The sequence below is a fragment of the Callionymus lyra genome, chromosome 2 (assembly GCF_982586985.1).
Source record: "Callionymus lyra chromosome 2, fCalLyr1.hap1.1, whole genome shotgun sequence".
In the NCBI taxonomy this organism is placed as follows: domain Eukaryota; kingdom Metazoa; phylum Chordata; class Actinopteri; order Syngnathiformes; family Callionymidae; genus Callionymus; species Callionymus lyra.
The window spans coordinates 43,207,325-43,330,401 of NC_141819.1; the positions used below are offsets into that span (position 1 = coordinate 43,207,325).

General features: G+C 38.3%; 2 protein-coding genes across 2 annotated transcripts; both read right to left on the bottom strand.

Annotated features, from left to right (window-relative positions):
• Nucleotides 1-3,430: 3,430 nt before the first annotated feature.
• znhit6 (zinc finger HIT-type containing 6) lies at nt 3,431-27,733 on the bottom strand. Its single transcript, XM_087783117.1, has 10 exons — nt 27,610-27,733; nt 27,348-27,413; nt 25,178-25,284; nt 25,026-25,111; nt 22,795-22,898; nt 13,792-13,860; nt 12,649-12,729; nt 9,550-9,630; nt 6,038-6,162; nt 3,431-3,800 (listed from the first exon to the last, which is right to left on the bottom strand). The coding sequence occupies exons 1-10, from the start codon at nt 27,714-27,716 to the stop codon at nt 3,502-3,504; spliced, it is 1,125 nt and encodes a 374-aa protein (XP_087639243.1). The 5' UTR covers nt 27,717-27,733; the 3' UTR covers nt 3,431-3,501.
• A 1,501-nt stretch (nt 27,734-29,234) lies between these two features.
• Nucleotides 29,235-102,654, bottom strand: col24a1 (collagen type XXIV alpha 1). The gene is made up of 60 exons (XM_087785367.1): nt 102,142-102,654; nt 91,004-91,074; nt 87,323-88,620; nt 84,348-84,401; nt 81,675-81,728; nt 78,982-79,035; nt 78,359-78,412; nt 77,496-77,540; nt 76,250-76,303; nt 75,506-75,550; nt 75,367-75,420; nt 75,252-75,296; nt 73,606-73,659; nt 72,507-72,551; nt 69,148-69,201; nt 68,892-68,936; nt 68,615-68,668; nt 68,480-68,533; nt 67,186-67,239; nt 66,415-66,468; nt 66,297-66,350; nt 64,942-64,986; nt 64,368-64,421; nt 63,914-63,958; nt 59,103-59,156; nt 57,428-57,481; nt 56,487-56,540; nt 55,998-56,051; nt 54,909-54,962; nt 54,693-54,737; nt 53,910-53,954; nt 52,520-52,573; nt 52,031-52,084; nt 51,820-51,873; nt 51,398-51,451; nt 50,660-50,713; nt 50,406-50,513; nt 49,344-49,397; nt 49,162-49,269; nt 48,259-48,312; nt 46,487-46,540; nt 46,329-46,385; nt 45,023-45,076; nt 44,659-44,712; nt 44,491-44,544; nt 42,536-42,589; nt 41,518-41,625; nt 39,525-39,632; nt 39,332-39,439; nt 37,786-37,839; nt 37,637-37,699; nt 35,940-35,993; nt 35,829-35,864; nt 34,981-35,016; nt 34,598-34,624; nt 33,394-33,459; nt 33,118-33,286; nt 32,852-32,961; nt 30,970-31,206; nt 29,235-30,152 (listed from the first exon to the last, which is right to left on the bottom strand). Exons 1-60 carry the CDS (start codon nt 102,192-102,194, stop codon nt 30,006-30,008), a joined length of 5,097 nt encoding a protein of 1,698 aa, XP_087641493.1. The 5' UTR covers nt 102,195-102,654; the 3' UTR covers nt 29,235-30,005.
• Between the last annotated feature and the right edge of the window lie 20,423 nt (nt 102,655-123,077).

Sequence of the window (123,077 nt, forward strand, 5' to 3'; positions counted from 1 at the left end):
CATCATGGTGTAGTCATCAATACGTCCAGCAGCCTCCTCGCCACTGGTTATTATATAACGCCACGATGATCTGGCGGGCGTGTCGGAGTGTCACGGCTCATGTATTAACTAAAGGGTTCCACACCCTTCAAGGATTTCCCCTTGTTTACATGAAATGTTACTTTTTTGTTTGAGATTATTGTCTAGATTACAGACTTCAGGTGTCACGACTGCTCCACCTGGCTGGGTGGAACAGTGTTCATCAGACTGTGTCAAAACACTTCAACTTGTTATGAAAGAATGATCTGAATCACAGCTGGGATGAAAATCACCTTCTCCAAGTCTGGAACCCTGGTTCTTGGTCATATCGGATGTTATATGATGTTTTAGTATCATGAGGTATTGTTCTCGAGTGAGGGGACTCCAGAACAAGACTTTATTGATCATTTAGCAAAATTACTTTTGAGAATTAGGTGTTACTTTTGAAGCTTCATGAAGCATCGTCCTTATTTAGTTAAACCTCACGCAAGTTTTAATGCTTATTTTACGAGAAAGGCGCCAGCATCTTGAAAAGTTAAGTCCTCAAATGTGTCACATCCATCTGGTGAAGCATCATTAACACTTTCAAATAAACGCTTGACTTTTTTTGGCCTCCAGATTTTAGCCAAGTGGAGCAGTGATGTGTTCCCCTGCTAAAGAATGATGCATGTTCCAGCTTCTGTCTTCACCGCTGTCTCTGGTGACGATTTGTCCAAACGACCGCAGCTCTCTTGTTAAAAAGAGGCGACACAAAGGAAGGAAGCCCTTTTCCCGTGGGACTCACTGTCTTTGACACATTCACAGCTCTGAATGTTTGTCGGCGCTCTTGATGGACACATGTCAGAAATGAGCTTGAAACCAAGAGTGAAATATTTCATATATTCATCACATTTCTTCACTGAGTCAAAGTGAGCAGCGCAGATTTCTACCTTTGGGAAGTTTCTGGACTTTAAGAAGGCGTTTGATTATTTTCCATTAAGTTTTGAACGCCTCCAACTCAACCTTTATCAGACCAGGACCTCTAGCCCTCACTGGGTAGGGCGAGATGAGAATCAGCACCTCTAAATCAAAGACCATGGTCCTCATTCGGGAAATGGTGGAAAGTCTTGTCCAGGTCTGTGGGAAGATTCCTCCGTGGTCAAGGGAGAAGAGGGATGTTGGGCAGAGTGAGGGAAAGATGGAGTGATAGGTAGAAGGTTCATTCTCTCATATATGGTCACCAGCTTTGGGTAGTGATGAAGACCAAGACCAGGAATAAAAATGACCAAAATTGGTTTTCTCTGCACAATGTCTGGAGACTCTCTCTTAGATCATCTTTTGAGAGGGACTCAATGTAGCCACAGAAAAAGGGGCTGAAAATGACTGACTAAAAATCGAGGTACAAATACTCACAGCTGATTGGATGACGTGAGCTGAATCTGCTTATAGACAGATCAAATCTACAATGAGGGGACCTACATATTCTGATTTGCCAGAGAACACCTTGGTGCTCTATCAGTAGAACCATATTTCTTTGTTTATTGACAAGATGCAAGTCTCACACCACCTGACCGAGGCTGAGCCATGGGAAACGTCTCGGTGAAGTTTAAAAAGAATCCTCAGGCAGAAACAGTGACAGAAATAACATGTCACTGGCCTCACAGTTCTCAGATAAGCTCACCCTGACCGAGCGGAGTTCCCAAGTTGGTCTAGTAAAAGTTCTAACTCACCTCAGTGGAACCCAAAGTTAGGAGTAATTGCACTGAAACCAACTCTTCAAAGTGTAATTAGCTGGGCTCAGAAGCACTAAGTCCAATAACTCGACTCCCCACAGACTAAAACAGGAACGACAAACAAAAGCTCCACTTTGGTGTGGTGCCTGCACGGCCTTTATGGAGAATTAAGAGCGTTCTAAAATTAAAAGTGACAGAAGAGGGAGCAGATGTGACGACAGGAACAATTGAAATACAATGACAGCACAATGAGGCAGCGGTTGGAAACACACAACAAAAACAGTCACGTTGTAATTCTAAACTTACCGTCACAACATTCACATTTTAATAATATTTAATTAATATAGATGTGGTCTATGAATTATACATTTCCAGACGGAAAAATAAATCCTCCATTTCTTCCATTTGTCGTGTTTAAATAAAGTTATTCAAAGCTCTGGCATCGTTTGAACAGCAGATAGAAGTTTTAATGAGTTTTAATGGATGCAGTTTCAAGGACTTGGTTTGAAACTGTCATCACTCTTCAGCAACACTTTATTTAAATGAATGAAACCAGTGGTTCTCTGAATAGAACGAATGAAAAACACTATATAACTTTAACCTACTGAAAATGCTACCAAGATCCATTTTTGTGTCCTAAACCAACAGTTGAAAACCACAGTTTCAATCAAAAACATTCTTTTAAAATAAAATTGACTTGTTGTCGACTTGTTTATAACATCTTTTCCAAGTTTTCCAGCTCATTCTTGTTTAGACATAGAGGAAGTCAAAAAGGTTGATGGACATGAAGAAGACAGAGGAATTCGGGAGGATGATCAAGTTTTTATAAGTAGAATGACTTTCTGTTGTTTGTTGCTGCCGTGAGAAAAAAAGAGCTGAGCCAAGAGATAAAGAATTGGAAATCTGACATAAAAACCGGGTTCCCAAGAGACTGACTCACACCCTTCAGAGCTAGAACCTCATGAGGAAACTTGTGACACCAGGACAGTAGATCCAATATTGACTCGTCACCTCCTGGACGAGTGTTTTTGGAGTCCACGCTGAGTCAACCGGACTTAAAAGCGCCTCGCGACCTGGAAACTGCGTCATGACCAGACACATGAAAGAGAGTCGGCCAGCCGGGGTAACGTCCAGCGGCGCCTATAAAAACACCACTATGGACACAGACCTGCTCGTTACTGTGCTCGCTGTCGTCATGAAACAACAGTGCTGATGCATGCGTGAGCAAACTCTCCTGAGGTGTTAGGATGACAGCAAGTCAGCGTTATGAGCCAGAGAAAACTCATTTGCTCAGAAATATGTGAATAAAGGAAAATGGGGCTCAGGTTAATATGGTCGCAGTGGAAAAGGCTAAACCGTGACAATATAAAACGCTACAAGTACACCTTCTGTGACGTCAGCAGTGACTTGGAATTCTATTTCAACATTAAATGATGTTGTTAACACTATTGAAACCTTTCACAGCTCATTTTTTCAATACCATTTTCAATATTTTGGATTTTATCTTCATATAAACTCATAATTAATAGCTGTAAAATTTGTAGTCTATAAGCATACATGAATCACTTTTTTCTTAAAGAAAATAAGAATCTATATACATCTTTAGTAAAAGCCAAATTTCTTCTTTAAAATGTGTTAAAAATAGGAACATAAACAGTGGGAAAGCGCCCTCCTGGGAGCTGAAAAGAAGAACGAGTGACTTGAAACAAAAATATTTTATTTAATCATAACATAAAACAACAAAAATATGTTCTACAGTTTCAAAGGACAGTCACTCCGACCCAGAACCATCTGCAGCTGAATCTGACCCTTCTTGACCCACTGACCCGCTGACCCCTGCACCGACATCATCTACACCTCTCTTCCTCTCCTGGTCCTCTTCTTCATCGCTGCTGTCCGTCACCTCCCCCTCCTCCAGGTCTTCCTCCCCTCTCTCTTTCTTGGCTCGTTTCCTCTGCGGAGAAACGGATTCGGGGATGGTTTTCGATGTTGCTGTGCTTCCGGTGATGTTCGAGGTTGTTGGCGACGGTTCGTCCGTTCGATCCTTGCTCTTCACAGCGTCGCGTTCAGCTGAAATGAAACCAGAGGTTCTCTGCAAACTGTGTTAAAATCAGGAAATTGAACAGCCAACAACAGTGCTCATAAGCAAGATAATATTGAAGGGCTTCATGTACAAGTTCGTGGATCTTCTACTAAATACGGCCGGACACTCAAATCCAGAAAATGGTGTACGTACAAAAATATTCGGATGTATGAATCTGCACATGCACACAAATAACACTTTTCCTTCGTACATCCCAATCAACGTAGAATTAATCGCAGCCTTGTTTGTCCCTTTCCACGCCCTCATTTACATATTTAAATAAAGTCCCTGATGTTTCTCTCTGCGATCAGAAAAAACTAATTAAAACATGAATTTAAACTTGATTAACAGTTTATATTTGTTTATTTAAAACATTTCTGTATACTTAATTTACAAAGATGATCAGGGTTTTTTATGAAACATCTTAAAATGGAGTTTAACAAGAATTAAACTGTAAATCAATTCTTATTATATTTATGAAATAAAAGCATTTTGTTTACAAATAGCAACTAAACAAATCATGTGACGGTGTGTTTATGTAAGTGCGTTTTTCAAGGAGATCGCTCCGAACACGTGATCACATGAGGTAAACCAGCTTCAGTTTGTGAATAATTTCATATCCACTTGTGTAACTACAAAAACTTGTGTGTTCATTTTTGATCAATCGATCGTTATGTTATGTGAAAATTTCAACAATACTAGTGAGGCTGCCGTGCATCTGAGCAGTAAATAAGGACGTACACCACCTACAAAAGTGTCGGGATGTCCGACCTTTTTACCACTCTTCCTTATTGATACATATGGACTGTGAAGTGGAAAAGTAGGTCTGCCCGTTTTGTTGTGCGTACGACCCCTGAGTACATGAGGCCCCAGGTACCGGTAATGGTCGTCAACAACTTTCTACTTGCATCCATGTTCTAACATGTTGGGCAGACTCATCTGAATATCAAGTGTGAACACAATAACCCTAAAGCACATGTGTCAAACTCATGGCCCGGGGGAAACCATGCCTGCTAGTTGGTTTGTTCAAAATGTTTGTAGATATATTTATATTATGACCTTTAAAATGCCTGTGATCAAGATAAGAAACAGAGATTATGTATGAAACTTCCAACAACAGTAAAACTGAGTTTGAAGAAAATACATTTGATGGGAATTTGACATTAAAATCCCAATTAAAGACAGTTTGGTAAATATAAAATGAGTTTGGCCTGCGAACAAGAGTGCTGAAAGATTTAAGTTCTTTGTCTGTTTGAGTTCCAGTAAATCACTGACGTCAATGATTCTAATCATCTTCCTAACCTCAAATTATGAGGGACTGTTGCTTTCAGGGAATGCAGGTTCAAACCCACCATTGTTTTGTATCAAGTGTTCGCAGTGGCTCGCTATCACTTTCTCTGGAATTTCTCTGGGACTCGGCTCGTGGCAAAATAGCTGGAAAACAAGTCTTATCAGGAGGAACGCTCTTCAAAATACCCTTATTTGTCATGTTGCCGTCTGCTGGGGAAGATAGTGTTGCAGAAGCCACTGTGACACACATACGTCTGGAACTCGCTGATAAGACGCATTGGAAGGAAACAAGGAGACTTTTGATGACAACTTTCATGGGCAGTGAGCAAAGGACTCTAATGAGGTCACTGTCCAGCAGCATCTGATGATTCCCCTGGTCCACGTCTGTGATAATGTGCAGAAGGTTTCCGTTGTGATGGTCTCCATGGTGAAAAATAGAAGGGGCACAGGGCTTCCTTTTTTTGGAGGGGGGGGGGGTGAATAACAGGACGTGACACACTTGTGCAGGTCCTGAAGCGAGCAAGAGGTCATAACTCGGTTCTGTTTACTCGCTGTACGCGGGGATATTAAAGCTTGGCAGCGCTCAACTAGAAATTATGGCTTCAAAATATTTTGGTGGTTCTAGTGGCTCCATCGTAACCATGGCGACCCCCAAACTGCCTGATTTAGGATTATGCGGCATGATGTGATCAGCAGGCTGCTGCTCGTGAGAACGGCAACTTCAAAAAGGTCGATTCCATCACCGTGGAACCTGCACATCTCTGGGTCTTTTGTGAGGAGACTGAAGCCGAGATGAGTTTTATGTTGGTGGTCATGAGCTCACAGATGAAAATCACTGATATGGGTTTTACTTTGAACGACCAAGTCAAAATGAAAAGGACCGTTGAATCCCATGACGAGATGACACTGGAGATGATTAGGAGGAGAATCTTACCTGGACCCTTCAGTGGATAATCCTCCCAGTGCTCCCGAAGCACCACGTGCAGCACCGGGTACTCGATCAGCATCTTATAGCTCAGGTTGTCTCTCAAACTCTGCTGCATGTCCAACTGGTTGAATCTGAGAAAGAAAGCAGAAGCTCAAGTTTACAACATGACATCACCCTGGTGGACAAAAAGGACACTTCTGGATCCCAGAAGGTATTTGGGGTGCTTGGATACACAAAAACAGAGACATCCGTCACAGCAGATGGCCACTTGATCCCAGTCTGGGAAGGATTGATACAGGTTTAAGTCTCGGCCCTATACTTTGGGGATCCCGCTCGGAGACAGACTGGAGAGTTAGAGAGTGACTTTACGAGGATTTAACATCATCTAGCTGCAGCTCTACACCCCCTCCCACCCTTTTGTTCTTTGTTAGCGATGACATCAGTCACATCGTGTCTCTCAGCGGTCCTGTCATGAATTAGGGATGCTCATAAATCACCAGACATCAACGGTAACTGGGTTTCTGGGAGGGGCGGTTCTGCTTCACACTTAAATGGTTTCAGAACACAGGTTTCTGCTCAAATCCCAAAATTTGATTGTTAACTATTATACCATATTCCGTTGCTTGGACACGACGGAGGTGTCATGATGTTGGCGGACTGTGTGTAAAGAACCTCACATCTTACTGACACTTGTTGTTTCAAGGCTCACAAAATTTGACGCTCGCTAGCAAAGCCTTGGCTATTGATAGATTTGGAATGAAAATAATCTACAATAATGTTTAGAATTAAAGAGCAACTAATGTGTTGATTTAAGCGTCTCTTAAATTAATGTCCAGTTAGTTCAGCTTATTTAAAAGTACCTCTCTTGTACTGTAGAAAATGTGCTTAAGCACCGATTCATCATAACAGGCCCCATTCTCAAAATCTCTTGTTCGCCAAGACTTCAGACGCAGGAGAACTTTATAAAGTAATAAGTTCAAAACATTGTCATGAAGGATTTACTGCATCTTGGAGAGGAAGACTTCAACATGTGAGTGAGTCAGGAGAGTTGGGTTTTCACATTAGTTGCTATTTAATAGAACAAAACAATTGATTTTGAACTTTTTTTTGAAAGGAATCACTCTTGGTGGAAACCTTTTGTGGTGCCACATTGTGGAATTTGTATCCCCTTCTTGACTTCTGAGAGCAAAAGTGACAAAATGTAGCCATTTTATAGGTGTTTTGTAAAGATCAAATAAAAACTCCATGCACTTTAACTCAGTGACTGCTGTTTGAAAAAAATAAACAAGATAATGTATTTCTCAATTTATCTTTATCATCTTCAATAAAGTTTATCCATCCATCCATCCATCTTATTGATCATTTTTAAATTTTAGGAAACCATTTAACTCACTTTAGTGTTGCAAGAAAATATGTGCACGCTCCAAAAGGAAGGAAAAGAGACTTCAGAGTCCTGTTATATGATTTGTTTTTGGCATCTCCCTTGACAGCATGAAAGTTCTGGTCACAATGTACACTAAAACACATACGGTGGTGCCCATGTTGGCCCCCAACCCACTTTGCTCAGGTTTGATTCAGTCTGACTTAATGACAGCGTGTAGTTAAACTGTAGGAGGGAACCTGATCAAAGACATGGTTGCTGTGAGGCTGCACTGACCACTGTCCAATATCAACACATCCATAATCTCGACATGCTTTGCCTCCTTGCACTGTGAACCTGGATTGACTCGGCTGGCTCCAGAAGCTCATCTGGACCAACAGTTATGGTCACCTGCATGACCACTAACCTCTGCTACATTCTCTTCCTCCCGTCCACATGTTTTCCACGGTTGCTAGGCAGAAGACAAACACAACAAGCTCGGGAACAGCACAATCTGGAACTTGACCTTGAAACGGTTAACCCCCAAATAAAGAGCGAATACTTTCGGAAACATTCATACAAGCAGTGATGATTTCAAAGTATTATGGGCTGCTGTTATTGACTCTGGAGATCAGCAGCATCACCAGGCTTGAGTGCTGCTCATAAAATCAGAAGAGCATGAACACGGAGAGAGAAAACTTGTGATTCATGGTTTTTAAAAACAGCGAAGTGTAGTGAACGCCAGGCGTGCTCGGAGTGATTGAGCTGACCGAGAGGGAAAGAAGAGGTAAGGAGGGAAATGAGCAAAGGTATTTCAGGAGATGGATAAAAAATAAGACAAACAAATATCCGTGCGTGAATGCTTCTTTTGATGTCTCTCTTCCAGTAAAAGGAAGTCGACTGCCCACACAGAAATGTTTGGTAACTCACAAAGGTGCCGTGTTTGAACCAGCTTGATCCAATAAGCAACACCTTCAATGACAACACTACTCAAAATAATCTTAGAAAGAAGGTTTTGTCTTCATATTTACAATCCAGACATGACTCCATCCAACTTAGCTTAAGATGCTTGTTTTTTCCCTCCACCCACTCTCCAAATAATGACGCCACGCAGATACAACAAGCAGCATCCACCGCAACAGAAATGCATCAAGTGTGGGGTTTCTGTACAATAACTGCTTTAGGATCAGTGTGATTAAAAACATTGAAACTCTTGCATTCATGAGTAACTAGGAGATGGTCAAAAGCATTAAGCAATAAGAGGAAATATTTTCAAGATGGTTGCTCAGAAAAAGACAAGCATGACAGAAGGCTTAAAACTGAATAATTTAAAATGGATGAGAGAGTCAAAGACCTTCCGTCAACACTCAAACTATCAGAGCTGTTTAAAAAGTCTTGAAGCTGGAGAGTGATTTGCTCATGTCAGCAGCTCTTGAACTGCATGTTCACTGATGGATCTAATCTAATCAATTCATCAATAGCTGGTGTAACATTTTCCAGAAACCTGACGTTTAACGACGCTCCTCTCCGAGTTCATGTTCTCACCCGTGTCTGCATGACGTTTACAAGCCCTGATGCATGTGTTCGATGAGAATCAACAGTTTACAAGTACGCACGGCACGTTGTTGGTGAAAGCATCAAACATCTGGAAAGAGATCCTGAACTCCTCACCGTCACAAACGAGGAGGAATCTATACGAAGCCTGGAAACTACTCATATGTCCAAGAATGTGGAGGGAACTGCTGGCCAGAGCTTATATAACACTGCAGCAGGTCACAACTTCGGTTCTTATAGCTGGCCCTGACATGATGCCCAATATTCCTCGGGGATTTCTCTACTTAGACATTGAGTGTCCACAACTTCATCACGAGAGGAGGCACTCATTTTTATAAAATCGATGAAAGAATGACCTTCACATTTAATTTCTCTGAGATCTCATTCAGCACTGCGTCCTGCCTCAACAGGTATTCAAGTGTTTTTCTGCACAAAGGTTTTACTTAAAGAGACCTAACAGCAACATAGGTCAAACTACAAAATGACTGCTTTAAACTTTAGCTCCACATTTATGCGAGTGTTTAGAAACGCCTTTCAGAAATAACTTGTCTGTTGTTTCAGTTCATTTGGGCCAATTGTGCTGTCGTCATCACAAACATCTTACCTCACACAGTTGGCTTTTCTTCCTTCTCCCTTCAAGAACACTCGAATGTCTTCAGAGGGAGAGTGGACGTAGAGCTTTAACCTGTAAAATAAAATGACACAACATAGATCAAAGGTCAACCAGATGTGAGAATGAATACACACTTTTCGCTAAATAACTGTTCATACACAGTGCGTACAACACTTTTCTGCGTAACTGGGCACATTGTGACCATGAGAAGGTTTTGCATGCCAACTCAATCTCTTAATAAAGTTAACATTAATTAGGACACAAATTTTGCATTTTAAATAGAAGCAATGCATAAAAGTCTCAAAAGCACAACACATATCAGTATCTGCTTAGAATCAAGCCCTTCCACTGTTCTTTCACTCTCGGTTGACTTTCACATCCAGAAAAACAATAGAGCTCAAAAAGCAATAGACAGATGTTGACCTTTTCCCTGCTGACCTTCACAAGCTGCATCATCTTTCCCACTGTCATCTGACATGTTATATTTGATTATATGGGGAAAATGACCTTATTCATCTTTTAAATGTCAAATCATTCCAGAAATGTACAGCCAGCCCTTCAATCTCAAAAGGTACGGTGCTAGAGAAAAAGCGGTAGGTTGCAGAGAAGTATGAACGTGGATAAAGTCAAGGTGGTTATGGAATTTTATGAGTTTTAGCTGGAACTTCTCAGGAGATCTAATGATGATGCGATGTGAAATTGAAAGAGGTTGAGGACACATCATGTTCTCAAAAAGCATCTTCTGTAAGGAATTATTCAAGAACTTCAAAAATGTTGGGCGAAGGATAAATATAATTCTCTCTAATTCACAACAGTCCAGTTGGTTTTGAGTGTTGCGTAATCCGGCTAAAAGAACATCCAAACGATGGGTGGCCATAAACCTCCTTGGAGAAGGAAACAAAAACAATTTGATTTCTGCGTTGGCGAAAACAAGCCCATTAAAAATACGACATTCATTACTCCTCATCCATGTCAGTGCTCCTGTACGTGCAGGCATATCTGTAGTTACCCTGGAACTGGGGCATGATCCCGACACTAAATTATAGGGGCATTTGTCTGGCATGCATGGGAACGAAAACCAATTACATGTAATAAAAATACCTGCTGTGCTACCATCCCATTACCTCTTGGATATGGGCCCGTTTGTGTGATTTTGGGGTGGGTCCATTTAATAATTTATCTTGAAAACAGAAGTCCACATGACACAGTGGAACAACAGGAAAACACCAGACAAGAAGCTGGGTTTTAAGATAGTTGTTGATGTGAAAACTATTTAAGATAAGCGTGCTGCAGTCTTGTTTCATTAAACTTCATATGAAAGGTATATTTACGGTGTTTCTAAAGATGTATTCTTTCTACACGGTTCTACAAGGTTTATAAGAAACACAAAGGCAGGTGCTTAAATTCTATTTCTGTTTTGACTTCTGAAACTCAGCAGGATCAGTTCACACTATAGGAGCCAGATAATTGTTTTTATTTTATTTATTTATTCCCACATAAACTGTTCACATGCTTCTGCTAACTGAATGCAGTTTCACAGTTTCTAATTCAAATCTTTAAACACAAAAGGGGGAAGCTACTTAACTGCAATTCAAAAGATTTTCCAAACAATATATCAAACTGGTGTTGATCTTTCTGCCAATTATCACATTGTTAGTTTTCTATTTCTATTCGTGCAACGGATCTCTTGGCGGTACGACACAGAATTACATTTCTACACTTGAATGAAACACTAATCTTGGGTTTCTGGTTTTGATCCTCTGAGCAGCAGGAAGTTTAGTTGATGGCTTCAAATTAAGCCAAAAATACTGGTAAAAAAGAGTCACCACAGGACTTTGGCAGCTGCAGATATACCACGAGTTCCTGGTCAGTGCTGGAGACTCTGTTTCTATCCACAGGTTCTCACTGATGGCGGGTTTCTCCTTAGCACAACACACCGAGCTCAGTTTTCATAACTTTACAATCACATGTCTGCGCTTCTTCACTGCCTGGCCTGAGATCTCCTGATAAAGTTGTTCCCCTCACCATGCATGGCTTAGAAATCAGAGTTATATTTAACTGTTATTTTCATCATTCTTAGCTGCGTAGTTTAATCAGTTCCAATCCTTTATTGTAAAAAGAAATACAATTTAAAATCAGAGCCCAATATTTCTTAAAAGAGCTTTCAAAACTCCCAACAAACAAAGATGAAGAAGTCATCACTTTATGAGAAGATTTTGCAGAAAAGATCAATTTCTATAAATATAGATCTGTTGGTGCAGAATGGCTGCCTTGGTGCTTGGTATGCATGTGTGTTATCTTATTTTTTATTTTTATTCAAGTATCCTGTACTGACAGAACTCAAAAATTCCCATGTTGTGTTCACAACACCGGCAGTAAAAGTTTCTGATTGTGATATGCACAAGTCCTGTCGTGTCAGCTGGACAGCGGCTAACTAATGTTTGGATACAACAAATGTGATGTCTCCAGGAAAGAGGAAATATCTAAGGATTAACATGGCTACCTAGCATATGTGTGGTTCAGGGACTAAAATCTGTTGATTTTAATTGTCACATCTTACATTCAATGTGCCGTGACCACTGCCAAATACAAACAGTGCGTTTCTATAAGGTAGTCGTACTCATATGGATGTCAATTGAAACACATAATCGAATAAACAGGAAGGTTTTTCCTCAGCGTTTTCATTAATTACATAATGCGAGTGAAAGAAAAGTTTGTCTTAATAAAGTCCAAATATGAAACGTGTTTGCCAGACAATTACATAATGGAGCAGGATTACATAATAAACCATGCAAAAACAGATGGCTCAACGTCGACTCACCAAAAAACATTAAATGATTGTAATACAATAGCCCCGATGACAGACTCACAGTTAGAGAAGAGTATGTGCAGGAGTATACCTTCTCACTGTGCAACATTCAGAGCAGCAAACTCACAAAACCATTAAATATAGGAGCAGCTTTTATCCAAAATTGCTGCAGGTCACACTCTTCTCCTCGACTCGACCAAGCCGGCGACACATTAAAGCCTCTTGTGACGCACACAAGCACTGAAAACCAAAACGCCACAAGAATGGACATGCAGGCTTACTTTTGCCGCATCACAGGGTCGGATTCTGTTGGATGGATATACCGGGTCAGGATCTGCTCCAGGGTGTGTGTGTCTGCAACTCTGTTGAGGGAGAACAAAAGCAGTGTGGGAGAATGTGACAGACAAAAATACATTTGTATTATCTGTCAGAATGCTTGGGCCATTTTATTCATCACTTTTCATCAAAATTAATTTGTATTTTTTTTAATTTTATAAGGTTGAGTAAGACATGGAACATTATACAGAAGAATAAAAACAGTTTTAATAAAAACAAATTAAAGTTTGAGTGATATTCAGAAGGGCAAAGAACAATCTTGTTTATTGTTGACGAAGAAAATACATTGACAGACAGTTGTTAAGAGATAAAAGCTTAACAATATATTTAATCTGGACAGAAAATCAGCTACAGTCATTTACATGTTGAAATAACTGTGCACACCAACACTTGTATAATGACCATTGAGTCTGTGAATGGAATCAACATGACTTATTTCACACAGAAGTACTAGTGGATATAACTTCTTGTTTTCTCTCAGTCAACATTGTCTTCACTCATGGATTTGTAGTCATCTTCCACTACCAATGCATGCATGTTGAAGAGATGCTAAAAAGTACTTTACAATGATTCATGGTTCTGCTTTAGTAAGTAAATAAGTAAGTAATTATTATTTGTAAAGCTATATAGTTTATAATAAATATAGGGATTGTCATGTTGAAGAGATGCTAAAAAGTACTTTACAATGATTCATGGTTCTGCTTTAGTAAGTAAATAAGTAAGTAATTATTATTTGTAAAGCTATATAGTTTATAATAAATATAGGGATTGTCAGATTTGTACAAAAGGTCATTTTTGATAATAAAATGTCTCCGTTGCTAACATACCATTAACCACTTCTTTATAAATGATTTCCATTTCCGTAACAGTAAGTATGAGGGAATTTGCAGAATTAATTCATGATCCTTTGACATCATATTTACTATAATAAGAAGTTACTGTAAAATCATTGTTATTGATGATCTACTTCTTAGTATAATAGGCGCCATCAGCAACGAGATCCAGCTTGTTTACGTGACAGTGGCTTAGACGGTCGCATGTGTTCTGATGGGGAATCATGTAGAGAATTATAATATTGTGCAACTCACCTCCTCTGAGAGATCTCAGTCCTGCTCTGGGGAAAAATGAGCTTGAGGTGCCAGTAGAACTGCTTCTCTCTAAATGGGACACAGACAAACTCATGTCAACGTTGTGTTGAGTGTACAAGTGCGTGTTATTGTTTTAAGGACAAGACACGATGAGGTCACAACAACAACATCTCCAAGTCAACAAAGAAATCAGTTATTTCACTCTGGATCCGACCAAGAAGATGTGCCTGAGATCTCGACCATCTGTGAGTAAATTATTAAAGCCAGTTGCCTTGGAGACAGTGACAAGCACACTAAATAGGAGGACACCAGCTGGCAGATATCACAGAATGATCACATTTCCTGGGTTAATGCATTGGTTCAACACATATTAAACATTGGTCAAAATTTTTTTCAGGAGCTATTGGGTGTTTCCTAAGAATCTGCCAGCAGCTGCAGTCGTACATTTGGACGTCAGTATCATGTTGTCATAGAATGGTAGTAATTGATGCCTTCCCATTCCAATCAGATCACAGATCATTTGCAACATTCAAGCTGTCCCTTGACTTTTTACCACAAACGGGCATGGTGACTGGAAGCATAAATCCTCTTCTTCAGATGCTAACTCAAGAACATTCAAAGAACAACTAAGATCGGGGTTCAAAGTCAACCATGCAAAGACTATTTCCAATTCAATTTGTGGATTGAAAATCAATCATCAGAGAATCTTTTACTAGTGCAGGGAAAGTTTAAAGTATGAACTAGTGATGGGTTGATGATGCCTACTGAAATATGCTGCTGAAGGGCCGGTGGGTCATTGGGCAAGGCCAAAACAAATGTCAGTTTGCTTTCTTCAGTTCAGTTTCGTAAATGTTCTGGGTTACGTCTTTACATATTATAATTGTTAGCTTTGTTGTTTATCTATTTTTAAATTGGATTTTTATTGAAATGGGCTTATTGTGTTATTATGGTATACTCTAGTGGTTTACTCAGGGTACAGTTATTCTAGGCAAAGTTTTTTTTTAAATTAATGGCCTGTTTAAAACCGGCATTAACAGAAAACTTGTGTCGGATGGCTTCCCATGCCACGTGTGATACAGCATTTAACATCTCATGCTGTATCAAGGGGGCTCATCGATCCGTTCTGGAAAAAGATCCTCTGGCAAGGAAGCATTTTGACATTAATCTCGAGGGCATCTATTATTGATAGACTGGATTTGGCCCCCGGGCTTTGTGTTTGACACTCAAGGCCTAAATACTCACCCTTTGGGAGCCCCAAATGATCCTACCATTTAATTACTGCTCGAACAAATCCTTATTCTCCTTAATTATCTTAATTGCACAGCAACAATATCCACATGACTCCTGAGATTGTAAAACGGTCTAGAGGTTCAGGGCCATCATCAGAACCTTTGTTTTAAATACAGTTTTGGTTAGAGCAAATTAAAGCCGAGTCCTAACCTAGGTTGCGCAATATCATCATATGATACATGAACTTTTGTTTATAAAAGTACAAATTAAAATAAGAATAATGATAAAGAACTCAGACACAACAATAGGAAGAAAATCAAAGAGCTAATTACAAAAGAATAGACAATTCTAAAATTAGATTTCCTTGTTAGGTGTTAAACCCAACAACATTGCCTTTAGAATCAGTGGGACACACTTCTCCTTCAGTTTTTCCAGCAGCAGAAACCAGATACAAGAGTCGGAGTCACAAATAGAAAGAAGTGGATCTGAGGGTCTGAGTCTCTGGATCTCGTGAAGGATGAAGATGAAAAACTAAGAAATGGGCAGAAGATAATTGCAAGGCACGGAGAGGAGCTTGTTATTAGGGTCCAGTGCTGGCTGAGAGAGATGAAACGTGGAGGTTTTCTTTTAATATCTGCGAGTATAAATAGTCACAGTTCGAGGCGTTTGCACATTTTCTCAATCATTAAATACTTTTTCAAGACATTTTCCCTTTGGTACTCAACTTATTTTTAAGAATATTTAAAACTAGAAGAGTTGGTGTCTTTTTTGCATTACTCTATAAAAGCAAAGATTCAAGTCAAATCAATTAAAGGTTAATCAGGAATTGAACTCACGCCATGTGTTCAGTCTTATTAGGGCAGTAGCACTCCTGAGCTTTAAAACTCTGCGTCTCAAATAACAAAAATAAGCTGAACACTTTGTGTCACTACAGTCATGTATATTTTCAACTTTTGTTAAGTTTCATACATTTCAGATTTTTTTTGTTGCCATTTCTTACTAGAGCTGCAAATGTGGGAAGCAGCCGTTAGAGCTTGTTTGAGGATCCCGACAGAAAAACCATTATTCAATAAATTCTGCACAATGCATTATCTGTCAATTCTAATGTGATTATTGAGGGTTTCTTGTATTATAATTGTGTTCAAAACCGTGATCATAACCAAAAAACATCCAGACCTCTGTGCTCTAAGGTCCTTCCATGCATGTGTACCTTTTGTAAATCAGATTCAGACTAGTTTATTGGACTTGTTTACATAATTTGTGTTGTTCTAATATACATTTATACTGATTTGGCTTCTTATATTTACATTTAATCTCAAAACCTTATTAATTTTAAAGCAGGGAAGACTCCAATTTAACCCAATTCCTTTTTGTTCTCAAAATGCTATTCATTTGAATAAATACCAACTTTGTACTTCTATATGTTATTATTGTGGTGATACTTATATATATAAGTTGTAGTAACACAAGGGAGAGGGGGATGAAAGACCAGTGGAGGTATCAGGGAATGATAACTTCGCTGCAGAGGAAGGATCTGTGAACACTCAAATTAAAAGTAGAGTGAAAGAATAAAGAGTTACAGTAATGTTATGGGTTACAAAGCTATATATAATGTAAATGTAAGCATCACTTGGTTGAAAGGGTTGTAGTATGGAGGTTTGTGTATTTGCAGAAATAGTTTTCAAATTTCAGAACACATTTTTGACATTCTGCAATATTGCAGAAAAAAGTATTTCTACCACTGATAAGGAAACCTTTTAAATATTTTTTTAAGATCCAGATGAAGGTTTCCTTTGTGAAGGTTGGCATTCATAGAGGTGCTGGTTATACAGAGGGTTCCAATGCAAGACAATTGGTTTCAGTACAGTTTTGTGAAGATGTTTCACCTCTCATAAAAGTTCCAAAGAGCAGTATAAGGAAAAGATGAATGTAACTCGTTATAGACCTGCTCCTCAGGTACTGTATATATCCCACCCAGTCCAGTTGGCTCCCTTTGAAACCCTTAGGTTAATAACATTTTATTTAACAGCAATTGGCGGATTTGGAGTTCTTTTGCAATCTCATTGATCTCCTTGTGTGAAACAAGGATTCTTATTCTTTTTCGTCTGCTCCCTTCTGGGGTCGCCACAGCGAATCAACCTCCTCCATCTAGCCCTGTTCTCTGTATCCCACTCTCTCACTCCAACCAACTTCATGTCCTCTTTCACTACATCCATAAACCTTCTTTTTGGTCTTCCTCTAGACCTCCTGCCTGGCCGTTCCAACCCCAGCATCTTTCTATACCAATTTACTCACTATCAGTACATGACCAAACCATCTCATGACCTTCTCTCCATAACATCTAACATTTGATGTTCCTCTGATTGACTCATTACTGATCCTATCCATCTTCGTCACTCACAACGAGAACCTCAACATCTTCAAGGATTACCGTTCTCATAATCAAAGTTTTTAATTGCAGTACTAATCGAACAATCAAAAGCAATACACATTTAAAAATACCTACAAATTAAAAACTCTAAAAGGCAACGATAACATAAGACGGACACACGAGTCCCAGAAGATCAGGAAAAGGCCTGCACAAATAAGAATGTCTTAAGGTGCTTCTTGAAGGAGTCAGTAGTCTCCATCAAACACAGAGGGAGAGGAAGATCCACAGACTTCAGAGCCCAAGCTGGGGTGTAAGGCTGGATCAGAACACTGATGTAAGGTGCCACAGCTAAAATGAATGTATAATAATAATAAGGAAATGGAGATAACTCTAGAAATCGTATGGAAGTATACTGTCTTTATCACTGACAGCACACTTAAGAGCTAATGGAGGGTGGGTGGGAGGCAATGTGTAAAAACCTGCCCAAACCCCCCCATGACAGGTAGTAAAGAGAGTCTTGAGGGACAGTATTAGGCTAGAAGGGGATTCCCTGCTACACTGTGGGAGGAACCAGACTCCTCTTAACCCGTTCAAAGAATGTGTGTTTCTCCATTTTAGACTGAACGTCTCACTTCGTCAGTGCATCCACATGTACACGCGTGCTGGCCTGCAATGTGTTTGTACGTGCAAGAGAATGAAGGTGGAGCACCAGGTGTGATGCCATTATTCTGTCATGACAGCGAATGGAAACTATGTATCCATTGATGGAAAAAGGGGCTGGCCCCGAAAATGCTGCTAAGTGTTTCAGACAAGGTCAAGGTGCACAGCGGGGATAAGGGTCGTCAATCATTTTAAGAGGGTAAAAAGTTAGATGTCAAAACAAAACAAAATGTAGCCAGTCATGTACAGCCAGAAGGAGAGAAAGGAGGGGATATTTGATCATATCAGAGCTTAATGTTTCTATGTCCAAAGCTGCAATCAGAGTTGCAGTGTTATCCACAATATTTAATATATGTGTATGTAAGAGGAAACAAATGTGAAAAAAATTGTGTTGAAAGAGGCATTTGTACTGACTTGTTTCAGTCAGTCTGAAGTGAAATGCATCTTTAATTCTTAACAATTTTAAAAAATGTTAGGCGATGATAAACATCAATGTCTAACATAATGTGAATCTCTTAAAATGACTTGCCCTGGATGACACCATTATCAAGAGTAAATGGCATGTTTTTTATAGAATGACTCATCCGTTTACTGCGTCATGACACCATGAGTCACAAAGACAACGTAATAAGATTAAATCTGTGTTTCAATGATTCCTTATAGATAAAAATGAGGAAAAGAATCATTAGCCAGGTGTCTTTTACAGTGGTGGAGTTACAAATTATTCCACTCATGCGTCTGCTTGTTCAGGAATGAGTGTATTGATGTGGTCCGTGTACAAGCCATTAACAGGTTTCACATAAAAGCTGGTATTTATGACCCAAAATGTACAGGCAGTGACGTATTTGAGACTGCAGTCAGCTGAAAATAAACATTGAAGTTTGCACCAATGGGGAAAAGGGCAAACGGGAGATAAATAATAAGACTTCTGGGAGAATGCAGATTCCAGCCACTGTTGGAGGATTTATAGCTGCTTGTATGATCCCTCCACTTCATAACGACTGTGAATAAATTCCCAAATTCTTAGAAACCGTCTGACAGTGTGCAGGGATTCAAAACAGATGCAGAAAAGATGAATCCATTAACAAGGACAAACATTCTGCCATCAACACTCCTGAGTGGGAACGCTGACTGGTGGTCTGGCATCAGATGAGTAAATCCATCTGGATGAACTTGGGATCCAACCGAACATACAAAAACATCTGTCCAGGGTATCTGCCCATCACAGGGACATGCCAGGAATTGGGTGGCGAGTGGGTGCCGGTGGAGTGAGATGACAGAATTTGAAGGCCTGCTCTACTGAAATACAACAAATAAGGGCTGTTTGGAAAAGCTGGGCTGCGCGACCTCAGCAGATGGAATGGCAGAGAGCGATGGACGTGAGGGATAGGAGATTACAGGCAGCTGCTCCCCTTTGGTTTCCCTTTTAAGCCGAGCTTTGGTTGATGCTCCGAAAGCTGGACAAGTGTGACAATGACAAGTCAGGGGATTGATTTCCTTCAAACGTGGACTTAACACACAACACGTGTGCAGTATTAGCATCTGTGCGCACGTCATCACAAGAAAAAAAACTTAGTTAATTAAACACGATTGAAGCAACATGTCACATCAATGTAAAGACGGCACATTCAGTAATGAATTACAGACGTGAAATTGAGTAAGTTTGAATTGAATAATAAAAAGCAACCAAGAGTTGTGGTGCAGGGACTGGATAAAAAACACTCGTGGATGGCAAATTCACACACAAATGGTCGAAGTTTAAAACAAAAAGTATTGTCTATCAAAGTGTTTTCACTCTTTGAACAGGGTGACGATTATAAGGAATACTTTAAAACTGGAAACTTTTTTCAGCAGTTTTGTCTTTTTAGCAAGTTAAATTCATTGTTCTTAAATACAGGGCCTTCTCCCATTCATCATGACTAGAACTCCTCACTATCCGAGCCACCTTGAATGGCTTCGATCAACGGCAGGAGTGTTTCTATTTTAAGCCTTAGCTTTCTACCTCATTTCAACAACCCTGCTGCCATCTTTTTCCTTCAGTGACCACAGATGAGAGTAGAAATTGAGCTCCGACTTCTTCCCTTCCTCCACCAGGATCTCAATTCCAACCTTGACATTCCTATACTGACACAATAATGACATTTTTATGTGCATGAAGAACCGAAGAAGAAGAGAAGCAGCTGACTTGATTAATGTGTTATCTGGACCACACAATGTTTTCTTAACCCTTTTCTGATAACAATTCTATGAAGATTAGATTAGATTCAATGCCTGAGAAATGTTAAATAATTGTTTCAAGTAAATATTTGTCACCTTTTCCAAGATATAGTCTCAATACCAATATCACCGTCAGTTTCATTGCCTGTTAATATGTTAAATGTGTTTAAGATGGCGTGGTATGACTTGAAACAGTTCTGAACTAAAACTAATGTTTCAAAATTCTTAATTTTGAGTCACAGTCACACTAAATAAAATGTGAAACAGCACTGTTAAATAGATATACTACAAGTAAAATAAAAATCCCAGACTGATTTTCCATCTCAATAAATACACCATTCAATTTCCAAACCCTTTTCATCTCACTACCTCTCGGTGAACTCATCGCTGCAGATGCGTATGTCATGACACTTTTACACGTCATTCATGAATGAAACACTTTCAAAAAGTGATTTGATTTTTGCAAACAGACGGTTCAGTAGTAATTGTTTTTAAACTCTTGACGCTTTCAAGTGAATGTGGTCTTTGGGACATTGTCACTGCAGAAGTGCTCGTCAGTTACTGTAATGTAGAAGGTCAGTCAATAAAGGGTTAATAAAATAAAAGTGTGAAAAGAAGCAATAAATCTCCGACCATGCAACACTTTCCATCTCCTCTCGGTCAAAAGGGTGCAGTAAGTCGTCATAATAACACACCAGACATTAATGTCAGGGTGAGTCACGTCATCCAACCACGTTCTCAGATACTGGAACTCCTCGAGGGTAAACACTCATCCCTTCTCCTAATGACAACAAAGCTTGGATCTTGATCACTGCTGCTTCACAAGATGATGCAACAGGTTTTAATTTTCTGAATAAATCAGCCTCATCAGCAAAAAGGTCACCAAAACCACAGAAGCATTGTGACAGCAATCAGTGTGGAAAGGTTTACAGCAGCTATACAGCCTTTTAGCGTCATCTCTTTGGGTTGCATGTTATTCTGTGATAAAATCACATCCTGAGGGCATCAAGAAGGAAAATGCCCGGCAGTGCCAGGCTTCCCTTCTTGCCAGTTACAATATACAATACATTACATTCTTGGCAACAGGAGTTTGTCTTGTTTTTCAAATTAGTCATCAGGACGTGGAAAGAAAGTCATTACTCAGTGGACAGAGACTCGCAAGCGGCTCACGCACATGCTCAAAAACCACAGTCCTCATGTCAACTCTGTGCCAGAACCATCCCACCTCCGCGTGTCACAGCTGCAGCCGCACACATGATTTTTATTTAATGTACTGCTACATTGCAAAGCACATTCTCCGCCCTAAGCGATGCGTTCTATATCGCCCCGTCTTCGGCGGTCCACTCGGTGGTCTGTGAAGAGGATGTGATGCGGATGGCTGCGAGTCCACGCAGACATCAGATGAGAAATCAGACTAAACAAAGACACACTGTTCAGCTGCTTCTGCATTCCTCCGATTCCTGAGCAGTTGTGGGAATGTAGATCTTTGACGAAAAGTAAAAAAAACATCCAGCAAAAATCTATAATAAGGCAAAGTGATTCTTATTTATTAAAGTTATTAAAACAGTTTCAGCTACCACAAGTAATATTTACGGTGCAAGTCCATTGAATACTCAAAAAATGTCACTCATTCACACTTCATACAGAAGAGTGTTATCACCTGTTACCATGTTACACAAATGGTCTTTCAATGATCATTGAATATCAAACCTCCGATGTGAAATTGTACACAAAAATGTGCAACCAGTGACTAGTTAATCTCTCAGATAAAATACAAGAAATTAATTATTTGAAAAAAAACCTTCACTGTTTAAACTGTGTGTTTGGCGGACAATCATCAATAACTGCTGTGATTCATAATATAAAAGTAAAAAATCTCACAGTAATGATTCAACAACTCACCAAGTTATACAGCCAACAATAAAAACGTTTAATAGATGCAAAAATGCATTTAACGACAAGTGAGGCAAACTGAGCATTAAAGGTTTTGTTCATTTCACAAAGCTTGACAAGCCATAATTGAGGCAACAAGAGTGATAAAGAAAACGTGTGTTGATGTCACATAAAGAGCCGTGATTGTTTACAGACGCCTGTACTTTTGCTTCACACCTCAGGTGACCTCGCCCTCACTTTCTTTCCCTTTCAGCAGAACCCATGTGTTCCCATCTTAGGAGCCGCCAGGGCTCTGCAAGAGTGCCATCCTGTGGCAATGAGGGACATCACCAATATGACGCTCAGCCGCTGACTCAGCGGGACAAAAATATGAAATTTTGTCTTTCCCAGTGTTTCTTTGTGTTTATAAAATTTGATAATTTTGGTTTCCCACTTCGACAAACAATAGGAGTCAAGCACACAATGATTACAATAAAAAGTTAAACGAAAAGGTTCAAGTTTTGTGGGGCACAACTATCAATAAAGATTTTTTTTATTGCCCTCTCTTAAATTTGGCCCCTGAAAGTTCAATCAAAACATTTCAAGTCTCAAGATTTTCTTTCTTTGTTTAAGACAAAACCACAGGGACTTACTTTTTGTGAAAGAAGGTGGAGTTCTCTCTGCTCCTGGAGAAAGTCTTGGGGAGACTCCTCAGAGTGATGTTCATGGTCCGAGCTTTGGCTGCCAGATGTTTTCCCTGAATGCAAACACAAATGGATCACACAATCAGATTGATGTTACGTTTAGTTCAGTTGAAAATTCAGTTCTTCATTTGGTATGCGTTTCCTGTCCACCACCATCAAGCGTTTCAAGACAAGTACCATTGCGAGAGAAGACAACTCTGTACCGACCAGAGGTGGTGACCTAGAAAATAAGCTTGACGCTTATAAGACATTGAAGATGATTATGAATTCTAGATCTTCTGTTTTGAACCTCAAACCTGAGCACCTTCTTAAAATTCACTTTAACATGATTTTTTAAACGTGTGAATTGTACCCATCTAAAGTGATGAGGATGAGGAAAGGCCATCGTGCAGGAGTGGGTTTTGATTCAAACAGTTGCACCTGGACTATGAGTTTGAACAAGAGAAGAAACAAAGCTTTTACTATTGCAGCAGATTTATTAGCATCAATAACGAAATGAAATTTGGGTTTTGGCTCATAAGAGGATCCAAACTTCTCCTTGTGGTGCCCTCGTCCGACCCCAACCAGCACCAGTACTCCAGCACATGGATTTATGATGGCAGTCTTAAATTATAATAACAGATTACAACACTTGCAGAAGACCTCGATGAGTCTCGGAGCCCATTGGGAGCCAAACTATCTCTCCCTGCTAATAAACTAGCTTCATTATTTTTGATTAACAAGCCACCTTAAAAGCCCATAAAAGAGAACGTGTCAGCACAGACTATTAAATATGAGTGTCGGGATGACCCAACTGGTGGAACCGCAGAAAAATGGCAGAGCGTGGTCGGGTTACCAAGCGGCTGCGCCGTTAATTCCCACATTTCCTGCCTCTGCTTCATCGCTGTTTGAGACGCATGAAAATATCATTGTATAGTAACAGCCACAAGGTACGTTCAGAGGATGAAGCAGAAACATTTGGATCCCACTCTGACGAGAGTTTGACCACAAATGTGATGTTTTGAATTTCATCATACGAGTCTGTGCAGGGAGGACGACAACATCAGTTAAGGTGATGAAAACTTGGCTTGATTTCCAAAACCTTCAGTCAAATAAACACCTGAGACCATAGATGTTTCTGTTGTTGCCACAAATGTCTAATGAAAAATGATGCCTGCTTAAATTCATTTCCAAAGAAATTCACGTGGAGCACTCACAGTCAACTTAGTTTGCGTTTCAATAGGAAAAACCCAATTTCCTGTGGATGTCTATTGCTGAAAGTGGAACATAAACCTTTTTTTTAAAGATTGTGTGATGAAATGTCATCACTTATAAGTTTAACTTTTATTTTTGGAGACACAGGGAAGTCACTATGGTTTTGAGGAAAGGCAAAGGCAAAAGTGCAGCGTTCAAAGACACATTGACCATAGGGAACCAATCAAGGAACATTTTGGGAACAAGTGCCTTAAAGGGAAACTAATGTGAAAACCCAACTCTCCTGACTCACGTTTCAAATGTTGAAGTCTTCCTCTCCAAGATGCAGTTGCTATGTTTTAAAGTTATAACTTTATAAAGTTATTCTCTGCCTGAAGTCTTGCAAAACAAGAGGTTACGAGAACGGAGGCGGTCTGAGAAGTTGCGGGTTCCATCCCAGTTCCGGACGAGATTGTGGCGTTGTGTCCCTGAGCAAGACACTTTACCCTAATTGCTCCTGAAGGTTCTCAGGAGCACATAGATGGGACTGAGCTGGCGCGCTGTGTCACAGCCTACTCCCATCAGTGTGTGATTGTGTGTGTGAATGGGTGTATTTTTAACTTAGTGTAAAGCGCTTTGAGTGCTGAATAAGCATAGAAAGCACTATACAAGTAAGAGCCATTTACCATTGACAAACCTCAATGTTTGACCAATCACAGTAGAGTTGGCGGGGTTATGGGAAATGATTATCCGTGATTACCCAGAGTGGCTTAAACAAATTTTTAAATGTAAATATAAAGATTTGTTTGCAGACACATACTGATGAGTACAATAGAGGTCCAAGATCTATTTAAGATAAACTTTGATGAAAACATTAGTTGCCCTTTAAACTATGTAGATCTCAGCTGTGCTTATAGCTTGAGGATAAACGTTTATACACAAGTGGTGCTTAGAGTGTCCACCAGAAGTCTCTATATCAAAACTCCATTTCAACCAGTTTGTCTTACCCTGGGATTATTGGGTCGGGATCGGAGGAGTTGGTCTCTATTGGCTGTGTCAGCAAACCTCCCGGTGTCCTCCAGGAACCTGTAGTCTACACAGACAAATAGTGTGAAGACAATATTCATGATATTAGACCTCAATGTTTGAACTGACTTACCACTCAGAAGAGTCATTTCATCAAACTGCGTCAGCTTAACAAAGGCCGTCTTGTCTCTTACACCGCTGCATTTGGAATCATCCTTATGCTTCTTTACGCAGACAAGGCTTTGAAGAAAAATATCATCGTTAAAAACAAATCCATCTTGACCCTACGGTTACAAAAACTATTATATTTATGTAATTTCCATAAACTGTATTTTTCAACCTATTAAAGTGTATACATATACATATTTGAAATAACATAGTAATTATAATTTTACCCCTCCCCCCTCCCACTCAAGAAACACGTTTACAGTGCTTTCTCCACCACTGCTAGCTTTTCAAGCAATAGGAATTTAGCTGGAGCTATAAAACCAATAAGAAGCAGGTGTTTTCTTTCACAGAATGGAGGAACCAAACACACAAATAAACAGCTGGGGAACACAAAGAGTGTTCAAATATGTTCGGTGATGTTATGTAACGGATTGTTTTTCAAACTCTTGAAAGTCAGGACTGTTTAATAGGGACTGCTGGAAGATGATTAAACACAGATGGAATACAGATCTATCTAGCATGAATCGCTGTGATCTCATTGCGGAGACGCAGCGGGAGGGGGAAAACTATTTTTAGAAATGGAACCTAAATGTGGTTAAAAATGCTGCCAGAAAACATTTAGAAGGAGTTTGGCACTTATGCATTATCTTGTGGAATATCTGCATGCTCGCAGCTTGAGCTGGAAACTTTCTTTAATTCAAGGAAAGAAATAAAAGGTGATGATTTCGTAGATCCTTCTGTCCACAGTGGCAAATACTTGGTACTCGAAAGACAACATATGCTGTCTTTCAAATATAAAACCTGATCTGAAAACCCCCTCGACTCAAGGTGTCTTAAAAAAAAGCTACAATATGAGACGTTTGAGTAGCAAATGTAACTTTATACATAAAGGAGCTCTGAAACAAGACTTCCAACAAGCGTTGTGGTCTGTCCTCTTGCAATAAAAAGAGTCGATACATTTCAATTGTGGTCCGTTTTGAATGCAGCTGGCATCATTGTTGAACCATGTGGTTTTTCACTGATTGAATTAGAAGGAAAATTTAATTCAGAACATTAAAAAAGCTCTACACTAAAATACTACTTACTGCCTTGCCGTTTTAAGGATTCTTATTTTAAACAAAAAATCTTTTTTATTAGGAAGCTCCAGATTATAACATGTAACTATAGAAATTAAATTAATATAACAAAATAGTCAAAAAGTATAATGCAATTTTCAAATTCGAAATTCACTACTACAGTAGCAGCTAAGGGCTTTGTGTGAAGTAAATTCTTAACCATTGTGTTATCTCAGGGTCAAGGAGACGCAGTGGCTTGAAAACAAATGTGTTAGTGGTATCTTTTGTGTTTCCTGTTGGTCAAGGTGAACAACCTACACCACTGTATATGTATTTTTGGAAGCCAGGGAGATAAACTAAGGATACAAAAAACTATTTTTTGTCGGACCATGAGTCATCTTAAACAATAGATAACACTAGCATTAATATGATTGGCATCAGACCCCTTAGAAGCAACTTGAAAAACAAACATTTACTATTAAAAATAATATTTTTTCTTATACAGGTATCATTTTTGTAAAATGTGGTTACAATGCTTAAATATATATTTTTAATATATATAAAAAAGCTATGCAACAGTTGCAGGCTCATTTCACCTCAACACAAGACTCCATATCTACAAAAGTGAAACATTTAGAAAAAATATATTTTTTGGCTTTCTGTAACAATAGTATCTCTCAGTCCAGCAATAGTACATCAAACCCTCATAACTCCACATTTCACACTTAGACCTTCCGATTATGAACCCCTCTAGATGCCCTGATGAACAATACTTGATGGCATTACTCCATTACAAAAATATATGAATCGATGACGAAGTTCATAATTATGAACCTTGGGGTTGGGTTAAAACCGAAGATACATCTCAATAAAAGGTTGCATAAATGTGGGAAGGAATCTGCAGTTTTCATGACACCTTATGGAGTAGTTTAAATCTAACTCTGAGTCCAGCACTCAATGCATGGACTTGTAGAACCACTTGTTTAAGGTTTAGATCTCACCATCAATCCCTCGACAGGTGTGTCACTAGTGATGACGACAGTAGATTCAAAAAGATATATTTTGAGTTGCTATCCTCACCTGCAGGAGTAAGTTAGACATCCGGGACATCTGTATTTCGCCTCATCTGCTCCACAAACTCCACAGCTGTAAATAGAAACCCATTGAACACATTCAAACTACGGTGGAAACTTTAATAAACATAGACAGTGCTTCATTTTTAAACACTGTACATTACACAGTTAACTAGCAGAAAAGTTAGGCAGGATATTTAGCGTATTGACATATTAAACCCGGAAAATGTCGACTTAAATTCTAGAGTAATACAGCTTCAAAGACTCACTCGGAGAGCGAAATCTTTCTTTTTTCCCCCCTGAGACTGTCAGCGGGGCTTCTCTCCTCAAGAACGGGTGATATGATGCCAGTTGTAGGTAACGTCAGAGAGCACATTGCTGCGGGAGTCACGCTGGAGCAGCACTGGAATCACAACACAAGTCACTTCCGCCGGCGAACAAAAGGTAGATCCGAGTCAGTGTCTGCTCACCGGCGTCTCCTACTGTCCGTAGGTCAGAACTTCAATAGCCAAATCCAAGCTGGCGATCAACCATCCAAATAGAAGGAGTAAAAAAATAAAAACTTATAATGAATGTAGCATTACAGAAGTTATTAAGCAGTGAGCTGGCGATACAATGTGATACAGTAAGCTTTAAGCATTTTTTTTCTATTCAAATTATGTATAGTAGGTAATAAAGTAAAACCAATATGTATAATAAATATCTGAGATTCAGTACGTTTTCCTTTCTTGCTGAGATCCAATTTGCACATAAATCTATCTTCTTTTCCTTCCGGCTGCTACCTTCAGGGATCACCACAGCGAATCAACCTCCTCCATCTAACCCTGTTCTCTGTATCCCCCTCTCTCACACCAACCAACTTCATGTCCTCTTTCACTATATCAATAAACCTTCTCTTTGGGCTTCCTCCAGTCCTTTATATTTTATTATTCTTGTTTTTATCGCTATTGTGGCCGGGAAGTTAAAACAATTTACAAAATATAAAACAATTTCCAGTAAAAAATGAACAAACTCTGAAGCTTTTTGTGAATGTGTTTTAGGAAATACTAATTTAATCTAAAGACACCTGCTCAAGCCTGAAGAACAGTTACCTGAACAATGCTGTTTACACTGATCAGTGTTTCACAAAAGGTCAGAGGTCAAATCACAAAGTTCGCTCCTGTCTTAGTACACGTTGGGAAAAAAATCTTAACCGTTAGTAGGAAGACATATAGATCTATGATACACTGGTTACTATGGTTTATGCATTGGTTGGACAGTGGATTTCAGAAAGTGTGCTTTACATGTAGCAGCAGTCATTTGTCACATTTTAGGTAAAATATTTTTTTTTTCAGAAGTCAGAAATAACACAACGTTCCTTTCATACCATCTCTCTCTATCCCAGTGTAATCACTGATAACTAAGAAAAAACAAACCTTTACAGTATCTGAGGTATTGATTTCTTTTTTTTATATTAAAGAAAGTAAAGTCAACGTATTTTTTATGTTTCATAAAGCCATCATGAATATAATAGTTTGCAGGATCAGCATGAGGGTGTAAATGTATCATGCCATGTGTGGGTGCATCTTATTTTTTGAGCCACTTTTATTGTCTGAAAATGTGTATATAATTTAAAAAAAATAACATGTTCCTGGAAATGGTTTTATATAAAGATTACTCATTGGACACATGCGTGTGCACACATGTCTTGGATTTCTTCTGTTAGAAATAAAAAAATATCACACAAAATGTCCTCAGTTCTTTGACACAGTTTCATGTTATTATTTAAAGTTGTTATACAAATTAATATTAGATTACATTTGATTAAGACTTTTAAGTGTGAATTTATTCAACCTTCATGAAATAAAAACACCAGCAGAGGATAAAATGTTACATTTATTATTTACACGTTCAACATCAATCTCTACGAACTTTAGATACTTGTTACATAATTTAAAAACAAGTGTGTTTTCTGGACTCTGGCTGTCTGTAGCTGCCAGTCACTCAACCCTCTCTACTGTTTGTGAAACACACCAGCACACAACTTAAATACTGAATCTGAGAGTATAACTTACTGCGGTACAGTAATGTGTTGAAACGAGACAAAAGGTTATAAATTAACATACAGTATGTTGCCAATATATACACAGGACAGGTGAGTGATAAGTAACGTGTTGCAGCACCAACGACAGGTTTCCCCTGAAGAGTCAGAAACGTGGAAATGTGTTAAAATCATAAATTACAAGTGACCAGATCAACATGAAAACACAAACAAATCTTGATGTAACCGGTACATACAACACAGTTCAAATATATTTTGATGTCGTCAGTAACTAGTCTAGGAAGCACGTGAGCAGGTAGAGGTAGAGCGCCACCAGTCGTGATGAGCAGGACTGGGAAGGACAGAAGACTTTTGAGAGTCTGTGGCACCGCTTCCACATGCTATTGCACCATACGTTGATAGGTCATCCGGAGGGCTCCTCTGGTTGTGGCCCCCTGCTTCCCACAGCGACAGTGAGAGGTTGCTGTGTCGTGTGGCCCAGAAATGAGGAACTAACGTGGGTCCATGATCAACTTGAGCACCATTTGACTGCCTCAGAACTAAAATGATAAATATATTTATACGTTTGTCTGTTTTTGCTTCCACTGGGTCTTCACTTTTGTTCAATAAGGGTCCTGTTGAGTGTCAAAGGAAGCAAACCGGGCCCACTTCTACGTTTATCTGACTTTTGGGGTGAAGTGTGGGGGGTTCCTCGACGCTGACGATGGGGAGCTGATAGCTGTCATGAGTGTGGAAGGAGAAGCGTGACTGATGCCAGCTGCCATCTTGGATCTGGAGAAGAGAGAGAAAGAAGGGGATGAACTTTTGAACCCATGTTACACAACAGAACAACGGCAGCTCCAGTTGAGATGTCTGGACTAGAACTTAGATGCCTAATCTCGAGCTGGGCAAAGTACCCGGATTCTTGAAACTATAGTCTATGAAACTATAAAACTGATGATGTAACTCACATCTAACTAATGATTTGTATTTCCATAGTTCCTTTATCAATTATATAAAAACATGGATATCAAATTAAAAAACGTTCAATAACATAAAAATACATTTATTTTTAAAATGTCATAGAATAATTACACTTTTAAATATCCTTAGTTAACATTTATTTCTCGCTCTGTCTTTGTAACTTCATCATATTTCTCTTGTATTGTCTCTGGGTCAAGGTGACCCAGACCCGGAGGGCCTGAAAACAAACGTGTTTGTGGCATCTCTTGTGTTGCTTCTGGGTGTTTGGGTCACTTTGACCCTGAGATAACGCAAGGGTTAAGGATATTTTCTCCTTTCTCCCCATATTTCCTTTTGGAGAACAGTCACAGTGTATAACATTATTTCTTTGTAATTTTTATTGTATTCCCTTAACTGCTTTCTATTAACCTGAAACCACCCTGATCTCTCAGTATTATTTTGGGGTGATCCTGTGCCGAAAGGGATTGACATCTGCATGTTCTGGTCACTACTAGAAAGAGGCTCTGTAAGAAACCTCTTTCTAAAACTCAATTTGTTTTTAATTGGGCTGACTTTGCTTAACTGTGATGCAATTTCAGATCAAACCACCAAACAAATTCAATCACTTCTCTCTTGTTCTTCATACCTTGCACTCATCTTTCAGCACATGTGGTTCAAGTAGTGTGTCTTTTTCAAACATCTGTTTGTTCCAGCCACGAAACCGAAGTCTGACGTCCTTCGCTGGTTCAGGTCCAGTGGCGCTGAAGCTGTCAGTGGTGCTGTTGGCAGGATCTGCTCGGCAATGGAGCGTGATGCTTTGCCTGGCTTCGGCACTCAGTAGATGGAGAAACTTCATTTGGACTTTCCCGGCAGCAAACACCATCTGTGGCAATAAAACAGACACAAGAGTCATTAAATCTGGATAAGAGCAAACAGGCAGCGGCTGGATCACCTGAGAGTGAAATATTATGAAGTATTAAAGGGATACACACAAAGACTGTGCAGTTTTTCAATAAGGAGAAGAAGAAATGAAGAAGCCTTGTTCATGTTTCAGCTCTGGAATAATCACCGCAGTGTATTTTAAAACAGTTGAATCTTTACGCCCACATCACTAACATAAAAGTGCTCTGCCAGAGTTGGATTTGTTTTTGCCACCTATTGTTTTAATCTCAGACTGTGTAGAAGTATACAAAACTCATCAATGACAAGATGGGCCTGGTGATAGGTTAAACCTGGTCAATAGACTGAGGAATCTAAAAAATAATGATCCTTTTGTAAAGTTAATAAAAGTCAGAGTAAACTGTGTACACAAGACAGTGTGCAGGAGGAGCTTTGCTAGGTACATTCAGGTCCGGGGAGAGTGAGTTAATCTCACATGGCTCATTTTCAATACATGTTTAATGTTTGTATTTTAAGATTTCAATCAGGGAAAATGAAACGGAAACTAGAATAAAGCTTAAAAATATTTATTGTAGGTGTCAACACCTATCTATCCCTACTGGGTCTGCAGTACTAACCTCAAATATCCAATGCAAATTCTTACTACGAGTCCTCCTCTGACTGGATCATAAGTCTATTGTCATTCATGAAGTGTTGGATCATTTCAGCTCAGTCACAAACATCCCTTCAAGAATGCTTTCCAGAAGAAATGATCAGTAGACGTGATCCAGTCCCTCACAGATGGAGGATCTCGTTTATACCATGAATAACTAAAAGTGTTGTCAGTGCAGACACACAGTCATCCATCAACCAATTAATTATTCAGTCAGCGCTTCTTGACTTTTCCATATGCCGTTGGGAATGTTTTTTACAGACAAGGTATTAAGCTCATGAACTCATTGCTAGGCCAGAAAATACCCATCTCAACCCTCTCATTGTATAGAGGTCCAAACCTGACTTATGCACAGTCGACTTTTTCCCCTCGACCAGTGACCTACATAGAGAAAATAACCGTTTTCCATTTGAAGGGGAAAACATGACGTAAATCCAAGAGCTGTCAGTTTGTTTGTTTGGTTAGTGCTTACTTAATTTAATAGGTTTAAAGTAGTTAGTGGACTTAAGTGGATGCACAGTTTTGGCATAGACCATCCTAAGAATTATTTACCACCTTTGACATGATTTGACTTCCACCATCAAGATATACATAATATCTTTACCTAAACACCACCAATATCACAGAAGTGATCCAGGATTGATAATGAGCAAAATGAAGACTATCTTTTATCTCAATTTCAGACTTTTTTAAACAGTATTTTTGTTCCCAATTAGTTCTAAGATACTTATGTAACATACATGAAATATGGTTGAGATAATTGTTGTGAGGGAGTTGTTGAGGTGATTCCCATCAACAAATCAGCCTGTATCTGAATCCACCACAAGTCAACTGTATCTGGTCACTAATAGTAAGTCGCTGTGCTTGAGGCTTTTATCATGATAGATATGAACACGGTTCTATCTAATAACTCTGTAGAAGATTAAACTTTTTGAACTGTAGCCTTGAACAAAAACGATCTGGAGCTGTGTGTTACCTTGTTAGAGGCCAGTGGGTGCAAACAGGTCTGACCTCCTGCGGTGAAGTTGCAAAAGACCTGGAAGGCATCAGAGGTACAGCCCAAATTTGGATCAATCCAGAACCAACCTATGAACGAAGCAAGGAAGAAAAATGAAGAAGAAAATTTGATATACAGGTGACTTTTTGTTGATGTTGCTGTCAAACAATCCACTTTATCATCCGTGAAAGAAGCTTCTCGACCAACAACTCTGTCGACATCTGCAAAAGCCACTCCGCTCTCACCATCTTTAGGTTTGTGATGACAGTCCATCAGGTCTTTGCACACTCGGGTCGGGTTCTCTCGTGTTCCCAGAGGCTTTTTGATACTCTCGATCACACTGCTCAGGTAGTGGAGGGTCTTTAGGATCTCTGAGTTCTGGTCTGGCAGACTCATCTCAGTGTTCTGGAAATTCTGGCAGAACATAATGTCAAGATCATAAGGTGAATACACACTGAGTTAACTGTTACTCTTATACATTGTATAATTTTGCTTCTAAATAAAGAACGTAACAGATTTACCTCCACCCTGTGTGCCGCAGTAGAGTCAGACACGCTGTAGAATGGTGACTCGTCATATAACAGTCTCTGTGGATTTGCAACAAATAATAACACGTTAAAAGATTTGAATTGAAATAAAAAGTTGCTCAGATAAATCCAGCGTTACACACACTCTTCTCCACAATAGCTTAAGAAACAGCAGCCTTAGCCCTGTATCAATAAACCATCACATTCCCTACTTCATTCAAGGGAAGAAAAACACATTCCATGCGGTGTAAACATCAAGACGTGTCCAGATAAAGAGGCTTTCAGTACATCTGCCTTTCTTGCTTTTATAGAAAAGCCAAAAAATATCCTGGAGTATTTTCTGATAAGCAACCAGATGAGCATTTTTATTAGAGAGCAGAGAAGCCCGTCGGCCGTGCTGCAGCTTCTAATCAGGAGATTCGATTTGGATCAGGCTTATCTGAAGACGGCTTTTGACTTCTTCCAACCAAATGTGTACAGTCTTTATTTACCTGAAGTGAGACTTCAATGGTAAAGTGTCAGGCTATATGACTACAGAGTAGCTTAATAAATAGCTTATTTATTAGTAGTATTTAGCTTTTCAATATTACAAGCACCAGTCTGACCTTGATCAAATATCAAGACAGGAGAAGCAGACAACTATTAGAGCAGATTGAACCAAGGCAATTCAAGCCCAACATTGGTTAATGTAGATCACCTTAGACGCACAACTTTCACTAGTCACTGCTGCTTCCCAGATTAGCTACACTCAGACAATGTGAGGCGAAACATCAGTGTTTGTTTAATGTTTTTCTTTAAAAGAAATGGATTCATTTGGAGCCAGAATACCCAAGCTGAACACATTTTTCAATAACACTGTCAGGTGACAATAACATTTTTATCCTCAAATACCTTTCATTTCACTTCTGCATTTTACTAAAATGAATTTCTTCTTCAAAAATGATTGTCCAATGCTGAATATAAAATAGAGCCATCTAGTGGTTAATCACCAAATTTGTATTTTTTTTGTCAAAGTCCGGTGGAAATATGTCTCCAGCATATTCTGCAGGCCACAACAAATCACATGATTGGCTAATATTAGCCCCAGAGCCATGGGCATCATCTCAAAGCAACTCCATTCCTTTAATTGTTATTTTAAACACAGTTGTTAATTTACTTGAATTATTACATGTAGAAAATGTAAAAGTAAAGAACTTACTGATGGACCTGGAGCTCCAGGAGGCCCCTGAGAAATAAACACAGGTAAAAAAAAATATCACTGTCTGGTTATTTTATCTTTTATGTGCCTCCTGTGACAGTGAGGGTGTTTTTAATCGAGATGATATGTGTGACATGTGAAAGTCATTTTTTTTAAATAAGATGTTTAATTCTTTAATACATTTATTTATTTATTGATAATACCTTAATAAGTTGCAATTTTACGACCTATTAGACAAAGCCAAATGTGATTTTTCAATTACTATACATTTTCTGAGAAAACTGGTTGAAACAGATTGTGTTGGGATATCATGTTATAAAGATGCAGTGACACTAATATGTCTAGAATTTTAAATGCATTGACTTTGTTTGTAAAGTTCTCACCCTTGGTCCTGGATTCCCCTGAGGTCCTTGAGGGCCCTGTAAAAAAACAACGAGTCGAATATCATCATTATTCATAGAGTATTTTAATAAACTATAATTAAACTGCGAGAGACAAACTCAGCAATGAGCTACAGAAATAGCGGTCCACTACTGCCCCCTACGGCTTACTGGAAAACTACTCATTCACATGACAGCTTTAATTCTCTGAGACCTTCCATGATCACGAACCAAATATTCTGCATCATCTTTGTGGGAGAATGAGGAGGATAAAAGACCTTCTGTGTACACAGTGGTGCTTGTGTGTGGATGCAGAAGGATTTAGGCTTAGCTGGGAATTTCATTTTGGTTTACATTACCCACTGGATGCTGGGAGAAAAATTGAATATGCAGACGTTGCTGTGGTGCTAACATTTGGACAAGGCATTTCCTCAGTTGTGTTTGCACAAGAGAGAACTATAAGGCTCCAAGGAAAAGAGGAGACTTTAGGTGCCCTAACTATGCACTTCTTAATTAAATATAAGATTTAATGAAATTGGAGAGAGCAAGAGAGCTTAGCATACAGATTGTGCTTGTAAACTGTCAAAGCTCCTGAAAAATCATTTCTCGGGCAGTAGGTGGTGTCTCTTACTGAAGATCCTTTTATAATCAGATAATTTCATATAATTTGATACATTGTAACTAATGTCATTATTACTTTATTACCAAATTGCATTTTGGGTGATGTTTAGGTCAAGTCACCTATGGGACCACTGTCAAATTCAAACCATGAAGAAGACCTGAACTGACCAGATTGTCATCCAACATTCTTCAGCATGTAGTTTTTCTCCCCAAATAAAGACATTTCTCACCATTTCTCCACTGTTTCCCTTCGAACCCCGAAGACCCTGCAGAAAACAAAACCAAGAATGTCTATTAAAATCAAGCACTTAGCTTGTGTAACAAGTGGATGAAGCACGTACCGGCCTTCCGATGGGGCCCATAACACCTTCAGGGCCGACCGGTCCAGTAAATCCCTGAAGCAAACACGAGTGGAGTGAAGGTCAGTACACTTCCATAATGATTGCTGAGGGAGTTTAGTTAGAGTTCCACACATGCATTTGATTGTGTTCCACATCTCTTTGTAAGTCTTGAAGTGGAAGTTTTCACCAGAGATCAGCCCTGTCTCTATCTTTCCTTTATGAAGTGTTGTAATAACATGGCGTATACATTTAGGAGTGAAGGAATGAATTCACTTGTTATCTACTTCATCAATGTACTTCATCTTCATCGAGAAAACGTGGCAGACACGCAACAGAATCTGTAAAAACTTGTCCTGGTAACAAAAGGACAGAAAAAGATTACCGGAACTGGAGAACAGTTTCTTCCCCTTTGTTGTGTGTGTGATTCATGTTTAATTGTGTCTTGATCTTTGAAGAAAATATACAATTTGAACTGTGATTGACTAACAACATAATGTTTGTGTAAAAGTTTCATTACACAGTATGAGCATAAATGTTCCCCAGCTGGTTCAACAAATGTTTTCCAATGGTGGCAACGGTTGATTTACCACGATCACAGTTTGTGTACTAAATTGCGGGCCCACAGCAGAGTTTTGCGTGTAGGAAAAAAAAACAACAAAGAATTGCATGTGACTTACTAAGACTAATGTGCAATTAAAAACAGGAAGTGTTGGAGACACGTTTGTTTAAATTACAGATTGCATCTGGCAAAACATGTGCTTGTCCTGATGATAGGACCCAGAACAGGACAAAAATATAATTTCTTATTTACGAAAACAATTATTTACTGTAGACTGATCTAGTCTAATGCAAAGAAGAAGTGTGTTGGGATTATTTTCAGAATAATATGTTGGTTTTAATGTACCGACTGGAGCTCACTTGTCACCATCTTCATCATCGTCCAAAACAACACTCTTGAAAGCATCCAAATACCTCTGTCTGTAACATTTATGCTACAAACATGCTTAAAATAGTGACTTGTTTATGTTTTTTCAGGTCCAATTCCTCTTGTCAAGGCTTGAATACCATATGGACATTAGAGTAACACAGAGATGTTTTTGAATGTGTATTTTTGAAAGGAAAATTAAGATGAAGAAAACTGAGCTACAGTTGCTTTATTGAAGTGAACATACATTTTTGCCTATTACTCTAAAAAGGAATAGATTACTCTAAGAATAATCACAACCCTTATTTGACATGAGGGTGAGTAGAAAATTAGTGCAGATTAGATTTTGGATGAACTATCACTTTAATGTCTGTTAAATCATCCATCCTTACTATAAAGTGCCCTCTGTTGACAAGAGAGTTCAAGTCTTACCTATGGTTTGTGCAATCCTTTGGGAAAAACTAAGGAAGGAATGTATAAATGCAAAAGCTTGATAAATCATATAGAGGGTGATGAATATATAATATATATTTGCTTTTGGTTCTGCCAGAAACTACTGAACTGCATGTTAATGCCCTATAAGCTGCATTTATGAACAAGTCTTTTTCGGATACTTTGGAGGAAAACAAAGCAACATGCGCTTTAAGAAAGGCAACCCATGAATAAATGATAGATCCACTTCATTGTCTATTATAAACCAAAACTACTCAGTTTGTCATGACAGCAATTTATGAGGTGTTTAGGTAATACAGATCCACATTATTAGCCTTACCAGAGGGCCCATGGGACCTTTGGGACCTGGGAAACCTTTCAAACCCAAATCTCCATTAGGTCCCTGATTAAAGAAAACAGAGACTGTGTTATCTATACATATCATCAAAGACCATCATAGTCAGTCAATATTTAGTGAAATACGATTACCTTTGGACCTGGAAAACCTTGCAGACCAACGAGCCCGGGGTCACCTGCTTCCCCCTGCGTGACATTTCATTGTAGAGATGAGACCTTTCATTTCTAAAGGCATGCTGGTGATCGACTCAACAGACTTGACCATCTTTACTGTAGTTTTTAACTCTGATTTGGAGCTAAGCGAGAGGTTGGCCTCTGTTCGCAGTATGCTTTTTCAACCTGTTATAAAACACAAGTTCTAGTGAAAACACAGAAGTTTGACCTCTAAAACTCCACATCCATCTCCACAGAAGTGGGACACGCACACAGAGGTTCATGTCTGGGTCTACAGAAGCCCCATCCTGCGTTCACAGAGCAGACACACACACTGATAGTGGTTTAAATGTCTGCCCTTGATCCTGTGTCAGTCGGGGTGGCAGCCACTGTGTTTGCACAGCGAGTCGTCCACATCCTCTAGACAGCTCCACTTTCGGGCCAGCAATTTGGCAAAGCGGCTCTATTCACGAAATTCTGTTACGAGATCTGACCCAAGGGCCCGAGTCGGCTCTCAGATTCTTCTGCATCAATGGCGGCAAGTAGAGGAGGGTCGGGAGAGCAAGAGATTGAATGTTCTTTCTTTTCACTTCACTTATATAAGAAAAGTAGAGCACCTTTTTTCAGGTCTCTGGAGTGTGTAGATCTTACATAACGTTGCCCTCGTCTGTGAAATGTTTCCATTCCTTGCCCAGATCATTTGTTACATTCTGGGTGGAAAAGTGTCAGACAGACACATTTTTAACCTCGCCGCAGATCGACTTTCTGAGCCCCTGAAGCTAAATTTAGACAACTATTTAAGAAAGTCTGCTCACTTATAAAGAACTCTTTTTGCAAGATAAACATTCCAAAGGATGGTATCAATTTTAAATGGGCGCTTCAGAAACCAAACAGGTTATTTAATAAAGCGACTTCAAATTTGAACATCCTGCTGGAAATAAAGGCGGAGTCAGCAGATTTTTCATTCGGAGTACAAAGAAGCAGTTACTAAAAGAGTCATTTGTGTAAATTCATTTTCCTCTATTACAAAGAAATAGGTTGAAGAGAAGCTAAAAGGACACTGAGGCAGCCAGTACAGAGTGACCGAGTTGACTTCAGCCTTTGGAACAACAGCAGTTCACTGGCTTCATCACTTTTTAGAAATCTGAAAACCTGCCCAGAATTCCTCAAAGAAACACAAAAGCAGTGGTCAAAACATCAGTTTGTAAATTTGTTGGAAATACTCCTGAAAGGATTAAATCACCAGCTAAAGTCAGAGAACAGGGTTTTTTTCTGCTCACATAACTGACATTACACTAACCCCATGTGCTTCTAAAGTAGGACATCTTAAACACGGACAAGATTCACCTGCATGTATGTCAAGAGCTACACATGCTTCTCAGTACAATAACTCATGAATGGGATTTCTGATTAAAATATATGATATTAAATTAAATATATTAAATTATCTTAAAACATACTTCGATAGGCATAAAGTCTTAAGGTGGTTATTAAATAGATTAAACCAAATACAACAGACAAACACCTGTTGTCCTTTTAATCCGGGGTCTCCACTCTTTCCCTGATCACCAGTGGTCCCCTCCAAACCTTTAAACCCAGCGGACCCCGTGTCTCCACGCAGGCCGAGCACACCCTAAACACAAGCCAGACAAGTGTTATTAATTCATATAAAATAAAACTGTTTTCTTGTGGAGCAAACTTATTTAAAGTTATTTCACCTTCTGTCCTGGTGGTCCATCATCTCCAGGTGGTCCAGGTAGTCCAGCCTCTCCTCTTGGACCTGGGCTTCCAGCAGGTGCCTCCTGTCCAACCAAACCTCTCTGCCCCTGCAAACAAGCATCAAGAGTGAAAAAATGGATCCAGGTGCAGTAAGTTCCTCCTCATGATGTTGTTTTTAAGTCATACTTCAAAAGCCCTCCACTGTTTGAAATCTTGGCAAACAAGAGGTTATGAGAATGAAGCTCATTATGACGTAATAATGGGCGCGGCGACAAACCTCGATGCTTGACCAATCACAGCATGGGGTGTGCTTATGATAAAAAAGATTTAATCTCCAGAAAATGTTTTCAGTGGGCGGGCTTTAATTAAATGTCGTAATGTAAATGTCTTCATTAAAAGAGAGTTTTGTAGAAACAGACACATACTGATGAGTACATAGAGGTCAAAGATCAACACATTAGTTGCTCTTTAGACACTCTGAATGGCACACTTTGTACAAAAATAAAATTCCGATTTATGTTTTTCTCACTAAACGATATACCATAAAGTTTATGCAGTGGAAGATACATGAAGTTTGCTGGTCTCTCTGGTCGTAATATGACTTGACAGTGTGCTGTAAAAATGTTCTCATGCCATCGACTGCCTGTCACTGAGCTGCCTTCTCGCACCGCAGACCATAGCGGTTTCCTGCTCCATCAGCAGTGCGGTGGAGCAGAAAGGGGGAGCGAGTGATATTAGAATAACAGACTGAGTGGCTCGACACCTCACATATGGCTTCTGTTTCTCCATCAACAGGAGACGAGAAGATAAATCGCCTGGAATTACAGCTAAAGGTTTACAGGGCGAGTCCCTGCCCGAACCTGTCAACAGTGAGCTCCTTGCATAAGACGTCTGCAGACCTAATGAGATGACTCAGGGACTTATTAAGACTGACCCCATGGACCATGAAAAGAATGATTATGATACTGAAGAAACAGTTATGAAAGATCTGACTTTTTTTTAAGTTGTTGTGAGGTTGGGATGATCCAGATGATCACGTGTTGCTGAAATATTCACGATGTTGCAAAGCTTTTGAACTGGAGATGTTGTTCGCTGCTGCTCAAACTTCCTCACATTCTCATCTATAGTCACATCGGCCAGGATTGACTTTAGATCCATGACCCCGTCTCTCCTTGAACTTTCCTTGAACTTGCTTTAATAATGTTCAGAACATTCCTGTTAGATAAGGGAATATCTGTTTGGAATTTGATCAGCCGGTGACTTCAGTATGTGTATGAAGAAATCCTGTTACTACATTTGTCAAACACTGGACATCTTAGATTTTTTCATGTATTGAGGGATTCTGCTGGGTACAGTTGGAACGTCGAGTGGCCATAATGATATACTGTGTACATTTTTGGTTGTGTGCAATGTTTAGTGTTTTGCTTTTTAAAGGATTGATGATTTCTGCCCTCTAGCTCTGTCCCTCAATTCCTCTAGTTCAGATAACTACTTTAGGAGCCAAAAAGCCACTTGGACTTTTTTAGCATGTGTCCCTCATCTCTAGAGTGCCCTACAACCACATTATATAAATAGACACATTGTATGTTTAAACTTAATACTCTTTTACATGAATCCCATCACACAATTTGATCATGTTAATGTATATTCTTTGATTTGTATATACTGTTTTTACTTTCAATTTTATTTTACACAAGTTGTCGTAAAGTGTTATAATACATCTGGTATTGTAAGGTTTACTGTAGTTGAATGTTATGTTACAGTTTTATAGTCACTGTTTAATTCCTCACTCAAAATTAAACATTTGATTTATACAACATTTCCTGACAAGATCTTGAACGAAACCTGAATACAAAGCATTTCATTAACTAATTGTTTCTATATTTAATGTTGGTGTCAGTTGTCCAGTAAGCCTTTGCTCTCCTGGCAAAAAAACTTAATTAACATTGAATTATAAGAAATATACAGAAATAATTGAATTTTTTTTTTTACCTTTCGTCCTCTTTTCCCTGGCATTCCTGGTAGTCCGGTCGGTCCAGGTGGACCATCAGGTCCTGAGTAACCGATTAATCCGACTAGTCCAGGTAAGCCAAAAGATCCCTGCATGAATTCACAATGTCGGTGATTTTAGTGAAATAAACAAAGGGAATTAAAATATACTGTAGAAGTCTGATCTGCAGAAAACAAGTAGAACCAAAAAGAAATATTTTCTGTTTCTGTTCAATCTATATGATTCTTATCTACTTTCCAGACAATGCATGTTATATATATATAAGATATATATTATTATATATATTCTTTTTTACAGATAACTTGTCAAGATCGATCATTGTGCACATGGAAGTTTAGAACAGGGATTTTAAATTAAATAGCTTCAGGGACAATTTTTTACTGTAAACACAGTCAAGGTAGTAGGTCAAGTGAAAATAGGTTTAAAAATTGTAACAGGAAACATGTCAGAAGCCGTTTTAGTGTCATATCTCTGTAGTTCAACCCCGGAATCTACTCATTAGGTTTTTTCTCCTTGACCCACTAACACAATCTGCTCCCTTATATTTAGTTTTCCGTTCTAGATAGCGTATGGAAGTAATCAACTTGTTACTTGGCCAAGCTTTAACAAAATTATAAAAATTTGTCCTCTTTTATGTAATTAAAGCTCTTGTGGATCACTCTAAAATCACTTGTCAGGCGAGGACTATAGTTTTATTCTGGGGATTATGAGTCACCGTGAACCCCTTATAATAAAGGAAAGTGGTGTCACCTCAGGAAACCCACACAGTCAATTAGACAATACATAACTCAAAGCTAGAATTGTACCATTGAGCTGAACGAACTATTCCTGCCCCTCAATAAAAGGCACGTTGGTTACGAATGGTGAGCAAAAGCAAGATGAGGGGGGAGACTTTTCTCTGCTGTTGTGTCCCACAATATTATGAGGAAAAGGCTGGTTTATTTTCCTATGAAATATTTGAGGGAGCCATGTGCCCGGTCAACGTGATGCAATACTTACTTCAACTCCCGGGGCTCCTCTCAAGCCCCTTGCTCCTTTCTTTCCCGCTGAGCCCTGAATAAACACACAGGAATAAATAAAACAAACACAGACTTCCACCAAAACACACTGGCTTATATCCCTCACTGGCGCCACCACCAAGGAAGGAGGCGGTGTAACAAGCAGCTAAAGACAAATATCAGCATTAATGTTATTTAACTTATGACAAATAAACAAAGGAGTCGTCGCTGTGGACGCTGCTCAGTTGTCTTTGATCAAAAGAATCTTTGTGAACACCAGATCCCACAGTGGAGCAGGATGCTCATGCCTGGACCAAGTGGAATAAATTAAGACCATCTCTCATATTTTATATAATCACACATTGAATCCAAAAATTCCTCCTACTCAGAAACCAGATATCTGTGGACACGTCTCTAATAGAAAAGCAAAATGTGATTGAAGACGCTAGAGGTGGTTTCTCAAGAGAACTTCTGGTTGGAAGTTGAAGCATATCAGTTCAAGAACAACCGGTTTTCACCAGAATATATTGAGTCAAGGCAGGATGCCAAAGCTGTCTGCAAGTCCAAGAACAAAAGAGAGTATCTTTGATGAAGATCAGGAGATAAGGAACGACTTAACTGAGCGGCGTTCTTCTCTTAAGGAAAGAACTGGCAGATCTTTTGCTTTTCATCTTGACTCATTATTTCTCACTTCAAATCCAATTTTGTTCATTAACGCTAAGTTTAACAGAAGCGATTCATTTGAGCGAAATCGTTAAACAATTCGCTCATTGTTTGGGTCGACGGCAGAACCTTGTTTTGAAGATTTTTGTGTTTCTGCTCTGGGAAGTTCTTGTTGATGAGTCATGTTTCTGTTGGAATAATTATAGTTTACATTTCATTCTGTGTTCATTTTGTGCTAGAATCTTTCTATTTGGCAGGGTGGAGGATTACGCAACATCGGTGGACGAGCAATCAGATCTTGAATTGATTCACTTATTTGTTTATCATCAACTGCTTATTCCAATAATCAAGACTTTTTTTAAAGCATCATGTATTCATGCAGGACTAGCTTCATCACATGACTTGGATAAAACAAACTCTTTTTTTGAACAGGTCCATTAAGACTTAGATAGATTAAGAATTTTATAACAATTACACACAGCAAAAGTCAAAGCAAATTAAAACGGCATAATTATTTTTTGTTATTAAATGTAGGAGTTATTTACATGTTTTTTTTTTACTATTATGCTTCATACTGCAATTACTGTCCATTAAATTAAACGTTTTAACACAACAATTAAACCTCTTTTCTGATGTCAATGTGGAACTTATTTTACTGGTTCTAATAATATTGATATTGTGGTAGATGGACAGTATTTGTTTTGTAACAGTGTTATGACATAAATACATAAATGGCTCCCTTTATATTGTGTCGTTTTTTTCTAATTGAGGTTTTGTTGTTGATTATTTACCATTTGATGATTCAGTTAAGCTTTTTGGGAATGAATCTATAGTGATATGTCAATCAACCCCCCCTGTAAAGTTTGAGAGTGGTTGAGGGAGCATGAGGTGTAGTTTCCATACATAGTTGGACCACCACAGTCCACAGTAAACCCTGGTTTCGGCATGTGCTGGAACATGTGCTGGAGCACGTTTTATGCGATGGTCTACCATAATCATTACAGTATCGTGGGTAAAATAAATGAAACAATGGATGGAAATGAGTCACATTGTAGAAGCTAATGGAAACAATGCTGACCTGCTGTCCACGTGTGCTGTGCTAAAGCAACACAATATTAGTGTTTGAGCTTGTTTTTGTGGCAAATTCTTTGTGGCCAGTGTATTTAGAACAATATTTTTTAAAGTCCCCTATGTAAGAGATGGAGAAGAAAGCTCATTAAAAGTTCATTATTTGGCAACATTGATTATGAACAAGACACATATATATTGCCAAAGAGCTGTACAATTACTCACCAAAGCACCTGTTTCCCCCTTAGGACCTTGTTCTCCTCGTAACCCCGGTGAGCCCTTAGAGGAAATATCTCATCAAATCAGCAACAGAAATATTGTGACTTTTTACTTGGATGAGTGTACACAAAACATGGTGTTCTCAATACTAGGTTCTAATAAAGCCTCTCTTACCGGCAGACCTGGTGATCCAAGAGCCCCTCGAGGTCCAGTGACACCATCATGACCCTGAAAATGAGACGTGATTCAAATGGGTTAAGCTCTTTTTAGTTTGACAAGGTAACATTTGTGCAGCCTTTTTGCTTTTATATCGGGCCATAGTATGCATAAGCATTGCCAAGAGAGCAAAAAAAATAAATAAAACCCAACCAATGTTGAGAGCTTTTTAAATGAACTGCTCACATCCAATAATATGATTGTGTTAGAAGTGCATAACATAGTTAATTCACAATAATAGATACTTAAATTGACTTATAAGCTAATTAAAAGGTATATCTTTATATGTGTGTGTTGTATGTGATGAGAAAGAGCAGACTACCTGATAGCCTTCATCCCCTGGCTCTCCACGCTCTCCTCGTTCACCTGTGGGCCCCTGCACGGAAACAGGACACAGTGGTGAACACACATGCGTGAACAAAGGTTGTAAACTTTGTAAATTAATGACATAAATTGTTGTTTACAAGGGGGTTAGGTCATTTCACATGAATCCTTACTTTAAGTTGATAGGCATGTGAACAGAACAGAGGATGGTATTGTGCAGGCGAGCTGTGTAATTATGTAGTTAGCCAGATAGATAACCCAACCCTAATTATATGATCGTAGCCATACAGTCAAGTCCAGGAAACTTAATTGTCCAGCATTAGTTGACAGACCACTCTTGGAATAAATGTTTAAAACGGACATTTCTTCATTCGTTTCGATGTTTCTTTAGTAAATACTGGAATAATACGGAATGCTTTGTCTGGTTACATTGTATCAAATGTTTTCAGTTTCAATTTTAAAATTCTGGATCTTACTTTCAGAGATATTCATGGGCAGACTCCTCCTTACAACTTACACCTCTGAGATCTGTGGATCAGAATTCCTTCCTCTGCATTTGATGGATCTACTAGCGCCTTCAAGAAACATCTTAAGACCTTTTTATTTTTTTCCTTATTTTCTGGGACTTCTGTGTTTGTCTTATGTCTTGATTGAGATTTAAATTTGTATGTATTTTTAAACGTGATTTGCTTTTTGTTTTTCAAGCGCTTTATGACCCTGGTCTAGAAAGGCGCTTTACAAATAACTTTTAATAACTAACTCATTTACTTCCAAGATATCTAGTGTATGTTGAGCCGCACAACAGTGACCTCCATGTAAGGCAACATGCCAGTTAGAAACATCCACATACCTGAAAATCCGAGAAACCTTTCATCATATTTTTAAATGTACATTCCAGGTGCACAAGGCTGAGGTTCTCTGCTCAAGATGGTGTTTGGATAATCCTTACATAAGTTACGTAATTTAAAAAATGCATATCAAATCCGATTAAGATTTCGATATTTTAATTTTTATGCTAGGTGGGTGTGGTTGCTTAGCGAAGTGTACAACAGGTGGAAAAAAAGTGGCGGCCTCTTCAGGCCGATGCAGCATTGCTAGATTTTATTTTTAAACTTAAATGACTTATTCAGGACGCTTATGAAAAGCTGTCGGTGCATAACTGATGGATTGTTGGAGCCTTTAAGTGAGAGAAGAATGTGTCTGCACATGTGTGTGTGTGAGCTGAAGATGTTGATCCAGTTTATATAAAAGCTTGGCTACCACATTTGAACATTTAAAGACAAGAGGGAGGAAGCAAGACCTACTGGTTCACCTAAGGGCCCTGGAGGTCCGGGGGTCTTATTATCTTCTCCTGGATAACCCTGAAAACAGTGATGACGATAAAACAACATGTCAGTTTTTAATTCACACATTTAAATTAGGGAGAATTTATCTTGAGACAAAAGACCAGATCTCTAATTACCTTTTCGCCTTTTGGCCCAGGTGGTCCAATGGGCCCGGGTTTTCCTGGGTGACCCTATAGAAGCACAGCTGATTAAGCACAGCCCAACAGGATAATGCATGTTCTTTCCAGATTTCTATGAAGACTGTCAGTGTATGATTCTAAAGGCTTCAATGCTAACACAAACTTATAGATTCTGTCACTTGTGGAATTCCGCATTGGCCCCATTTCAACTGTCACTCATCACATCCAGAATGAAAGAATTTGATACACAAACAGTCCAAAAATGAACTCGAGCTAGCCTGTATAGGTTATATAACCTACAGCGGGTGGTGTTGGCGGTTCTTCAGCTGGCTCAAAACAACCTGCAGACTTCACCTTGTTCACTGCTTTTTTATTTTAATTTTAATTTGAAAGTATACAAATAAATATTTGTGTTTCTATGTTTGATGTTTAATAGTTAATTTCAGTCTTTTTATTATGATTTTGTGAAACATTTTCCAATACAGATGCAACAGAAACCTTTGGTTCAGCGTCACAATTTGTGCAGTTGTCTTGTTTCTGGTGTGTTTCCAATAAAGCACTTGAACTGACTCTGGGTGTTCATGCTCATGCCAGAGTGACACTGCAAGGCTGGCAGAAGTGTAATGCAATAAGAAATCTGACGTCTTGCAAAGGTCTCTTGATTCCAGCCCTAACTGTCTGTTTACACATTCAACTATATTCCTGGGAGATCTTGGATCAAGGACCAGATCATTATGTTCAGCACGTTTTGAGAATGAATAGAAGATTTGTAACTCTCTGTGGTACAAATGTTCTTGTTCTTGCTCTTGTTTGCAATATTTTGATTGAGTAAATTTCAAAAATGTTACTGCCACCTACTGTCCCATTGATCTCATTGTTATCAACAACATTCAGATAAACTAAAGTATAAATGTAAACAGTTATCTTTGTAACTTAGATTATTTAAAATCATTTGATATAAAATAATATGTAAAATTGTGTTTTGTTACCAAAGTTTACATGTAAATATTTTCTTTCATATCATAGTTTTCTAAAGATTTTCCATTTTAGTTTAAGCCCAAATCAACTATTTTACTAAATTATAAACTTTAGGAATATTGACAACACCCGCTTTCAGTTGCCGTACCTTTCTGTTTAGTACAAACATTTATAACAAAACTACTATTTAGATAAGGGTACATTTTAAGGTAAATTGATTTATATACGTGAATTAAAATAGGGAATATTAAAACAAGATCAACAGTAAAATAAAACTAACACAAATCACCTTAAATGCAAAATAATAAAATGGGATTAACAAAAATAATATTTTGGGGTACTCTGGGTCTTGTGGTTAACTTTTTGATTTTTTTTCTAAATGATTCTTCAAATCCTCCTCCTTGTTATAATCACGTTTTCTGGGCAGAATCAACCACTGTTGGCATCATCTGGTACACACATGTCAAATTTAGCTCCATTCCAAAGAATATTAAATCCATGCTCCACTGGCCTGTCGATCAACTTCCAAATATCACACTGTCCAATATGGGTTGGTGGAACTTGTGGGGATAAACCAAAGATGAGCATGTTTTTAATCTAAGGGGGTATCTGAGGCTGACAAAGACTAAGTGGATCTCTCCTAAATATCATAAGCCTCAGAGGAATGTGAGCTTACGAAAACAAAGTCAGTAATAACACCCACCATTGTTTGTGTTGCTACTTTCAGTTGCATATTTTCTGCACATTGTGTAAGATCTGCGGTTATGAAAGCCCAGGTGGAGGGAACTCACTGCGTATCCTGCCAGTCCGGGCTGCCCCTCCATCCCCATGACTCCAGGCTGACCCTTGAAGCAACAGAAAACACACACACCAAATAAACTCCACACTGTTTGTATTCTTTTTTCAACTGACGTTTGGCTAAATTTACCCCAACGAGACACACGTGTGGATTCTGACCCCGGACAAGATTTGTTTTATGATGGAGATATAAATCTGTCCGCCACTGTTATCTCACCACCAACTCAGCTGTTGTTTTGAAGCAAGAGCAGCTTCGCCGGGACCACGAGGCTGCTCAGAGGTTTATTTTGACTCCCAAACCATCAAGATCTTTTATTTTAACCTCAGATAAAGAAGGTCAACTTAATATTTACAGAAAGAGAAGACTTTATTGACTAAAATCTTCCAAAATATTGTTGCGCACAATTCGTGACTTAGTACACCACAAACACTGCTGCTAACCAATAAATATGAAAGTAAGTTTATAATCTTACTTTAACGGTTGGTGCTTTTATGAGGCACTTTTTACTGAAATAACTCTACAGAGGAGAGAAGAAGCAACTCTACGTTTATTTCACAAATATTTCAACCCAAAATGATAGCCCCTGCATCATCTGGTCAACAGTCTAGACTGGACACTGACGACATGGTTCAGATATCAGAATATGTCTAGAAAGACGAGGCTGTTTTCCTGTCATCCCAGAGCCTTCATGTGCATTCTGGAAATGATATTCACTATCCTGCAAAAACAACTAACTTCACGTTTTTAATGCTAAGTTTTGGTCCCAAAACACGAGGCCCCAGGGTGTACTTCACACAGATGGTAACAAGGAGGTGGTTCAAAACTTTTGAAATACACAACAACTGATTTGCATCTGTTATCTCTGTTCAGAAAAGAAGAAAACTGGGACACTAACTGGTGGTCCACGAGTTCCTCTGGCACCTTTCAGCCCGGTCTCGCCTGGTTGACCACTTTCACCACGCTCGCCTATTTCCCCAGCCAGACCCGGAGGACCTTTCTCCCCCTGAATAAAGTGACAAACCTCTGAAGTACATGATAAACATTTTCTTTGATGTTCAGTAACAGTCTCTTACATACCTTCTTCCCATGCCGTCCTTTGTTTCCTGGTGGTCCAGGTTTTCCCTCAGGACCCTGTGACGAGACACACATCAGACCATGATTACCAGTTATACCTTAAAAACTTAAAATGCATTTGCATTTGAAATCAATACCAAAGTAAAAATGTTTGCAATATTAAAAATAAGTATTAAAACATGTGTTTCTCTCAATATTATATATTTAATTTCTTTCATTACTCGTTCTTTGAGTGATTACACATTTGCATGTTTTTATAAAATACATAAATATATATATTAAGATGATATGTCAAGATTACACTATAATTGATTTAATTTCCTCCCATAATAAATTAATAGCGTTTAACATGATAATGTATTTTTGTCAGTCAAAACTGTAATTCAAAGTATTTAAAAAATATTTATTTCTTTTGCAGCATAAACTAAACTCTACTCAAGAACCTAAACAAAAAAACAAACTCTTGACTACCAGTTTTTCTTTTCTTGGATTTTCCAATAATACTCTCTTAATTTGGTAACTTAAGTCCAACTATTCCTTATTTGTGTTGGTTTTTAGCTTACATCTTTCAAATAACATGAATAATACATAATATAATTTGAAACACAAGTGTTATTTTAGAGTATTTGTTATTTCAGGCTTGTGAGATGACATTTGTTCGTGCTTCCAGGTGAGTTTTATGATTATTGTGACCCCTCCTGGCCTTCAACATATATGACTAGATGAAAAGAAGCTTCAAAACAAGTCAGCCCGACGGGGACTCTGAGTGACATGAAGATGGATATAACATTCTCTGTTATCTGCACAAGCTGTAAAGCCTTTCTGCAGAGAAGACTGACCCCTACTGGCATTATCATGTTATGATTGCTATTGCAACGCAAATTTTGGTGCACACATTCAAATGTATAATAGTATAATGAACAATCATAAAACTTCCTCATGAAACCTAAAAAATTAAAACTCCAAAATATCTCAAATAATGGCGAAATGCGGCAAATGCATCTGAATAACTAATATCAATAGGAGTAAACATTAGGAAACAATCGGAGAGTTCAACAAACATACTCGAAAGCCCTGTTTGCCAGGCTCTCCAGGTGGTCCTGGAGGTCCAGAGTCGCCTTCTACACCCTTATCCCCTGTCTCTCCAGTTGGCCCAGGCTCTCCTGGTTCACCCTCACAAACAAAGAAACAAGGGTTTAAGACAAGTTTATGAAACAACAGTGACATGAACATTGGAATCGTAAGTGGTTTAGCACACAACAACCAACACATCGGACATGTTGATTAAGTTGACGTCTCATTACATACACAAGTATTACCTTTGGTCCATCTTTTCCTTGAGCGCCGTCTTCACCTGGAGGACCAGAAGGACCCTACAAACAAAGACATTATTAAATCAGCCCATTTCTCTAAACTAAAAACTCAAAAAAGACAGAACTATTTGGAATAATTGGATCAAAACTTCAATCAAACTAGAAGATCCAACAATGTCTAAACTTCTAACAGTGTCAAATTTTGAGATCTTCAGTGGTGTAAAAAGTTCTGTAAACTTGAGCAACAATGGAACAAACACAATGAAAGAAACACAGCATTTGAACATGATGACAAATACCCAATTATCATCATTCTGTTGTTGCCAATGATGTGTCACAATTTTCCGACAGACAAAGTTTATATATTCAGTATATATTTGAAATCATTTGTGCTTACTGACTATTATAAGGTGATAACCATCTGAAGTGGTGTGAGGTGGCATTTAGTATCAGCGACAGTCGTGGAAAAGTGTTTAAACATTCATGTAGATTTTTATGATCTAGTGTTTTGTCTTCAGAGAAAACTTAGAAATGACTCAAGTTATTTTGAATAATGATCTATACATGATATAAATAGTAGCATAAATGTGCTTGTATTCATTTAAGGGTGTATTTCTCTGCACATTCAAGGATGCCTGAATGGTGGAGACACGGAAAGAGGAACCTCATTGGTTCCTCTTTCCGTGTCTCCACCATTCAGGCATGATGCTTCTCTTGTTACCCTATTATAAGACAAACACTTACTCTCATCCCCTCAGGCCCCTGCTCTCCTTCCTCTCCTGGAGTGCCTTCATCACCCTGTGGAAGGAGCAAAATAAAACAGTGAAACAAATAGCAGCTCTTTATCAACAACTGAAGATTAACAAGGTGGGTTCAGGGGTCTCAGGTTCATGCTCAAAATGTATCAGCAAGTTCAAGGTCGTCCACAGAAAAAGCAAATTTTTTCGAATACTTCCAAAGGTTCAGCAGCAGTGGCAAACATAGAGGCAGCTGTGTTGTTTATAAAATTGTAAAAACTTGCATGAAGAGTTCAACTTACGCACTTAATTTAAACTCACTTTTTTAAGCCTACTGTACATGTATTCAGATAGACTATTTAGCCACGAGTTTTTGTCACAACTTGAACTTAAATAGGACGATTTTCATATTGAGAAAGCATGACTGACCTTGAAGCCTCTCTCTCCAGCAGCACCCTGTTCTCCCTCATCACCAGGTCCGCCCTTTGAGATAATAAATGAAACAGAGTATTTAATATTATCTCAGTGCAGCGAAATATTTTCACAAGGCAGACACTTTATTCTGATTACACACAACTCCATACATCTTTTCATTATAATGGACTGACTGATAAATGTGACATCAAGTAAAAACATTTACTTCAACGCCTTGCTCTCCATCTGGTCCAGGGTCTCCAGGGGGTCCTTTGAGTCCCTGCAAAAGAACAAATAAAAGCGGCTTCAACAGAGCCCTCTCATCGCTGCAGCAACTATGTAAACTAGTGATAAATCAGCAGAACAGACATAATACACAAGTCAGAAAATAAATGTGAGGACAAACACGAGAACGACGAGAACTTTGAACGCTCAGACTCAAAGAACAGCCACAACAAGACGAAACCCATAACATAAACCTGGCCTCGCATGATATCTAAACCGCCCACCCTGGCAAATATTTGTATCTGATTGTTTGACATCCGTGATTTCCCTGAGGGGGTCGGCTGATTTCCAAGAAGAAGACAATTTCAGCGAGCGGTGCCAAAGATTTCAATGTCTATTTAAACAACACTGCAGGTGATACTTCACACCCAGGCTTGATCAACTTTCAGCAGAAACTGCATTTGTTGTCTTGAGTTAGGAGGAAACTTACAGGTTCACCGTGGGGTCCTCTCTCACCAGTGCTGCCCGGAATAGCTGGCTTTCCCTGGAAACAAGCAGAGTCATGAGCCCCGTGTAGCAGCAGCCACGTGTTTGTGTAATTAGAGGAAACAGATGCATGAAAGATCTTGTCAGGGCCAAAGTTTTCCCTTCATTGGCATCACAACAGTGAGATAGATGAGTGATATATATATATATTGTAGTCATGCTGAATGCCTGCAGAAAAACATAACGTCAGCCTTCATTCCTGAGAGTAACTTTCCCAAAGCAGGATGTACTTTAATTATTTTGTGGCCAAGACTGGGCAAGAAACTGTTGTATGAGTTTTCACTTTAAAAATATCAAAGCCCTGGAAAATTAACTGGGACACAAAACATGTTGTCGTCTTTAACAGTGCATTAGAAAATGATAAATTCAATAACATGTTATTAGAGCTAAAAAGCAAACAATTTAATTAACTTCAATATGCAATTCATGATTTAAATGTATTCTGTAGTGTAAAACTGAGATCAATGTGCCCCCCCAGTTGAAGATTATTTTAAAGGGTAGACATCACATATTTATTGTGCCTGTTGTAACCACTGTTGTCAGACGACCATTCATGATTGACCACCACTTTGATCGACACAAAGACAATTCATCATTTTCAGTTGAAAAACAAAAACAATAAATATATGTTTTAAATGTTTGATAAATAATAAATATAATGCTTGTATTAAGTAATTAAAATATGATAATAAAAAATGTAATTTAGACACTGGACTACCTGGCAACCCTGGATAACTGTGAAGGAAGGATATTAAAGGGTTTTATTTTCACAGATGTGGCTGTCACTAAAAGGGTATGAGTACAAGGTGTATATAAGAATTTCAATCATTGCAATTCAAACAATATTTGCTCCTTTAAAATAAATATAAAAAATGTTACATGTTACTTAATGTTGTTCTCAGTTTTATCTTGACCTTTAAAGTATATATTATTATTATGAGTATTGTTTTGATTGTTTAAGCGCTTTGTGACCCTGGTCTGGAAAAGCGCTATATAAATACAAATTACTTACTTACTTAAAAAAAGTTGGGAAAAAGTGAATGAAATAATGAGACAGCAAGATAATGAGGTACTTGTTGTTGGTGAAAGCTTTTTTGGCCATTGAATAAGCCAGGTTTTTCTTTTTTTTTTTTCTTGTTTACAAACTATTTTAATCACAAGATGGCGCTGTCCGATCAAAATAAAATGAACGTGCCCTTGGATTAATAAATAATTTATATATTTTTCAATGTTACCTTGCAGAGATGTTTTTTTTACATTAAGCAGGAGATAGCAAACCTAATAAACACAAATTACCTTTAAACAAATATCTTAAAATGTATAACAACACTCACAGGCTTTCCAGGCGGTCCCCTTTCTCCTGGACCACCAGCCTTCCCCTGCAGACACATCAGGGAAATAAACATTAATGTCTTCCATGTTATATCTGGTAGTAAAATACAAAATGTAATTGAAGATCTGGAGGATCTACTTGGTTTAGAAAATGAGCCATTGTCCATATCAAGCATCATCTGTCCATCACTGACATAGAAGGTTTTACCAGCATCAAAGATTGGCAAAGGTTGTGTAATAGTTTGCATGGATTATTTCAATTTGTAAACAGATTAATATCAGGATTAAATGGAATGATCTTAAAATTGACTTTATGTTAAAGGTATAGTCAGTAAAGAAGCGACAATAACGTGTTAAATTTGAATTCCTAGAACTTTCTGATGATTCATTTAATGATGCTCTTCACTACGTTACTTTCAGGAGAGTCTGTGAGTGTCATGTGACCACCATAATGTTTTACAGCAGGGGGTTAGATCCGGTGACGACAGTGAATCCTGAGTCAAACCTCACACGGAGGTGAGATGTCAGTCTTAGCCACAAATGACTGATTAAAGGGCCCACAACAATTTTACAGGGGGCCTGAGGGGGCTGTCGTGGGAGCTAATGTACGGAAGTCAATGTAAAATGTTCCATGATGCAAGAGTGCATCTTCAAAGGAGCTGAGATGAAACAGCGGCTGCTGAGTGATGTCTGCTTTCTAGTGATCATGTACCTGGTCCTGACTGAGCACAATCTTCCTTTCACATCCAGTTATCATAACATAACACACACAGTTGAAAACTTACAATGAATCCTGGTTCTCCCTTTACTCCGATGTCACCTCGTTCTCCCTGTAAAAACACAATCTATTAGTTCTCTAGTGAGAAAAACTTTCATATTATCCATTCACATTCATATTTAAATACGACAATCACATTGAACTAAAGTCCATACACAATCAACATTACTGCAAACGTTGCTGTTCAAATAAACACACACATCCTCAGAAAATATTTCCATACCTTGGGACCCTCAGGACCTGGCTCTCCAGGGGGTCCATCAGCACCCCGTGGCCCCTGTGAAGCACAGAAGGAATGTGCTCACTAAAGAAAGGAACACCTGAGACATATTATTAAAGCCACTTGAACACAAGAAGCACCACCTCACAGGCAACATCTCCATATACACCAACTGTCGTGGCTGTATGTTTTGTTGACTTAATTCAAAGTTGGAGCTGCTGCACATATGCTGGGATGTACAGTATATTCTCATGTATCAGGTCAAGTAAAATATATTTTTTTTACATCAACAGCGTGAACAATAATAACCAGAAGATGAATTACAAACAGATGAGACGGATATAGGAAGTAAGGGGTGCCCAAATGTTAAAAACTGTTCAAGAATATTTCATACAGTGATGTCAAGAACATTGGACTCATGACAGTTGTAATTACAGATATGTATAATTGACGTTCACGGATGCTGGGGAGACACAAAGTCACTGCACAATTAATGAACGGCTACAAATTGACTCTAGGCCTGACTTTGGAAACACCAGGTGAAGAATCAAATTGGAAAAATCACATATTTGGGATACACAACCAAAAATAATAATAAAAGCTTTCTTGTGAATACTTGTTCAAATTATAGACACAATTAAATTGTATTTTTATTTATGTTTACGATTTTTTTTTAAATATTGTTTCATGGTTGAACAACTGTACCAAAGTATATTCCTAGTTAGTTAAACCCTGGCATAATAAATATTCCCTCTCATGTTAAGTTGAAGGAAAGTAATGTTGTCCCGTTAGGCTTATGAAACCGGAGCCCTAGTATAAATGTATGAATTAGTAGCTGAAATTACACAACGTGTTGACTATGCAACAGACATAATGACTAGTGATGGAGGACTGAAAATATGGTTATAGTGTAATATTGAAGTGTCATTCTTCACACAGCCACATGGTGTCACCAGCATCGCTCAACACAATTCAAAGACCTTGTCCTTTTGAAAGAACATCAGCGATGTCAGAAGGTTGATCACACTTTGGTTGATTTCTTAACACATCAGTGATAAACATCTTGTTTTATTAAACTCAGGCAGCTCTTACCCTCCTCCCCTTTGACCCAGAGGTACCAGGACTTCCTATCTGACCCTGAGGACCCTGCAGGGAGAAACCAGGAACATTATGGTGCAGGTGGATTAAGATTTTTGCATCACAGAAAACGTATCTTTAACGATAAGCTATGAAAGACAGACAGAAATACAGAGAATGAATAGAGAGGATTTGTAAAAACACACTCCACAGATTACAGTGACATTGACTAAAATCATTTAAATGTGTATGTTGATTTCTAGTTAAAACTCTACTAACTTGATTTTTAATTATAGTGCACTTGCACATCATTTACAAAAATGTCTTTGGAGGTAAAAATAAATGATAATAGGGTTCTGGAGGAACGCCAACGGTTCCAAAACACTCGGCTGGTGTTAGTCTTAGAGATAAAGTTATGGGATGGTTTTACATGATGGGGTGCGAGAGAAAATGGGAGGTGCAGGAGACACACTTAAAGCTGCCTTACACAAGGATAGTACTTACTGGGGCACCTTGCATTCCAATGTCACCTGGACTACCTGGCAACCCTGGATAACCCTAAAGAAGAATAGAATCAAAGGATTGAGAGATTGTTGAGGCAGTGTCACAACAAAATTATTATATATTTATTTTGATTGTCTCAATAAAATAACAGATGGATCACTCCAGTAATGGGCCAGTGTTTAACAGGATATAGCAACAGCTCAGTCCCCGAACTCTCCCACTGAGACGTGCAATCAATAGTTCAATCATCCATTGAGTTCAGCAGCCATCACGTGACTCAGCCCTACTTCCTGTTAACCAATCTGTCTTCGTCTAGCCGGTCTGGCTGCCATTTGGGTCGAGACCTCAAGACAGTGTGCCAGTCGGTGACTCGCTGGTGTTTTACAACACTTTGAGGAAACATGTTCTCAACGTTTCTGCCAAAACAAATGATTGAATTTGCCAAAGTTGCTGTAGCAGGATTTTAGAAGTCCCTTTTGTGAGAAGGCTTGTTGGAAAAAACATATTTTCAGTGAATTTACAGTTCTATGGCAGTTTATTCATGTTTGATACAGAAACCTCAACTAAAAAGAGTAGTGTTAGTGTCTGTATGATATTTTGTGTCAGATGATGAAAACTTACTTTTAACCTGATTATAGTATGAGGTTTAGTTGACACAGTTAACTGTTTTAGATGCTTTAATCCAAAAGAGGATTGATCAACATGTAGTACCAAGTCCTCTACTATGGGCCACAATGGTTATCCCACTGGGATTTAAACCCACAACTCCTCTAGAAGTCAAAGGATGGAACTTGATAAACAACTTTAAATGATAATGCTAGGAGTTGAACCCAGGCTGGGGGAGACTATCCCAGTTTCATCAGGTGAGAGGCGGGGGCCTTGGCCAGTATGTGGAGATAGTATTGAAAGGATACACCTTTGAATCAGTGCTAAAGACTCACCCCGGGACCTTTCTCCCCCACAGGGCCCGTCGGTCCTCCTGGCCCTCTGTCACCCTGAGAAGACAATAAAAAGAAAAGGAGGGTAAGAATTTAACTATGACCTCACTCCTACAGTGAGCACGGTCAGGTTCTTAAGAGCGATCATTTAGGCTGACAGCTGGTTGAAAGAGGTTTGTAGTGAACAGGTACGTTAGAATTTAAGGCATTCTGAGCTGCGTGTTGAACCTGGAATGACCTTAACCATGTAGCCTCAACTGTTCAGTCATATGCTGGTAACCTGTTGAGATTAGTCAGTAGAAGATAACAGTCGCGATAAGTTTAATCCGAAGCCTTTTTTATGTTGGATATATTGCTGTCTAAGCAGAAATTGCCCGGAGGAAATCAGTCTCAGGTCATGACATGTTCTCCCACACGTGGAAATATTTGAATAAGAAGGAAAGAAAACAGCTGTGATATAAAGTGTGAAGACAAAATTCTTAAAAGTGAAAGTGAATCAGTCACTGGTTCTTCAACATTGAAATGGCTACAAACATTCATCACAATAGACTTTACAGGTAGATAAAATAGACGGATGAACTTCACTCAGTCTACCAAGTGTTGTCCAAGCTCTGATAAATACAGATACATTTGTATTTGCTAATGAGTAGACAGGTTCAATTGTTGCAGAATTTAACTAATGTTTGAGTGACAGGGTGTGGCTAGAACTCAATGAACAGGTCTGATCTTCTCATCTCAACTCCTAATGGCAAGAAAGACATTTGGCTCTTAATTCAAATATTTCACAAACTAGTTCCTTCTCTTCCATCTTATTTTAGTGTGGACACAATTACTACACTTTGACCTCCGCCTTCTTTCTTATTGTATCTACGTGAGGGGATTATAGTTTTTGGTTTATTTGACCTTGGATCGCTTTTATGCCCGTTGATCTTTATCTACAGCTTCATTCATTTGTACTTCCTATCTTCAATGCCAGCTACTCTTGGGGAATACTCAAACCCTTTCATAAAAAACACAAACTAACATACATCCTAGGTGCGCCCTAAGGCCTATCCTAATGACCCATTGTGTCAAATGCATCTGGACCGACCGACCTCATCTATCAACTTTTACAAAAGGCCTTTTCGGAAACTTAAATGGCTTTCCACCAGTACCCACAATTCTTAGCCACTGGTAAAGCTCGTTCTTTACAATAGCAGGCATTCTTCTGTAGCATAGACACTTCTTGATCTTGTGTCAAATCCTTCCCTGGCTAAAAACCCAAACTGAGAAAGATCTCATCTCCAAGTGGACACTAGTGGACTTTTCCCTTGATGTCAGTGCATTTACTGGTCAAGTAAAGACAAGTAAATAAAATGCAAAGGAAGAGGAAAGCTAAGAATATGTAATATGGATGAAAAAGCGAGTATATTAAGCACAGAGTTAAGTCTGCAAGTTACCTGACACACTGACCAATTTTTGTGTAAGGCACACTTTCAACATGCAATTTACAAACTCAGTGGGAGTCGTAACCGTGACTCAATTGTGATTGATGTAAGAGTGTGGAGTGTTTATCGGCAGCAAGTGTCACAGAGGCCTTGTGGGCCCAACACGGCCCTAATTACAGGGGTCTGGTACTGACAAGCCAAATGTGCAGACACTGATTGACAACCTAATGACAGAGAAACACGCGCCTTACCTTTTCACCAGGAACTCCTACGACTCCAGATATTCCAATCAGGCCAACAGGACCCTGGAGTGAAGGGGTAACAAATTAATTAGTTTCACCAAGGAAAAAGACATGTGAGGAACTAACTTAATTATACATAAGCTTTTAATAAAGGGTTATGTTCAACCTTTACATAATGAGAGAGAATACAGCTTAAACAAAGCAGTTTTGTGTTACAGACAATCCCCGGCAGCTAATGAGAATAGAAATCTGTACAACATGCTATAGGGATTAGTTACCTTCATGGTTCATGCACCATTTCACCAGTATTTTCCATGACATTTCACTCAAAATCCCAAAACAAAAGTGCCTAAGGAAACTTGTAACACATGGAAAACACCAGGATCATTGAAATGCCTCTAAACTTTGATGTACTTTTTCCCGTAAAGTGAAACTAATTTTCAGTTCCTTTCATCAAATATTGATTTTAATATATGACATTTTGGTTTTCTCAGTTTATCTAATAACAATTTTGTTTTTTAAACCATTTTTGAACTAATGTAATTAGTGTTTCTAGAATTTACTTGACCTCTTCTGCCCACCGAAAAGAACATTGTTTTCTAGTGATCATGTTTACCATAACCACTCCAACTCTTGATTGGTCAAGCGTTTGTGACTGCGTGTTATCAATCCCGGAAATATACATCTCCAAGGGACTCATTTTATAAACAAAGCGGGGGGTGATTGTGGTTGACAGTTGGCTGGAGGAGGAATGAAGCCATTATTACATCATATTGGACTCCGCTCTCGTAACCTCTCATTCATCGAGAGTTCAGACGAGGGGGAACCTATAAAGTAATAACTTCAAAACATCATCATGATGAGAGACTTACTGAATCTTGGAAAGGAAAACTTCAACACTTGAAACGTGAGAAAGTTAGGAGAGTTGGGTTCAGACATGAGTTGCCCTTTAATTAATTAGATATACTAAATAATCAAATAGATGTTTTCATTAACATTTGCTTACATGTGAAAGATATTTGCAAAGCACATTCAATTATCTTTAAAATCTTACACACTAACACAATACTGGGAAAAATATTTCCGCCACCAAAGATGAATACGTTTATAAAGAGTATATATCAGAAGGTGTAACTATGTAGAAAGACAGATAGCGAGATAGCGATTGTAACACAAATATGGAACAATAGAACAGCTGTGGTAAGACCAAAAATATTTACGACCATTGTGACCATTGACTTTTTAAACAGATGTGTTCCGAAAAACAAAAAAAAATTGACAAACAGAGCCAATGATTGTTTGATTTTATTAGATATGAACATCTAGGATTGAGAAGGAATAATCATATTTTACTGCCAAAACAAATAGGTCACGGTTATCCAATGTCAAACATAGGTAGGTAAAGATACAGTTTTTACTTCTATTAACTGCAATTTGAAAATTCGCTTGATTTTAATGAGTTTGACCATGAGGCCCTCCAAAGTATTCTTCTCCTTCTGTCCTCCTACAAACTGAAGTTTTACAACTTTTGTCAAGCTGTGCAATTTATCTTTTGCTAATGGGGTAATAATTGCTTTGTAATAAGATTTTAAGACAAGCAGGCCCACAGAGATGTGAAAAACAATATAATAAATGACGAATACATATTTATCTAAGTTAAAACATTTTTGTTTTTTAATTTGAAAGTTTTAAACAGACAATAATATCACTGTGTGATAATTAAAAACCATTAAGATATTACTGTTCTTCTTTCCATGTGTTAGCATGAGGACCAGTAAAGTGGTTTTAACGAAAAATATTGTAAAAGCAACTGCAGAGGAGTGGGAATCCAGAAGCCGTTTCTCTATCAATACTGCAGGGGGAGATTTCATGACGAGGGAAAATAAGCCGGTTTGGCAGTTAAACGTTGAAGACACTTGGCCAACTCTGTTTCAGAGAAGGAAAGACGAGCCGGAATTACGAACATTACACGATTCCTCAGGAGCAAACACAATCTGATGGAAAATGTATGAGTTATTAGAAGAGTTAACCACTTCCAGATCGTCTGAGAGAGGGGCTGTGGTTTGGAGGATCGCCAGCTTTCTTCACAGGAGAATTTAACTCTGCAGAGCAATTGGCAGACATCCGGAAATATTTTGTACGAAGCATCTGATCTGGGACATCTTCTACACAAGTAAGGATAAACAGTCAGATTAAAGACTGAAGACGAATGTGATGCAAAGAAAACTCCAGTCCCACAGTGTTTCTGTGACACTGCAGAACAAACGTATGGTTTCCCACAAAGCCACTGTTGTTACCCAGTAGCTGTATTTCTATCAGGCGTCTTTAGATTATTTTGCAAAAGCTTGCTGTTAACAAAAATGTATAAACAACTTGATCTGAATCTGATGGAATCCTTGGAGAAAAAGACTTAATTTGCCCAGTGTTTATCTGAGTCATTTTGTGAGCAAACATCCTAGCATATTTTAAATGTTGGTCAAACATTTCATATGTGTAATTTAATAATGATTAAAAAACAGTAAAATTTAAATCAAGTGCTCTCCGAGGTCCTGAATGTAGGTGTAATCTTGCCTTTGTTGCGTGTGAACTCTGCATTTAATATGAAAACTCTGAATAAGGTAAATACAGAAAACGGGACATTAAACAGTGTTAATTGTGTTAACATTGTTAATGTTAACATTGATAATCTCACATTTTTTGTACTGTTTGTCATCATGGTCCCAAGCTCCCCTAAAGACCCATGTACAGCCACGCTCTGAACTAACTAGCAGAGCATTAAAATCAGTGTCCAGGGGTGACTGCAATGTTCCCAAAAGAAAGTCTGCGTTCTCTCAATTAGCCTTTTCATACAAGTGCATCAAAGAATGGAACAGGCTCAGACAATCTGAGGAACAAAGCAGATTTTCATCGCTTCTCACAGGCTGTCAAAGACTGGCTTTTAGACAGTCCTGCTCGCACTAATAATACCAGACGGGTATTTGGCCCTCATTGACATTATGAGATTGTACTGTGTTTTTGTATATTATTGTGTTTTTGCTTTATTTGTATGTTGCTGTATTATGTAAACTTTCTGCATCTTTGTTGAGGACTACAGACGGAAAGTAGCATTGTGCTAAATCTGGTGCAGCCATTTTTTTAATGGAACTGCACATTGTCCATTAAACTGAAATTAAAATTTAAACAAATCTGGTCCTGATAATGAAAATTTGGGTCTTCAACCATCATTTCGATGCTACGTTTTAATTTGTAAAACGTTCAATATACTGATTATTAAAGAAAAGTTGGCATGTTAACTAGCATAGAATCTCATTCCGTCAGATCTTTCGTGAAAACAGGAGTGAGATAATGAATACAGTAATTCGTTCCAAGATAAGCAGAACAGATGGATGAACTCAGCATGTCAGTTCAGTGTAACTCTTGTAAGATATTATCCCGCTGAAATTGTGTGAGATTAGTGTGAGGGTGTCAGTGAGGAGGTGCAGCCTGCGGTCATGGGAACGGAGAACTTAAATTGACTTTAAATCCCTTAATTGTAAAAAACTGGTTACAGCCATCATTACCAAGTAGGAAGTGGTCGATGAGGCTTTCCATGAGCTTTTATTGAATTTGTTAAGACTTAGCTTTCATCTTTGAGCAAAAAGACAGATGCGAGTTGTAGCCTGGAGTTCTTCACCATCTTATACCAAAAATAACTCAATGCATTAACATCTCAGAGATACATTTTGATCATATTGTTGCTCATTAATAACTAGAAAAGTGAATCAGGGTTATTTAATTGTTGATTGGCTCAAACAATGGGACAATCTTCGTTTTTCCCCCCACAACCTGAAGTTCCTATTTTCACCAGGGAGCTTTTTTGTTGTTGTGTTTATCTGCTTGGTTGTTAGCCATGTCTAAACTTGGGACATTTAATAAACAAAACTATTTTCTCCCTTAGACTAGGTTTCAATAACCAATCAAGACACTTTCTGACTACAAACTCTCAATGGACTCAACAACTCGTGCAAACAACCTCAATGACCTGAACACTTCAAACTTCAAACACGTTTATAAATAAACTTTTCCAAAGTTTCTTGAATTACCCAAACTTTCTATGAACCCTCAGTTGTTCAGTGAAAAACTCTCTTAAGTAGGTATAGACACTGGCATAGACAATCTTCGGGTATTGACCCAGGATTAAACCTTTCTATGGTCTTACTCATGCTATTTATTTCCACAGTGATGTAATGGCATCCTCTGGAGTCTCCATGTGTTTCCGGGCTTCAAAGAACTCTCCTCTCTGCAAATGCTTAATTCTTCTCATATGTGCACGGCAGCAACAAAGTCCAACAAGGCCGTCTGGAGTGTTCCGACTATGCACAGAATGCAAATATTAACATTATGGGGCCTCTTGGAAGGAAATCCGTGCTTGATGAGAATCATATTGGTAATGTGGGAACTTTGCAGCGTTCAAGTACTTAAGTGTGTCGAGACAACAAAAACAGAAGAGCATTTTTTGGACAACCGTAAAAAGAAACACTCAAGGGATTTGTAAATGTCAAACATTCAATCCACATAAGGTCCAAAAGGGGGTTTCTAATTGTGGTTCATGTAGGATTATGTTGCTTTTTTTCTCTCCATAACTGTGAAGGAAACACATTTTGTGAGAGGAGACCCAGATTTCTTTGCAACAGAAGTAGGTCAGGACAACAGCAGGATGTCATTAGATGCTCTTTAAATATATTCAGAAAGAAATGAAGAGCATAATGGCGCTGCAGAACTTTTTCACAGTTACAAATTTGAGAGATCTAAATATATTGGATATACTTAAGACTACTCACCAGGGCTCCGATCTTTCCAACGTTTCCCAAGTCTCCCTTTTCCCCCTGTATTTAGGAAACATCCAATTAAACAGAGTACCTCAAAACACCATACTTGACATAATAACAGTAACATAAAAACACTTCTGCGGCTGAAACTGTGGAAAGTTGGACTAACACTCAAGGTTCAGTGTGAAAGACTAGACCACATGTGTTGAGTATGCATTGGGTACAACAGTTAATTACAGCCATGACGGAGGAGGTGTGGACCAGGTTTGGAATGCTGTGGTTGAACACATTTTTAAGTGATTTTGTCAGCAGAAAAGGTCAAGAGAAGTTAGACAGTGAACGGAATCAATATAGGAAGTCTTTTGGTTTGTAGTTATAGTGAAATCATTTGAAGTTACAATCCTAAACTGATCAAAAGTTCAGACTTTAGATAAATGAAAAGGCTTTCCCTGGAAGTTAGACTTACAAGCAGACCATCAGGACCAGGCTCCCCTACATAGCCTTTTCTTCCAGGTCTCCCCTGAAAAAAGCAACATTGATTAGAGGCATACATATCTTTCAACACACAGCCTTCACCTGTAATTTTGTTACCGTCTTTCAATCACCAAAGAATCAAATAGACTAGTAATCATATTAGCAAGTAGAATGATCACTCGGAAAAAGATGTTTAACCTTTGAGAAACACGTAATGGATCTGCAAATTACAGTAAAGATTACTTCAGGTTTAACTATGTGTTAATAGTGAAGCTTACATTGTAAATGTCAAGCACATGTTGAATCTTAATTTGAAGACAGAGGAAGTGGAAAGTGGTGACATTTACAATTTCCATCTGTGCTTTCTGTTTCTCTCTAGTTTAATTCTTTATTTGAATATATAAATGGTAACATTTTTTTTTTAGATAATTTTCTCTGGTGTGACATTTTTATGAACTTTTCTAGATAGATGTCCATCAACCCACTGGTCTTTTGCAACTCTATGCACAGTGTCTGAATGTTGAAACAGAAGTTCAAAGAAGATATTTTAAATGGTTCATTCTTACGGTTGGGCCAGAATTTCCTGCTGGGCCAAGTGGTCCCTCGTCACCCTGTAGACATTTACAACATTAATGACACATATATTTAATTCATACAGTCTAATCCTCTTGTATTTGCAAACATCATAGAAAGAAGCTTTATAGCTGAAAATCACCTTTAATCTTACTTTACTTACTTTACTTACTACTCCATTACAACTTTTGCAACTGACTGATAACCTGTCACATAAATTATTAATTTTTCTGAACAGTTTGTGTTTGAGTTTGATGCTTGAAAAGTTGTGGCAGAAAATGATGATAGCCGTGGAGTTAATGGTTTAAAAATATAATTATTATTCATGAAATAGTGGTTTTGTCAACTAAAAAAGATTGTCGAGCATCTGGTTTCCCTTTCAATGGGATATTGAGATGCATGATTTTGGATTGATCTGACTGGGAAGAACCTAAAGAACATCATTTAATTACAATTTATTCCAAAACCAACAGCAATATCAATTGAAAAATAAAAATGTATGTAAGTATTGAATTAAATATTACCTGATCAAAATTATACACCAAATTCAAAATAGATTCATGTATGATTTAATCCAACATGTTCACTGGGAAATATAAGGAAACTTGACTTATTGTGACTTTACATGTATGTACATTATCACTTCTTTATCATAATTAATTTACAAATCTCTACCTCTGCTCTACCGATATTACTCATTTACGATCTGTAGTCTACCTTTTGCCGATTAGCCCAGTAGCACATGGTTTATTATATATTTTTGAGGGATTAAAGATAAAATAAAACTGAGATGACCTTCTCGGTGTTATTTACTTTAATCTGCTGCAAATTCCAAATTTTGGTCTCAAGTTGCAGCAGCACTGATGGACATGATGAACAAATAATTTTAATTTTTTATTTTTCAGGACAGTATTATTATTCTTTCACAAAATAAAGTTGAAAAATCTTCTTAAGAACGATATGAACATTTCATATGGTCCGTTCTTCAGAAGATATTTAATCCAATGAAGGAAGCAGCATTTACGCTCAGAGGTGCTGCAGCAGTGTTTGTTGTTAATGTATCTGAAGACCCAGATATTCATCTTTTCACCCACAAAAGGAATTGTAACACAAAGACAACTTTTGTCTATACAACTAAAGTGTATCTTTAATCAGGACGGGAAAACATCAGCTGTGTTTTTATAAACAACCTTTAAGCAATAAAGACTTCATTCTCTGCAACATGAATCAGGAGACATCACAGAGATGCAGGACAAACAGCCGACTAATAACTGAACACACATTTTTGATCCTAACAATATCACCATGAAGAGAGCTGAACGTTTTTGTGGCTATTGTAAATTCTCACCTCAGTTCCTTTCGGCCCAGGCGGCCCTGGGGGACCTCTCGCACCAAGCAATCCCTGAAACAAAGCTGGTTTAATTCTTTCATGCCCCACTTACTTGAAAAACTACTGCAAGACATACCTTTGGTCCAGGTGGACCGTTTGGCCCTGGCACGCCAATGTCTCCAGGGAATCCCTTTCAGAAAGATTTGAATCTTTAACTAACCATCAAGCAAATTGTGACTTATTGTTCTCATACTCTTGGAAGTGCAATGAAAAATACAGTTTACTGCTGGGTTCTTACTCAGCAGGCCTACACTGAAGGAGAGACAGTGACTTTTGACATGACTATTGAGCAACTGGCATCGAAATACCTTCACGCATGTCTACCATAAACAATTATTGAAATATGTAAGTGATCGATCATGTTCTTGTCATGAGTGAGATGTTTCTGACACCTCCAATGTTTTCTACATATACAGCAGGATGCAAAGTTGACTAATCCTGTTGTTTCAGGTTCAAAAATCATCTGTATATTGAAAAGCATGTTCAACAGCTGCGACTTTTCTTTTCGGAGTGACTTCAGATTAAGCCTGAGGACGTTGATTAACAGCTGCCACGTTCAATGCAGCTGGAGACAAAGTGTTAAGACACTCACATGATTTATTTGCTTCCTTAAACTTCATGGATCATGATTTTAAGAGCTCTTGGAACAAATTTAACGAACATCTTAACATGGCAGCGTGCCCGCTCTTATTGCACAGTTTAGTGTGGAGTATTAATATGATGTCATCCTTCGAAGGAAATAATAAATAGTTTAGCCTCAGTTTTACTATCAAATATTTCCTGCTACAAAATTACAAATTGAGCTTATCAGGAACTCTCAAAATGAAAATAAAGAAAGTAAGATTACCTCTGGTCCTGGAGGACCAGGTGGTCCCTGCAGTCCTATGTCTCCAACTTGACCCTGTTGCAAAAACATAGTGAAAGAGGGTGTCTGAGGTGATCATGTGTCAAGTCTCTTAATGTTTATGGGAGTTTTAGATGGTTAAAAGATTATTTGTTTAGTAAGATACAATCCTATTCTTTGTTCACCACAGCAAGTCCTCCTCTTTTATCTAACTTTTCTAACCTTGTTATACCTGCTGTCTTCTTCTTTTACTACACTGCATGCATCACGTTCATAGGTTGTCGCCATGGTCTGTGGTCCAACACTGTCTCTCCTCACGTCCATTATCCAGTCTCTCAAAATTATTTCTGCAAACATCTTCACATGTGTGACTAATTCTGATCCCTTTAGCTGCTCAAAACGACAACAGTATCTCTGACTCTACTGACTCCTGAAACCATATTCTTTGTTATCTCACTAAAACTAATACTGACTACGTCCAAAACATTCCCTAAACACACCTTTTTTTTCTTACTGTCTCTAGTTTCAATCAACTATAGTCTTATTTCAACTGTATAGTGTCTTGAGATAACTTTGTTATGATAAGACACTTTAAATAAAATTGAATTGAATTGAATTATTTTTTATAAGTAATTTATACACAAATCCTATTAAGAAAGGCATATTAAAACAACCTGGTTCTAAATGAAAGCTTTTCAGGTTTTAGATGGAAATTTCCACTGATCAGATCAAGAAGAGTGCAGTAGACTAACTCTTCTTGTTCCGCAGATCTGGAGTGCACGAATGCTCCTTCCGAGATGCAAAACTAATAGACTCAGGGACTCATTCATTCCTTGTGCTATCAGATTGTATTGGGGGCAGCAGTAGAGTGAAAGTATGACTCTTCTCTGTCTGTCTGTCTGTCTGTCTGTCTGTCCGTCCGTCCGTCCATCCGTCCGTCTCACCAAACAAGTTCATTAGGAGCACAAATTACCTTCTCACACCTAATGGCTGTGAGCATAAATATTACACTAACTAAAGTAAGTAAAGGTTATTTTTAAATCACCTTTCTAGACCAGGGTCACAAAGCACTTTAACAATAAAAAACAATACACAGTTAAAATATATTCTTCAAAAGATCGAGACACAAAAAGTGTCCGTTTTCATGTTTTAAAAGAAACCTGTTTTGACGAACAGCTAAAATCAATGAGTGCTTATTATGTTGATTTTTAAATATATTTCTAATATCACAATTTTAAATGTACTTAAAGACGGCACAATTTAAGAATCCAACTCTAAATAATGGACCAGAACTTACCAGAGGTCCAGGTTTCCCTCTCGGGCCAGTCAGACCAGGGAGGCCAATGGCACCCTGCAACAAAAGAGAATTTCAAACAATATCTGTATACTACAATACATTACATTATGATTTCTTCCATACTTGCTGACTCACCTTGTCACCTTGATACCCCATTTCTCCTGGTTCTCCCCTATGTCCCACTTCACCCTGGATATACAACATCAGAACAGAAGTATAACACAACACTACACTGCAACATCCGTGAGTCATAGCATAGCCGACATCACAGTCGGCTATGTTTACAGTCAAAGATAAAAGCTACCATGTTGTAAATATTTTTTCTCAACTTTCATCAGCAGGTAATAACCTACACAAAGTTAGCTAATGAGACACTAGTCAAGCACTACAATAATATAAATATTTAGATCACCTTATCACCTTTCAATCCAGGCGGGCCAGACCGTCCTCCTGGGCCCTGATCCAGAGAGAAAAAAAAATGGGAGGAGAAATTCAGAGGAAAGAAAGAGAGTATGTTTAACAGTTTTCAAAGACAAGGATGATACTTTTCAAATGCATCATTTGCAAATTGCATAGTCAGCGAAAATGTGTAACAGTTAACATTAATTGATAACACATTTAACTCTCATTGCATTGAAAGTTAATTCACACAATAATAATTCACCTACCTGGGGTCCACCAAGACCAGGGAGTCCGCGTGGTCCCTCCGGCCCCAGGTCCCCCTGCAGATATTTGAAACGGATGCAGCGTTAAACACGTTTCTGATAACAGCCGCGGCGATCAAATGGAAAATATTTTCTTGGCAAACAACAGTAGCACAGGCTGCTTTCTTCTTCAACGGCTTGTTTGTCGCTGGTTTAGAAAAGAACTCAGCCGTACAGATGTTTCGCTCTGGGCTCTTAAATCTTCACCACTGCCAGAACACAACAGCCATTGTAATTCATTCCAATGCCTACCACTAAATCTATGACAGGAAAATCAGTCCAGGTGTGTCATCATTTTGTTCACAGACAACATTTAATCGTAATAAGGGACTAGATTAGGCATCATTTGACATCAAATGATTCTCACTTGTTGACAGCTTTACTTGAATAACAATTTAAAAACCTGTGCAAACATTCTCGTTTCAAGATTTAAAGTTTAAGACGATTAATTGTGATACAGCTTCCAAGAGTGCCCAGGGCTACAGGTAACACCCTACACCAAAAGGTTATGAAGTTATGTCATCAAAAAACATGTGGTTTATACTATAGAACATCTGGATTATATCAGAATCAGCTTTACTACTGACCTAAAGCAGCGGACGCACAAATCAAATTTTGGTCAAATCAACATTAAGTGTGGCTCAAAACACAGGACAACATTTAACAGACATGGTCAAAGTGTGCTTGTATCTAATAAAGAGTAGAACTCGATAAATAAGTCTTTCATAAGATAATTTTAATTTTAATTTTTTATTGTATTTACTGTAGTTTAAATACAACTTTCTCAAGTTCTTTGTTTCAGATTGTTTCCCTCTTTCTAGTGGTCCTTTTTGTGTGTACTTCTGAAAACGTTTCTTTCCATGATTTTCTTTTATATGGAAGGGTTATAAGTATTTTATTGGCATATTGAGGTTTATTTTAAGTTAAGGTTTTCAGTTGTATTTTGGCACTCCTCTCTTTTGGTTTGATGGCCCCTCACAGTCACAGTATAAAGAAGACCCTGAAGAAATGTAATTTCCCCCTACTGAGATCAAAGGTAATCCAGAAAAAGACTGCAACAATCGCTTGCTGCACTTTGATCCTCTCTTGTACTTTAGAGAACGTCATACTGTTTTAAGTAGTTGTTCAAATGATTGTCGCGCCTGAGAGACAAATGGCAGCTAAGATTGTTTGACATAACACCATGCAAGCGTTTCATATTGGGTGTTAAAATGACTGGACCATGCTTCCACAGTTCTGTGCGTTCTACAGGTGGTTTAAGACGTTCCATTTTTGTTTTCAAGATATTCATTATTTGGCTGCCATACCTTTAACTTTCTCTTACAAGATGTGTATCAGAACTAAGCAACTGCAGCTCTTGGCTCATGACTCAGCACCAGAGTAAACCGACATCCCTGAAAAGTCACACTGTATTTTGATCTGATCACTGAAGACTTTTTTCGGGGGTTAGGGTTCTCTTTCAGGTCATGAAAACAGTGTCTGGCCTCATCACATTTGTTGAGTCACACATTGGCATACACATCAAGAGCATTCCAGAATGAACACTTGCTGCTTTGTTCGACATTCCTGCTGAATAGTTATCTCCAAGTTTAACTTGGAGTAATTGGGATTCAACAAGCGAACAAGAAATCCATAATGGAATGACTGACACTGGGGAAGTGAAGATTTGTTCTACACGTCAAAAGAAAGGTTTAATGCGAGGTTTGTGCAGCAGCAGGAACACTCAGCTGGAAAGTTGACGGCTTGAATCAGTTCACAACTGGATTAAGGAGTGTTAGTATTTTGGCTATCATGTGTGATTACTCAGAAGTACTTATGGCCAATAGTTGGCTGATGTGAAGACATGCAGCAGCCGTGACAACCATAATTATCAACTGCCCTTTGATGAGGAATGTTTTAATATCTGCTAGGTGAAAGAGAATACTGCTATAGAGTAGTCAGTTTTATAAACTATTAAATATAACCATCACATGACATCATACATCAAGAGGATGGAGGTGGTCACAAATCAGACTTTATGTTTCAACTCAGCAGTAAATTTGACCTACAAAGAGACATTTTTTTTAGATTCAAACATGAAACAGCGTCTCCCTGCAGATGTCAGTAGCACATGTGAGGAGGAAACATGATGAGTACTTTCAAATATGCTGGAACAAACCTATACATAGACGTTTGAGAGCCTGCTGGACAGATTCCAACTTAAGTATTGTGAAACTAAAGTCACTTATAGAAACAAGATTCTTTAAACTGCAACAACCACAGATTGCATTGGTCATTTCTGTAGACTGGACAATACGTTGGCCGTTGGTTTTACCATCAAGTAGAACCATGACACATGTTCACTTGCTATCAAGAGTAGTCAATATCAATGATTAAATTATTGCTTCTCGTCTTCCTTAGTTCTTTGTCTCTCTCGTTTTCTTGTGCAGGACAGTTTACTTTGCATCCTGAATTGGCCACTACTCAACTGAAGGAGCTGAAGAGACTTCTGTGTGCCAGTCCTCTCTGTCACATGTTCACTACGTTCACTAAGATTCTCATCTGTCATTGCCCTTCACTTGCAGTCAAGCTTCCAGTGCACATTCACTTGTTTCACGATCCTCACTAACACCAGCACCACCTGCTTCTTCGCCACTCTCATTTAACAACATCCACCCAGGGGGCCATGTATGTATCCAAAACATGGAAATGACAAAAGTGCTTAGATGTCACGTGAACAAGCCTGACTGAAGCACATCCAGAAGTCTCAAAACAGGAATATAACTGAGCTTATTTCAACTCTCACAATGACATTCACAAGAGTGCAGTCATTTCACCAACCACATTTACACGTAGTTGGGATTCAAAAGATGTCGAAAAGTAACCTTGCTTGAATTCCATTTAAAAATGTAACTTGATTGAACTGATTAGGCTATTCAGATTTGTTGTGTATTTCTTAACTGGTAGATTAAAGGTATCATAGATAAGTCACCTCTTGGGAAACTGATCAGGAAGTGACAGTAATATCATTTACTTTCCTGAGAGAAAATGTCCATCAAATATGACTATTTTATACATAATAGATCTGTAGATCTGTTGTTTGAGTTGAGAAAATATTTGTGGTCGAGATGTTCCACTATGAAATCATAACCGCATGATCAACTCTAATTAAATATTAGCATTGTCACCATCTCGTCTTTCACAAATATTCTCATTGGAAACGGTTAAGGTTGCTCAGTCATGTTGAATAGAGGTAGTGACATGCATTTACTATAAAGACAAGCTCGGGTTAAAGATAGGAAATGTAGCATGTTAATAGAGTTTGATAGAACACGGACACTCACCCTCAGGCCAGGAAAGCCACCGATTCCAGTTCCACCGACAGGACCCTGTGAAACATCACAGTAACATCTTAAGTACACAGGACAGGAAACTCATACACATTCCACATTCCTAAAACTAGAGATGAACTGCAGCAAGTGTAGAGATAAATCATTATTAGCTTATAACATGGAAGCCATGTCAATATGAGTCCTTAATTCAACATTACCTACACACTTATACACTGATCTGCTTAGCATTAGTAGCATAGCATAAGTGAAAACAAGAGCAACTGACAGTCTGTGCGAGTCTCAGGGGTGTTCATGGTCAAAATAATCCTCTTTAATGAAATAATTTATCATGACTAACAGACACTCTAAAACTGAGATTAATGTTTACACAACGATTTCCAATCCAATTGGATGACTGATGAAACCAATAGTGCCAAGTAGGGTGTTTGGTGATTACTTCCCAAAGTTTCTGGAGTGTGAGGACATTTCTCTAGCCTTTGAGGATTACTGTGCTCATGATTTGGCCAGAAGATATAAAGGACAAATTATATGTTTTATACGTTCTGATTGTAATCACTGTAAAATAGGAATTGGAAACAATAATCACATCATGATTTATAACAACATGTTTCAGAGTAAAAAGAAACAGAAGAACTAAAAACATCTTTTGTGTAATTATTAAATATATATAGTTAGTTCTTTGACTTTCTCTAGGACTTAATTTCTCTATTTTATTATTTTATTTACCCTTTTGGAGGTATTACTACTAATAGCAAGAAACCATGATTACACGTTGTAATATCATCACTTATCTTCCTCCCTTTTGTTCATATTAGGTACTTTTAAGATGTGCGATCAAATCCTTGAGACTAAAAGTAACAATGCCAGTTAAAATGGACATTGTATTTTTCGAGGTTTTTGAAACATTTCAAACATTTGATTTAAAAAACAAACAACCCTCAACAGTTACATAAAGGTTTTGGGCAAAGCAACATTTTAAAGCGAGCACATGTTTTGCACCAGTATTTGTTTAAACATTTAAAACATTCATCTCTAAATATGTTTCCATGTCATAACTTCATATGATTATTTAAAAAAAGCATTGGTTTACCTCTTTGCCATCAGGACCAGGAGGCCCCCTCTCCCCAACATCACCAACCACACCCTGGAGGGAAGAGACGGTCCATTTAGATTATGACTCAATTAACTTTACTCTGGAGAAATAATCCAAAACAAATAATGAAATGTTAAATGTGGGCTTATTCACATGCAGTTAAACCTGCACACAGAACGTGATGTATGTTTTTGAGTTTTGGCATGTATATGCAATGTATATGCCATTCTCATAGCTTGTTTGACATGGCAGATACATGTATATCTTTTACATCAAATCACAGTTTCCTGAATGAATCAGTAGTTTAGGTTTTATGTTAAAGAGTGGATCTTCTATTGAAAGTTGTAAACTTGTTTCCTCAAATGATTGTGGAGTTTGTTAGAGATGTTTAGTCCCCCAAATGCTCCTGCAACATAAAATATTTTTTTTATCGTGAGACACAATGATCAATGGAATTGTTTCATTGCCCGCCAGTTAAATCACTTGTCAAGACGATGTAATTGTAGCCAGAAAAAATTATACAAAATGTAAAGGAGGTTAAACTGTTACTAAACAGTCATCAGAGGATGCTTCAATGAAGCCTCTATCACGTCTATCATTATAGTTTGTTCTGCTATTTATGTTTCCTTGTATGGTCGATTACTTTGTTTGTCTTAATGGCTCCTGGTTTTTCTTTGCTTTCGATTGTTACATAGTTGATTTCTGTTTAATTAAATCTTTGAACTTGATCTGGTTCTGAGAGACCAGCCTCCACATATGGATAATTCCAAGACAAATGGCAACACTTCAGAAATGCGTGTAGTATTTTCTGTACACAATGTTTGTACTACTAAAGAAATAATAAGCAAATGTAAGTCCCAATAACCAATCAACATATTTTAATTATTTTGTGGTGGAATTTCAAACAAGTTCAAGATAAGTAAAATATTCAGGGTCAGGATTTGATCCTTAAATACATGGAGGGTATTAAGCAAATAAGAAAAAAGAGAAGGCATGCTCTCTTTCCTCTCCTTTTATGACTCAGTGTTCCCTTTTCTGGCACTGAATGTGTCAAACTTCTCTGGACAAACACATTTATCAAGTTCAATTTGTATGACACGAGTGTAAACGAGTCCACGAGTGTAAACTTGTGGACTGACTTGAAGCTGCCCTCAGGCCACATACTTTGATCCCACTAGCCAGACAGCACTATTGCAGTTATAAAATAAAAATGCATGAATCAGACAATAGGCTGCTTGCCTGCTTGGCAACTGTCTGACAGAGAAGCTTCGACATGTTTTTAAAACAGTCACTTATCAGCATGCTTGCCCCGATATACATATTCCATCTGCTTCTTTTCCTTTGCATCGATCATGATTGAAGGTTTGGGAATATTTTTATTATTACCATATGAAGGTAGGTGTTTAACAAGTAGTATAGACATAGTTCTGGGTTAAATTCAATGACACCACTGACTTGACAAAAGCATTTCTATTACAACTGTAAGTTAAATTAAACCAGCTGTGTTTAACCACAACCTAGGACTATTTAAAACAAAAGTATTAATCTTAACTTTGGGATAAGATAGTCAAAATGTTGGTTAACTGTTGCATCACTTAAAAAGCAGAAGAAAAAAAACAAGTAATACAATTAATAATAATTACACGTCTTCCTTTGGGACCACGTTTTCCAGCTGGACCAGGACTTCCCTAAAAGAGAAGAATATTGCCTTTAGGTAACAGCTTTTAAAATATACGTGTTTCTAATAAATGCACTTACTCGCTCGCCTTCAAGTCCTGGTGGCCCGGATACACCTGGAAGTCCTATAAAGCCCTGAAAAAGGAATGTATAGCCTTACTACGCAATTTTTGCAGAGTCATACACAGAAATAGACAGAAATAGAAGCACTGATACCTACACGAATGCCTTTCGTCCCCTCGATACCTTCTGGTCCTGCTGCACCCTGTAACAGAGGAAAGGATGATGAAAAGACACCATTTGGTACTTCTACATTAACAGAAACATTTCATGATTTGGTCTCAATTGGTGTGATAAACAGAGATTTTAGGAAGAGAAGGTGAAGACAACCGGAAAAAACAATAGTGGTGTCACTGATATGATGGCGGAGAAACTTAAGAAGTTAGAAGGATCAGAGTTCAATGGATACTGATGCTGTTATTGGTAGTGACTGAAAAGAACAAGATCAGAAATGTTGTATCAGACCAACAGCTCATGTGGAGAAGTTGGAATGATTTTCAAAGATGTGGTGAATGGGTGGATGAGGAGGATAAGTGAGATTAGGAAGAAAGACATTAAGGTGGATGACTTGCTGATGATGAGCGTTTTCTTTTAAGAAAAGAAGATATAGGATTTATTATGAGGAAGTTCGGTGTAAGACATTAATCATTTTTGGGGTAAATTGAAGAAAGGCAAGAGAGAAATACCATGTAGTGTTCAACTAGTACCTGGTGACTAAATGTACAGCATTGAAAGTATTACAGTCTGAGTAAGATCTTCAAATCTAGTCTAATCTATTCGAGTCTCTAAAAAAATGCATGCTGAAGCACTGGAATAGCATGTGAAAACCTAAGCTATACACATTTCCCAAAGCAAACATGAGATAATAAATCCTGGAATTGTTTTTTTGTATTTTTCACTGCACCTGCCTGCCAGGGTAACCAGCAGCCCCAGCTTCCCCAGGAGTTCCTGGTACACCCTGTAGCAGAGACAAAAAGGCAAAGTAAGGCTGAGAGAAAGAACAGTGAACAGGGACTTTAGATGGACAGATAAAGTGAAAGAGGAGAAACATAAACCTCCACAAGCATCGCCAGAAGAGGAATAATACGAGCACTGTTCCTTCCACTGTGTTTCCTCTGCTCTTGTTTCATACAGCCTACAAAAATGTTTTATACCTACTATGAATTTTCTGTCAGAAGAATCTTTAGATCTGAATATTATTATGTTGGGGAAGTGGTACATTTTAACCAAATAATTATGAAATATTTACACCAGTGGGGTTTATTTGTTTTAATTGCAATAGTCTTTAATATAGTAATAAATAATAATATGCTAAATGGGCTTGTTCTAAGTCCCACCTATCAGGCTTTAGCTCGATTTTGATGATCAGTGGAAATTAAGTAAAGGTGTGAAGAAATTCTCCAAGTACAGCTGTTCTGCACTCATTTTCAAGCGGACGTTCAGGATTATGTTTTGCTCAAAAACCACTCAGCTTTGACTAAATGCCTCGTAGTTGTGTGGCTGCACGATGTCCCAATGAATCTACACCTGGAACATGGTGCTTTAATTTTCCTTAAGGCAAGAATTTAAAGGAGAAAAGAAAAGGCAAACTGAGTGAACTCCAGCTTACTGGAAGCCTACCAGTTGGTGTTTGTTGTGAAACAAGCACAACACATTTTTTCGGATATGCCCCAAAAAAGAAAGAAAAAGATTTTGAGAATCTTTGTTTCTTTAGGGATGTGCAGACTTGACTTGAGCCCTTTCTTCATAACTGTCATATTAGAACTTAGACCATGTAAGTCCTTCACTTCCTTCTCTATATCATATGCTCATATATCATCTGGTGTTTTATGTTGTTTTATAAAATATATAAAATATCTGATATAAACTCTGCTTTAATATATGTCTGTAGTTCATTAAAACGTTCTTTGATCACTACAGAATTTGTATACATATCTGTGTGGTGGTTATTTTAATGGGGGAGATGTTTATTTTGTCTATTCATTTTCTGTTATATTCTGTATTTGCTAATCATGTTAAGTATGCCAGTTGTATGCTAATGAACTCTGATGAGACAAATATCTGACTGTGATTTGTTTTTAACTAACTTTTGTTATCAGCATATATGTATATAATATTCCTCAACATGTTGACTATAAACTGTTACTTACTTGCTCGCCTGGCGGTCCAGGTGGTCCTTGATGACCTTTAGGACCCTGCAGATGAAATACAAAGTATTACCATTTCTCACCTTAGAGATGAACCAAAATATTTTTCAATTCATTTTTCAAACTGGCCTGAACTGGTTAGACAACATTAGATATGCAACTTTAACGTGTAAGGTCAGAGGAAGGTGAGCTTTTTGTCTTCTGAAAAGTGCCATTGATTCTATTCTGCTTTCCAAGCTGTGACACACAAGCCTTCACAGTCAATAAAAGAGCCACTTGGGGGTGAAGAGTGTAGACTCGACCAACTCATTTCCTTCACAGGGCAGAGTTCAGGTGCAGGACATATCAGGTTCAGCTACTGCAAACACAGCTCTGGCCTCCTGGGAGGGGAGGCCTAGGCCAGCTATGCAGAGACCAGACTGAGCGCCATCAATTAGAGGTTGACTTGGAAGTGTAGACGGGTCCATCATGAGGACAGACTGATGAAGCACTGGAGATCTTTCATTCCTCAGAAGGCCACGTTCTGAATTCCAGAGAGGTCTGAGTGAGTTTTGGAACAGACTTACACACTCACACACAACTGGAGGCTTGACAGATGACTCTGGTCATTGGTCAGGGTCTGGGGTGTTGTTATTGCCATTGAGCCAGGGTCCCTCGGCAGGGTGCCCTTCCTCTTATATCCTACCTTGAAAAATCACCTTGACTAACAGCCACACCAACACTCTACTCTTAAGCTGTGTAATGTTATAAAGCCTGATTTAATGAGTTTAATTTACATAAAATATTTACATATACATCATTAATTGAGACAAACATAGTTATTTTAGCGAATAATTTCAGTTTGTATAATGAATACATGATCTTACCGGGGGACCTGAAAAACCATCTGGACCAGATAGGCCTTGTGGACCCTTATCACCCTGTTGGAGCACAATTATCAGTCAGGATCAATTAATCAACAGAGTAAAAAATGGAAAAGTAGAAGCCAGAAAAAGCCCAACACATTGCCACCTTTCCCTTTACTACGTTCAAGAGTGAGCTTTGCACTCCATGACCCTGACCCTGGTAAAGCAGTTTAGATCAAAAGACCCAGAACACAGCAAGAATGTTGTACTCGGACACTTATTTTGGTTGGTAAAACTGTTTGAAATCATCTGGTTCTGCCAGGTTGTCTTGTTTCCGTGCTTGTCTTCTGCCTCCAAGGCATTCTTATTTGGGCTGTTAATCTCACCTATGCCCTTTTAGTGTTTTTTCCCCTTCACTAGTTTTCCGGTGTCACATTCAGTATTATTACTCTTTGGACTCAAATAATTGTGCTGGCCTTTTTTGTTTCCATCTTTTAATAGTAACATTTTAAAACATTTTGTTTAATTCACTCTTTTCAATTTAAGCCCTTTTTAAACTTTAGGGAAGGTTTTGTTGGGGGAACTCTTAGGTGTTCCTAGAATAACAGAAAAAGTAATATATCAATCTACAAATGTTCCATTACCTTCTCTCCTTGCGGTGCTTGCCCTGGAGACAGTCCTGGATCTCCCTTTGCCCCCTGGAAGAATGATTGAACTTTAACCAAATTGGATGGTAAATAAAACAGGAGTCTTATGTAAAACTAATGACTGTTGACAATAAAAGAATAACCAGTTGACCTAAGATGTCAAAGCAATTTTCAAAGTTTGCTATCTTCAGGAAAATTCTTCACGTTTGGCATCAGCAACGCCGGAGTGACCCAGTAGGAAAGGAAAAATGAGTGCAGTAAAAATGTAGCAATGCCGGAGAGGATCCAAAGCCCTGTTCCTGTGTAGTTACTGACCACATGTGTTCCCACAAAACACAGAACAAGAGAAACCGTCTGCCAGAGTGAAGCTGATGTCGAGTGTGTTCCAAGAGAGCAGGGGAAATCATAGTTTCTCAGCCAGGCATAGTTTTCATCCAACACTGCTGAGAAACTGGAGCATCAAATCTCGAGCATCGAACCAGGACTCAAACGAATTACAGGTTTTCAACGAATCTGTACTGTGTGAATTAATTAGGATGAGACTAGTTTAGGGAACAAAAAGATGATAAAACCCTCCCTGCAAACTAGTGAATAACACCTTTCTGTAGTTGCTCCCAACTATGTGTATACCTGGTGGAGAAAGAGTGCAGATAACTTTTTTGAATCATTCTGAACATGGAAGAAAAATGTATGTGAGATTAAATCAGTGGCATTAAAAGAGTTGGTATGAACTTCAAATCAACCACTAAAAATGTGCTATAGTCACAGATGTTGGACTATTGTCATGATATTGTTGCCATTGGTTTTAAAGTGACGTTTGTCACCAGACTAAAAAGTAACTCCTTTGGTAGCTCTTAGCCAAATGCAGTCATGCCAGAATTAGTGATGTGAAGGAAAATATTCAGCCACAAGCCTGGTAACATTGACAGAATATCAAAATTGATTAATATAGAAACATTTCTGCATAAAAAAAATGCAAGTATATAAAAAATCCATTGGACAAGGTTTGCTAGTTTTTAATTATGTTTTAAAACCATTGGTTTGACCCCAGAATTTGCCAAAACCGTAACAATATTCATCCTTAAAAGTTGGAGCAATACCTCAATCTTGGGTTACATTCCAAACCTGCGTACGTCTTTAAATCTCTTTTTATTGCTAAGACTTTGCTCTGTAAGCATGCACACGCTGGACTGCTCTCATCTGGCAGAATACAATGATAGGGTTAAGAAAATGCTTCCTGATTGACCATAATTATAACATAACATTTTGCTAACACAAGCTGAAGCAAAAATAAGTATTACTGTTATGTTTTTACTTTCTGTCTCACTTCCTGATCTCTCCTTTTCCATTGACGTTTACTAATGGCACACGGCTGGACCTCATCAGCATTAAGACACCTACTTCAACCACCTCCAGAGTCCAGATCACTTAGCCAGAAAAAAGATTTTCCTTTGGAGGTTTATTATTGTTGGATTTATCGTGTTTTTTCCCTCTTTATCTGAGTTCTTTAGTTCTGTTGTTCTTGTCTTCTGTTTTCCAGGTTCCCTGTTGTTTCTTGTATTATTCCTCGGTTCAGTGGACACTTCTCGGTTCTTTGACATTTTGAGTTAATGGACTCCGGCTTTCTAAGTATTTGTGTTATTGTATTGTTTAGACTTTTTATTGGTTAAATGTGTCATTTATTCCAATTGTAAAAGTTTACTTCTGTTAAATGTGGACTCGTTAATTGACAGCTCATCTTGTAGAACATTCGGTGAACACCAAGGGATTATCTGTAATACAGTGACACTGTGTAGATTATTTCTGCAATTGACATACTTTTACTTCTTCTACTGTGAAATAATCAAGCACTTTCAACGGCACAGAAAGGTATAGGTAAAGCAAATCACTAGAACAACAGTGACTTAATTTTAAAGTGTTGTTTTTTTGTGTTGTGTGTGACAGATAATACAGATCATTAATACGTAATTATACATAATAAGTAATAATACATGAATTAAAGCAGACGTACATGTATTGTTTTTTTAAGCACCAACAACATGGTGAATATTAAAAAATGCCGGATGTACATTTAAAAATATGCTTAAACATGCTGACCCTCAATTAAGAATTACATGTATTCTGACATTTACTTTTCCCTTAAGGTGTTTGAAAGAGTTCACACCCATGTGTTGACTGTCCAGCTGTCCGAACAGATCTGGTTGGACTGCAATATTTGCAATATTTTTCGGACATTTTGACAGACAGCCATTGAGGCATAAAAAGGCTCGGTCGGAATGTGAAAATGCAGCTTTACAAAAAGGAAAAAAAACAGCCTTCCCTTTCCACTTGACAAAAAAACAGTAGTCCATGAAGAAGAGGTAGGAACTCCTTTATGTTCTCGTCAAAACATTTCAAGGTGCGCTTAACGTCTGTGTTCAACATCATGATTCTAATTCCAGAAACACAAACTCAACATGGAATTTCCTCGGAGCTTAGATATTGACTCACTAATTCCTCCGGACCGGTATGTGGCTCATGGTCTTAGCAGAATGTCACTTCTTTACAATATCACTGGATCTTTCTCTGGAGGTCAAATGAGCGAGCAGAAAACTAATTTACCAACTGTTGTCTTACACCTCGGCCAACAGAAATGTTTAAAATAGGTATTTTGAATCATCATCATCATTTTGATAGACTTGTATACTTACTTTGGGTCCAGGTGGTCCGGGTGGCCCTTGGTTTCCATTAGGACCAATGGGGCCCTAAAAGAGAAGAGAAGAAGAATTAACTAAAAAGTAATAAAGTGATAAAGTAATAAAGTGAAACTGACGGTAAAAAATCAAAAAATCTTTTAAAATACTATATTTCTTTCATTACTGTATTTAATGGTGGGTTGTAAATGTCACTGCTCTACTATGATGTTTCAAGCCTGATGTTAAATAGTTCATCCTGAACTGAGGATCAATGAAGTATTTTGATAAAGGTATATTATACTTACTAAATATGTAATACATGTTAGTTGGTTTTTCCCTGGTGAAAGGATTCATTTTTTAAGGTGATTTAAGAGGTTTATTGTACGTTGTAATGTATCTGAATTAAATTTGTTTGAAATATTCATCAAGTAGTTTAGAAAAAACAAATTGAAGCTTTCTTGAGATTGACACTTTATTTACACTATTTTCTTACCAGTCAAAATCAGGAGTTTTTGTTTTACTTTCAGTGAAACATGAGCAACCAAAAAACAGACACAGTAACAAGGAATGAGCATTTAGTTGAGCAGGCTACAGACAGTGTTTGTATCCGTTCCTAATGATAATTATCTACTGTATTTTAAAGGCTGACTATTTAAATGATTAGACTGGAGATAATAGTGCAGGGATGGAGCAGGCACAGCCACATCACGCCACGGTGCCCTCAGCTTCCCACCACATAATAATTCCAAGCTTCCTTCCTAAGTGCTTTGTGATTTCGAGAGTTAGCATGTGCTTTCCAGGTCTGTCTCACTCTCCCCTCAGACATTCGCTCTTTAATCAAACATAAAAGCTTTGAGGAGGCAAATCTTTTGAAAAAAACGAAACATGCTAGAATACTCGTCACTCCTCCCATGACATGTGCTCAACACATTTTCACGTGTCTCGAAATGGATTTGGGATTTGATCACAAGTCAAATGTGCCTAAAACAAACAGGAATAATTGTGATTATAAGTTAGTTTCCACGACACAGAAGTATAAGACAGTAGATAAATGATCTCTTCTTAATCGTCACTTCTTGCCTAACACATACCATCAGTTTAGTAGAATGTGTCTTGCTCTGTTTAAAGATGCCTCGAGGGTCTCAGGCATGATCGAACAATTGCATCATGACAATCACGGAGGTTGCATTCAAGTCCTTGGTTAAGGAGAAAGCAGCTTGTTCAGCAACCCTCTTCCTGCATCTGGAAGTGCTCAGTCTCCTAACCTTGATGCTGCTCAAAAAGACTGTTTGGTGTCCTGGTTGTCGTTTTGTCACGCAGCACATGTGTCTGGGTTCAATCCCACACTCATGGCAGCATGTTCTCTTGCTAAGCTAGAGTAGGATTTTTCATCAGTTAGAAAATAGTGGTCCGTCCATCGCCAAAACGGAGGTAAAGTATTTTAAATCTTTATAATGTGCACTAAGGAGCTAAATTATCGGCAATAATGTATAAATAAATCATCATTACATTTAGAATTCCTTTCAAGTTTAAAATAATGGATTCTGGGTTTGAAGGCCAGAGTGCTACACTTTGTCAAAGAGTTTCCATAGCTGTTGCAGCCAGACATTCTCTAACAGTGTCAAGATACATCTACTCAAGACTCCAGACTCCAGAGATGAGTCTGCATTGTGTACAAAGATGCCTTGAACTCCTTTAACCTCATTCTCAATGCAGGATCTGCACCAGGGGTCAGGCAAGAAAACGAGGCCACCGTGTCACTTCAGAGTAGTGATGGTTTGATGAGGCCTTATGATACAACGTCAGCTGTTTGATGCTTTTTTATACTTCTCTGATGCACACGAGAGACTGAATCCTGTATTTTTAGGGTGTCGATGGCCCCCTCTGGTGCAAGTCTTAGCCAAATCAATAGCAATGTGAGAAAGAAGAGTAGATTTAAAATGTGCTTTGAAAAGATAATGTTTCCACTTGATGTGTCAGTATTGCATTGTGTTCCTCTGTGTCAGTTCTTCCATTTAAAAAACTACAAATGGCTGCATCTCTGATATGTTTTTCCAAGGAGTAAACGCAAGGCATCTATTTTTCTTCAGGTGGAGGGCAATGAATAAAAGTAAGCTATGGCCTTTCACTGAAATTTCCCGACCAAAATGAATATCAGTAGTTGACTCCTTCAACTTGACAGTGTGTATTTGTTTTAACCGACATACATGTGTGGTGTCTCATGTGCTGCAAGACTTTGCAGATAACTGTCTGAAGGAACAGAGCAGAGACACATCCGGTGGAAATTGAGGATCACTGATGTCTTGAGTCTTGCCAAGTCAGCAGAATAAAGCACCCATTGTAGGCACAGTTGAAACATAAAAATGATTCTCTTAAAAAAAGCAAAACTTTATAAATGAAAATGCGTAAAGGTATCAATAATAAACACATCTCACACATACTATGCAGCATAATCATACATATATACTGTATATTTTCTTAATGCAGTGTTTTATCATCACGATAAATTGTAAGTTTGCAGTTACAACAAATCTCTTACATGAAGTGACTTAACAAACTATTTAATGAATATATATTTTATTTGAGCTGTTCCCTGATAGTTCTGTGTTGGCTCTGTCAAAACTCAAAAATGTTAAACTACCAGCAGGCTAGCATGATCAAACTATGACTGTCTTTAAGGTTACTCACCCGTGACCCTCTATTGCCAGGGGGACCAGGTAGACCCGGCGGACCAGGAGGACCCTTGATTGGACAACATCGTGGGAATAAGAGCCAGGATGAAATGGAACGACACGTTGAGTGAGTGGGGAAGAAAAAAAATGAAAGGCAGTTAATAACAAGCAATAACATGCAGGTGACTGCCCCTGCCCCCACTGTTTAAGAGCATGCTTTACAACATAGAGATCTGAGAAGTTGAGAAAGGTTCTCAAGTGCAAGAAATCTATTAGATAATCTCTAGGATTGACAATGATCCCGAGCTTCCTTACTAACTCTATTTTAATACATTTTTACCATTTCTGATTTCTGATGGATTTTGTAACGCACACAATCCACCTGAACTTACTCTCTTCTCTCCTTCCCCTGTTTCTTTTTGGGTAATATGTATATGTTTTCCTTTCTATCATTTTTGGTATTTCTATTTCTATTCTTTAGAGCCGTACTAAGTCAAACATGATTTACATGGTCAACGCATGTTATTTTAGCTAGATTTTTATGAAGTTTTTAAGGTCCTCTTGTTTCATACCAGACCTACACACAGAGTTTTTTGATTGGTAGAAGCCAAATAGAATTGTTGTTAACAAAACACATCAGATGTCTTTTTGCTGTTAAATATGTTTTTTTAATTATTAGATTTTTTTTTATTATATTGGATTTTGTAATAATATTGTGCAATAATATTGTTTGTTATGAAATCTCAATTAACTCTGTGTTTGTTCTCTTCTAAGCCTCTGAATAATTGTTGATATTGATGATCAATGTTCCTTATCTTGTGTTAAAAACTGGCATCTTTCTACTTCACAATATCAACATTAACATTCATTTATTTTGATTTGAGGTCACCATCAGACGGCCTCTTAAAATGAGTTTGCAGGGGTCGGATGAGTTTGACAAACTATTGTCACTGCAGTCCTGCAGCATCTTATTACCCTTTAAGATCACGTTAAAAAGTCTCGTCAACAAGTCAACTGCACACTCACCCTAAAACTACACACCTCAACAGATTCATGTCATTCATCAGCTCCTAAGACCAACTCTTCCTCTCTACTTGATTAAAGTGACCTTGCCCTCCTCCTTTCTCCATCATTAAAAATGTATTTTATTCAAATGTTTTCAAACCTAAATGACTCACAACAGACTTCAATCATGATGTAGAAGCAAGTGCACGAAGTTTGAGTTGCTGAGAATGACAGAGACTGTTCTCTTCTTGTAAATAGTTCTTTGTTAGGTTCTCAGGGATCTTTGTTACTGATTGAGCAACAACAGGGACTTTAAAATTAGTTGTATTGTTCTTAGGCCAATTCTTTTAACAAGCAGCTGTTGGTTTATCATTATGAATGAAGTTTAAACTAAAGGAAGTACTCATCATTCATGCAGGTGTCGATCAATTGGATTATCGGCAGCTGCCGTTTATTGGGATGACAGAACCTTCAGAGTTTGTGTGAATGTTATTTAAGACAATATTTTGTAGAACAAATCTCCTTGTTCTACTATGTGGATTTCATTATGGCACACAGATCGCAGCGTTAAAAAAAAACATGTGATGAGCAGACAATAGATTAGTATTCACATTCTACATTAAACGTGTCAGTTCTATGCACATGGACCAAATGTTACACGGATTTCAATGGAGACACAATCCATCTGAAGATTAAAGTCTCATCGTTAACACTAGTTTACTGAGTGAGATTTGAATCTGTTTTAACACAAATGAAGAACCGGGCACTACATACGTTCACTGGCACCCAACAAGTTCTCACAAGGAAAAAAGGGCCAAATCTAATAAACACTTACTTAACATGCCAAAATGAAGAGAGAACATTACTAGGTGTTTTATTTTAGAACATGTGTGGCTGAAGTTAAAAATAGATTGTAAGGCAGACATCAAACTGACAAAATCAAGGGATTATTTAGTATTAAAGTATTAATTGTTATTAAGTAAGAATGAAAGATGATTCAAGATAAACTAGTTTTTCTCTCTTGGGATGAGAACCTGCCACCTGACTACTGATGCTGATCAAATGCAACTTTATTCTATGGGGTTGGGCTTCATAATAAAAGAATAACCATGACCTTCGAGGGGGAAAATACATCGCTGATAAGAGAGGTTAGTAAACAGTTCACAGATTAAGAAACAAAGAAAGACAAAGTTTGACTCCCACACATGGAAACTGTGAGTAAACGACTTTGTTCACCACAACAGAGCCCACATGAATCGAGCCGTTGATCTGGTGGAATGTTAAAGCCGTTAGAACTAAATTGACACAAAATCAGTTGCTTAAAAACGATTTTTATAGGAAGTGATGGAGAACATGTTGATTAAGTCTGATTCTATAAAAATACAACTATAAACTATCAAGTATCACATCAAAGTGACATCCTAATTCATTTCAGTTCAAGTTTATATCCGTTTACTTAAACTGTAACAGCCCAAAAATCATGTCTTGAATTGCTAAGACATGAATTGTGATTTAAGGGAAATAGACTGTAGGCTAGACTTCAAATGTTGTCTTTATTTTTTGGCTCTTAAAACAGGTTAAGACAACAGAATAAAAAGTTGAAAATTATTTCTAGTCAGAACAAGGCAGACTGCCATTGAATATTCCATGACATTCCGCTTACATCATTGAACTGGACTAAGGATCTGAACTGGAATCAAACACGTTTCAACATCCAGCAGGTTTTTGCACTCGTTTAACAGACCAAGTGCCTGGAAGTATTTCAGTTTATTTTTCAACAACCCATACCTCCATGGAAAAGGAGAGCTGTTCTGACATGTCATCGCCACTAAATCAACGCAACAGTCTGCCAATTCTTTTTTTTAATTTCCCAGGCATTTATCAAGTGGAACATTTAAAGCTGCTCCTGTAGTGTGATAATAATAAATTATCTTTCAGTGACTTTAATTAAACTTTTCATACCTGACCAACAACATAGACACTTACCGGAGGACCGCTGTCTCCTTTGGGACCGTTTTCATATTCGTAGTCATAGAAGAAATCTGGGTCGTCGTATCCATAATCGTACCCTCCGCCATCTTCATAGCTGCCATTCGGATCAAGACTTTCCACGGGCTCAACCGGATTTTCTCGGTACAAAGTGGTGCCATTTTGCCTCCAATGAGTCTCGGAAAACTGCTTAACAAGTGGTCCAAAGCTGGAATGCCTTGAATTTGAGTTGTTTTTAACGTCTTCCTTCACTTGATGTTGCCTGACGGGGGAAATCAGACCCGGGGTCACATCCACAATCGCAAACACTCCACTTCCTCCTTCACTGTTGGTCTCATTCTGTTCAGGGTAGTTTGGGGGATAAGTTACTTGGTGTATTTTATTTTGAGACGTTGTTTTGCTTTGCTTGACATCCTGAACATCTTGTAAGCTGACTGCAGCTGTAGACAGATTATCAGGCTCAACTGAGGAGACAGTGGAGTGAATGACTAGTTCGGAACTTGAGATGTGACTGATGTCTTCCAGACCACCTGTAGATACGTTCCCTGGCTCAGTAGATGTTAAAGGAGTCTGAAGAGTCGTGGATATTCCAACTTCTAACAGTAAAGAAGATTGAGTAAGTAGATCGGTAACCTTGGTATCCAAACCTGGATTCATCGTGGGCAATCGGTAAGTGTCGGCCAGCCGGCACTGTTTTTTAAGGTAGTTGCAGTAGTGTGCAGCGGCTTGTGCTGAGGAATAAATGTCCAGTTGGCAGACCCGACCACTGAATGGCACTGCTTTGGAGTTCATTCTTCCCAAAGTGAAGACGTTCACAGAGTCCCACAGCGTCTGAGATCTGCTCAGCGTCTGCTCCCTGTAATGCACGGCTCCACAATCCGCATAGAAGGACACAGAGTGTGCATGAACCCCAATTGAAAACGAATGCTGGCGTCCATCTTGCCAGTTGTAGGAGAAGTAGATGGAGGCCTTGTCTGCGGTGTAAACCACCACTCTGCGAGGCAGCAGCTGGATTCCAAACAGAAGTCTGTCCCTGCTATCTCTGACACTAAAAAGAAAGGCATTGTTTGCTCTCCAGGAGCTCAAGCTAACAACAATGGAGAACTCTACACCAATGTCGGGGGGGAGCAGACTTGGAACAAGAGCCTCGTAAAAAGAGTTTGAGTCAAGAATGATTCCATATCCAGAATGTGGAGTGTTCAGAGACGAAAAACTGGTGTGAGTAGTGGTCCCTTCGTAGGAATCGTGTCTGCTGCTCGGAGCTGTGAGCCCCAATCGAGAGAGGATATCCACTCCTAAGAGATACAAGAGAGGATTGGATTAGAAGATATTCAGAGGTCTATATATTCATTAGCCATATATTCAGATTTTACTAATCATTTATATGCATCGTTTTTGTTAAACTCATATTAAGACGATCACCCCACAAGATGCAGGTTCATTCACAAAAACTTGAAGCTGTATGAACTAAGCCATCTAATAATCAAGCCACTTACAATAGACAAGACTTTTTATTAAAGAGCTACAGTAGGTTGCATCTGCATCAGGGAGATATTCAAGTGGTCACACTGGTGAAAAGTGAAGCTGATGTTGCCACATTTCTTCTGGACAAGTAAGAGAACATTTCTGTCTTTACGAATTCAGTATATCACCTGTTGGTGGTTCGCTTTTTGTTACTGTTTAAGTATGCCCATACTAGAGGTTGAAAAACTAGACAAATGAAAACGCTGTTTCACCGTCAGAATATTACGATTGTTATAGTATTTTTTTTACAATAGCTTTTTATTTATTTTAAGTTGTAATGCAACACACATGTTGCTGAATCTCACACAAGCAACGTTTTCTACCTATGTCACCTTCAGATGAGAGAAACATACAGAACTAAGCAATATTTAGAAATATCTCATAAAAAGGTTTTTTTGTTTGTTTTAAATTCTCAAAATAAACCTTTTCCTACTTTAATTCAGAATCTTTTGAGAATCATTAGAGGACAATTGAGAATTTAATTTACTGAAGCTTGCCCCAAAATCATGCATTAAGACAGTGATCTCTTAATTGCCTTCTTGTTAGTCAGTAAAAAAAAATCAAAATGTGTCCCTAAGTTATGCACCTATAGTGCACATAAGAATATGGTAATCAAATAAAGGAATATTTTTTTCCATGTTGTAGAGTCATGAGAAACTGCTTCAAGGTATCACAATCATTTTCCATCACCTGCAGGTAAATTGTTCAAAAAATAAGTCGTTCAATGGTGAAGGATTGCTAGCAAGTATTTCTTGCAGGTACAGATTCACAGAGATATTGAAAGACTGATAGTTGTCCTTGAGGGCAACAGGTCACACACGCAGGTGCGGAGCTGTGAATGTTCCAGAGAAACGTTGGATTCATGTTAATATCGATGACAAGTGACCTGACAAATCTGTTTATAATCATGAAATGTGATACATGTACAGCAGCAGAAAGTTAAAAACTATGAGTATGATGAGAACATCAGCAGAGCATATCCCCTCCACCAAAAAATGTTTGCATTTTGAAAATGAAAGCGATTGAATTATAGTGTAATTAAATGCGATACATTCTTTCAGGGTCAGTGGGCAAGTTTGTGGAAAAATTGGTTGACTCTTAATGTTTATTTCTCACAGTACAGTACAATGCCTGCTATGACAGACGCTAACCTCCTTTATCCTACAATAATATTCTCTAAGCTTATAAAACTGGCTTATTCACTGTAACTCTTGTTTCCATGTTTGTAGTTCCCCTTAAAACCTTCACTTTTGTACCTCTCAATACAATAAGATATATGGTTAAAAAACAGCAATGTAGTGTAGTAATTAACCTTATAATTATAAAAATCAGCAATATCTGTAATAGGCACAGTAGTAGAAGAACTGAATCAGCTGCTGATCATAGCATGCATGCATTTTCTTGAAATTCTTCGCCCAAGGAGGTGTCAGCATGAATTCCAATTAACCTGAGTCATATGTGAAGACAGGCTGCTCTTGCACTCAACTGGGTTTTATCGAGGGTTAAGATATAAATTAGGACCTCCCTCTTGTGCGACATGAGGATGTAAATGGCTGTCAAGTGATTAATATGATTTTAATCTGTCTTTAAATAAACCTCGATCAACTGCATGAGATCACCTTATCCTATGCATCTCATCACCTGAGGTGCAGCTTGAGAGAGAGAGGGGGTTCATCTTGCTTCCTGTCAGACCAACCAGTGTACTTCCTCTGAAGTGTCACCTGTTTGATTTTGAATTTTTGCTGGGTACATCCTGATAGGCCAGGACAGAGATAAGGACGAGGACAAAAGTCGAGGGAAGCGAAGCAGCAGCAAAGATTTTAAAGGCATTTAGTCTATGCCTGCTGACAAGCACAGACATGTAATGGGAAAGGTTAAAGAAGAAAAGGTAAAGCAAAGGTTCTTCTCACAACCCAGCTGCTAGAGGACACGTGAGCACCTGTCAAAATATGAATATAATATTTTTTTTTGTTTTTGAATTACTTATATTTTATACTGCATCAACCAAATTATTTTTCTTTTGAATGGGTAGTGTTATTATTTATAACAATTAAAATAAGGTTAACTAAATGTATAACTGGTAAAAAAAAAACTGCTCTTTTTATGACACATTATTACAAAGTATATGACTAACACTCATTTAAAAAAGCATACCTTGGACCAGGTGACTGTCTTCTACAGAGGGTACTGCTGAGCATACTGACAGGAGCAGGAGAAGGTTCCACCTGGAAACAAGAAGAAAACAATAAGAAAAAAATACAAAAACTCAACTCAACAAATGTGTTTTACCCAGAAACAAGTGTGAACTAAAAGGGTATATATCCCAAGAAAATAGTCATTTTAATGTTATTAAACAACTCATTATTAAAAAAGTCTGTGGAATCTTTGTTTTGTATATGTCTCATAAAACCCAAAAACATTAGAATAAATCTCTGTCATACAATAAATTACATAAAGGGAGGTGAATGTAAAACATATTTTATGTCATTTATACACAAATTCAGATTTAACCATACCACAAAAATAAGCAGTTTCCAGATCCAGAACATGCCTAAATCAGTTGGAAAGTCATGCATTTAATAGTTACTAAATATATTTGTTGTAAGTTTCCAAAACTTAAAAAAAAAAGATCTATAGCATATAGCAAAATAGCCTCACCTATAGTTATGTAAATTAAGATGCACAGTTCCATATTTTTTCGCTTCTCTTGGTACCTAATTTAACAAATACGATATTGATATTATTCCCATCTAATACCACAGCTTACTTGCTTTAACTTGATCATCCTTGTTGTTGATTGTGGATAGAAAAGAAAAAAGAAAGTCAGGAAAAGAAAGAAAAACCTAAAATAAAATAAATTGACTTCAATAGTCAATATTTATTGAATCCAAAACATCCAGCTCCAGATGTGATATTCATCAACAACTTTATTTTATAATAAAAAGTTAAATAATTATATCAATGCCGAATTCTGTCCATTTGTGTTTGACAGGTAAACCCCTGACAATCATATAATCTCCCTGGCAGAGGTAATAAACAAGTTGTCGAGGATATTAAGTTAGTGTTTGTTCTTTCCTACATAGCCAGTTACTGAATCAATTTTAAAAAATAAACCCAAAATTTGAATAGAGTAAGCTCAGAATCGTTTGCTTATTCAGCATTTAAATGATAATTATTTGTGAGAATAATACATTCTGTCAATACCAATTGGCTGCTATAGTGGCCTTGACCTTATTTGACCTTATTTATTGCTTTGACCCATGACTTCTACCCATGTGTGATGTCATTATTCACACAAAGTGTGCTTACAACACAGGTGGAGTGTGTCGTACCGCTTTAAATAAACTTGAACAAAAGCAGATCCTGCCTGACCTCACCTCTCGGTGGCCCCTTCGCCACATAAATACGAAATGGTTTTATTGGCAAGAAGTATTTTTAAATACAAGAAACACCTGTTTTCTCTCCCAAAATACGTTTCATAGTCCACACACAACCCACTCGACAATAAATATAAAACATAAGGATAAGGTTGTGGGTTGAAAACAGATGTTCGGCTTGTGGGAATAAGAAGTGTTACTATGTTAGTTTCTTAATCACTCCAAATATTCAACCTTTTTCTTTTAAACCTAAAACTGTTAATGATAATACAAGTACACTTCCATGTTCTTTGATTATTATTATAAAGACTTTTGTTTTTAGAATGAAGTAAACTTAATCAACGGACACACTCATTTATATACCCTCTTAAAAAGCATGTAGGCTGCTGGTGCTCATTACAGCCACTACTGGTGTGAGGCAGGAGAACCCAGGAACCGTCCATCAGAACAAACATACAGAAAAGCTGGACAACCAATTACACTGCTGCAGACATTTTTTTGATGCTTTGGGATGGACCAAATCTTCCACTACCAACCAATATCCAACCACCTCAGGTTAAACCTTGTGAATAGCCAGAGCGACTCAAGCAAGATGCAGCGGATGACACAAATCAGACGAGCAGCTCCTTTTCACATTTACCTTGAGGGGCCTGACTGTCTCGGTGTCCAGTTCCATAACAAAAAAGTTGTCAATGTTAAATGAAGGTGTAAGGGTTTTTTGGGAGGTAGTGGGGGGGCTGGAAATTCATCCATCAATTTTCGGACCCCCTTGTCAACACAAACCTCCTCCAGCTCTTCTGAAAGAATACCAGTGAGTTCTCAGGTCAGCTAAGAGATCTACCTCAAAGGTACGTCTTGGGTCAGCCCAGGACATACCTGCCCTTTCACCATAAATTTCGATGAATCCCATCCATGTCATGTCAACTCACAAGAAGGTTCAGAGTCAAAACGCCAGCTGATTGTGTGAAGAAGCAGCTGCTGTTCCTCAGAGTTTCTTAGAGAAGAGTCTGTTTAAGCCACTTGAATTCTGTCTAATACGTGATGAGGAATAAAAAATATAAATGACTTTTGTCACATACTGTATGTCAAACTTATTTTCCATTTTAAGTGGCCTGCAATAGCTTCAAAATCAAATTACTTTAATGCAACAGAAAACTCACTGCAATCCATGTTGATATTGTGACCAACCAAGACTATAGAATGAGTAGTAATATTAGTTTGAACTCTCAAATGTTGTTCGTGGCTCTCTAAGATCTTCAGTGTTTACCATGTAGATGGAAACCAAAACAATATTGTAGTATTATTTGTTTGTGTATGTTTGTGCTTTTAGGAGAAAATCATAGGTCTGATGTGTAATAACTAACACAAGTCATGCAAGATGCTGTGTGCAAAATTAGCTTTCAAAACTAAAAAGGGTTACACAGAGATGCAAGAGACCATCCATCCACCCATCCATCCCCTAGGCTGTCCTCCTTACATATCCTTTTCATTTAACTAAATGAAACTTTTTTTTTTACTGTCTTTCTATTTTTACTTACATTGTTACTACATATTGAAGACACAGAGGTTTAAAGATAAACATTTTCAATAACAAAGACATAACAGGATTTTTTACGAGGCTGGAATAAAGATTAGAAACAAAAAGAAAGTGTTGATGTCCAAACAAAATGAAAACAAAGGGGTTAACTAATAAACAACAAACACCAGGAGGTCTTGTCACCTGCTTTCCATCAAGCAAGTGGTGCGAAATTCCAAGAAGTGGACCACAAACTTGTGCCTTAGAGACGAAAGAGGGAAACAAAAGGAAATAAATTGAATTCGTCTCTTGTCCGGAGAGCAAAAGCCTGACATTTATGAGGCAATGTGTGGCTGGTTCTGTTTAAATTTGGCATGGTTTACAAAGCAGACCTAAAAAACTCACTCAAGATTCCCCATTAGAGCGTCAAGTGGGGCCATCTGATGCTGATTCAGACATCTCTTTCTGTCGGTCACCCGGTTCAAAGCTATTTAAGGGGCTTCTGGTGCGTGTCGTCACCTCTAGCATGGGAATATTCTAGCTCTGAAAATGTGGTCAATCGTTCACACATTTGAAAGAGAGATATCCTGGCTAATGAAGCTCTTTCAGCAAAAAGAATATAATGAATCCGAAGACAAAGTGACAGCACACTATGACATGCTTCTCAGTCCCTACAGTTAATGGGAAAGTGGTCTGAAAGCAAGACAAAGCTCCCCAAACACTGCTCTGTTGACAAAGGGAAATACCACTATGTGGGGAGTGGGTGTCATGTCAAGACTATAAATAATCACAACTCAAAAACCCTCCTCTGAATCCATTCAATCCCACTGTAACAGATCTTTGCCTGTCTGCCCTCGAAATGAGCTCGGATCTCCAACAATGATTCTTTCAGCCGAGTAAACGGGAAGGTAATGTGCTCAATTTGACTTGGCATATACCAGCAGACCCTCTTAAGTTATGTTTGCAATCCCCCATAAGCAAAAGAGGAGCAACAGTCTGATACCCGTCAGGTTGCGACTTTAGCAAGTTCCCTGTATGTTGTTTACATGTCTAATTTGGCAGACAGCTTTACAGATCCATTAGCAGCAACCAAGCATGGGAATCTGCTATCCTGCTTAAACAAGCCTGAAATGTTTAAGTCGCTGACGGAATAAGTGGAAGGCTGTTTGAGGAGAAACAAAACCACGTCTGAAGCCAGCTCAACTTAAGCACTTGGGAGAGGGTAGTTGAAACTATGACGGAATAAAACCTGATTAGTATAAAAGTAAATGTTTAAACGTTTCAGGAATGACAGTGTTCCAAACAAAGAGTTTTCACATGATGACAAAGCTTGTCTGGCCTCGTTCCACTGCAGTCAAGTTTAAAATATGTTGGAACTCATTTTGATTTAATTATTCCCAAGTTTTACATAATGAATAATTCAATATATTTTCACACATTAAAACAAAGTCATACAAATACTTGCCTCATTTGTATCCACGTTTGGTTAAGTATACTCTAAGATGTAACACAAAATGAACATGCACACAAATTATCAATATCTACATTTAACCTGAAAGAAAAGAAATGGGGAGAAAAAAGGAAAAGGAACACGGATCTGAAAATACAAACAACAATCATATCTAAATGCACCCAGCAATTGCACACCAACCCACCCATTTTTGGCCATAATATTGAATTTTATTTAAAGATTGTTTCAAGGGCACACACGATCATCTGACTAGTTATCTATCATGTAGTCTGCATGACTATTGTAGCAATGAAATAAATCAAATATATAAAATATGAAGAAATATTAAGTTGTCTTCTTGTCATCAGGTCAATGGGAAATGTGCTGTAAGTGCGGCAAAAGCCACCTAAGAGAATTCAAATACTTTTAGTCCAATTTCTAGTTTAACCATATATATATAATAAGCTAAGTAAGAGAGGTTTCCTGAATGTAAGCTTTTGTTGTATAATCAGGGGGGGCCAAGGGAAGCACAAAAACCCGTAAAAATAAAGATGATGCCTACATCTAAGAGAATTACCCAACAGATTGTTATGCAGGCTAATTGTATCACAATTAATTAAATAAAATCTGAGGCTCAGGCTCAAGTCATGGAAAACTATATGTTATTTCTACTGAGGTGTGTCCCTAAAGGTACTTCTTCCGATCCTAACCCAAACATTCTTGCATTGAAATACAGAGCTTCTTCTGGCCGGCTTTCAGCTTCAGCACCTGTATCCTGATCATACAGTGACGCCATCTTTTATCTATATGGCCTTTAGGATCTGTTTTTTTCCACACTTACGTGCACTACTGTCAGTCTTCTTTTAGCCAAAGCTATTGTTTCTAAAGATCAAAAATGCTGCATTTTTTCCAGTATTCTTGTTTGTCTGCCGGCTCAAGTCGGTGCCTGGAGTCAAGAGGTCAACCCGGGCCAGAGTAAAGATTGACTGAAACCACAAAACAGCGAGCAGACAAAGAGCTGTGAGTAAACTTCCAGTGGCCTTTATTGGTTTGGCCTTTTCCTGTCGCTGGAGGATCTGCAGATGTTGGTTGGGTTAAATTCAATCACTTGTGCTCCAGACAGGCTAATGTCTCTGGAGTGGGGAAGGTAAGTGTTTGTGGAGGGAAGGTGAACGAGCCGTGATCCTTGTTATGAGATAATAGGACCACAGGAGAAGATAAAAGCTCTGACATCGTCCACCTGAGACAAGAATATTTGACCTTACAGTTCTACAGTTGACTCAAAATAATGCCCTCACTAAGTTTGATGTACTTAACTACTACTTCTATACATCTAGGGTCAGCTAGATTGACGTACACTTCCAAGGTTTCAGTCAGGCCATGGAGGACAAGATCTTCTCCATTTCCAAGGACACATTCTTGGTTGCTGGAAGAAATTCCAGGGATGTGACAACGACACGAAGGAAAGAATCAGATTCTTCTTAATGTTTTACTGTATGCAACCAACAAATACATTATTACATTTTAGCAGCTAAAACTTTCCTGTGGGTGGGACAGCAAAAATACTTTTGGTTTCATCCATTCCATTATCTGACGGGAAAAACAGGATGTTCATTAACTCTCTACAAAATGGTCTAAAAATACAGTAACTAGTTTTACTATCTAACCACATGTGGACAAATCCATGGTATCTGATACTTACTAACAGAACACCAGACAGAAAAGCTACAATGTGAGGTAGTAATTTAACAAATAGGAATTAGCATCCTTTAGGTCTATTTTAAGAGAAGCATTTATCCAGTGGGACAACGTTGGAAACAAAATCTACTTATATTGGCTATTGAATATACATTTGATTAAACATAGAAACACTATAAGATATAAAGACTATAAACAAAAGCTATAAACATTATTTTCGCATATGAAGGACAACGTTGACCAGGAAATATTTAGAATTTAATATAATAAGAGGCCACGAAAGTTGCTTCTTGTAAGCTATACTGTTGGATAGTTATGGCCTGTGTACCAAATCGCGCTCTGGTTTACAGTACACGTTAGGGGCACGTACTTGCCGAGTGTGAAAATTTTGCCATTCGCAGTACTGTCCTAAATCAAACACTGCCGCCCACTACACATTTATCAGAAATAACTTGACAGCTTCTTCTTCTACTACTATTTAACGCTGTTAGCAACTAGCTGTTAGAACCCTATCACCAACTCTTTTCTCCAATCAAAACAAGTTATTTAGTTGTGTTTTATTTTGTTATTACTGTTGTTTTGTGGTCAAATTTAGTTTTCTCAAACATTTACGTCAGTAACTGCTCTGAAGACGCGTCGTAGCTTCCGTTTAGCGTCATCGCCGTCACTAAGCTGGCACTTGTTGAGGGTGGAAGGGTCCATCGATCCACACTCAATTTTCTGGCAATTTGAGAGCTCAAATTGAGTGCTCACACACTTGTGCACTAAATTTTCTCACATTTATAATTGAGACACACTTGTGCACTCAAAATACTAATTGTATGGACACAGCCATGGTTCTAGCAGAATTTCAAGGAACCAGGATGTTTGCTGGTGGCATTCACTATTCCTTGTAGTGCACGTATGGAGAAGGAAGAGAAGCTGAAGATATGGATGAGTGAACAGGAGAAGAATCAATAAAAGCCACTCAAAATGCTCTATTCAATTCAGTCCTCTTAGGTTCGGGATGGGGCAGGTTTGTTCCAACCAGTCGAGCACACATGAGTTAAAGGATCAGTCGACAGCTCAAACAAGCAGCACCTGACTGACAATCAGCGGATTACAGTCTTGAGACACCTGGTTGGTCCTTGACTGGTTGGATCCAAAACATGCACCATTTGAGCCCTTTGAGGACCATTGAGACGACTATGATCTCATGGAAGCAGAACGTGTAAAGGGGAAGCTTATTATGCTGTGATGAATTATTTTAAGCCAGGGGTGCCTATTAGGGGAGGGTCAATCTAAAAAGAGAGTGTAACTGTACTGCATGACAATATAAGAACCTATCACCCATCACCTATCTTCAATAATCTTTCTTTTGTTGCTGAGGCGAAAAGAACATCCCATGTGCCAGCGTCCAGAAGTTATTTTTTGACATAAAGGACAACTAGTGGATCATTTCAAAACAATCCTTGTTCAACATCTAGAGCGCAGCAGATTTTATTTTTAATTAAATACAAGAATTCCAGGGGACTAGATCAACTTGGCATGACCATGTCAAATGTAGTTTACAGCACAGGAGGATGGTTTAGAGACCATGGCAAAACGTTAGGACTCAGATAATAACTTGGTCAGTGAAAGTCTCTAGAAAGGAGAAATCAGAACCTAAAGTGGATAAGTTTGAGAACATGTAAGGAAGACCAGATGGTTCAGATACATGGAAAGAAGAGACCAGCCAGAGCATGGTTTGGTGAAGATGATGGTTGAGGAAGACAACCATCATTGTCAGGTTCATCAATGTGGTTAATGAAAATAAGAAAAGGATGACTGGGAGTGTATCATAGAGTCACAAAAGTACACACAGTGAATTAATTTAGCTACAACAGACTTCACATTGTATATTTCCTCAAGGGAAAGAAAGTAAAAACTAGTTTTCTGGCACCGAAAACAAACTGGCATCTCTTCTGACTTGCCTGGTAACAGGTTGAGGGGCATCAACCTGTCCTCGGGTCCTCGATAAACATGGAAAATCAAGTACTTTACTTTATGATGCAGCACCAATCATCATTTCATGTTTATATATATATAGACATATATACTGTATATATATTAACTTATTGGTCTTGTAGAGGGTACTTTAAATATATTTCTATCAAATGATGATGCATCTATTGTTGCTACCATGAAGGGTTGGGTCTTTTTTCCAAACCAGTTACAACAAGGTAAGTCCTTAAACTACCGTCGGTCTTCTGTTTACTAAATCATCCATGTCTGTGTGTGTTTCTGTGTGAGTGTGTGTGGGTGCATGTGTAGCCCATAGTCGCAGAGTAGCAGACGACTACAACAGTGGATGATTGTGTGCTGCTCAGGAGCCATTTAACCACTGATGCAGGGACACTGAACCAAGCAAAGAGGCCACACTGGCTCCTCAGCTCCTCCACGTGGCTCTCTTTACACTTTCAGAAGCAAAAAAAAAGGTTTTCATTGAAGAACAATCCTCTGTCTACTAACCATGACAGCTCAGCAGAAACCTGCATGCTGGATGTCAGTAATGCACACGTCTATGAGGAATGTGTGTTTAACTAAGCCACGCTAACATTAACTCCCGCCCCCCACAGACCTCCACCCCCAACTCCAAACCTGGGTTCTTCTTTAGCTAGTGTTGCATCTTAGAATTGACATTGTTTCAGCACAAACCTTCCGACCAAAGGTGAATGAATGGACACATGAAGATCATCACATGTTTCGGCTAACTCAACACGATCAAACCCAAGGTCTGGGGGCCAAATCCAACCGACAAGTCACTATTAATTGGACATAACCTGTAAAGTTGGTGTAAAAAAATACTAATTTAAAATGTAACAAACAACCATGAACAACCAACAAAAATGACGATGGTCAAGTGCTTGCTAATTGTTGAAACTATGCTTATTGAAATTAAAGGTTGCTTTTTCTGTTAAGAGACAACAAATAAAACCACTTAAAAGTGAGAAATTAAAGCGTGAAACAGATTAAACAAAAGTCTTGTTCCAAAGCATGCTCTTTCAAAGGATACACGTAGCACTAGTCTAACTGTTGATTCTATGCTCATTGAAATACAAGTTTTTTTCTCTCTCCTTGTTAAGAGACAACAAATACAATGGCTTAAATGGCAACTAATGTGAAAACCTAACCCTCCTGACTTACTCGCATGTTTCAAATGTCTTCCTCTCCATGATACACTAAGTCCTTCATCATCATGATGTTTTGAAGTTATTACTATATAATGTTCTCTGCTGTTATAATATATATATATAAAATGAGATCCTTGGAGGTGGAGACTTACAGGATTGATGACGTGCACTGACAAACCTCAATGTTCGACCAATCACAGCCGAGTGGGTGTGGTTAGGGTAAACAAGATTTTGTCTCCATAAAATACATATTTCAATGGAAGAACAGTACAATAGAGGTCAAGGGACACTTAAATCAACACATTAGTTAAACTTTAAAGCTGAGAAGGTGAAAAAAAATGAAACAGAACTCTTTTTCCAAAGCAAGCATATTCGAAGGCTACATGTAGCACTTTGCTAACTGTGGTATGATATTGATGCCACAGCAGTGAGATTGTGTTGTTTGTTGTTTGTTAGGTCCAGTAGCTTTAAGATGAAAGGAGTTAGAAACACACATGGCTATATGGTCAAGAGATAGCAATGTTTGATGACTGTTGTCCTCTTGATGTTTTAAACCATAAAGAGAATAACTTATTTGTCCGTGGTTGACTTTTTGGTATAACGTATATTGCTTGTGAGGCATAGCCAATATTGAACAATAATGATCATTATAGATTTTATAGTTCCAATTAACTCTATGTTTACTTTCTCTACTTGGTTTCCTTCTCTAACATGGTTAACTTGTCTTGTGTCTTTGCTATATCCGGTTTGCTAACTGAGGTGTCATGTTCTGAAACCCGGATTATTTTTGGTTTTCATTCCAAGACGTCTCAGAAGAAGTGACCGACTACAGAGTCATGCCAAACTCAAACTGTCACAAATTAACTTTCCAAAAACTTAATTTTTGGTCAGTATAGACTCTTAGTTTGAAACAGCTGGTGTGTCCAGTTTCCATGGCATTATCAGACAAACCAATATCACCAAGATGGGAAGAGGAGAACAATGATTCCAACTTAGCGCAAGAACACATGAATGAGCCCATCGATGCATCACCATCTGATTCTATAGAACAATATATGCTACTGCACTTAATTGTTACCATTGTGACCTAAACATCGTCAACCCAGAGTGCAGACTTAATCTATTTAGTTGTCTCCCATTATGTTGTGTAACATCAATTCAGTTTTATTTAAACTTGCGATTCATAACTGTTATCCAAAAGGCAGAACACAGTTTTAAAAATAGATTATTATACCTACATGTGCAACATTCAATTATTGCTACTTAGCTTTTTAAACTTTGTGATGAATTCAGCAGATCTTTGCCATCGCCCAGTATTTTTCCCGCAAAATATTATTTTATTTTTCTGTTATCTAAAAAAAACCACACCTGTCTTTTAAATACTTCTCCTCAATTTTACTATGTGATTTTTATAAAATAAAAATTCTGCATCCTTTTTTGTTTCTTATTCATTACTTTAATTCAGACATTTTTCTGTTCATAATTAGATTTTTGTAATGTCATATCATCATAACTTTCACGTGTCCTTTATGTTACCTTGAAATTTCATTTTTGCATTACTGTTTTTTCATCATGAATACAAATTTGCCATCTGTAATTGAATATTGATAATATTTGAATAGTACTTTCATTTAATTCATTCAAAAATATATATGTATTGTTTTAATTTATTTAAATATCTTGTATGCAGATGTGTAGTGACAACGGTTTTAACTGGAGCATGCTATAACACGTTCTGTTTTGATGCAATAGTGACACTTTAAATACATTCCAAATTTACACTCGAATCTCTAATTCTTTTTATAAGTGCATTAATTTGCGGTCTGTCATCGTTAGTCCATGCACGATGGAAAATGCATCTCCCAGTCTATCTTTGTTGTGTCATTCTATACCGAAAGGTGATTGAAACAACGTGCATCTTTAGAAAAGTATGCAGGCTCGACATTAGGTCCATATGTGCAGCTGGCCTGCAGGCTGCGGCTGATATGAATTACTGGAAATAGACAACGTGAAACAAACAGAAAGTGGATGTTGATAATGAGTTGGCACCAGCAAACTTGCACACATGTCTCACACACTCTCGCTCAAGAGTCACTTACGTTGCTGCCGCGGAAACGTGTCCACTCCTTGTCCGTTGAGCTCCTAAATGCATTTGTATGCATTTGTCCAGGCAGCAGAGATCTGGGTGGAAACAGAATCACACTCGAGGGGATGCCTGCGCATAAGCGAAGCGCTTTTTGGTTCTTGCAGCCAAAAGGAAGCCTGTGCCAACTCAGAGTTTCCACATCGTATCTTGAAGAGGATCTCTCTGAAGATCTCTGTGAGGATCTCTAGATCTGCGCCCCGCCGCGCGCACTCATCCGGCTCTTTCTATCCAAACCGGGGACGCGCAACAGCCGCATCGAGGAGCAGAATACGCGGAGGAGGTTGAGAAACATTCACGGCTCGGTTGGACAGAGAGACTGCTTCTTCCTCCAGAGTCTCCCAGATCTGCGCTTCTCTCCCTCCAGGCGCTGGTTCCTGCTATGTGCCTTGACTTGCACTGATGCAGCAGGAGCGCAATGGAGCCAGAGCTGCTCCTACCAGCTGCTGGTGTTGGGTTTCACCGGCTCCTCGTGACATCACGGACACTGTTGGACCCTTCCTTGTAACGCAGGGCTTTGTTGACACAATAACACACTTCACCTCTTCCATAGTCTTGAACTTAAAGGTGCACTCAGATGTTCTTCAGGTTCTGGTTTTGTTTCATTTAGACATATGTAATAAAATACAAATGTCATGTTTTTTAAACTACATACATTCTTTTAAATATAGCTTCTTTATATTACAATATCGAATGTTAATAAAAGATAATAATAATACAATTAAATCATTAAAGGAACTAAATTGAGTTTATCTGCTGAAGTTATTTGATTATGTGTTGTTTTTTTAACTTGAAATATTCCATACATTTACATGAATTGTCTGATTATAAAGAAAACATTTACAAAAACATCAGATTGAAATCTAAATAAAACTACAAACCTTTTTTTTTAATTGGGAAAAGAGTGTCAGATGAATATCGAAAATGGAATGCATGAGTGTTTACAGAAAATTCTAAAGAAATGAATGATAGATCTTTCCACCAGTCAATAAAAGCTCAGAGAAGAGCTTGCCAAAACTGTCCTTATCTTGTCTATGATAAAATCACATACTAAAAATGAAATGACTGAATATGATCATGTTTTTGTTATTTTAATGCGATTGATTGATTGATTTTGCCTGTACAAACAAGAACATGCTGTATTGAGATGTCACAATCTCACTACATTATCTAATAAAATCAAAGGATTGACATGAATGTATGGTGTAAGTATAATACTTAATAGCAAACCTTCTTTGTCTGCTTTGTGTTGTAATATATTGGTTGAGACAACGTCGTCTACCACTGGGTTTTTCACCATTTAATTTGTTCAAGAGTTATTTTCATACATATTCCACTGAAAAACTTTTCTGTAGTAATGTTGGTTTTAATACAAAATGTATTGCAGGTTGCCAAACTATACAAAATCTAATTGGAAAAACGGTTGATGTGACAGTGGATAAGCTCTCTCGTGATTATTTAGCATTAAAAACATTTTGGAAAATAATGCTTCATGAATAGCTGGTCCTACTTGATTATGTCAGCTGCTTGACCTCGGAAAATGTTTTGTTTTCGAACATTTTAGAGGAATTTTAATTAGTCATTGACTGCTATGACTTTAAATTCTTTTAACATTGCAGGTCCAGTGAGTGAGACAAGTATGACATCAAATCTATCACCACTTTGGTTGAGAACAAGAGCAAATAAAAATAAGTCCATTGGCATGAGACCTGGATGCTTAGCTGGCTTGCAAATTTGTAGTTTCAACTGTTGCACCCATTGAGGTAATTGTAGATATAACTGGCTGTTTTATCAGCAATGAATACTTATTTCAACATATTACATTTGTGTAAATAATTCTGAAGAGATAAACACTCTGTGAATAGATGTAATAGTCTGTGTGCGATTGTACTTGAAGATTTCATCTGGGTTTTTGTTCTCAAGAATTTAGTTTCACTCATGCTACAGGTTGCTAATATGACATGACTGTTTTTTATATGATGCTCACCGATCCATATCGGTAAAGTTTGCAGAATCAGAATCATAGCAGCTATTTTAGAAAACTCCTACCAACTTCCAGCATTCCCAGCCCAGGTTAGCCCAAACAAACAGGGTCCCATGGTCCCCACCACCCCTTTTTTTCTCCCTCCTCCACACATCTGTCAGCCCTGAGCACAGAAGAAGTCCATACGGTTTGCTGTTTGGGGAACTCAGAGATGCCACTTTGAGAAATAACAGCTCTCTCCAGATGGAGGATTTATCAAACAGCAATCCACTAAAATAACCAAACAGCTATCACATATCGACGTCTAAACATGGAACAGCACAAATGAGTTTACTATTCCGCCTCATTTGTGAGAAGAACGGACTTTCTGGCCATGAAACAAAGGTGTGAGCCTTCAGCAGTGGGTCAAGTCATCCAACAGAATCATCCCTGAGGAGGAAACGTGTGCACAGGATGCATTTTTTTCACTTTCCCTCTGTCTTCACCATCAGCGTACATCTCGGTGTAGAAATGCGTCCAGCAGATGTTTCCTCCCACTTCTCAAAATAAGAAACATCATAGATGCCGTTCTTCTTTCCGAAAATTCCCTGGTGCAAATATCCCAACTGAAATCTGTTGACGGTTGAATGTTTACATCCTCTTAAGTTTTCAGTTGACGGAAGCATCCCCTTATAACAAGCATCTCAAATGTTCTTCAGGCGATCAGTGCTTTTCATTACAGCTTGTTTAACAAAATGTTTGTGCCAACATTTCTTATACTGACTTGATAGTATCACTTCTGTAGTAAACTGGGCTAAAGGAATATTGAACCCTGACTCTACCTGATTCAAATCCATTTTATGTTAGACTTCAGTTACAAAAGGAGCGTAGCAGAAACTTGTTGGTTATGGAGCCGCAGACATGACATGGTAAAAAAAAAAGTTGTGACCATGTTCACAAAATAATTTTCTCGTGACCACAAGATAAATATTTTGTAGACACTTTTTTTTTTTTTTAACCATTATGGTCTGGAGCTCTGTAGTTGTGTTTTTAAAACATATTTGCCTGTAAACTGCCAAGAGTCAAAAGTTGCCTTTTACAGTTATCTATGAATGTTCAACGGTAAATGTTCACCGAGCAAACTTTGTTGTCCGTAGTCATCAGCAGTCTAGTAAACCTTAAGATAGTATTAGAAGCTCTGTCACACAATAGGGACTCAAAGTAGAGTCCCTTCTGCAAATTTCCAGAGTTCAGGTCACAAACCTCTGGATTATCAGTATGGCTCTCCGACTGTGACTTTTACCGATGCTGGTGTCACTTTGGTATTCTGAAGGAGCTGGTCATAAATGTCGTTGTTTATTTCCCCCACTCATATAGTTCATAGGCTCCTACTGTGCATTATAGCTGTTACAGATGTTCCATGCTTTCTATTGCACACCTACTGTACCTTTAAAGAAAGCATTTCTGCTTCACACATGTCTGTAAGAGGAGGACCAATCTGATCCATAAGAGTGTCAGCCATATTGGCTGGGCTGATGGGTTTCGTGGGGCATAGAGAAGAAGGTTGAATGAATAGAGGTCAGCCTGATGGAAAACAGAGCATGTCAGTTGCAGTGTAGAATCCTTCTAGAATTCTTCTGTTATGAAATTGAGGGTTTCTGTCAACACAGTCTAGAAATCGTGATCATGGCTTTACCAGCAACTTGTGAGTGTCACGTTGTTTTATGGCATCTTTGTCACCACCTAAGGCCCTTCAAAGAGTGTTCTCACAATCTCTCCCGCAAAATGTTCACAAAGACTCTAAACTCGATTTATTTCCAGTCAGATCCAGATGTGCAGTGCGGCCTCCAGAATGAACAGTAACTCAAGTTCGATAATAGGAATCATCTTGTTTCCTCTCTGGAGGGGTGAGGATGGGTGTACATGGACGGCAGTGTTCCCCAGTTGTCAGAGACAGTTTTAACGGTGACTGGGATTGAACCCTTTTTCCTTAAAACGATGACACAACATATGATTAAGGCCGGACGTGGTCAAACACCTTCCATATGTTTGAGTGTTACATAAAGCAGATCGCACATGTCTGCTTCTTGTGTTCGTGGTTGTAGCTGTAGACGACAATGAAGGCGAGGACATGCTAGCTTGGCAACCACAGTGTTAGGGGAACTTGATTTGCACTTGAAACATCTTCTAAGATGCAAAAACATTGATAATGATCGATGCACATTTTACTCGATGAAACCAGGTCCTTAAAAATCTAGCCAAAAATCTTGAAGAGTTCCAGAGACACAGAACGACTATTGGGTGGAGAGTTTTCTCAGAGATGGACAGATGTGAGTGAATAATATGCTACTTGTTGGAGTTTTTCTACAATGGTTACGCAGGAGTGGATGCTTAAGATAGATACATAGAACTTTATTGATCCCTCAGGGGGTCTCCTTCAGGAAATTGTTTTTCCAAATAGCAATACACAGCAATACAGACGATAATTCATAAGAGATCAAACAGAATAAGGTGGTGGTAGAACAAGGTTTCTTCTATTTTCATAATTCGACCTCATACTTTGGCACAGACAGACAGATGATGATGAGGACAGACCATCAACCTCCTAAGCAGGCATAATAATGAATCAGCAGTTAGGCAGCGTGCTACATTTGTACTTTCTCTGGATCAGAGGCACATTGGAACATGTTAGGGGCTGAAACTGTCCTATTTGCAGGCCAAACACAACAACACAAACATCCATTTAGTTTCAACAACTTGTAACCAGGTTCCTTTGCGTGCATTTTGGTTTGCTGTCTCAGATTTTCCTGGAGTGACTAATCTCCCAGAGCTTCCTTCCCCTCATCTTCAGCCTCCTCAACTCCCACTGGAGGACGAGAATCCAAACCTCATGTGCGAGTGAGAGGAGCATATTGTCTTTCAGGTTAACATTCATAGTACAGTAACAGCTTGTAAAAGGAGGACATGTGGAAAGTTTTCTTTCTCAAAGGACCGGACGGAAGCCAAAGTCAACCCAGTGTCTTTAGAAAGAAGAAACAGCAGAGAGGTTGAAGGAGAGGGGTTGATCATCTGTTGGACCTTTAAAGTATCTCAATAAAGTGTGTTTTACAGTGTGTATCATGTTTCTCCGGTACATTATAATGCAAACACCCTAGGTTAAGTGCTTTTTGTTTAGTAAACTGTACATAAGTTAGAGTCTCCTCAACAGGGAGGTCTTTTGATGCTTCCACAAAGACCCCTGATTAACTGGGAGCAACAATTTGGACAAGACCCAAGAGAAAAAAATTAAAGTTTTGAATTTTGTCCATTCAATCCTTAACCCAGATTCCTGGTAAGGATACTTCATTTAAGGTCATATGAATAGTATTAAAGCATAAGCAGCATTAAATGTTTTGGGAAAAGTATGTTAAAATTATTATAATTCAGGAACCTTACCCCCTAAATTATGAATTGAAGATGTAAAATAATGTAATGTACTATTTTGTTTGGTTTAAAAAGATTTAAGAAAAGGGTGCGATGATTTTAAGTACATGTATGTGCTTCAAGAATAGACATGTCTCCTGCTTACAAGAAGAAAAAAGAAACAGGAAAAGTTTTAAATAAACATTTTACTTCCAAACTAAATAAAAAGAAGCGCCAATGCTTAAAATTGGTTCAATCATATTGTATTGAATATTCTCAGGGAAAAAATTAACCGGTTTAGTCGAATTAAAGACACTGAAAAAATAAAACCGTTAAATATTATGAGAAAAAGATTTTGAATATGTTTTTTTTTAAATAACATTACATTTTTTTTAAATAACATTACATTTTTTTTTAAATAACATTACATTTTTTTAAAAAACATTAGCAAAGGTATTATGTGTATAGTTAAAACTATTTAAGTAGAAAAATGAATAAATAAATAACTAAAAATAAATTGTTAATGAAATGCATTTAATATCTCAAGAAGTAATAGTAAGGAAATGCCAAGATTTGTCTCAAAACGTGTTTCTCAAATAGGCTCAACAGAGAGATTAGTAATAGCTGAAACCAACATGTAACATTTGTGAGGTCCTGTTGGCCTCATTTGTGGGATAGAGGAAGTGAAAAGGCCAGAGGTGCCTACAGGTCCTGCACAGTGTCGTAAGTCACCCCTGCCAAATTGACAGCAGATCTGCTACACGCTGAAGTTGTCTCTATCTCTAATTAGCAAACACCGGCCCTGTGTAGTTTCTGTCTCGTGTGTGTGTCAGCGGCCCACAGGCCTGTTATTTTGCTGAGTGAGGCAAGAGTGGGTAACAGCTGGAAGAGTGCTCAACAGATGGTGGGAGGGCGAGTGGAGATAGTTGGAGCAAGGCTTGGTGTAAGCGTGTGTGCAGGGCTGGTCTGAAGAGCTTAAGTGAAGCAGGGGGTGTGCAGGGCAAGGTGGGTGTGCAGGGCTGAGGGGAAAGTTCATAAGTGTGCTGGGAAAGTGAAAGTCCCCCAGGGTCATGTCAGGGCAGAGAGGAGTATGGGGGACATACATTCTGAACCAGGTTTGTCGCAGCACCTCTACTACGACATCAACATCACTGTCAACAACATCCATGCTATTAACTCGACATATGTACTACAGACGATACTAAACACATAAGAAAAAGTATCACACATAAGTCGCCCACTTCTCAGAGTCGACAACAAATCCCAGCTGTTGGTGAACATGTCTGTTATTAACTTTAACCATATTCCAGTCAGGAAGGCCCGCTGGGAAATTAGGATCAGGAAGCGGAGAGTGGTTTTAAATAAGACCTTTTGCTTCTTCCTATGCAGCTGTAATTAATGCCCCTCCACTTCTTCGATGGCACTTTGTACTTCTCTCCAAAATTACCTCCATCATGGGAGTAGTCAGATGTTCTTCTCATTTCTATTAGAGGACATTTTCTGTTTTAGATATTAAGGTGAGCTCTGGTTTAAAGGGAACCTCTTGATATGTGTCAGTGGTGGATGTTATTACGTTTGTCCAAAAACATGATGAGATGAACAATTTTTAACAGCCTGCAAAGACACATTTTCTGTCATACCTTGTTTAGGTGCTTTCTATAACAACAACACTATTACGATTACTTATTGTAGAAGGACTGTAGAAGGTCTGGTTCATTATTGGCAGCCCGAGTATAGTTGTTCCATGATGTTGACCTACCTTTCAAAGACTTCATCTTCTTGTTTTAGCTAGATTAGGTTCTGTTGTGTGCAGTCGCTCTTTTTTAGGTATATACAATATATATGTTATGGCGTCTTGTTTGGCGCTCCAAAGACGGGACACAAAGTGCGTTCAAACCAGAGCCACATGGGTTCTTAAACAGCAGTCATGTTGACCCTCAAAGTCCTTTCTTTCATCTTCACTTGTTTGAACATCTTTTCTCTTGTAAATGTCTGCATGACCTCTCCAGTACCATTCAGACCTCACAAACACATAACCTGGAATCTCTGCGTAACAGACCATCGGAGCTGCTGGCTGTTTGCGTTATTGTAGGAGGCTAGCAGTGGAATGAAGCTCCGATTTCCCGAGTGGTCAGGTAAAAGACTATCTGAAATTCATTTAGGCTCTCTTCTAAACTTTGTCAATACATTTTCTGACTTGTCAAACCCTCTTTGCTACTTCTTACTACTTTTGCTCTGGATAAGCGGTGAAGCATACAGAGTTAAAAAGGAGACAATAAGAAGAAGTTGATTCCTGTAGCTTGGTCTCCTGTCTGACCAACAATGTCCCCTGAAATTAACGACTCCATCAGAGGTTCTGAAAACAAAACACATCCCAGTAGACAATGACAAGAATTTACCAGGCAACTTGACCTCATTGGTCATGTTGATCTTGAAATGCCTTAATTAAATGGCAAAGTGATAGGCAGAACCCTCATACTGTCTCAAATGTTTCTTGCTCTGGTCATAAGACGGGGAAATAAACATTACTCAGCATTCTCGAAAAGGGCAGGTTGCTATTGCCTTGTGCTGATAAAGCTGATTCTCGCGCTCTTTGGCACCAGTGATGGGGATTGTTTACGATGGCTTGGCTTGGTATTGCTTTGACTTTGCTAAAAAGATCTACCAAAACCTGACCACTGAACAAGGACTAACTTCCCAGGTACAATGAAAGCCAATGTTGACCACGGCTGAGCAGAAGACCTCTCGTACCACTGCCTCATTGAAACAAAAGAAACCTAAAAAAGAGGAAATATAATGGACAAAGAAGCAATTTTCAGAAGGTCTACATCACACGTCTGGCCGAAGAACAGAAAAACATTCTTCTATATCATCATTGTCCTATTGCCAGAGACTTGTCTCGCAGGAAGAAAAAGAAGAAATGTTTGGGTTCAGGAGGAGGAGGTGCAGAAACAAAAGGCACCTTGACCTCACTTTCATCTCTGAAGCTGATCCGCTATCTGGCTTTGACTCTCTCAGGAGCTGCTGGTGAAACAGAGAGTGGCTTTATAGGTTTGATCCTCAAACAAGATCCTGTTTCTTTCCTTAAGATGGTAAAGGGCTTGAATGGCAGCTTCTGTCTTATCTGCAGTGATACCATTACTCTGCAGGTAATCAAGACTTTCACCAGTGCTGACTGAAGCCAGGCCAGTTGAATAAATATTCACATCTGCAGATTGGACTGTCAGACTGGACATCAGCACACATCTTAATTTGACGAATGACTAATGTAACCAGTAGCGTAACAACAACATTAAGCTATCTGTTAATTGATTTTAGTCTCAGTAGCTGCAAGTTTACATTTGAAAATGTTCCATAAATAAGTAAATGATTAGCAGATACAGATATTAAAATGTAATTTGATGTTTTTGAGTAAAAACACAAGCAATCTCTAATTTTCTCTCCTGGTGTTACTTTCTGATGTCATGAAAGAATGTTGGCCAAGATGTTCTCTGTAATTGTTCCTGTCAACGTGACGCCCCACTGCCAGCGGATGTCTTCATCCTTTGCTTATCAAAGAGCCATTAACCATCAAAGAATTTGGAATCAGAGATTCGGACTTCCAGCTTCTTGAAGATGTTCCAGCTTCCTGCCTTGGCATATAGCCCCAGTGGTCTGAAGACATTTTGGGTAGAAATGAGACAGGGTTCGGATGAACATCAGTTTCTAACTCCTGCTGCGGTGACTCTATTCTTCTGTCAAAGGTCAACTATAAGGTTGTGTCATGCAAAACGTATGACCACCATTGCTGGATGCGTGCAGCAGGTATTCGTCTTCTGGCTGCGGCTTTACTGGTGCAGTATTTGGACGGTCTGCTCTGACCACAGATGCACTCTATCAGTCAAATCCTCCTTCATTAAAACCAATTAACTGATTATGAATTGTTCTGTCATTATAAAGATGTGGCCTTTGAATAATAATGGTAAATTTATGATATTATTTAATGTAATAATATCTGAGGACAGATTGAAGTTACAGATTGGTGTAAAGTACACAAATGATTATTCTAGCCCCAGCTGTTTCCTTGAGACTAAAGTGTTATCTTTAATGTTTTATAAAGCAATCGCTAATTTGTCAACGAGTGATAAGGGTTATGAAGAACTCTTAACACTTTTTCCAGATTTGGCATTTGGGGAGTTTTGTGAATTTTTCTTTTGGCCTCCTTTCCTCTCCCACCTGTGAATGTGTGTGCTGTTGTGTAGCCAAAACCCACAACTTTGGACACAATCACAAACAGACCTACCATTTGTTTTGTAGTATAAAAAATGCGTTTCACAGAAAATTGTTTTGGCTGAGGGGGGAGTTTCTCTGCAGTTAGTGAAAGTGGATTCTACAGGGCTGCAGGACGTGTCAACAGGATAACACACTCAACTCCAAAATTAGTGAAACATTAAAGGAATTATGTTAAGTGCCTTATTTAATACAACTGCTGAGCATACACTTGTGCTTTCATCAACCATATCTATTGACAGGAACAGCAACTAGATGGTGGCAGAGAGAATGAACAACAATCGTTAAATTAATTTCTAAATCATTTTGCTGACTCTCGAAATTCTCCCTCATCTGACTATGCTTCACATTCTTTATTTCAATAGCAACAACAACATCACTCACCTTAACACGCAGTCTGTCTAAACTCCCCTGTCAAGATCACAATAACCCCTTTTTTTATATTTTATCAAGTTTTACTTGCCTTGAATTTGGGACCAGTGGAGTAAAGACATACAGAGCAGATATATTTGAGGAAGCAGCCAAGCAGCATCTCAGTGGTGGGGATAAGTCCCAGGTTGTTTGTCTGTGTGAATGCGTCCAAATTCAACATGAAAGTCGGTTGACCCAAGTTAAAAAATATCAGGTCAATTAAGCGGTTATAACTATAACTAATAACTTATACAGCTATACATTATAAGTTACAGTTATAAAGATATCAAAACATTGAATGTATGAATCCAAAGTAAAATGCGAAACTTTTTTGTTAAGCAATGTTTTGTGCAATAATAAGTTGAATGCTAAAGCCATGATGAAAACTGGCCTTCTAGTGTTTTACTTCACTGCAACTTCATTGAAATAACTGAAACTGTATGCATTTCAGGTCGTGGGGGCTATAGACCTTCTGGTTGCTGCACGTCAAGTCCTGGACATTTCTCTGACCATCAGCTGCCCCGGGTCACCACCGACTGTCATCAAAGTAAAAAATAGCTTGACGTCCTGACCGTGGAGGTAGAGGCGGCGCCACCTGTCAGCCGGAACACGGGTTTATAAGGCTGCAGACACAGATGGATGAGCGGCGCTACCTCATGTGTTTGCCATCACAGGCATGGCCAGCTTTGGTGCGACGGGCTACAAAGTCTTCATGACCTCATATGAACATGCCGTCCAGAGCCCCCTCGGCCGTGTCTTGTAGACCCTAGAGTCTAGGTCATCACTAGGATTTCAAGAAGAATGCAGGTTCTTGGAATTGCTTTTAATTAACTTCATGTGTGTCTTTAAGAACAAGAAAGAAAATACATCCCAAATGTTTGTTTGTTGCACAGAACAGATGATGAAAAGTGTTGGGCTCTTATGAATAAAACTAGAAAATCTGTTTGAAAGCTGATAAAAAAGTTGTTCTCAGTTTTGTGTTGTGATGGAAATTAAAGATGTTTTGAACAATCACAGTATAGTTATAGATGGCTGATTTCTTTGCCACAGAGAAACACATGGTACATCTAAACTGTAGTGTTATCCTTGATCTTCTTTGGATAAACTGCTGGTTTGACTGACTCTTTCAGCATTTAGAATCGTAAATCACCTCAGTCACCTTTCTTCCCCTTAACTTGATTACCTATTCTTTCCTTACTTTATCATGTCCCCATTCATCCATGGTCATGTTGTCCTTTTCCGTTTTCCACAATCTTGCTCCATCACTCTTTTCTCTCCATGCAACTCAATTATCTGTTCCTCCCAACTGTATCTCCAAACATCTCAACATGTCCCTCTGATATTCTCAATGATCTTCTTTCTAACAGCAAAGAACATCGGAATCTTCACCTATGCAACAGTTGACATGGCAGCATGCTAGCAAGCCAAGTCCCAACCTTTTCAACTTTTCCCAGCATTTCCTGACATGAATTAACACATAGTTTTACAGAACAGGTCAATAAAGACAGTTTAATAGCAATTAGCACTGGCTCGGGAAAAGCGGTTTCTAACTAAAATAAATCAATTTTCTTTAATGGGTATAACATAAATAAGAAGACTTCTCTGGTAAGAAGTCTTTAGAACATATGAAACATGCACAAGTAGTCTGAGGAAGTTTGCATTGTCCAGAGGACAGGACAGGTCGGTCACATGATGGAAAATCCATCTGTTCCAGACAGAGTCAGCCCCACAGTGCTGTGGCACCTGACCTGACCGATACATCACTAACTCATCTTGTTTTATGTTTGTATCCGAGCAGCTCAAACCGAAACAACTGTGAGGTCACCATCAACACCTCATCCAGACTGTTTTGGAGTCGACTGGCTCTGCTGGACATGAGACACAGTGGAAACCCAAACATTCATGAGGCTAGGTCAAACAAGCTCGGATGACATAATAATATTATGCCAAATCTCTGTCTCCCAAAAAGGCAATGAATTGATCTTTTATTCGTATATAAAAAAATCATTAGTTAATTAAAAACACACCTAAAAAGTATTTTCTTTATCTGCAGGAGTGTCTATGATACAGTGAAGAGTCTGCTTTTACACTGACCTTAAGTGATAATGCTGAACAACACATTCAATTCCATTTTATATAAAGTAGGTAAGTCATTTATAATTAAGTTTTATATTGAATCACAGCTTGGCCACAAATCCTGGGCTGCCTGGGGGTGCTAGGGGTGTCTCAGAAAATGTGAAGAAAAGATTGAAGATAATATGATATTATATAAAAGAAGAGATTATTATATAAAATAGAATATCCTTGGATGTTTGCACCAAGTAGGCTATAGCAATCTATAAAGCAGGAAATGGACAGAGTTCTGAAAGGTAAAAAGACCAAAGGAGCAGACTAATAGCCCTTTTGTGGAAGATTTTGCTGTTAAAAAAGTTATGATCTCAAGTAGATATAAAATACGAGGCAGCACAAATATGGATTTACAGCCAAACAGAAAATGATACAACCATTGTCCGAAATGCATGTTCTGTCTAGAGATGAGTTCTATCAAGGGTTTGAAGTCTTCGAAGCTTCAGGGTGACTTAAGGCAACACCATACGACTGAGCCCAAACAAAACAGTACTTTAAAGGAAGAGAATTCTATAGGTAGCTATCGTATCTGATTGGGCCCTGAAAGAGTCATTTTTAGCCTCATAGAACCACATTGCTCGAGCTAAACCTCACACTGTTAGAGAGGACTTGATTCTACCAGCTAACAAAGACATAAAAAAGCATACTTAGTTAATGGAAGTATAGAGTACTGAAAACAAATTTTTAAACTCATGTCATAAGGTTAAAACTAATTAAGATTTAAAAAGTAAATTAAGGAAGAAAACTCAAAACGTGGATTTTCTTTATATCCTTTTTAGCATTTGCTGTTTTAAAAAAGGATCCCTGGCAAAAGACTTGCGGTGACTAAGGGCATAAGCAGGATGAAGTTTGGTACAGCCTGAAATAGACCACTAAGGAATCTCAAACTATTGTTGCCAAGACAAGAACCTGTTCAATCATCTTCTTTCTGAATTAAAGTGAAAAACTAAGACTTGCTAGATTAATTGGTGATGCTAGTTCTGAGTGAATCTCTGTTAATTTACACAAGAGCAAATGGTTTATGGAATTACTGAATTGTTTATGAATAGATAAAGATTGAGTGACTAAATGTATACATGTTAGCATCACAGCAACAGAGTTGCCCAGATTAGTGCGATGAATTGTACAATATATTTTCTGAGAAAGGTAAAAAGCACTCATTTTAAGCTAAAATCACTGCAGAAACAGAAAGTAATTTGTATTTGTAGAGCGCTTTTCCAGACCAGGGTCACTAAGCGCTTAAACAATGCCCAATAAAATATATACTTAAAAGGTCAAGATAACACCGAGACAAACACAGGAGTCTCAGAGAATCAAGGAAAAGCCTGCACGAATAATTGCATTGCTTTGCTATGTACCTTCAAGCTAAGATATAAGGTTTGAAAACAAACACTTTCTTGAAGAACGGCTTGACTTACCTTGTTACTTTAGACACATTCGAAATGCACATCTTTCTCGGAGACCACTTGAGAAAACACGACGTAGCTTGAGCCTCTTCACACAAAATAATGAAGCGCCGTACATCAAGATTCTCAGAACTCATCTTTTAATCTCGTTTTATGGGTTTTAAATCCGCACGCAAATGTTTTTGGTAGGACAGCTGTGCACAGCTCTCATTCAGATTGACTTTTCTTCATGTTCTGGTTCCGTAACCTATACAACACAACACAAAATTCTTGCAGCTCTGTGAACAATTTGGTGCGTCGCCCGTGGCACGAGGCGAACAAGCTTGTACGTGTGTGTTCTCTGTGACACTTTTCTGGGGGAACAGACACAAAAGAGAATGAGAGAATTGTTCAGGAGATAAACAAGATGCTCATTTGTTATGTGATGCTGAATGTTTCTTGGATGTAAAACAGAGTTGTTTTCTGTTAAATCTTTGAGAGCAGTGCAATCATCCTGTCATTCCAGAGGCTCCGGCTGCTCATCCCCTCTGATCCTGCCGCATTTATTTTTACAGCAGAGAGACAAGGACACTTGATCTTCTCCTCTCAGTGGCTGTATCTGTGTAAGCCTTGTAGTTTGCCTCCCCCAACCCCCAACTCTGAACAAAAATGGCTACAGTTCCAAGACAAAGAGGGTGTCTGGTTCTGGGTGACATGCAGTCCACAAATAAGTGCTGACACTGAGAAGTACTAGCATTGTTCACTCTTGACAACTTACAACCGAATATGTGTTTTTAAGAGAAAAATATCTGTTTGTGATCCAAAATCCAGAATTGGTTTCCCTCGGTGGGTGGCTTGAGAGAGTGTGGGCTCAGCCAGAGACTGGGATGTGAGTCACCGCCTGAAGTATCACTTGTTTTGATGTTCTTGTCCGTAGAAAGAAGAGGAAGACAAGTTGGAGATCAAATCATGAACAATGGTACCTTGTTCTACTTTCATAGTTAGTTCTGAGCCTATGCTTACAACAATAAATGCTAATCACCCAGACAATATTGATCCATTCTTGACTGAAAAAATGAATTAAATTTCAGGCTCTTCTAAAGAGAGACAATCTCTATTTCAATCGGTGATTCACAGAGGTGGAAGTGACATTGAAGGTTGGGGTACATTTTATTCAAAACTTAGTAGGCTGCATTTCAAATTCAGGAGTCAAGCGATCATTGCTAACTTTTTTCTTATGACTCTTTTATGGAGCACAAAGAGAGAGGCTGGGACAAATAGCAGTTGAATCTGATTGATAATCATTTTGAATGGGCGAGACTTAAAATGACTGGTATTTTCAAAGAATTCTATATATTTTAGTGGTCAATTCAGGAATAAAAAAGGAATCAAATCCTCAAATCTCATTGCAAGTCAAGTAAAATGCTGGCATCAGTCACACCTTTCTCCAAAATGAATCTCTGTCGGGCAAACAATGACATTCTCCACAAAGACAAGAAGACGGTTTTGACTTATGAAGGCAGAGCAACAAAGTTGCTTTGAAGCTTGAACACAAGGTTAATTCTCAGGGAAGTGGTTATGAGTTGCTTGACATTTGTTGACATAATACAAATCCCTCTCTTTTTTCTATATAAAAAAAACACAGTTCAAAACAAGAGCTAAGACTCACTTTACAAAACGCAATTGCTGACATTCTTTCACACACTTCTACATTTTCAAATCTGAATTTCTTTTTTTTGATGGATGGGTGAAAGAAGTGTAAGAATTTAGTCTTGTTGTCAATGTTGAAGTGAGAGATATGTTGTTGTGACCTTGAGTTTGAGGGTCCAACTCCCTGTGGGCAGTGTAAATCTTGATGTAAATCTTCGACTTCCCTCTTATTACAACCATATGAGTGCCCGTGGGCAAGACGCTCATCCCTGCTGCTGGATATACAGTTGGAAGGTCAAAATGCTCCTTGTTTAAAAACACTTTAACTGTCAAGTTGCCGTTTTTATTATTTGAAAGACATGATACTATTACAGATAACAAAACAAAAACACTTTCCCTTTGGTGAGAAAAACTTCTCTGAAGTCATCAGATTTCAAAGAAAGTTGATCTTACTGGTGTCATCTTGTTGCTTATTAAATAATCAGAGAAGTCAAAGACTTACTTTATTTTTATGATTCATAAATAAGATTTGTGCTTAAAATACATTTCAACAATTGCTTGCTGACTGATAAAAGCTTAAACACTATCTTTTGGCAAGATCAACAGTTTATGTGAGTTACATTTTCAAGCTGTCCCATTATTTCAGGTTGCCATGAAAAAACAACGCACGGGATGGATTTTACCAATGGAAAAACCAAACCATCTTATTAGACTGATAGCCTAACAGGAGGATTTGTCTGTCTGTGTCAACAATATTTGGATTTTAACCTTTTTAAAGAATGTTGGCATCAAACAGTCTTGTTCGGGGTTTGATGTTCTTTCTGCTCGTCACATCTCCTCAATGGGTCAACAGGAGCTCCAGAGGTCGAGCAGACATGCCGTATGGACGTGTAACTGACAGGCGTTAACACTCGTGTAACTAAAGTGCTAAGACGCGTTAACTACGCTGCACTGCATCAGGGCGTGGAGCTTCTCCTGCTCCTGAGCACTTCTTTATCTTTCACCTCGTGTCTTCCCTGCTGCTTGTCCAGATCTACTCTAAACAAAGTCACAGCGATGTCCTGACGGCAGCGGCCAGCTTTTCCTCTCTTACTGCCGCCCAGTCTGATCCACTGGCTTGATGAACTTGAAGGAATCTACCGGCTGCTCCACTTGAGTGAGCAGCGCTAATGAGTCAGAAAATCCCACCGCCGGGGCTTCAGGGTTCACCGTGGGCGTCAGGGGGGGTTTCAAGTAAAGACCTGAGGATGAGGTGACGCAGGGATTGTTGAAGAAGCAGGGGATGACTTTTGAGTGGACTCCAAGGAGGGGAAGATTTAGCAGGAGAGAGGCAGGATTACCTCTTTTGATCTGTAAACCGTGTCCAGGGAGGCAAGGAACCTTCTTCTTGCTCAGTCAGGTGAAGACCCCCGAACCCAGGAGCCCTCAAGGTGTGAAGGCTGCTGCAGATCTGATCCAACACACTCCATCTCACAGTGAACCTTCAGCAGGAGTAGGTCTGGAAGAGAAACAGCCGAGAAAACAACAACTGGATTCTTGAGCATATTGATTAATAAAAATGGATTAAAGTTGTAAGATTAGAAATCAAATAATTAAATAACATAATAATACAAAACACATTTAACATCACAAATTAAAGAGTAATGAAAATGTCTCATGATGTGTGCATAATTACGCTAGCTACAGTGCTGAGTTCACGGAGAGGGAGTGATACAAAACAACTATGCTATTTAACGCTTGTGTTGTCTCTAGGTCAAGGTGACCCGGTTGACTGAAAACAAATAGGCTTGATGAACCCTTTGTGTTATCTCTGGGTCCGGGTCACCTTGACCCATAGACAACACAAGGGTTAAGTACACAACTGTGCAAGTTAAGTGTTTAATAAACTAGAAAGTTAATCTGAAGGTTATTTTTACTTTAGAACTTTAATAGAAGACTACTTAGGTATTGTTTTTTCACATTTTTGATTGTGAGTCATACATGAATGTATGGTTCAGGTTCAGTTCAGGAATTCCTACAACATCCTCTCAGTAAATTATTTTTGAAATTTCAGAGAACTTATGTTATAAAGTTGAAAAAATACATTGTTTGGCAATTGCCATTTATTTTAGTAGTACAAAATAAAAAAGAAAGAAAGAAATTCAAATAGATTGAAACATAACAAAAGTATAATCATCTTAAAATAAAAGACCAATAAAAGCATCTCTCTATTTGATCTAGGGCAATACAGATATGAATATTTGGGGGGGGTCCCCTTTTTCTTCAATGAAATAAAAATGTAGGATAGTATATATCAGATTGAGATTAATAATATTGTAAATCTAAAATAAGATCTTTTTTTAAAATGTATACATTATTCCACTGAATTTAAGCTTACTTTTCTTTGTCCCTTCACTCTTCTGGCATGACAGCCCTCACAACAGTATAATAATGTGGCCTCTTGGAAAATTTGTCTCCGCAAATTGTTCTTTGTCCAACAACTTTTTCTCTCTGTGTGGATCACAAACCGAGGGCATTGAGTTGAGCGTGCACTGTGTGTTTAACCCCCCGCCTTCATCCCTGCAGGAGGTCTTGGGTCATGTGATGGGGATGATCAACCAGCTGACCCGATCATCACCCACTCGCTGTCCTTTTGACCCTAATCTCCCACACCTTCTCACACGTACGCGCCTCTCTGCCCTCGCCCTCATCTCGCCACCTCGCCGGCCTCCAGCCACGAGCCCCAACAGGCGAAGGTGCAAACATTAGCCTCCGTTTCACGGAAGAATGCCACCGATTGGGTTCGGGAGCCGCAGATGTAACTTTGAAATGTTGTTTAAGTGCAAGATGAAGATGTCTTTTGATTCTTAGGAAGCAAAAAGCGTGCACATTTATACACGTTCAGCTCTCTGTTCATCCAAAGTGCAAGTTCAAACTTGAGCGTTAGCTTCCAGACTTGAACAAATAATATCCATCTTTTCCTACGTGGAAAAGAATCATGACCCTACATGTTATTTTCCTCCGAGTCCTCATTCATAATTTAGGAAGAGGAATAAAATGCAGACAGGATCATAAAAGAGAATAGACGAGGTGGATGTAATTTATATAAATCAATCAAACTTTATCTGAACACATTGCTTTAGCTATGAAAGTAATAAAAAAAATATTGTGATTCATTAAATGCAGAAAAGAGAAAGAAACCTAGGGAGGGGTTGATGGTGATGTTGAGAATTAAACCTGAAAAGACAACGCTCGACTTCAGGTTTAATTCTTGCTTTTTAATCTCAGGCAAACTATCATATAGTATTCATTCATCCAAGCTACCTGGGGCAAGTGGCAAGGGACACACTGGGCAGGTCATCGAGTCAGACAGACAACCACTCACACAAGTTGGAATCTTAACTTGAGAGTTCAGAGATTTAAAAGAAAATAATGGATGTATCTGCCCCTTTTTTATACTTGTATTTCACCCAATATTTTACCTCATACATCCCATTTTGTTTTTGTTGTTGTGATAAATAATTAAGGAAAATGAATATCTTAAATGAATTATCCCAGGGAGGACATATATCACATCAATTATCTTAATGACACTTTTTCCAATGTTATCTTGGTTTATTTGTAAACCCAACACTGAAAAAATATCTTTCCGAAACATTTCTACATCAATGTTATAGTTTTACTCTGACATGATAAGAACCTCATAAAATGGTTAATACTTTAACTTAATACTTTGCCAAGGTTAGCCTCTCTATGTTTTTGGACACAGGGAAAATAAAAACACGAGTTCACATCAAAGTTCACATTTTGGGATTGAAACCCAAAACGTCCTCATGTCAGACACATTTGAACTCTATAACTAGATTAGTGTCTGGAATAATCGTGAGCCAACAACATGAAGTGCCGCTCAGTAGATGCAGGTCACATTAATATTATAATCTACATTCACTCATGTGACCACAACGGCTCTACTCTCCTGCTCAACACCACGCCTGCAGCTTTCTAATCGGTCGTTCTCATCAGCCATCCCTCACTCCTCGCACCTCATCCACTCGTCTCAGGTGGAAGGTCAACAGTAGGGTCTCTGTCAGAGCTACTTAGGCAGGATGAAGATGGAGATCTCAGGGATATGAGGGACACAACAATTAGGATCATGGAAGTAGAGGACAGGTATGACTAGAGGAGGAGGATCAAAATATGATGGGAGATGCTAAAGAAGAGGAAGAAATCATAGCAGGAGTTGATCTAAAAGTCAAGCCTCCTTGACTTTGACCTAGACTGAGCAGCCAGCATGTGGGCAACTTCCTGTTTAAATCTTTTTCGAAACAGATCAAGATTAGCTTTTAAACAAACCCTCTCCAACAGGTCTATACTATCTATCTATCAAGCCAATGATGATGTTGAATCCAGTGATTAAGACGTGCGGGGGGAGTGTCCGTCACCGCCATGAGGAATGTCTCACTCTTGTGCCCTCTACATGTTGAAAAGAAAGAAAATAAATTGAGAACTCATTTCATCTGGCAAAGTTGAAATATTTAGTTTGTTTGGCTCGCTTATCATTTTTTGTTTTTTTTCAAATATCCATTTGTAAGTCAGGAATTAATTGTTTTAAAAATATTATTTAAAAATATTAATAAATAAATAAAAATAGACACACATTATATATATATATATGTTTTTGTTGTGTTTGTCCTTTGTTTTGCTGTTGCCATTGTACTACTTTTAGATGTATTTACATTGGGGTTGCCTATAGTTTTATCTTCCTGGTAAATGCAAAAGTCTCTAAGTACTTGACATGAAAACACCGTCTCTGACCCTCTGCTGTGAAGCTGTTTGGTCACTCAATGTGGAGTGAAATCATGTAACAACAACAAAAGTGGCACCGACACAATATGAGCCAGGCGGTCATAATGTTACAGAGGAATCTCTTAAAAGCATTCTTTTTTTACAGCTTGTACTATGAGCACTGGCCTGGTTAGTGCCTCAGAGATCACAACAGCTGCTGACATGAAGTCAAAAGCACTTCATCATAAAAAGCCGAGGGACAAGTACAAGTAAGCTCAAGTCAAGAAGCTTAAAATATGCCCATCAGAACAAATGGCAGGATCTGTTGGGACTGGACTTACAGTAAATCTTGGTCCACATCTGACCCGAAGCGTTTGATGGTGAGTATCAGAGCAGATTTATGTTTCCTGCTGGGAATTGTTGCATGTCTGGCTCTGGCCAGCTTTGATCAGCTCTCACAGCTAATATATAATACAAAATGATAACGTTGTCATTACCATTATATTAGATATTTACCATTAAATTATAATATGTAAATTAAACATTAGCAAAAAAAACTAAAAATACCTCAATTGAAATCAGGTTTATTTTGTTTTTATTCTGAAAACTGTTATTACTTACTTTTTTTTCAATTGTTCTTCTTTTTTTATGAATAATTTAATTAATTTCGAAGGAAACAAGAGTACGTAGACACCTTTTTTTACTCAACACGAATTGAAACTAAATATTATCTTAATAATTTGATACATTTTGTATAAGAATTTTGCGTCGGAAATATCATTGATTGCATGTAGCTGATTTGGTCAGCAGGTGGCAGTATAAACTCTTCCTCGACTCCCAGCAGTCAGCTCTTACGAAGAACCGAATCTTCAACTGATCCGTGATCCAAATTGAAATTCTGAACACCAAAACAGAATCACA

What these genes read in the sequence shown, in the direction of transcription:
- znhit6 (XM_087783117.1), bottom strand. Translation starts at nt 27,716, where the DNA reads ATGTGCTCTCTGACGTTACCTACAACTGGCATCATATCACCCGTTCTT. An exon ending in TGTCTAACTTACTCCTGCAG is followed by an intron (nt 25,285 to 27,347) that starts GTGAGGATAGCA and finishes TTTTCTTCAAAG; the next exon opens with CCTTGTCTGCGTAAAGAAGC. An exon ending in CCCGACCCAATAATCCCAGG is followed by an intron (nt 22,899 to 25,025) that starts GTAAGACAAACT and finishes GTTTGCATTCAG; the next exon opens with GGAAAACATCTGGCAGCCAA.
- col24a1 (XM_087785367.1), bottom strand. Translation starts at nt 102,194, where the DNA reads ATGCATTTAGGAGCTCAACGGACAAGGAGTGGACACGTTTCCGCGGCA. An exon ending in CCGGACCACCTGGACCCAAA is followed by an intron (nt 79,036 to 81,674) that starts GTAAGTATACAA and finishes TCATTCTTCCAG; the next exon opens with GGGGCAAAGGGAGATCCAGG. An exon ending in TCATCACAAACCTAAAGATG is followed by an intron (nt 32,962 to 33,117) that starts GTGAGAGCGGAG and finishes CTTCGTTCATAG; the next exon opens with GTTGGTTCTGGATTGATCCA.